The following is a 131,196-nucleotide window of genomic DNA, read 5'->3' as shown; positions in this document are numbered from 1 at the left end:
ACCTAGTTCATCTTCTATCCTAATTTGCATTATAAACCCAAAATTATCTTTTTGTGCCTCTCAACCTTACACACATTACACCTCTTGTGTGGGTGTCTTTTCTGAATTTGTTAAAAAGGAAAACTATAACTAGCTTGTCTTCAACTCCATCAGAAACCTGAGAAGAATATAATATTACCTGATTACACAGGAGTATAAACCAAACAATTTCTAAAATAAAGAAAGGACAGAAACAGCTGGCTGCTTGGGACAGTCATGCAACATTGCTATTTAACATTGAGGCTTCCATTTTTGGCCTACAGGCCCAGAACATCTGATAGACTTATCCGTGAAGCAGGATTTTTGAAGGGCCATCCTACTTTGTCTTTTGTATCCTGTTTGTCCAATTGGACAGCATACTGTCAGAAGTCAAGGCAAGGCATTTTCTTGCCTAGTGACTAATATTTGCCACAAAGAAAATAAACTACATATGGAGTGTTGATGCCCATCATATTCTCTGAAGTAGATTGGTGCTGCCAGGAGCAGACATGTCTCATTGTCATAAAAATTAAAACCCTTATGTTATTAAAATATTTAAATGCCATATTCTGTAGATTTCTGAAGTGTTTGAAGATGACCTGTCTATCTAAAAATATATGTTTGGCCTTTAAAACATACCAAACATGACTACAAGTTTGATTGTAATAGGTGACTAACTACTAACCTGCATTTCTTTATTATCCTAAATAGATTGTGATAATCACTTTCAAAGACTAGAAATTTATGTTACATTGTTAGAAGAGCTGTATAGATATAATATCTTGAAGAAGAGTAGAACATATATACATAGTGCTCTAACAAAAATAACCTTAAATTTGTACCAATATATGAAAATCTATATCAATGTAAAATAACTAAAACTATTAGTTGCTTTTTTGGTTTAAAGTAGAATCAATAATCTACCTTTTTAACCTATCATATCTATAACATATATACAGTATAACAATGACCTCAAATTCATATCAATAAAGAAAAATACAAGCAAATGTTAAACATTTAAAACTAGTAGTTGCTTTTTTGGTATAAAAGTAGATTCAGTAATTTACCCTTTTTTCTACTTCTATATCCCCTTATTTCTTTTTAGAACAATATCCCTGATTACAATCTCCTTTGTTCAGCTTCCTTCCTGACCTTACCAATAACAGCTTATAACCAACCCTCTAAATGATGATGAATATCCATAACCCACTGAATGACTAAAAACTGCCCTCCCTGCTTCTTGGGAATATGGGCATCATGTTCTTAAAATTACTTCCTACTGTCTGTGAGAGACAGCACCCTTAGAGGACCCTGAAAAAAATTGAGATAACTGTCAAGACCTGGGAGAGCTAGCTGTATCATTTGTTACCCAGTCTCTTTGTAATGAGATAGTGCAGGGCTTGTGCAGTCTGCTAGAGAAGTCTGTGAGGCAGAACCACCTTTGCTAACCATGTTGAAATTGTCCTGAGCAGTTTGTATTCCAAAACCAATCTTTGGGTTGTATTTGTCAGCTTAGTGGCATCGAGGTGGAATCATTGTTGTGGGGCCCCATTATCTTTTTTGAGACTTCAGAGTTAGCTGTTAAGAAAGTTTATTATTCACTATAGAAAACTTAAACATCATTAATATCAAAACAGAAAGTTTAAATTTTTAAGATAGTGTTAAACCTAAATAAACATTGTAAAGACTCAAAATAAATTTGAGGAGTAAGAGATTTTTGATAATAATAGTCCCTAGATTTTGGCTTTCTTCTGTCTCGTACCAGGTGGTGCTTCTGATATGAGATAGAGACTATGAATTTTCTTTTAACATCATGCTTGTGGTTAGAGAATGAATGAGCCACACTCCAACTCCAAAGCCAACTTTAAATTTTAATTGTGTTGAGACTACATAAAGACGACCTGTTAGCATGACTGTAGAAACTAGCAAAAACAAGCATTTCAAAACATAATGAAATTTCAGCCTCTTGAAAGCATATTATAACATTAGTCCAGATTATTCCTGTTCTTAGTAATTTTTTTCAGGGTAGTTCTCCCTTCTTCTTTGGATGCTTATTTGTCTAAAAGTTTTTAAATTCCTTAAGATGGTCATTTTTATTTTCCTGAAAAGATAAACACAAAACCCTTTCCTGACTCTAATTTGAATTGCCATATTGATTGATGAGCTATCACCTCTACTAATCAAGAGGTCTCTCCTGTTGGAATCAAATCTTTATTAATTTTGATGATATCCATAGGTTTTTTTTTTTTTCTCATATGGAAACCAAAGTAAATCCCCTTCCCCAATGTAATACATATCCTGGTTTCCATTGTAAGGTCAATACATCCTGATTTAATTCAGTTGGTTTTCTATGGCCCAATGTCTCTCCACAGCTGTCATTCCTTCCTCATTAGCAGTTGGAAAATTCAGAGATAATAAAGCATTATGCAATCTATCTCTTGGGGTCATTTTTACCCCTTTCTATTTATTAGGCATATCTTTTAGTGTGTGATTAGATCTTTCTATAACTGCTTGCACTGTAGGATTGTGTGGTATACCTGTAATATGTTTTATGTTGTACTATGCAAAAACTGTTTCATTTTACTAGAGACATATTCTAGAACATTGTCAGTCTTAATTTGTATGGGTATCCCCATGATGGCATAACTTTTAACAAATGTGTGATTAAAGAATCAGCCTTTTCAGAACTCAAAGCCACTGCCAATTGAAATCCTGAATATGTATCTATAGTGTGGTGGAATATTTTAATTTTCCAAAATTTGAAAAAGGAAACATATCCATTTGCCAAATTTTATTTGTTTGAGTACCCTTTGGGAGTTTGGTTATACAAGGAACAAATAGGACATTTTCTTATAATTTCTGTGACTTGTTGCCAAATCATGGAAAAATCCTTTTTCAAAACTTTGCTATTGACATGTTTTTTTTTTATGAAATTCTGAGGCTTCTAGTACACGTCCTATAAAGAATTGTTCAATTTCGTCATTATCTTGTGCTAGAGGGCCTAGTAGACACATATGGGATCTAACATGTGTTACATAACGCATAAGGGATGATTTCTACTTATGATTATTTCTTGTAACTGAATAAATAATGAAGTCAATTCTGTATCATCTGGAATAAGTTCATCAGTTTCAATATATAAAACACTTTCTGCATATTGAGAGTTAGCAACTATATTAAGAGGTTCTGAAAATTTTCATAATACCACGAGAATAGCATATAATTCTGACTTTTGAACAGAATTATAAGGACTTTGAGCCACTTTTTAAAAATTTCCTGATTTGTTTGTATCAGTATAGTAAGTAGGAAGGTGGATCTAGAAATTGGTGTTCCCCATACAATGTGAGGAAGGATCTAGTTAGTTCTCTTCATAAGTTGAATTCTCTTGCTTTTGGGATATTTGTTGTTAATCTCTCTCTCAAAAAGAGCAAAAAACAAAAACAAACAAACAAAATAAACCATGCAATCTCTGCCAATATTCACTTTCTGCCCATAAAGAGGAAATTTCAGCATTAGTAAAATGTACAAAATTTCTGCTGGGTTGATTCTTGCTAACTGATGAAGTCTCAGTTTTCCTTTTAGAATAAAGTCAGATACCTTTTCTACATAGGTCTTTAATTTCTTACTCTGTGTGCAAAATATCCATTCTAAGATATTTTCTTCTGCATTAAAATTCCTCTACGGGAATGTAGAAGGCAAAATAACCAGAATGCAATCAAGTTTGAGATCCACATGATCCACAAGTGTATCCTATAATTTCTTTTCTACCAGAGTAAATTCTTTCTCAGCTTCAGCTGATAATTTTTTTTTTTTGGATTATTGAAGTCCTTGACATTTTGTAAGGCTTTAAACCAATTGCACAGTTCTTGAGTTGTTAATCCAATTGTGGGCCATAGCCAGTTAATGTTTCCCAGCAATTTTTTGAAAGTCAGTAAGAGTGTGCAATTGACCTCTCCTAATTTGTGCCCTTTTGGGTTGATTTTTTTTGTAAAGCTATTTTATATTCTAGGTAATTAATGAAATATCTTTGTATTTTTTCAGGAGCAATTTGTAATCCCCAACAAGACACAATTTCCTCAAACATTTTCTTTAAAGTATCTATACTTGAATCAGCTAGTAAAATATCATCCATATAATGCTACATTATTGATTGAGGAAACTGTACACAAAGAATTTCTTATGGATGTTTTACAAACTATTGGCACAGGGTGAGGCTGTTAAACATCCTTTGTGGGAGAACCTGTCCATTGATATCTCTTAACAGGCAGAGAATTATTATAATTAGGCACTATGAAGTCATTTTTCTTTATGCTTCTCTTGTAAAAGCACAGTGAAGAAATAGTCTTTTCAATCAATAAGTATAATAGACCATCTTTTCAGTAATAGAGAAGGTAAGGGAATTCCATGCTATAAAGAGCCCACTGACTGAGTCACCTTATTAATAGGTCTTAGATCTCTTACCATTCTCTATTTTCCAGACTTCTTTTTAATAACAAATACAGGAGAATTCTAAGGATTGTTCAATCCCTCAATATGTTGACCATTTAACTGCTCAAGTACCAGCTGTTTTACAGCCTGTATTTTTTCTGCTGTCCAAAGGCTATTGTTCCTCTTAGACAGATTTGTCAGTCAGCCATTTTAAAGGTAGGACTGTCATGCCTTGTTTTTGTACAACCTAAAAGACTGTTCTTTAAAATATCTTTTAATATTTTCTCCAGAAACATATGTTAGTTTATGGTTTGTTTCTGAGATTGGAGGAATGTTAATCTGGGTATTCCAATGCTGTAACAAATCATGTCTCCATAAATTCATTGCTATATTAGCCACATATAGCTTTAATTTTCCTCTCTGTTCTTCTGTCACTTTACATTCAACACATCTCATGCTTTGTTTTACCTGAGATAAAGTTCCAATCCCTAAAAGCTGAACATTTACCCCCTGCAAAGGCCAATTTGGATGGCAAGATTTGGGTTGAAATTATTGTTACATCTGCTCCAGTGTCTACAAGACCTCTAATTACAATGTCATTTATTCGTACCTTTAGCTTTTCTTTTTGATCATTTATACAAGTGTGTCAAAATTCTCACTTTATGGTTTCTCCTGAATTTTTTGCTCTATCTTCTAAAGCTCTTCTATCATCTAGAGCAGTATTTTTGTTTTACAATAGGCATCAGGTTCTTTAATTGCTTTGGGGAGGAGTTCTCCAATCGTGACAGGGAATGACAGAACCAAAGTATACATGGGGGACCATGAGAGGCCATTCAAGGTATTTCCTAATGGCAAAGGGTTATCCTGTGTGTCCCTTGTTGATCTGCCTTTATTGGTCGAATGTCAGCCTTTGTTGCACCTTCTGTATACTCCAGAAGTCAGGGGCCTTCTTTTTGGATTATTCCTAGAAAAAAAACATTGTTTCTAGGAACACCTGTCTACATTCCCTTTTTAAGTGACTTGTTTACCACAATTTAAACACCTGACATTTTGATTTTTCTTCAAACCTCTGGAAATAACCTGTCATATACAAACCTCAACATGGTTATGAGATTCAATATTGACTATATCTCAGATCCATTCCTCTAAGGGTGCTGATCTTGCATATAACAGCCTAATTATCCTTAAACATTGTGAATTAGCAGTTTTAAAGGCCAAAGATTCAATTAGTATTTGTCTAGCTTCTGAATTTGGTATCACTCTATTTACAGCTGAAGTCAATCTTTATAAAAAGAAAATCAGTGGTTTATTTGGGGTCCTGTGTAATTTTAGTAAATGACTCAATTCCCTTTCTGATTTCTTCAATTCTGTTCCAGGCATTCTAAGCAGTTTCATGACATATAGCAAGGATGTCTTCATCATATATAGATTGTCTCTTTGTATGTTTGTATAATCACCCTCTCCAAGAAATTGGTCTTGGGATTATTTCAATACCTCTAGCTCTACTTTATTGTTCAGTGATCCAAGCCTTATCTGTCTACCAGGTCCTTTACTGTAACTGAGGACCAAGTTCAAATACTGCTGTAATCAAATCTTTCTAGTCTTTCAGGACAATTCTGTTACTAGTTGACAATGAACATCTGCTTCACAAAAGATGAATGCATACCATATGATACTACCACTTCCTTAAATCTCCTCAAATCTAACATTTCTACAAGATTCCTGGGAGCACTTCAATAGCTTTGGGTATGCCTGTCATTTAGTGGTTGTTTAATATGGTGACTGGAAAAATTAGGATTTCTTGTTGGATAAACTTTGGCTGTTCCTCTCTAATTTTATAATGTGGTGAGATTTGTTCACCTTTAAATTCCTCTGAGTATTTCTAAGGTTTGCATATTTTCAGTCACCTTTTTGTTCTCTTCAGCAATAAACTGAGCTCTGTGTGAGCTTTCTATGACTTCTGCTAATTACTACATTCTCTAAAAGACATCATTCCCAGGTCCTTCCCAGCAACAAAATCTCTTTTGGTGTTCCACTTTTTTTTTTTTTTTTGGTTTTTCGAGACAGGGTTTCTCTGCATGGCTTTGCGCCTTTCCTGGAGCTCACTTGGTAGCCCAGGCTGGCCTCAAACTCACAGAGAGCTGCCTGGCTCTGCCTCCTGAGTGCTGGGATTAAAGGCGTGCGCCACCACCGCCAGGCTGGTATTCCATTTTTTGTTCTAACTTGCTTTTCTGTTGATGTGATTAAATCCTCTCATCAAAATCATCTCAGAAAAAAATCATCTTAGGTAAATTTATTTAGCTGATTTTGTCAAATCACAATCCATCAGTGTGGGAGCTTAGAACAGAACATGAAAGTAAAAACCATGGGCAAACATTGGTTCCTGGGCTTCTCACTTGCGTTGTCACTGTCCTGTGTTCAGCTAGCTCCCCTACCCATCCCAGGCTAACTTGCCTAGATATTGCCAACTCACTGGAAGAACCTTTCCACATCAATCACCAATCAACACAATCTCTTACAGACACAGAAGTTCCTGAGTATTATGAATAAAGCAGCTTTGAACATAGTTAAGCACATGTCTTTGTGGCAGAATGGAGAAGCATTTGGGGGGTATATGCCAAGAGTGGTATAGTTGGGTTTTGAGGTAGATAGATTCCCAATTATCTGAGGAACTGCCATGATGATTTCCTTAGTGTCTTTACAAGTTTCATTCCCACCAGCAGTGGAGGAGAGTCCCCCTTGTTCCACATCTTGGCCAACATGAGCTGTCACTTGTGTTATTGATCTTAGCCATTCTAACAGGTATAAAGTGAAATACCAAAGTAATTTTGATTTACATTTCCTTGATGGCTAGGATTGTTGAACATTTCCTTAAGTGTTTCTCAGGCATTTTAGATTCCTCTATTGAGAATTCTGTTTAGATATGTACCATATTTATAATTGGATTATTTGGTTTGTTGATGTCTAATTTCTTGAGCTGTTTATTATCCTGAGTGAGGCAACCCAGAACCACGTAGAAAAACATATTTACTCACTTGTAAGTGGATATTAGTTGTCAAGTTAAAAATAACCACAGTACAATCCACAGACTCAGAGAAGCTAAGTAACAAGGATGGCTGTAGAGGCAGAGGAATGCATGGATCTCCCTGGGAAGAGGAGATAGAATAGATTTTGTGGGTGGACTGGGAGCAGGAACAGAAAATATCAAGTAAGAGAGGGACAGAGGGAGAGAATATAGAAAAAGGTGAGTGCAATAGGGGAGTGCTTAGGGGGTGATGTGGAAACCTAGTATGGTAGAAACTTTCTGGAATCTATCAGGATCTCCTGATAATCTGGATTTCATCTGGAGTCACTATCACCCAGGGACACTAACTGAAGCTTTTGAAGGCATTAAGGAAGTAGAATATGATGCCATTCAGACAAGTTGATCTTCATGCCTCCAAGTTCCTTCTCTCCTCACAGGAGGCATAAACTCCAGCATGGTACACCTAACCTGTGTCCTTGTGGGATCTCATGACTGCCTATTCACATTTGAGATGAACCCAGTCTTGTTGCTTTGGTCAAGCTGTCAGTCATTTTTTAATAACTTGTCAGTTTCTCTCCTAATAATTTTTGTACTCTTCCTGCATTTTGTGTAGATTTCTGTTGTAACATTGTTTTTTATTCTCTTCAGGGGGCCCATACCAAGCTCCCAAGTAAACCACACATGGAGGCTTATTCTTAATTATGAATGCCTGGTCTTAACTTGGCTTAGTTTCTAGCCAGCTTTGCTCAACTTTAGATTATCCCATTTACCTTTTGCCTGTGGGCTTTTCTCAATTCCTTACTTTTGTAAATCTTACTCTCATACCATGGCTTGCTATGTAGCTGGGTGGCTGGCCCCTGGAGTATCCCTCCTTCTCTGGCTCCTCAAACTCTCCTCCCAGATTTCTCCTCTATATATTCTCTCTGCCTGCTAGCCCCACCTATCCTTTCTCCTGCCTTGTTAATTGGCCATTCAGTTCTTTATTAGACCATCAGGTGTTTTAGATAGACACAGTAACACAGTTTGGCAGAGTTAAACAAATGCAACATAAACAAAAGTATCACACCTTAAAATAATATTCTACTACAAATTTAGGTTCAGAAACATTTTACGCACCAAAGTCTGTTAATTTCTGATGCTATCAATCTTTTATTTCTTCTGGATTATCAGGGCTGAGGTAAAGATGAACTTAGGATCAGTCATTCTCACTTTACTGCTATTAAGACAGCCATGGCTGTCCTGAATCACATTATGTGAAATAATTCGACCTCAAACTCAGACAGTCTGTGACTGTCTCCCAAGAGCTGTGGTTATAGGCATGCATCTCTAAGCCAAGCTGAAATATGTTTTAAAATGGCCTATCTTTGAATCAGAGAATTAAAGGATAACAGTTTAGAAAACAAAGAACTAGGAATGTTTTGGTGAACAGTAATACTTCTTGAAATTGGATAGTAATAATTTGTCAAATCATTCCACATGTTCTCAATAATTGGGTTATTTTCTTCACTTTGTTAATTTTTTTCCATTAAAAAATGCTTAATTTGTGTGTTTTTACCTGTGCTTGTTGTATATGTGGCAATGAGAGGACATTGTACTTAAATGTGTCTATTATCTACTTCTCTTTTATGAGTTTTAGAGATGAAACCCATAGTGTTGTTTGGCTGCAAGTCACCTCATGTATGAGCTGTTGTGGGAGTGTGAATATGCCACAGCCCAAGTTTAGATATAAAAGAAAAATTTCTAGAAGTATTATAGGTTTCTTAGAGATTGAATTCAGGTCATCAGGCTAAGGAGCAACCCACTTTATCAACTGAAACAATTCTCTGGCATTCATGTTTGGTTCTGAGAAAGTGTTATGAAAAAGTGTTTAGACTTCAGAATAAACTAACACATTCCAAAAGAAAGTGATAGCAGTATATAATTTTCATTTGCAAATAGGATTTATTATTCAAATTGTCCTGATTTCCACTATCCTTGGATGAAAGTATGTTTACAATCTGAAAAGAAGACAATTTTTTAATGATATAATGTTTCAAATAATCTTATTTGAGAATCAGTAATACATCTCAGTGGGAAATGTCTGTGGTGTGTGAGACTGGCAAATTCATCTTGATCACTATATGTCTAAGAAAAAAAGGACACCCCACACAGTTGTCTCCTAGTCTCCACATATGTGTCATGGCCCCCAAACCATAAATCCTATTACACACACACACACACACACACACACACACACACACACACACACACACAAATATAAAAACCAGAATTTTATTTCAAATAAATTTCATTGCCATTACATTATCTGGCATCTCTGTATAATACCCTTAGAATGCAGTACTTCAAGTTGAAGTGTCAAAAGGATGAATAATGTGGACATGAAGAAACATGGAACTTCAAATAATATACACATATCCTGAGCACATTAAGCTAAGTTGTGAAATATACAGTTGATTGCTGGTTATCCTACATTATTACATCTCTACCAGATATATGAAAATGAAGCTTTGGACACATATGAGATATTTAATGTTTCTTATGTTTTCTTCTATTAAGCATTTTAACATTAACATATGTTTAAATATGCTAATAAAACAGCATACATCGGGGGTACATTATTTATACTTGGACTTGTACTCAGGAGGGTAACACATAGGATCATGAGTTCAAATGTATCCCTGACTAATATCCCTGAAATTGAAGCCAAGCTGGATAATAAACACCATTTCAATGAAATTTGTGCAAATATGAAAAACAAAAACAGGAAAAAACAACTGACCACCCTTTCATAGATACACTTACTTGAAAAGTATGACCACACACTGCCTGATATTTAAATAAACAATGGACCACTTAGATGATGGGCATCCCATTTTATACATTATAGCAGAAAAATACCTATTACTAAGTGAAAACACAACAGATGATGAACAGGAGTCAAAGAAAGAATATAAGAACAAAAATAAAAACTTTACTAAATGGATTTGCCACACATACAGCACACTTTAGTATCTACCTCAAATGGTGCAAAATAGAAACCACAATGCAGTGATCTCCACTATCTATCTTGAGTGAACATGGCAAATATTATTTACTTCCTTCTAGGCTATGATGAAAAAGAGATGAAGCAAGATTTTTTTTCTTGAAACTGAAGACAACTATGATGCCTAAAGTCTTTACCAATCCTTTTACCTGAATCAGATTTTTCTCTTGTATGAATTATTTCCTATTTTCTGACATCAAGATGATATATGAAGGTTTTAAAATACTTCCAGGGTGAGAGACATAGCCAAGCAGTTAAGAGAAGTTGATTCCCAAGATGAAGGTCAGGTTTTTAACAACTTCCTGTAATTCCTGCTAAAAGAAGATCCAAGTGTCTAAATTTCTTAGGAACCAGGAAGCATATACCCACACAAAGACACACTGAGATCACATAATTAAAATTAAAACAAGTATTTTAATAATCAGATTTTCACTCAATATTTTTTTCCCTTGTAAGTATTTATTACTGTAACCCAGGTGCTGAAGCATCAAAAGGCTTATTTACAGAGTTTTTCTTCATCATGAACTGATTTATGTAACAGAAAGCAAGCAGAGCAAGCATGTAGGTTTGCAGTCAGAGAAATCATTCTTTCTCAGTTGGTGGTATCATTTGAGAAGATTTAGGTAATGTGTGCCCTGCTGGAAGAAATAAGTCCCTGGGAGTGAGCATGAGAGTTCACATCCACACACTATTTCCAGTTCCCACTTTCACATTCATGCTGCAGGTGGAAGATGTGAGTTTTTAATTTTCTGCTTTAGCTGCCATGTTTGACACTTGTTGCCATGCCACTTTCATGGTGATCCTGCATCCCTCTGCAACCAAGGGCTCACTCATGAGTTGACTAAGGCATAATGCTCTATCACAGCAACAGAAAAGGCACTAATACACATACATTAAGTTTTACAACTGGATATGTATTTCATGTAATAAAAGAACTGTGGAATATAAAGGGATTACCTCATTATTTAAATTCATGTCTTTTGTCCATATGAACTTACAAGTGCAAACAAAACAAAGAGGGACATCGTAATTCTTGAAGAGATTGGTGAAACTTGTCAGTTTTTTTCTCCAGCATAATCTTGTGTAACTGAATTAAGACTGGGAAAGAACTTATCAAATCCTTTATAACAAAATTTCCTTCAGTATTAGTTTTTCAGGTCCTTAAAGACCACTGTAAAATGAAAGGCTTTAACAAACCAATTACACACTAAAAGTTTTACTCTTATATAAACATTAACATAAAGTGTACACTCACTACATTTATAGGCTTTCCCTGTAGTATGATTTTTCATGATTTCAAAGACTGCTGATTCATGCAAAGGCTTTACCACATTGATTACATACATAGGGTTTTTCTCCAGAATTTGTTTTTCATGCATTTGAAGATTACCATGTTGTGAAAGCTGAGATAGCAAGTCAAATTCCATTTTAAAGAAAACTTCATTTCTAGCAATACTAAGACAAAAGCTGAACCAAGTTCCAGAGACATAAATACCAAGCTAAGATTCCGGTCAAGGTGAATCCCAACTCCCCAGGGTGGGTAGGCTGCTGGCCAAGAAATAGCTAAAACAAAGGCTTAATTCATCAAAGTCTCCAATAGTACTGGGAAAGTATCCAAAGATATTTTGTCTTCTGTAGTTCTTCTCTTGGCTAAATGTTCCTGTTAACTGAAGTATGACTCTGAAATGCAAAGGCTTGTACTCCCAAGCTTGTGGTTTTTTTCCTTTAAGAACCCCTCACTCTGAGAGCTCAGGGCCTTACTCCTTCACCTGCATAGGCAGGGTGTTGGACAAGGAACAAGCCTGGGCTTGCTTACTATCAACAAACCCTTTTGTACTTGCATCAGATATTGGCTCTCTGGTGGTCTTGCTTGGGGTTCTTGCAACATGGGCACAACAAAGCCTTTATCACACTGATTACATTTATAAAGTTTCTCTCCAGTAGTGTGTTCTTTTATGTCTTCGGAGATGATTGTGTAGTGAAAAGTCCTTACCACACTGATTACATTTGGAGGGTTTCGCTCCAGCAATGTGTTCTTTCATGCATTTGAAGATTACTGTGTTGTGAAAAGGCTTTACCACATTGATTACATTTGTAGGGTTTCTCTCCAGAATGTGTTCTTTCATGTATTTGGAGATGACTGTGTCTTGAGAAGTCTTTATCACATTGATTACATTTGTAGGGTTTCTCTCCAGTATGTGTTCTTTTATGTGTTTGGAGAGCACTGTGTTGTGAAAAGCCTTTCTCACATTGATTACATTTGTAAGGTTTCTCTCCAGTATGTGTTCTTTCATGTCTTCGGAGACTATTGGCACATACAAAGGCTTTACCACATTGATTACATTTGTAGGGTTTCTCCCCAGAATGTGTTCTTTCATGCATCTGAAGATTACTGTTTCGTGTAAAGGATTTATCACATTGATTGCATTTGTAGGGTTTCTCTCCAGTATGTGTTCTTTCATGTATTTGGAGATGACTGACACATGAAAAGTCTTTACCACATTTATTACATTTGTAGTGTTTCTCTCCAGAGTGTGTTCTTTCATGCATCTGAAGATAACTGTTTTGTGAAAAGGCTTTACCACATTGATTACATTTGTAGGGTTTCTCTCCAGAGTGTGTCCTTTCATGCATCTGAAGATGACTGTGTTGTGAAAAGATTTTATCACATTGATTACATTTGTAAGGTTTCTCTCCAGAATGTGTTCTTTCATGTTTTCGGAGACTATTGGCACATATAAAGGCTTTACCACATTGATTACATTTATAGGGTTTCTCTCCAGTATGTATTCTTTCATGTATTTGGAGATGATTGACACATGAAAAGTCTTTATCACATTGATTACATTTGTAAGGTTTTTCTCCAGAATGTGTTCTTTCATGCATGTGAAGATGACTGTGCTGTGAAAAGGCTTTATCACAATGATTACATTTGTAGGGTTTCTCTCCAGAATGTGTTCTTTCATGTCTTCGGAGACTATTGGCACATGTAAAGGCTTTACCACATAGATTACATTTATAGGGTTTTTCTCCAGAATGTGTTCTTTCATGTATTTGGAGATGACTATGTTGTGAAAAGTCTTTATGACATTGATTACATTTGTAGGGTTTCTCTCCAGAATGTGTTCTTTCATGTATTAGGAGAGCATTGTGTTGTGAAAAGGCTTTACCACATTGGTTACATTTATAGGGTTTCTCTCCAGAATGTGTTCTTTCATGCATATGAAGATGACTGTGTTGTGAAAAGGCTTTATCACATTGATTACATTTGTAGGGTTTCTCTCCAGTATGTGTTCTTTCATGTATTTGGAGACTACTGGCACATGCAAAGGCTTTATCACATTGATTACATTTGTAGGGTTTCTCTCCAGAATGTATTCTTTTATGTATTTGGAGAGCATTGTGTTGTGAAAAGGCTTTATCACACTGATTACATTTGTAAGGTTTCTCTCCAGAATGTGTCCTTTCATGTATTCGGAGACTACTGGCACATGCAAATGCTTTACCACATTGATAACATATGTAGGGTTTCTCTCCAGAATGTGTTCTTTTATGTATTAGGAGAGCATTGTGTTGTGCAAAGGCTTTATCACATTGATTACATTTGTAGGGTTTCTCTCCAGAATGTGTTCGTTCATGCATTTGAAGGTGACTGTGTTGTGAAAAGGCTTTATCACATTGATTACATATGTAAGGTTTTTCTCCGGAATGTGTTCTTCTATGTATAAGGAGAGCATTGTGTTGTGCAAAGGCTTTACCACATTGATTACATTTGTAGGGTTTCTCTCCAGAATGTGTTCTTTCATGAATTTGAAGATGACTGTGTTGCGAAAAGGCTTTATCACATTGATTACATCTGTAGGGTTTCTCTCCAGCATGTGTTCTTTCATGTATTTGGAGATTACTGACATATGCAATTCCTTTACCACATTGACTATATTCATAGGGTTTCTCTCTTGTATGTGTTCCTTTGTATCTTTGGAGACTACTGGCACATAAAAAGGCTTTACCAGACTCAGAACATTCATAGGGTTTCTCTCCAGTATGTGTTCTTTTATATATTTGAAGATGATCATGACTTGGAAAAGCTTTACCACACTGATTACTTTCATTGGTTTTCTTTCCAGTACATGTTTCTTTATGTATTTGGAGACTACTGTTGTGTGCAAAGGCTTCAGGATATTGAATACAATCATAGGGCTTCTCTTCAGTATGAATACTTCCTTGCTTCTGAAGATGACTGTGATATGAAAAGGCTTTTGCACACTGAGTAAATATAGAGGCTTTCTCTCCAGTATGATAATTTATGTACCTGTAAAGATAATTGGCACATGTAAAAGCTGTATCACATTCATGAATATTTATATCTGTATGACCTAATTATAATTTGTCCTAATATTTAAGACAAATAAGATCTTAAAGTTTACACTCATAGTCTCCCCCTTAGAGTAGAGTTGTTTTGTGTGTTTGAAGGTATCTATAATGGTAAGAGCCTTTATTACAGGGTCCACATTTGTAGCATCATATTTCTATATGAGATTCCTCACATATTTGAAGAGAACTGGAAGAACTCAGAGGTTTAACATACTTCTTGCATTCATAAATTTTCAATAGTGAGAGTAATATTCCATTTGAAAAGTAAACCAGGAAAAACAGACATATTTATACATTCCAATAATCATAGAACTTTACTGCAGCAAGAATTTGTTGTTGTATTCCCAATGAAGTTGGAAAACCAATTAATTTAAAACTTGTATCACATTCAAAAATTATACTCCAAGTGGGGACTACTACAAATCTTCTAATTGCTCTGTGTGACAGAGAGAGTTATGTTGCTTCCTTCCATATCTCTATACTCACATGGCTTGTATCCAGAGTGACATATGATATACTGATAAAGGAAGACTAACAAATAAAATGTTTCCACACTGCATTCACACAGCTTGACTTTCTGTTCCTCATAAAATGGGGATTAAGTTTTCTCCACGACAACTTTTTTTAACTGTCATAAACTCCCTCTCACTAAACTTATAAAAATCACAAGTATATGAGTAACACTAGTTTACTCTGAACTATTTGCATATTAGAACGTTTTGGATATATACTTATCACCTATTCAACATGTATACCTTTTATAATATTTGAGTGGCATTAAATTAAACAGATTGGCTGTTCTATAGCAGAGCTATCATGGAGCTGTAATTCAAATGGGGATATCAGTCAAGACATTGTTCCCCTGTGTTCTTTCTTAGAGAAATGTCTTGCAAACATGTATCAGCTCCCTGACATTGAGATATTTGGTTTTGCGAGAATTTAAGAATCACTAGTACACTTTAAAATGTGCTTATTTAGCCGGTAGTGGTGGCGCATGCTGGTAGGATTTGCTGAAGGAGGCGGAGGCAGGAGGATCATGAAAATGTGCTTGTTTATACTCTTGCTTTTGTTTAAAACTTCCAGGACACTTTAAAATTTCTCCTTAGGCACATTTGTATCATCTTACACATGAAAAGTACCTTCCATTTCTTCCAGAACTTTGACAATGTTCTTCAATATTATGGTCTTCCCAACTGTAGCCTAAAATACAGTACCAGAAAATGAATGATATATTATGGGAAACTGTGCAAAATTTAAGTTACTATCTTCATTGAGCCTTAGAACCATGCCAGATTTATTCCCCTCATTCTTCTTCTTTTGCAATCAAAATTACAGAAGAGTATCAATAACCAAGGAAGAGCTGTCCCCTTATTTTAAATGTGATGGAAAATTCAGTCTTACCTATAGCAGTGAGGCTCTTGTAGGTCTCTTGCATCACATCTTTGTAGAGATTCTTCTGGGAAGAATCCAGCAAAGTCCACTCCTCCCAAGTGAAGTTGATATGCACATCATCATAGGTCACTGCAGTCTAAAATATCCCACACATGTGTACAACAGAAAGTGTGATACTGACAGCATGCTGATTTATACTTCTTTGACAATATATTTGTATAATTCTAGGGCTCCCCACACTTATCCCATGACACAGAAGTTCTAATCATCAACTCAAAACTGAACAATGAGGTTCACACCTGTCATTTCTAAACATTTTGTCTAGGATATAGGCAGAAGAAATGCCTATAAAGAGACATAAAGAGAGAGGCAAGCAAACAGATAAAAGTACGTATCTGAGAAATTGAATGAACAATCACTAACTACAAAAAAGATGGGCAGGCTGGGTGTATTGGCTCATGCCTTTAATTCTAGCACTCAGGAGGCAAAGTCAGGTGAATTTAATTGAGTTGCATGACAGCCTGGCCTATGCAGTGATTTTCAGGATAGCCAGAGTTACATATTAGTATCAATCACCCTGACTCCTCCATAAAAAATAAATTGTACAAAAAAGGTAGAAAGAACTCACAAGTTTTATGGAAGTTTCTACAAAGAATTATGCATACATTCAAATTCTGTTTTCATTTTCCAGAAACCAGTTTAAACTATAACAAAAATAAGATCTTACTAAAAGGGAATGCATCTTTAAAGTTATAAATGAACAGACGGAAACATTAGCAATGTAAATGTTGATCATAAATAAACAACATAGACAGTGGAGATGGCTCTGCATTTAAGAGCACTTGCTGGTCATGCAAACAGGTGGGCTCAATTGCTAGTTTTACATGGGGGCTTACAACTATCCATTACTACAAGTTCAGGGATTGTAAGGCCATCTTCTGATTGCTGTGAGAACCAGGCACACATGTGAATATCCATGTATATAGGCAAAAGAGGCATATTCATTCAAAAGAATTCAAAATAAATACAATAGGTAGGAAGAATGTCACACAGCTGCAATTGTATGACTCAGAAGGCTCAGGCAGTTTTAATGTCATGATTACTGCCATCCTGGGAAAAAGAATGATACACTCTGCCAGATTTCAAAATTCAAGATGTGGGTGAAGCTCAGCAAAACAGCATATGCTTGAAATGTACAAAAACCTACACTTGTGTCTTGCATCACATCTTTGTAGAGATTCTTCTGGGAAGAATCCTGCCAAGTCCACTCCTCCCAGTATCACACTTTCTGTTGTACACATGTATGGGTGTTGTCGTGATCCTATTTGTTTCTCTGAGGCCTGGAGAGTAAAATGATCCCATTCCAGTGTTGGTGGCCCATCACACAATAATATAAAAACAAAAAGACCCAGGGATGATGGCCCACATTTAATCATAAGACATGGAAGCCAGAGTAATTTGGATCTCTGAGTTCAGGCCAGCCTGGTTTATACAGCTACTTACAGGACAACCAGGGCTACACAGAAAAACCTTGCCTTCAAAACAAAAACAACAAAATTGACAAAAACTCAGGTTACAAAAACTCAGGTTAGCACTGAATATCAATTGTTTCAACTATATCTTACAGGATTTAGTGATACCATGTATAGCAGTGGTATAAGACATGACAGCCAGTCACAAAGAACATGAGCTAAGGACAAGGGCTGTGGAATACTCAGGTGACTGGGCTATACCAGTGCCTGTGCTGGCTGGGAAGATGTCTGCATGACTGTGCTGTGGTGTGGGTCTGGTGGCTTGCTCATTGTGGACATTGTTGTTGGGGTTGGGGAAACAGTTGCAGTGTCATTTTCCTGAGTCTCAGATAGGACTTTGCTGTGAACAGTTTTCCTCAGGGTGGCTGTGGTTGGTGAAGAGGTGTTTGTAACTGCCAAACTTGTCATGGGTAAAGTTTGTTTGTGTCAGTGACTTTGTCTAGTGTTAGTGAGAGTGGAGTTAAAGCTGACTTCTCAGGAAGAGTGGGTGTCCCAGTTCCAGATGATGGGATGGTATCCTCTGGTGTGCTTAATGGTGTTGAAGGTGTTGTCGTGATCCTATTTGTTTCTCTGAGGCCTGGAGAGTAAAACAATCCCATTCCAATGTTGGTGGACTTTGGTGGCAATGGAGTTGTACCTAGAAGCATGCTAATAACATCAGAAACTGTCTGCTGTGACTGGGAAGGTGTCTGTGTAGCTGTTCTGTGGTATGTGTCTGATGTCTTGCTCACTGTGGGGGTTGTTGCTTGGGTTGGGGGTACAGCTGCATAGGAAATGGGTTGATGCTAAAGACACTCAAATCCCTCCCCTAATGAGGAATTTCATTCAGAAAGACTTCTCCTACTAAAAATTCCACAAGCACCCAAAAGAGAGCCACTATAGAGAGACAAGTATTCAAATACATCATCCTATCTGGGTGGGTTTTAATTCAAATGAATACATTCTGACCAAAGTCATTATAGGCTTATGGTCACCCCATGATCTAAATGCATTTAGTCTACCTTCAATGATCCTCATAGTCTTCAACAGAACCTACCCTTTCAAATGTTCAAGGTCTCTTTGGACACTTAAGGTTACCACTTGACTGTTAGCTTGTAAAATCAGAAAACATGTTACATCTTTCCAACATACACTGGCACAGAATATCCATTCCCATTCCCATAGATGAACTGGAACACAGTGAGGGAAGACTGGACCAAGGCAAGACTGAAAATCAGTAGGGCAAACACCTAATCTTACAGTTCTGTCTCAGACATATGGGGCTTCCGTTTCAAAGCTTAGGTGTCTCATTTTCCTGAAATTTCTCATATATCTCTTTGGCTACTTCCATTCCCTATATGCAGCTCTCCATGGCAGATGTCTCACAGCTTTGGTATCTCAACATCCTGTGATCTCCAAATGCAACCCAGGCTTCATGCTCAAAGCTTCAAACAATGAACTTTCACAGGATCCTCACTGGGCCAATGACTCTGCCAACCATAGATGACTGTAAGAATGCCAAACTGAAACCACAGACCAGGAATCTAAGACCTGAAATTTTGATTCTTTCTTGTTTCCAGAGCCAGCACAAGTTTGGCTTCTTAATTGAGATGGACCTTGCAGAGACTGGACTACAGCTGCAGCAGGTTTTATATGAAGCTGATTCTGGGTGATAGGAATCACTTTGTCTAATCCTTCCATTAATTGAAGGCTTAACCTGCTGTCATTACAGAACCTAGTTAGGCTTCCACTGTAGAAAAAGGGCCTTCTCTTTAATGGTGATCTCCTTGAAAATCCCTGCCTCTGTTTCAGCACATGACTGCCGTCTGAAACTACCTTTTGTTGTCATTTATTTCTGCCCAACTTGTTGTTTTTCTTCACTGTAGATCTGAATGAGTCATCAGTAATAAGCATCCAACAGATTCAATATTCCATCTAAGAAATCAGCCCCATTACTTTTTAATTTTACCTCACTCAATTTCTCAGGGCAAGGGCAGAATAAGAAAGATTTTAGGCCAAAATAAGACACAAATGACCTCTAGCTTAATTTTTCATGAAGTCTATTTCCCACTTAAATCCTATGACACTGACCTCCTCTGTATGCATTACTCTCAAAAGTCCCATCTTCCCCATCCTGCAAGACCAACCAAATGAGCTCTGTGTGAGCTTTCTATGACTTCTGCTATTTAAGTCCTGATATCCTCTACATTCCTCTAAAAGACATCATTCCCAGGTTCTTCCCAGCAACACAATCACTTTTGCTGTTCCATTTTATTTTTGTTCTAACTTGCTTTTCTGTTTCTGTAATTAAATCCTCTCATCAAAATCATCTCAGAAAAAAAAAATCATCTCAGGTAAGTTTATTTAGCTGATTTTGTTAAATCACAATCCATCATTGTGGGAGCTTGGAACAGAACATGAAGGTAAAAACCATGGGCAAACATTAGTTCCTGGGCTTCTCACTTGCTTTGTCACTGTCCTGTGTTCAGCTAGCTCTCCTATCCATCCCAGGCCAACTTGCCTAGATATTGCCAACTCATTGGAAGAACCTTTCCACATCAATCATCAATCAACACAATCTCTTACAGACACAGAAGTTCCTGAGTATTATGAATAAAGCAGCTTTGAACATAGTTAAGCACATGTCTTTGTGGCAGAATGGAGAAGCATTTGGGGGGTATATGCCAAGAGTGGTATAGTTGGGTTTTGAGGTAGATAGATTCCCAATTATCCGAGGAACTGCCATGATGATTTCCTTAGTGTCTTTACAAGTTTCATTCCCACCAGCAGTGGAGGAGAGTCCCCCTTGTTCCACATCTTGGCCAACATGAGCTGTCACTTGTGTTATTGATTTTAGCGATTCTAACAGGTGTAAAGTGAAATACCAAAGTAATTTTGATTTACATTTCCTTAATGGCTAGGGATGTTGAACATTTCCTTAAGTGTTTCTCAGGCATTTTAGATTCCTCTATTGAGAATTCTGTTTAGATATGTACCATATTTATATTTGGATTATTTGGTTTGTTGATGTCTAGTTTCTTGAGCTGTTTATTATCCTGAGTGAGGCAACCCAGAACCACATAGAAAAACATATTTACTCACTTGTAAGTGGATATTAGTTGTCAAGTTAAAAATAACCACAGTACAATCCACAGACTCAGAGAGGCTAAGTTACAAGGATGGCTGTAGAGGCAGAGGAATGCATGGATCTCCCTGGGAAGATATAAATAGATTTTGTGAGTGGACTGGGAGCAGGAACAGAAAATATCAAGTAAGAGAGGGACAGAGGGAGAGAATATAGAAAAGGTGAGTACAATAGGGGAGCTCTTAGGAGATGATGTGGAAACCTAGTATGGTAGAAACTTTCTAGAAGCTATCAGGGTGATCCTAATGAGGACTCCAAGTATTTGAGAACATGGAGTCTGACTGGCCATCTTCTATATCCATGTAAGGTCCCCAGTGGTGGGAATGGGACACCAACTGAGCCACAAAAATATTCAACCCACACTAACCCTGTCTGCAAGATATTCTGGGGCAATGGTGTCTCAGAGTTTGTGTAGTAACCAACCAATTACTGGAGTAACTTGAGGCCCAAGACCAAAGAGGGAGCCCATGCTCAACACTGCTTGGATGAACAAGAACCAGAAGTTGGATGGTTCAGAGAACTAGTGTAGAACCAAATACAACTGACCAAAAAGAAAAAAAAAAGTCTATGAATTGATATCTGACTATATTCTGCTATTATCATAGATTAGTGCTTAGCCCAATTGTCATCAGAGAGGCTTCCTCATGTAGCAGATGGTAGCAGATGAGAGATCCTCATCCAAATATTAGATGGAGCTCTGGGAACCCTGTGGCAGAAGGGAGGACTATAAGGTCCAGAGGTGTCAAGGACACCAGAGAACACTTCTCACAGCATCAAGTAAGCAGGGACCATAGAGGCTCAAAGAGACTGAAGCAGCAATCATGGATCCTACATAGGTCTGTGCCATGTCCTTTCTGTACATGCTTTGGTTATTTACCTTGGTGTGTTTGTGGGAGTAAGGGTGTCTCTGACTATTCTCCCTACTCTTGGATCCTTTTGCTCCTCTTGGGTTGCCTAATTCAGCCTTGACATGAGGGTTTGTGGCTAGTTTAATTGCATCTTACAATGAAGTATTTGGTTGATATACCAACAGGAGCAGTGGATCTGAAACAGTGGGAAGGCTATGAGGACTAGAAGGTATGGAGGAATGGGAGACTGAGGTCAGGATGTAGTATATGAGAAAAGAATAATTAAATAAGAACAAAGAACAACAGCAAAAAATAAATGAACATGCATTTAATCTAACTTTAATAATCTTTATAGTCTATAACAGCCACAACACTGTTCAAATGTCCAAAGTCTCTTCTGATACTCAAGATAACCTCTTAAATGTGAAATATTCTAAAATAAAGTAACAAGTTAAAATTTTGCAACATACAATGGCACAGGAGATATTCTCATTCAGAAAAAGAGAAATTAGGCCAGGTTCTAGCACCCAACTCAGGAAGATAGCCCATGCCCATGTGCAGGCCACATCAGCCAGAAGAACAGGCAGGACACCAGCCCATGGAACTTCCCAATTCTTTTTGTTCCCACCAACACAATCCCCCATGCAGGGTGTTTACCCACCAACTCCACAGCTCCCTAGAGTTTTCTTGAGTGCAAGCAGCAGGAAATATTAGGTAAAAGGATTTAGATTGTGGAGATAAACAGATAGAAAATAAAGGGTAGCCTCTAGAGGGCCTGGAACCTATTCCAATGGTTAGGAATATAAATATCCTGACTGTCTCTGCCCCAGGATATTTATAGAGACACCAAGGGGTAGAGCAAAAGACCCCCCCGCCCCGCCCAGCACAGCCAAGTGCAGACCATCTCAGACACTTGCACTCAGGCCTGTGGTCCTAATCATCCTCTCTATGCAGATCTGCTGAGTAAAGCCATGAGAAACCTGATAATGGGCTCCCACACCCCCACCAACCCTCCAGCCACCAACCTTATTGCCATGTCTCTACCCCCAACTTGAACATCCTCTTGTAGCCAGAAGTTTTGACTAGTCCTGCCAGACCCCTGCAGTCCCATGGCTTACTTATAAAATAATCACTCAGAGGTTTATATTAATTATAAATGCTTGGCCATTAGCTCAGGCTTATTACTGACTAGCTCTTACACTTAAATTAACCCATAATTCTTATCTATGTTTGGCCACATGGCTTGATACCTTTTCTCAGTTCTACCTTGTCATCTTCCTTCCTCTGTGTGTGGCTGGAGACTCCTCACTCAGCCCTTCCTGTTCCCAGAATTCTCCTCATTTGTTCACCCCACCTAACTTCCTACCTAGCTACTGTCCAATCAGTGTTTTATTAAACCAGTGTACAAAAGCATTATCTCACAGCATTCCCCCTTTTTAGTCTAATTAAAAAGGAAGGTTTTAATTTTAACATAGTAAAATTACATATAATGCAACAGTTATCAAGCAAGAATTACAGTTAACAATATCTAGTCTATTTATATTTGGCAAATTCAAAGAAAATATTCTATTTATTCTATATTTGTGAGTTTAAATTTACATATGTAGTTTATCTTTTATCATGACTAAGAAAAACTATAATTATAACTATTTAGTCTTCAACTACATCAAAGACTCCAGAAGGATACAATATTACCTAAGTAAACAGGAAGTACATTGTAAGCAACTTACAAAAATCTAGAATGACAGAGACAGCTAGCTGCCTGGACAGTCATCCAAAGTTCCTCTGCAATGTTAGGGCATCCATCTTTAGCCTATAGGTCTTGAACTTTTCAGTTGCTTCTTCCTGTGTCCTGTAAAATGTCTGGCAGTCTCCCTGTGAAGCAGGAACCTGAAGGACAATCTTGTCTTGCAATGTTCAGTGGTCACCTTTTTATGGGTCCTGCATATCCAGTTTAGACAACATACTGTCAATCAGTCAACGCAAGGGCACATTTTTGACCAGTAGCTAATTTTTGCCACAAAAAAGGCAAACTCCATAATGAGTTTCTTCAATGCCCATCTTCCTCCTTGAAGTAATTGGTGCTGCCAGGAGCAGATGTGTCTCATTGTCCAGAAAAGTCTAAGTTTTTAAAACATTTTAAATGCCATATTCTGTATGTCTTTGAAGTGTCTGAAGATTATCTACCTAATTGAAATATATCTATGTGTACCTAGAAAACTTAACTAACATGACTATAAGTTTGATTAATATGGATGATTAATTATTAATCTGTACTTCTTAATTATACATTATAATTTCAAATGAGCTGCACAAACATAATACCTTAAACAAGAGAAGAAATATACATACAATATAACAAAATTAAATTTGTATCAATAAACTAAAATCCATAGCAATGTAAAACATTTTAAACAAGTTTTTGCTCTTTAAAAGTACATTCAATAATCTACCCTTTTATCCTATCATATCTATATCCTACATTTTTATATCATATCCCCTTATCCCTTTTAGAAATAGATTGACTATGTCCGATAACAATGTAAAACCAACAATCTAAACAAAGATAAACATTCATAATCCATTTTGGGGGAATGTAGCTATAGTGTTATAGGCTACTTCCTGTCGATAGGGGGCACTGGTAGTCTTATGGAGATCCTGAGAAAATTCATGATAATGATCAACTCCTGGGAAGACTGGCTATAACCTTTGTTAATAGGTATCATCTGTTAAGGTTCAGGATGTGTGGCTTGATAAAATCTGATCCATCTTAACCTGGGACAATTCCATAGCCTCTTGCTTCCTGTGGAAACAAAAGCAGAGCCTCCTTTTCAAAGCAACATATCCTTAGATCAAAATTTTGAAGTCAAGATACCTTTAAAATATATATTGGTTTAACTTAGCAGTCTTTACAATCAAATGTCTTTCTTCAGTTAAGAATCCCCAAAACAATATAATCCAGACTCTCTGTGTGATCTGCATCTTTATCTACCTTATTTTTTATATTACTTTTACTATCTCTTTAAAGACTTTATTTTCTAAAATTATTTCTTTATATAACTGCATATATTCCTTTTTCTCTCCCTTCCAAGCCTACATACACTTTTACACACATTGTAAACCATTTAAGGTTTATGCCATCTGAAACTTATTGTGAATTTATTGCTTTAAACTGCAACTTGGCTAGTACTGAAATGGCAGATTTGGCTGCTGGCTCCACCCACCTCAGCTTCCCACCATGGCAGAACTATGTTTATGGCCAAATCTGGGCGGGGGGGGGGGGACAATGCTCACCGCTGACTCTGGGTCTATGCTTCCATCCAGCAATGAGTAGCCCCAAAACTTTTTTTTTTTTTTTGTACTAGCAAAAGCTAAATCTGCCATGCACCACACTGCGTGGCTTGGAGACACCTCTGTGTATCATTGTGGAAAATTTTCATGCTATGTTCAAGTCCATATCCTGTGGTGTCTCATGGCCCAAATGAGACACAAAGTAGGAAGCTGTTTTTGGCTCTGTTTTAGATTTTCTTATTAAGTTCGCTCAGATTTCAGGTGTAAACTCTTGCCCCACGTTGGGTGCCATTTGTAGCCAGAAGTTTTGTCCAATCCCGCCAAGCCCCCACAGCCCCGTGGCTTGCTCATAAAATAATCACTCAGAAGTTTATATTAATTATAAAAGCCATTAGCTCAGGCTTATTACTGACTATCTCTTACACTTAAACTAACTCATAATTCTTATCTATGTTTAGCCATGTGGCTTGGTACCTCTCAGTTCTGCCTTGCCATCTTGCTTCCTCTGTGTCTGGCTGGAGACTCCTCACTCAGCCCTTCCTCTTCCCTGAATTCTCCTCATCTGCTCACCCTGCCTATACTTCCTACCTGGCTACTGGCCAATCAGTGTTTTATTAAACCAGTGTACAAAAGTATTATCCCACAGCATCCTCTGTTCAAGTATAGGCCCCAGCAGCCAGAAGAATACATACACAACCTCAGGCAAAGACTCTTTGCTGGACTAGAAGCCACACCAGCCATCAGAAATCCATGGACCTCCACCACACTTTCAGTTCTCTCTAACTCTATCCCTGCTCTTGAGAACTTTTCTTCCTCCTGGGTTGCCTCGTCCAGCCTTGATATGAGGTTTTTTTGCCTAGTCTTATTGTAACTTGTTGTACCAGGTTTGGTTGATATCCCTGGGTGATTGGCCCTTTACTGAAGATAAATGGAGAAGGAGGGAATCTAGGGGAGAGGGGAACAAGGAAGGAATAGAGGGAGGGGAAATTGTAGTTGGGGTGTATTGTATGAGAGAAGAATAAATTTAAAAAGAAAAGAAAAGGAGAAATACGGACACAGTGAGGTAAGATTGGACCAAGGTAAGACTAAAACTCAACAGGGCAAACACCAAATTCTATAGCTCTGTCTTAGACACATGGGGCTTCATTCTCAAAGGGCTTAGATAGCTTTAACCATACAACTTTTCATACATGTCTCTGCTTTGCTACTTCCCCTTCCTGTATGAAGCTCTCCCTGGCAGATGTCCCATGCTTGGGTATTTCAACATCCTATGGTCTCAAAATACAACACAAGCTTTGTTGTCACAGTTTCATGCAATGAACATGATAGCCTCCTCACTGAGTTTCTGACTCTGCCAAACATAAAAGGGTACAACAGTGCTAAACTGATGCCATAGAGGAAGAATCCCCGACTTTAAATTATGCATCTTTCTTGTTTCCAGAACAAGTACAACATGGGTGATATTCCCCAAATTTGGATTCTAAGTTGTGATGGACCCTGCCATGCTTGGACTAGAGTTTCAGCAGGCTCTGTTATGAAGTTGCATCTTGGGACTAGAAATCACTTTACTCAATTCAATCACTTTACTCAATTGAAAGTTTAGCTGATAGAGTCTTACACTTAGGGCACCCTGATAGTCTTCTACTGTAGAGCAAGAGAGTTCTCTTTAATGGTAACAGTCTTCTTGAAAGTTCCTGCTGGCTTCACCAAGGTACTGTCATCTGAAACTACATAGTGCTGTTTTTCTCTACAAAACACAGACTTTTCATTTCATTCTGCCCCACTTGTTGTTCACTGTAGAACCTGAATGAGTCAGCAGTAATAACCAAGCTACAGGATCAATATATTGCCTAAGAAATCAGCTCACTATTTTCTATTTATGGCTTACTCAATTTCTAATGGAATGGAGAAAGCAAGAATGATTTGGGGCCAAAATATTGTACAAATAACCTCTAGTTAAATTTTTCATGGAGTCTAGTTCCCCCTGAATTCTTATGACCTCAAGCTCCACTGTATGCATTACTCTCAACGCTCCCATCTTCCCAATCCTACAAGAATAGCCAATTAAGCTATGTGTACAACTTTCTATGGATTTTGCCATCTAAAGTACTCATATCATCAATATTCCTCCAAAAGTCATCGATTCAAGGTCCTTTGCATTAACAAAATTACTTCTGGTATACCACATTTTCTTCTAACTTGCTTGTTTCTTATTGTGATTAAATTCTCTAACCAAACTATCTCAGGTAATGAACAGGTTTATTTGGTTCATATTGCCAGATCACAATCCATCATTTTGGGAGCTTAGGCTAGAAATTTAAGCTAGCAACTGAAGGCAAATCCATGGGGAAACTTTATTTACTAGCTTTCGCTCTTGCTTGGTCACTGTCTTGTGCTTAGTTAGCCCTCTCATCCATCTCAGGTCCATTTGATTAGGGATATTGCAACCTCAGTGGAGCCTTCCCACATCAATCATCAATCAACACAATCTCTCACAGATATAGTAGTTCCTGTGTATTATGAATAATATGATGGATGATTGCATACAAGTAAGCATCAGAAGGAGCAAAAGAAATCTTATTAAAACCAAATGCAAGATAACAGACTTTTAAAGAAACAGTGCATGATTTGCACAATACACCTAAAAAGAAAAACAAAACAAAAACATGTTAAATTAAAAAAAACATGAGGGGCAATGGTAGGCCTTGCATGCAGGAAGGAGACTGTGGACATGATGTAGTTATACTCTCAAAGAACTATTTAGAAAAGTTGAAGCAGGATTTAGGGCCATGAGCTCTAGTTGCTTTATAAGTCACAAGCACTTTTGAAAACACATTTATCCTTATTTTTATGTGTATGTCTGTGTATGAGAGAGAATGCCTTCTTGTGTGTACGGGTGACAGACCAGAGAAAAGGGGATCAGATATCCTGGATCTGGAGTAGCAAGTGGTTATTGGCCTCCCAACTTGAGTATTGGTATATGAACTCAGAAAACCCCCAAGAAGAATATGTGCTAAGCCACCTGCTATGCCCCCTAGTACTTTTTATCTAATAAATTAAAGGTCTTTCATAGATTAACAACAACAACAAAACCTAAATAAATAGAGAAGTAAATAAATGATCCTTGGGAATATTATGCATCAATATTAAGATGTTGGCTCTGGTAAATTTGTAGCATGGATTGAATACAATCCAATGAATATTCCCAAAATTTTATAACAGGCTACCTAATTCCAAAGCTACATGCAAATGGGAAATGCACTCAGATGCTCAATAGGATCGTAAAAAAACAGTACACACATTGACACAATGTAACTTCTAGATTTACAACAATCAACAATGTGTACAACAATCAACAATGTGTACAATGTGAAAGGACAAAGGGGATAGAGAGAAAAAGCCAGAAATAAAAGCATAAAAATATACTCCACTTTTAATCAAAAGACCAAAAGAATCTCAGCCAGGAAAAGTATGATCTTGACAAATATTACCCAACTACATATGATTCTATGTTTATAGAAATTAAATAAACAGAGACATCACAACTTCCATTAATTAACTAAAAATGAACTTTAAACTGTTACATTTTTAACCCTCTAGCTACTGATATTTCTTCAAAACAGAGAGGTCCCATGCTCTAGAGTTCTCTCTGCAAATGGATGTGATCTTCTGCTATGGCTTTGCAAACTGTAGTGTCCCCTTGTGGTTTCAGGCAAACCTAGCCCCACTGATGCCCACATAGAAAACATTGTGGAAGAAGAATTACATGTCAATTTCCTGCCATGTGGATTATGTCACAAGATATGAAATCTGTCCTATCTACCTACCCCAAAGCACACGAAACTTAGAAACCTCTGCAGCTCACAAGAACTGTTCCTGCTCTGTGACAGTGAAGACACTGACCCCACACTCACGATGGCATGGCTTCTGGTCTCCCTCACAGCTCTCTATAGCTACCTCCCATTGGTACTCGGGATTGCTAAACCTTCCCAGGGTCCCACATTAGCCTAGTCCAACCAGCTGGGCCTCAGGACATTAACATCCCCCAACTGGGTGATCAGAGATCAAGTGACTCAGACAGCACAGGCCTTCCCTGCTCTGCAATTCTACCCCAGTATACAGGTATTTCCCTAGTATTTTAGTGGAAATTCTTGAAGTCTTCTGCACTATTTCTGGTCCCTCTTTCAAGGCATGGAGTGCTTTGTGTGAACAATCCATTACACACTCTGTACAATGCAGCCAACCATTTGCTTCTTAGCTGGGAACTCCTACAGCCAAATATAGGTCACACTAAAAAATCAAGTGTTGTTACTGTTTAACTATTTTTAAAGCAAAAACAGGCCATGAATTAAAAAACATGAGGGGCAATGGTAGGCCTTGCATGCAGGAAGGAGACTGTGGACATGATGTAGTTATACTCTCAAAAAACTATTTAGAAAAGTCGAAGCAGGATTTAGGGCCATGTGCTCCAGAAACTGCAGATTTGTGTGAGAACACACCAAAGATAAGTCACACCTTTTCCCTCAGGTTGAACATCTCAAACCAGAAAAATAATATTCCTCTTAGGCAGGGCCACATCATTTTACCCAGATCTTCTATCTTGGTTGAACTCCTGCAACTACAGTAATTTGGTTTCATGGTAAGGTTAGTCCTTTATCTAGATTCTTGATTGTCTGGGTCTGTGGATCCCAAGAAATGACCAGTCAGGACATTTATGGAGCATCTGAAATTGATTACCTACCACATTGCTAATCTCAACTACTGCCAAAGCAGGAAATGTCACCCTCCTTCCTGTCCCTCCCTTTCTGCACTGTCACTACAGCAGCTTCAAAGTTGGTCATTAAAGTCCTTTCTTGCCAAGGTCCCTCTTCATTTCTATGTCCCCAATAAAAGCCAGAGAGATTGGAGGACACTGACTCACTGGTCTATGTTTCCTTCTCACTGACCAGTCAAGACCCAGCCTAGAAGGAGTTTAAGGACTATCTTTCCAGCACCAGAGGAAGGATTAGGTTTTCAAAACAATGCTCAATTACATAGCATGAGGCAAGCCTACAGGAAAAATTGCTCCAAACAGAAATTAAAAAAATCAACAGCACTTGAGAGAGAGGTAATGAAACTATTAATGACCAAGAAACATTGGAAAAGAGAAACAAATGGAGATTAAAAAAGAAATGCACTTAAAGAAAAAGAAATGTAAAAAATAACAATAATTGTCTTTTTAGCATGATAAAAGTAATTTATTTTTAAGATTAAAAAAACTTAGCTATATTGACTTAAAAACAAAAAAGAGTAGGACCTTCCCTAGTTGAGGAAATGCAATTAATAAAACACTGATTGCTCTTGCCCCCATGCACATGTTGGCTGCTAAGATCTGTAACCTGACACAGAGTTACAGGCAATGGTCTATTTCTCAATCTTCTGAACTGACTTAATTTTGTCAAGCAAGACTGAACATATCTGCAAAGGAGAGTTATCTAATTAGAATTCAATATTCATGGGCTCAAACTAACTTTCTCAAATTGTACACCCACCAATCTGGTCTGTGTTCATTCACATGACAGGAATTAAAACATGCTGGGAAACTACAAAATCACTTGCCCTGCCAAATTCAGGTCCTTTTTCATAATGATGATTCTAGCAGCTGATTGCCTACCCTGTTTCCCCCTGAAGTGCACACAATAAACTATTCCTCCTATCTCCTCTGAAGGCAGAAGCCATGCTCCACATGCAAATCCTTTCCCTCTGACAATGGATAGACAACTACATGACACAAATGGGGAATTTTAAAACTCTGATGTGGTAGAGTCACTTAATTTAAGACTTTATAATGTTTAGTCATGGACACCAAGGTCATTTCCCTGGGGATCAACAGACTGGAATCAAGGTCACTTGAGTCTACATAGGAGAGTTTATCTCAGAAACATTTTTCTAAATAGCTGGAGGTGCAGTTGTTCAAGAATTAATGTGCCTTCCAAAGGAGAAATCACTCCATATACTTGAGATTAATAAAGAAAAATTTCATTAATTATAGCATGCATTGATCTCTAGCTAATGCTCAAAGAGGAGCCAGCCTAGATTTTGCATTCCACATGTTCTGTCATCCTTAACTTTCTTTTAGGTTCAGGCTCCAGTTATACTTTGAACATTTAAATAGGATCAGGAGATTGCAAGTCTAGCCACTTAGGCAGATGGGAAACTCACAGCAAAGATAGTCCCAGTATTATTCCTTAAGCACATACATCACTAACCTGAAACAGCAGGTCATTCTTCAGTGACAGGGTCCTGAGGTAGAGGTGACAGGCTAAGTACACAGTGGCCTTGGGGTTGATAACCATAGTGCCCTGTGGTAATAAGTATTTTATTCCAGGATCTGAAGCAACCCCTCCACAAAGGTCCTGGCCCCAGATCATTACCAGCTCTCCCTAGCATGTTCCTGGTTTTAAAGAAGGAGCTCTATTTTATTCTGAATATATGAGGTCCTTAGAGAAAGCTCCCAAGTCCTAGACTCCAGGCCTTTTCTGGCTCTCTGAAGCACCGTCCTTCTCTCTGTGTGAGGGCCTAAAGGGAGTATTGTTGATCAGGCCAGGCCCCAACACAACAGTGTTTTTCTTTACAAATAGTCGTTACCTTGTCCCTCTGTCAGAACATGAAAACTGGACCCTTCACACCGTGCCTTAAGGTTGGCTGTGACCCTGTAGTGCCCTGAGCAGTTTGTTAGAGGCCTGTTCTTTGATAGAAGGATGGGCCTAGTGGCTGCTTGAAAATCAGGGATATCTCCTTTGTCATACATAGTTTGGAGGCAAATGCCTGGATAATCCTGGTGAACAAATGTGTATCCTAGAATCCTAATCTCTAACAGGGCTGGTTAGCATATACTTACCTTTCTCGTATTTTAGAGGAGGCCCTCCCTTAACTAAATTCTACTTTCTATGACTTACTATTTCCTAAGCATTGTTAAATCCTTTATATCACCAATTTTACAATTATAGATCACAGCTTAATAGTGGAGTGGTACTCAACACAAGAGATGCCATTTATAATCTCCACAAAATTATCTGCAGATGAATCTTTCACTTAAATATTAAATCCAAAGTACAAAACTTCTAGAAGATAGTGGAGAAACTAGCCCTTTCTGAATTTGGCTGCCTGCCTTCCATGGATGCACTAAAAACATGTTGACCTTGACTACAAAGATGTTTCTTTTTTTTAATTTTTAAAAAATTTTTACTGAGAGCAGTTTTTTATTTTTATTTTTACTTTTTATTTTATGTGAATTAGTGTTTTGCCTGCATGTATGTTTGTGTGAGGGTGTCAGACCTTGGAGTTACAGACAGTAGTGAGCCACCAAGTGGGTGCTGGGAATTGAACTGGGGTAATGTACTTAGCATGTACTCCTAACCACTGAGCCATCTCTTCAGCCCCTAGCTCCCTGTTCCCAATGCTCTGAGCAAAGGCAGCCCACAGAGCACTGTTAGTCAGAGGCCTAAACCTGGGTTTAGGGAGTTGCAATGGCCTCATGGGACCTCACAGGACAGGGAGTCTGGCTACAGGTTCCCACCCAACCCCAGAGAGGACTGCCATAATGGCTTCTGAGGCTCACCATTTGCTCCTCCTGACCTAGGGACAGCAGCCTCTTGCTCACCATGCCATGGCTTCCCAGCTAACCCATGCTCTCTCCTCTGCTCCTTCCAACAGCACAGGCAGCACACAAAACCACTGGTATACACTCTGTTACAAAGACAAGCCTGCAGCCTGGCCCTGGAAAGCCCACCCCCACCACTCTCCTCTGACTGGCAGGTCAGACTGCAGGGCCTGATTGGCTAGTGAGGCCTGAGTGACAAGAGCACCTTCCTTAGGGTAACAGTGTGCTTAAAGACTGTACAATGAGTGGTTCCTGGCCCTGCCTTCCACCCAAGACACAGACCTTTTCCAGATCTGCAGAGATTTCCATTACAACAGCACTGGCCCCTGGCTCAAATAGCTGACCTTGCTATATTCCTGCACTCCACAGGCACTTCCCCTTCTTCCACCTGGACACCACGTGACTAGCTTGCATAGCCCATTACACAATGTGGAGTGGAGTGATTCCCCTCTCCACCAGGTTGAAGGATGCCCAGAATATTAACAATTACAGAGAGATTTTAGGTCACAAAATGAAATGTCTGTTTTATGGCTTCACACTGAGGTCTGATGAACTCAGGTACTTTTTACCTGGTTGTCACAGGGACTTTAGACAACCAGGAGAGAAAACAAGGAATCAGATCACAGACAAGATAGATCTTTCTTCCATCAGAAGGCTGGATGATGGTTCTATTGCTTTAGGAATTTTATTCCTGAAATTCATTTCAATCTCTTGACAATTTAACAATATGAAGTGTAGTCTTCACAACAAGTTGAATTCTTAGAGAGAAATGGAACAAGGAAGGATGCCTTTATGAGCACTACTGTTAGCTACAACATCTTCCTCTGGGCAGGTGGGAAAAAAACAACAACAGTATTAGTGAGGTTCTCTGCTTGAACAGAACTGATAGAATAAATCTCCATATGTAGGTAGAAAGTGGATTTATTAGAATGTCTCACAGTCTCTCCAGCTAGTCCAACACTGGCTGTCTACCAATGGAAAGGTCAAGAATTCTACTCAATTCATGAGGCTGGATGTCTCAGATAATCTTCGGTATACACTAGAATTCCTAAGAACTGGGCTCTAAAGAGAGTAAATGAATGACCTTCCTAGGCAAAGCCATGACAATCGGGCAGAGAAGGAGCTTCCTTCATATACATATACATATACATATACATATACATATACATATACATATACATATACATATACATATACATATACATATACATATACATACATACATACATACATACATATATATATATATATATATATATATATATATATGCTGTGACCAGAAGGTCTGGCTGAGATTAAAGGTGGATCGTCTTACCTCAGAGATCCACATTAATGAAGGGTCTTCCCATTTCAAAACCTTTCATTAAGAATAATCTCTCACAGGTATATCCAATTGCTGCAAACTACAGAAATATGAAATACGGATTCATCGTCATTGACTACGTCAACCCATTAGAACTGGGGGCTCTGGTGGAGGAGTTAAGGCTAAACGCAAGGTGTTTTGGAGTTATTGCCTTTTGAATGTATTGGCTGTTTGGGGCAGTGAATTTCTTGTGTGAAATTTTAGATTTCCCACCTGTTGTTACTACCTTGGGATTCATTTGCAAAAGCTTCTGGCAGTGTGATTGATCATTTATTAGGGACAATTTCCCCTATGCATCTGGAGTATATTGATAACTTTCACTATGTGTGAAGACAGTCAAGCAGGCAAAAGAAAAAAACAACCCTCTTTCCCAAGATCAGGTCTTTGTTCCTTTTTCCAACGTAAACTTAGAATCTGACTTCCTGCAATTATCTTTATTGCCTGGCATTGGCCACTGTAACTTTCTAGGCAAAAGTATTTCATTTGAGACATTTTCAGACATTCAAGGGCAAAGTATTACCACATTGTTGATTTGCAACCGTTAGATAGATAGAAATATGCCCTGGCTTTACTTCACCTGCAGATAAGAAAAACTATCCTGAGGTAACCTCACTAACCTTAAATTCTTCACTGCTTGTACTTCTGTTCTCCTCAGTTTATCAGCACAAGATTTTAGCTTAAGAGATTTATTGCTTGCATTTACCCTGAGATGTAGTGGGAAAGGTAATCAGGCATTTGCTAGTTTGCAGAGAAAAATAAACATTCCCACTGACTCTCTGAGGACCTGGCCTCCATGGTCAGAGGGCCTGGAAGGTGCCAGGTTCTGTTTCTTGTGTAAATTAAGCTTAATCCTATCTTTTTCTGCACCTTTAAGCAATAGGTGCAATCCTTAGATCTAAGAAGTTTCTTTTAAGCAACTTATGATAGCAAAAGTACTACAGCAGACCAAAAGCTGCAGGTCTTCCTCTACTCCTTATACAGGTTGCCTAGTAACCCAGGATGCTTACCCTGCCCATTTGAAAAACAGCCTTTGGAAGCAGAGCAGAGAGAAAAAAACAGTTTTACCTTATCTGTGATTTTCACTATTAATAGACTTTTAGCCTTATACCTAGCCACACTCAGGAATGTAGTTTGAGCACCCGAATCCCCCCTTGGATTCTCTTTATTGATTTAATCCTTGGTTGACCTCACCAGAAACTTCCACTAGCCACTCTCACCTTGTGCCATCAATGAAACCTGATAGTTATTGCTCTGTGTGTGAATCTTACCACCTTTCTCTATGACACTGAGAATTTCAAGACTTGCATTGCATTGCCAAGGAATTACTATTTGTAAATGTATATAGGCCAGTACATTCACTATAGAGACAATGCTTTTTTAATACAGAGACATGGCCTGAAAGAACACAGAGTGAGTAGATTCATTTCTCTACCAATAGTTCTAGTTTTCCTCCACTGGTTGTAGAGGCTCCTTTGGACTCTGAAACTCTTTAAGGCAGGCCCCTAAAGTCTTTCATTACCCTTACACAATTTTTTGTGTATTGGCTAACTCCAGAGGTAGTCAGTTTGGCTACCAAGAATAGTCATCACAAGAGCCAAGACAGAAGACCTGAGAAAGATTTCTTACCTGTAGGAGGCAAGGAGAACAGGGGAGTCATTTCCAAAGCAATGCTTTCCCTAAGCAAGAAAATCATGGGGATTTTACTTGGGGAGCCTAGACATGTTCATACAGAATTCTGCTCTTTTTACAATAACAAAGGAGAGAGAACATAAATAGAGAAAACACAAAGGAAAAGTCACTTATCAGCACTGTGGTCGCTGCTCTTAGTTGGATGGCTCTGCTAAGCAAATAAGGCTTCTTTTGCCTCAGAGCAGGCTGACTCAGAAGAAGGCCACAGCTGCTTCCACACAGGATCATTTTAACAAGGAGTTCATTTTAACAAGCCCTGACTGCTGTCTGTCTCAGAACTGTGACATTGCTGTAGAGAATTCCACTATTTCCTTCTTCTAACTTTTAAAAAAAAATTGTAGTTATATGGGTATTTTGCCTGCATGTGTCTTTGCATGGTACTTACAGAGGCCAGAAGAGGGCAGGATATGCCTGGGACAAATGGTTAGCTACCATGTGGCTTCTGGGAATGGAACCTGGGTCCTCTGTAATAACATCCAGGGATCTTACCTGCTGAGCAATTTCTCTATCCCCTTTTATTATTTAAATTTTATTTCCATACATTTTAATTAAAAGATACAGCATCACTTTCCCCTTGTTCTCTTTTCACTCCATCCCTTTTCCAATGTTTTCCTTCCAACTCCTTCCTTGTCAAGTATGTATGAGTAAGTATGCTGAAATACATGAAGGTAACCTGCTGAGTCTGTTTTTGTTGGTTGTGTATGGTTGCAGGGCTGACGACCGTGTAATAGAGAGCAGTAAGGAAATGTACATTAGTGACACAGAAGAAGAATCAAACCTGTATGATGAAAATGTGTTTCAGTAAGAGGCCTTGTAGATGTCCATGAATTCATATCCAGATTCTTTTCATTTTGAGCACCAAACAGGGTGGTGAAGTAGTTTCATTTCTATTAAACCGATAAAATAACCTGACTCAAAGTAACTATGGGGGAAAACATTCACTTGATTCATAATTTTATGGTACATCCCTATCAAAACAGGACTTTTCCTGCCATGGTCCCCAAAGTATGATATGTTAATAATAACATAAAACATTCTCAACTTCTTAAATCCCAAAGTCTTTAAAAATTCCAACATTTAGTAAGTCTAGAGTCTCAAAAATGTATATTCTGTAAAAAAAAAAAAAGAAAAAGAAAAGAAAGAAAGAAAGAGAAGAGTAAGAGCACACTGTTTTCAAAAAGAGAATAGCAAATAATCAATCACATTTAAGGAAACCAAAACCTAGCAGCTTCCTGTATCACACTGTACAAGTTCTGAGACTCTAATGATATTCTGGGCTCTCAGAGACTGCAGAAGTTCCATGTTTCAGGCTCTGCCATCTCTAACACACACAGCTTTCCTACCACCCCAGTTCTACTCCACAACTGCAGCTCTCCTTGGTCATCCTACAGTTCAAGAACCTACCACTGTAGTGGGTAGCCATTCCAGCTTGGATCTGGAAGTTCCAACCCCCCATTGAGACTCTGGCAACTGTCACGCCTACAAGGCGGGGCCAGGGGAGGCGCCTGGAAACCCAAGAGCTGGATGGGCGAGGCTCTCTCAGTGCTCTCTCTCTGTGCTGGGATGCTGAAAATTGGAGGTGGACTGAGCAGAGCTCCAGAGAACACTGCTGGACTGCGATACACCTTTCCTAGACCCTGCGACCTACCTTTCACTTAATTTGTAAGTTACGCCATTAAATAAATATCCTTACTACGTGGAGTGGCCAAAATAATTTCTCCAATATCTGGCGCTCACGTGGGGCAAATTCCAAAGGCCTGGGCAGCTCTCACCCTCTCCTCCCTAGCTGGCGGGTACCTAAATCCGCCTGCAAAGTTCCATATAACCAGGGAACACTTACACGGTTCCATTCCTGAAAAAGGGAGCAACTAGTCCGATCTCAATTCCCTAGCTTAGCCCCAGACCAGTGAAAAAGGCAGGGGAGTGCTGCCTCCGATTTCCACCATCTCTGACTCCAGCCAAGACCGCCAGCAGGCCCTGTTTTGGAGCTGCTGGCTGAAAAGTGCTACTACACGCCCCAAAAACCATGAAAGGTAAGCATATTGTTTCAAGTAAAGGTACTTGATAATTTTACAACTTAAACCTGACTAACAAATTTTGAGTAATTCATGTAATATGGCCAACAGCATTACCTCACAAGAATTTAAAAACCTTTTTGCCTGTATGATGAATGACATCTTCCTGGATATATACGACATTCCTAAGGCATATCTGGCCTATACCATTTTGGCATTCATCATAATAATTCACACAGTGTTCAAACACTGGTTTAAGAACAAAGATGAGTCATTATTGGGACTGATACAGGCTTTAAAAGATAGCAATGAAGGCTTACAGAAAAAAGATTCTCTCTCTCTGGAATCTGCTAACCAGGATTTACAGGCTTTCAAAGATAGCAATGAAGGCTTACAGAAAAAGATTCTCTCTCTGGAATCTGCTTTAAAAGATAGCAATGAAGGCTTACAGAAAAAGATTCTCTCTCTGGAATCTGCTAACCAGGATTTACAGGCTTTCAAAGATAGCAATAAAGGTTTACAGAAAAAGATTCTCTCTCTGGAATCTGCTTTAAAAAATAGCAATGAAGGCTTACAGAAAAAGATTCTCTCTCTGGAATCTGTTAACCAGGATTTACAGGCTTTCAAAGATAGCAATGAAGGCTTACAGAAAAAGATTCTTTCTCTAGAATCTGCTAATCAGGATTTACAAAACAGGCTTGTACCCAAAATTGATTTTATTGATAATAAATATGAATATTTAATGGATAGAACACTAACTCTCCAGAGTGAAGTTGTGGCTACTCAGACAGTATATAAGGAAGAAAGATTATTGTTAATTGATAGGATAAGGTCCATGGAATCATGTGTTTCTGAGGAACATAAAAACTTCTATGATTCCATAAGAAATCTGGAGTCCCTTGCAAGAGAGGAGGTTCACTCCCTAGAACAGACCCTAGGTGCTCATTTGCAAGCCCTAGAAGAAACTCTCAGTAAACATGACAAGGAAACTAATAAGCAGAAGGTCAAGACCATAGAGGTTGTAACATCTACAAATGGCTCTTATATAATGGCTTATTCTGTTATCGTCCATGAGAAGCCAGCAGATGACACACACCCTGAGCCATATATGACACATTCATTACCACCAATTTCAACAAGGGACATTAAAAATATAAAGGAAGCAGTAGTTACGTATGGGATACACTCCATATACATAAAACAGATGTTAAATTCGTGGTCTGCATCACATAGAATCATTCCAGATGACTGGCATCAGTTAATTTCAGCTGTTCTAGAATATAGCCAGCAGTTACAGTGGAAAAGCTGGTTGAAAGAAGAGGCAAAAAAATTAGAACAACAAGGTAAAATCAGAGGTTTTATGATCTCCCAAGATCAAATACTTGGTGAGGGATGTTTCGCTGACAGGAATGTACAAGCCACTTATGATGAGCATATAATATCCCTATGCCGTACAGCAGCTCTAAATGCTTGGGAAAAAAATTCCAGAACCTGGAAAAGCAACTGAGGTATACACAAAGATATTTCAGGGTCCACACGAACCCTTCACTGATTTTTTACAAAGACTGAACACAGCTATAACAAGAGCTGTGTCAGACAAAGATTTAAGAAAAGTATTAACTGAGTCCTTGGCGTTCGACAATGCTAATGCAGAATGCAAAAGAATATTTACACCATTACAGGTCAGATCAGCTACTTTGGAAGAATGGATTCAATATACTAATGGTGTTCAGTCTCTTAACTACAGTAATGAGGCTTGCATAGGAGAGACAAATCCCAGAGGTGAAAGAAGGCCCCATAGTACCAAAAGTTTTAAATGTGGTACACCAGGTCATATAAGTAAAAACTGTACATGGGGTACTCCTAGAAGTAATACTCCTTCTAGGAATAGCCTAAACAGGAGACCCCAACCACCTCCTGGATTATGTAGAAGATGTGGCAAAGGCCGACATTGGACCAGTGAGTGCAGATCAAAAATAGATATACAAGACAACCCTTTACTGGTGGGAAATGCCTCAGGGGGCCTCTTGCAGGCCCCTAAATCAAATGTAGTACAAACATTCCCAGCCACTGTGGAAGAAATCCCTCTCTAGGACAACTGAATAAACCAATGCCTAATGTAAAAACCGATACTGCAATGGATGATAAAACAGCTTTGATAGACGGATCACAGTTTAAAAAGAACACTATAAAACAAATATTTTGCAGACTTCCATAAATGAACAAAGATCAAAGCTTGGAATTTGAATTAATGGCCTAGTTCTGGAGGGCCTGGTAGACACAGGTGCAGATGTGACTATAATTACACCAAAATCATGGCAACCGAATTGGCCTCTTCAAGAGGTAGATGTCCAACTTTTAGGGATTGGCACCCTATCTCAGATAAAACCGAGTTCAAGATGGGTTGAATGCATAAGGCCAGAAGGACAGAGAAGAAGGTTGAAGCCATATGTAGCAAATGTAGCAGTAAATCTTTGGGGCCGAGATCTGTTACAACAGTGGAATACCCAGATTAAAATTCCTACACTTTCAGAAAAGGAATATAGACCAATGCATGTTTCTAGAAATAATATCATAACATGCTATAAAAATAAGTCACCAACCATTCAGGCTGTTCACAAACAGAGCACGACTGTTGTTGAACTCTCAGAAGTACCAACTGCCTTACCTTTAAAATGGCTAACTAATAAACCTGTCTGGGTTGGACAATGGCCTTTGACAAAAGAGAAGCTACAAGGTTTAGAACAGCTGGTTCAAGAGCAGTTAAATGCTCAACACATTGAAGAATCTACCAGACCTTGGAATTCTCCTGTATTTGTTATTTAAAAAAAAAAAAAAAGTCTGGTAAGTGGAGAATGCTGACAGATCTGAGAGATATTAATAAAGTAATTCAGCCAACGGGCTCCCTACAGACTGGGATGCCCTTGCCCTCTCTGCTACCCAAAGAATGGCCAATAATAGTTATTGACTTAAAAGACTGTTTCTTTACCATACCCTTACAAGAAAATGATAGAGAAAAATTTGCCTTCACAGTACCTAATTATAATAATTCTCAGCCAGTCAAGAGATATCAATGGAATGTTAAACAGCCCTACTTTGTGCCAATACTTTGTGTAGAAACCATTAGAGATAATTCGTGTAAAGTTTCCACAATCCACAATTTATCACTATATGGATGATATCCTATTAGCTGATCCAAAGTTCGATACATTAGAAAGCATGTTTGAAGAAGTAAAAAGAGTTTTGCCTCACTGGGGACTACAAATTGCTCCTGAAAAAATACAAAGAGGAGATTCTATTAATTACTTAGGATATAAGATAGAGCTACAAAAAATTAGACCCCAAAAGGTACAACTAAGAAGAGATAGATTGAAGACTCTTAATGATTTTCAAAAGTTATTAGGAAGCATTTCCAACTTACTGGGTATCATGGGAATACCCAAAGATGGACTACAAAATTTGGCTAATACTCTAGAAGGGGACAAAGAATTAAATAGTCCAAGAGAATTATCAGCTGAAGCTGAGAAGGAATTGGCTCTAGTAAAGACAATTCGAGAAGCACATGTAGATCATGTGGATCCAGAACTTAAATGCATTCTTGTCATATTCCCCTCCAGACATTCTCCAACAGATATTTTGATGCAGAGGGAAGATATTATATTGGAATGGATATTCCTACCACATAAACCAAATAAGAAATTAAAGACTTATATAGAAAAGATCTCTGATTAGATTCAAAAGGGTAAATTAAGAGTTTGGCAGTTGACAGGAATGGACCCAGCAGAAATTGTAGTACCTTTAACTAATGAGGAAATTTCATCACTATGGAAAGATAATGAATACTGGCAGAGAGCCTGCAGTAACTTTTTGGGAGATATTAATAACCATTATCCCAAAAGCAAGAGAATAGAATTCATAAAGAAGACTGAATGGGTCCTTCCTCACATTGTATGACAAAAGCCAATTTCTGGAGTCCTCACATTCTATACTGATGCAAATAAATCAGGGAAAGCAGGATATAAATCAGGAGACTTAAGTAAAGTAGTACAAAGTCCATATAGCTCTGTATAAAAGGCAGAACTGTATGCCATTCTGATGGTACTGATGGACTTCACAGAACCCCTCAATATAGTCACTGACTCTCAATTTGCAGAGAGAGTTGTTTTACATATTAAAACTGCTGAATTTATTCCTGATAATACAGAATTAATTTCATTATTCACACAACTGCAGGAAATCATCAATAAAAAGGAACATCCTATATATATAAAACACATATTAGATCCCATACAGGTCTGCCAGGATCTTTACCACAAGGTAATGATGAGATTGATCAATTACTAATAGGTAATGTGCTAGAAGCCTCAGAATGTCATAAGAAATACCATGTAAATAGCAAAGGTTTGAAGAAGGATTTCTCCATCACTTGGCAACAGGTTAAGGATATTGTGCAAAAATGCCCTACTTGTTCCATCTATAACCAAACTCCATTACCTGCAGGGAGTAATCCAAAAGGTATACAAAGAAATGAAATTTGGCAGATGGATGTGTTTCATTTTGCAGAATTTGGAAGATTAAAATATGTACATCATACCATTGACACCTATTCAGGATTTCAATGGGCAACTCCTATGAGTTCTGAAAAGGCTGATTCTGTGATTACACACCTATTAGAAGTTATGGCCATCATAGGAATACCTGTACAAATTAAGACAGACAATGCCCCAGCATATGTCTCCAATAAAAGAGACAATTCTTTGCTTATTACAATATAAAGCATGTTACAGTTATACCACACAATCCCACAGGCCAAGCAGTCATAGAGAGATCCAATCGAACTTTAAAGGATATGCTAAATAAACAGCAACAGGTAACAATGACTCCTAGAAATAGACTGCATAGTGCTTTATTAACCTTGAATTTTCTTAATGCTGATGAGAAAGGAACAACAGCTGCGGAGAGACATTGGACAACAGACAAAACTCCTGAGCTAAACCAACCAGTTTATTTCAAGGATGTGCTGACCTCAGAATGGAAACCTGGATATGTTCTACGTTGGGGAAGGGGTTTTGCCTTTGTTTCTGCAGGAGAAGAAAAGCTATGGATACCAACAAAATTAATAAAAATTTGATTTGAACAGGAGAAATCCCTTGATGAGGAGAAGTAAAAGCTTATCCACCAATGTGACATCTCTACAAGTTGTAAGAAAAATTTAACAATCAAAGGTTGGGGTAGGGTTCTGTTTTTGTCTTTCCAGGATAACGGAAATACCCATCTTCCAGAAATCATAAGGCCTTGGATATCCAGATGTTTACAGCAGAAAGGAAGAATCTATTGATAACAATCTACACAGGGTAAAATCTCTTTGTCTAACATCTATATCCATATCAATCTAGAAAAGTTGTGGTTCCAATTCAATTATAAACCAAGCTGGCTTTGTAGATGGAATTGGCTCATGCCTTCTATAAACCCAAACATATTGCAAAAAGAAAAGGTTGAGAGATTCTTCAGTCCCATACCAGAAGAGTCCTCTGTTGTGGGACAGAAGGAAATCAATCAAAAGGGACCATTTTCTTCAAGATTCTAATTCTCTCCATGCTTACTCTTGATTTCTCAGAATCCTTTCTTACATGTCATGTCATCTTTAAATCCAAACTTTCCATTTTGATAAAAACAATGTTTTTCTGATAGCAATATCTGACGTCTCCAGTAGGAAGATGGGGCCCCAACAACAACAACTCTACCCAATCCAGAGGATGTCATGGTAATCATCATCATACTACACTTCTTGCTAGAATTTCAGACAATCTTACCCATTACTCTAAAACTTGCTGCAGAACCTACAGTTAGACTAACTGAGATTTAACTATCTGAGCTTTCTCACAGTACCCAACAGAGATAACATCACCCCCTAAACGGCAGGAAGCAATTCTAAGAAAATGACGCCCCTTCTCCCTTAGGTTTCATAATTCTCAGGGTTAATGATGATGGTTATAGGGTTGGGGGTGGAAGAAAATATTAGACTCAATATTGTAAAAAAAAAAGGGGGGGGAGAAGAAATGGAACGGATAGGTATATGATATGATGGTAAATCATTGTATATACTAGTAAACAAATTTAGTAAAATAGCAACCTTAGATAATTTTGCACTATAATTTGTACTGTTATGGATTCTTATATGTTGATACAAATGTAAACTATTTTTATACTCCTGTTTAAGATAATTTGTATATTGATACAAATACAGAACTATATTTGTTATAATGTACATATATTTCTACTCTTATTTGAAACATTTTTATATTGATACAAATGTAAATTTATATCTGTCATACTTTATATATGTTCTACTTCTGTTTAGGATATTCGGTATATTGATATATATATAAGATTATTGTCATATTGCATATCGCACTATATATTCCTAACTCTGTTATAAATATCTTGTGTATTGTCACAATTTCGAAGTCATCGTTGTTCACCATACATTTGCTTATAGACTGTTTACCTTGTTTACGTGAAGCCTTAGTCCTTAGGTTATTTTGGTAGATAAGACTTATAGATTTATAGTCACCTATGCCTGTCATCTCTATAGTTATGTTAGTTAGGTTATGCAGATTTATAGATACATAGGTCAGATGGACAGGTAATCTTCAAACACTTCATTGACCTAAAGAATATGGCATTTAAATAACTTAGAATTCTGTTGACCTGAGACACAATTGCTCCTGGCTGCACCAATTGATCCCTAGAGAATGTTGGGCTTCTAAGACATTTCCATTTGGAAGTTTGTCTTTTTGGCACAAAATGGCCTACTGGGCAAAGAACTGCACTTGCCTTGATGGCTGACAGTACAAATGCAATGCTGTCCTTTCTGGACAAGCGGGACACAAGGAAAGCAACCACTGTACTCTGCCAAGACAGGGTAAGATAGTCTTTCAGAATTCCTGCTTCTGAAAATGGTCTGTCAGATACTCTAGGCCTGTAGCCAATTTGAATGCACCAACAATGCTGAGAAACATTAGGTGACTGTCCAGGCTGTCAGCTGTCTTGGTCTACTCTTGCAAGATTCCTGAAAGTTGCTTGCATCCATCTACCATTTCTCAGGTACCATTATGTTCCTTCTCAGGTCTTTGATGGGATTGAAGACTAGCAGTTATAATTGCAATTTAGTATATATAATATCTTAGATAGAACATATTAAGTATTAGATTCAGGTTCTTTAGGATTGGACACCTTTTGGAATGATCTCTGTAACATGCCATTTACCTATGCTCTATACTTCTCTGGATTTCAATATGTGTTTCTTGCTTGATATTGTTTGCATTGGTTGTAGTTACATCTTATCTAGGTCATTATCCCTCATTATTCCTGGACAATATTTGATAACCATTCATTTGTATATAGTCTTGTATTAGTTTAGAACCTTCTTATTTAGACAAAAAGGGGGAGATGTAGTGGGTAGCCATTCGAACTTGGATCTGGAAGTTCCAACCCCCATTGAGACTCTGGCAACTGTCACGCCTACAAGGCGGGGCCAGGGGAGGTGCCTGGAAACCCAAGAGCTGGATGGGCGAGGCTCTCTCTGTGCTCTCTCACTGTGCTGGGACGCTGAACATTGGAGGTGGACTGAGCAGAGCTCCAGAGAACACCGCTGGACTGCGATACACCTTTCCCAGACCCTGTGACCTACCTTTCACTTAATTTGTGAGTTATGCCATTAAATAAATATCCTTTTAACTACGTGGAGTGGCCAAAATAATTTCTCCAATATACCACCCCTTCAGGTGTCCACTCTACTCACTGACCTCTCAGGGTCTCTCCTCAGGTGTTTCAAATCTGTTACAGTATCATCAGCTCTTCATGAGCCCTTCTGTCTTAGATTGGCAGGCAAGATACCGAGGCAGAAGAATCCCAGCAAATTACCAAACTGCCTGGGCTCTGCCCAGATATCAAGCAAAGGTAGTATCTAGTCCTTCAGTCTACTGTATGTGGATTCTACTTTTACCTGACAGCTTACTGAATTTGAGAGGACCGAAAGGGGTAAAGAATAAACACAGCAGACAGGAGGAGACATGAAGGAGATGGGAAAGGACAGGAGGAGACAGGAAAGGACCTGAGAGTTCCCAGGGCACTGGAGGTGCTTCAGTTCTCTGAGTCCCAGTATCACCTCCCTGGAGTCTCTACTGTCTGGACATCTAGTCCTGACCTGTAGATGGTGCACTGATGGAGCCTGGGAAGTGCTCCTATTCCCAGCCTTGCAGTTACCATTTGTACCTCAAATCAGCTTGGCTTGCTGCTGTGGGATGGTCTGTATGTCAAATTACTCTGATTGGTCAAAAAATAAAACACTGATTGACCAGTGGCTAGGCAGGAAGTATAGGTGGGACTAACAGAGAGGAGAAAAGAAAGAACAGGAAGGCGGAAGGAGTCACTGCCAGCAACCACCATAACAAGCAGCATGTGAAGACTCCGGTAAGCGACGAGCCACGTGGCAAGGTATAGATTTATGGAAATGGATTAATTTAAGCTATAAGAACAGTTAGCAAGAAGCCTGCCACGGCCAAACAGTTTGTAAGCAATATAAGTCTCTGTGTTTACTTGGTTGGGTCTGAGCAGCTGTGGGACTGGCAGGTGACAAAGATTTGTCCTGACTGTGGGCAAGGCAGGAAAACTCTAGCTACAGCTTGCCCTCAATCAAGTGACTAGGACACAGAAATGTGAGCAGGGAAAGATAGAGAGATATTAACCCTATCCAATCAGCAGCCTGGCAAAGTCTTCTCCCCATCATCTACACTCACATCTTGAGACCCTGTCACCCTGAAATGTTGTGAGCCTGGATTTTAAGGCAACTGGGACCTACATCTCCAACAGCTTCCACCTTGGGGTTCACATGCCTCATTATAGAACATATCTTGATCCTCAGATGTGAGATTGTCCAGAGGTCCACAGGCTTATTGTAGTCTGGGGAAGGACACTGAGCCCAAGACAGTCTTGTCTGTTCCTGGGGGCCTGCCTCCATACCCCATTGTACACTCAGTCCTTGGATGATGTTGAAACCCTCAAACTCCAGCCTCTGCCTCCTAAGTTTTGGGATCACAAGAATGGGACACCTTATCTGGCTTTGGTGACTTCTTATTCAACTTTACTGAGTGTCATGGTGTGAACATGTGGGCACTCAAGAAGTAAAATTTCTAAAAATGAATAAAAAGAATGTTTATAAGAAGTAGCCTTGGCTCTCAGGATTCCACAAGCATGACCCCACCTGGGAGTGCTGGCAGTGGTCTAGAGGGTGCCTGGACTGGTCTACTCTGGTTACCAGTCTACTGAATACCCTAACGGCCATCATAGAGCCTTTGTCTAGTGACTGATGGAGGCAGATGCAGAGATCCACGGCCAGGCACCAGCCTGATCTCCGGGAATCCAATCGATGAGAGAGAGGAGGGATTCTGCAGGCGGGGGACATTGAGATCACGATGGAAGACATACAGATGACTGGCTACACTGGTGGAAGCCCATGAACTGTGGACTAGGGGCTGTGGAGCCCCCATGGGACTGGACTAGGCCCTCTGGATATGGAAGATGGTTGATTGGCTCGAACTGTTTTGGGGGCACCCACGCAGGGGGATTGGGATCCATCCCTGGTGCATGGGCAGGCTTTTGGGAGCCCAGTTCTTGTGGTGTGACGCCTTGTGCAGCCTTGGTGCAGTGGAAAGGAGCTTAGACCTGCCTATGCTCAGTGTGCCAGGCTCTGCTGACTCCCCACGGGAGACCTTGATTTGAGGAATGCAGGGATGTGGGGTGGCTTGGGAGGATGACTGGGGGTAGGAGGAGGGAGGAAATGGGATCTGTAGGTGATATATATTTTGTAGAGTGAGTAGAAAATTTCTTAATAAACAAAAATGAAAAGAAGAAGAAGAAGTAGCTTGGTGGGAAGTAATGATGGTTGATCACACTGTATCCACAATCAAGAAGCAGACAGTGATGAATGTTGGTCATTATTACATAAATCCATGGAATGGAATGGTGTTGTCACTTCTAGAAGGGACAAGAGTCTTCTCAATGAACTTAATATACAAGATAATCTCTCATCAGCATATACCCGAGAATATCATAATCTAGATAAGCCCTCACATGTATGGCTGAAGGAGTGTTCCTTGGCTGATTCTAGATCTTATCAAATTGAAAATCAATATTAATCATCACACAAAATTAATAAAATTTGCTGTGTATACTGCTTGTGTAGACAGGGACAATATTCCTTTTTTTGGTGATATCTCAAATACAAATGAGCCATGCTTCAGGGTAAAGTATATAAAAACCTTTGAGTATGGACTCATTCCTTTCCTAGATGTAAGCAGCAATTTGCTGAGAATCTTCAGGGCAGGATTATTAACCCTATGTAGAGTAAAGCACCATGCAGAACTCTTCTGACCCATGCTTTTACCTTATTAAATCAGAATCCTATCCAAGTCACCTCAGCAACTGACCTATGATCTTGTTACCAAAGAGAAGAAGAGACAGAGACAGAGAGATAGAGAGACAGAAAGAATTCCTAATGACCCATTGAAACGAAACTTACAAAGTCAATAGAACTGTAAACATGGTTTTGTGTCAATTGTTAAGTGTGGCTCTCCCTCACAAGACCACACTTTTCCAAAAGTCCTTTCTTTCTACTAATATCTGTGCTAAATCCATGATAAACATCTCTTTACAGCCAAGTGCGGTCACATGAGGAAGAGGCAGGTGGATGTCTGTGAGTTCCAGGTCTAGATAGCTACTACATAGTGAGCTCCAGGTCAGACAGGTTAGAAAGTGAGACTGTGTCTTAAAACAGACTCAATCCATAAATCTCTACCTAATAAACTTTAGGGCTGAGAAAGTGGGCTAACAGATAAAGTACTCACCTTGCAACTACCCCTTTAATTCTGTATTATAAAGCCAACTGCAACAGTGTATGCCTATAATTCAATGTTTTTAGGGCAAGATAAAAGGCAGGCAACTACCTATGACACTGTGTGTATAGAAATTAAATAAACAAAGATCTCACAACTTTCACAAAATTAACTCAAAGTGACCCTTACGCTGTTATGTTTCTGACCTGGTAGGTACTGATGTTTCTTCCAGAGAGGCTCCATGTTCTAGAGCTCTCTCTGCAAAGGGAGGTGATCTCCTGCAGACCCTGCTATTGTTCTGCAGCCTTCATGCTCCCTTGTGTTTTCAGGCAAACCCAGCTTCAATGATGCCCACACAGAAAACACCGTAGAAGAGTAATTCAGTGTGTTTCCTCCCACATAGATTATTCCATCCCACAAGATGTGGCATCTGCCCTATCCACCTGCGTAAAACCATGCAAACCTGAGATACTTCTGCAGCTTAGAACTCCCTTTTGTCCGCTGGAACTGACCTTCACTGAATCACACCATAGTGGCTGGCAGTAACAGAAAGCTAAAAAGCATTTTAATCATGTATTGCTGAAGGATGATCCCCATCACTCCCTTTCTACCATTTTCTAAACTGTCTGTAACATTTATAAGACAAACTGAAAAGGAAAACTAACTTCCAGAACTTGTAGAAACCAGACCTTCAGTTTTCCAATCTGTCCTCCCAGAATCCCACTGTCACAAAAGCAATGCCTGTGTGTGCACACTGGACAGTGATATTACAAGCATCATAGCCTCCCATACCAGGGTGGCAGAACCTTCTCTTCCCCAGGGAATCCACACTCACTAAGGATCAGAGGCCAAGGGACACTACCCAGGTCACCACAGGGACCAACAGAAACAGTCTGGCTCATGGCCCATCCCAGTCCCAGCAGCTTAGACTCTTTACAGATCAGCCAACCTGCTCTTCCTGATCTGGGGACAGTGGACCCAACACTCACAATGGCACGACTGTGGTCTTGCTTACAGTTCCCTATAGTAGAGGCAGAGGAGAATCCTAGAAATAACCTGTAAGCTCCCTCACACTGGTGCTCCTGATGGCTAAGCCTTCCCAAAGCTCCTCATTAGTTAGGACCACCCAGTTGGACCTCAGGACATTAGTAATGCTCATCTCTACTGGGGGAGCAGAGATCAAATGACTCAAACTGCACAAACCTCTCCGAGCTCTGCCCTTCCACACTAAGGTCAGACATGGCCCTAGTCTGGGAAATTTGTAGTTTAGTATCTTCCATTCTCCAGAGCACTTCCTGTTCCAAGGTACAGGGTCCTTTGCATGCACATTCCATTACACACTCAATGCCCAGTGAAGCCAACCCTTTGCTTCAGAGCTGGGAGGACCTGACGCCAAGCACAGGTCACATTCAAACAGTAACTGTTGTTAAAGCAGAATAGGCCATGGATTAGAACACAATGAAGGGTCTGTGGGAGGGCTTGGAACCAGGAAAGAGATAGTGGAAATGAGGTCATTATAATACAAAAAATTTATGTTGGAAAGTTGAAACAGGCTTTATGGGCATGTGCTCCAGAGACTAGGGATGTGTACTAGAGCACACTAAGTACTACTCATGCATTTCTACCAGGCTGTACATCTTAAACCTGGAAAAAGTCACATTAGGCAGGGCCACACCATTTTACTCAGTTCTTCTATTTAGGTTGAACTGGTGTAACTACTGTAATTTTTTTTAAGATTTATATATATATATATATATATATATATATATATATATATATATATATATTTATTTTGTATACAGTGTTGTTTACAATTATCCTTGCAGGCTGGAAGAGGGCACCAGATCCTGTTATAGATGGTTGTGAGCCACCATGAGGGTGCTGGGAATTGAACTCAGAACCTCTGGAAGACTAGCCAGTACTCTTAACTTGTGAGCCATCTCTCCAGCCCACTACTGTAATTTTGTTTCAGGAAAATTCTTTATCCAGATTCTTGATTGTCTGGTCTGTGAAAAAGAGAAATGACCAGCCAGGACATTTATGGAATATCTAAAATCGATGACCTCACTACTCATTGCTACTGTCTGTCAACTGTCACAGGGGAAAGCTTTCAACCTCTTCTTGCCAACCCTTTTTGTGCTGTGACTACACCTGCTTTACTGTGGGTCAGTGAACTCAACTCTTACACAGGTCCCACTTCATCTGTAATTTCACAATGAAATCTAGCAAGGTTGGAGAACACTCATTCACTGGTCTATTTTTCCATCTCACTTACCAGTCAAGGCCCAGCCTGGAAGGATTTGGAGGACTGTCTTCCCAGCACTGGGCAGCAGAGGCAGGATTTGGTGTTCAAAGTAATTCTCAGTTATATAGTGTGAAGCAAGCCTGAGTACAGGGGACATTGGTCTAAACCAGTCGTTCTCAACCTTCCTAATGCTGTCACGCTTTAATACAGTCCCTTATGAGGTGGTGACCCCCCAACTATAAAATTATTTTCACTGCTACTTCATACCTAAAATTTTGCTGCTGTTATTAATTGTAATAAAAATTTCTGCATATTCCGATGGTCTTAGACCACTCCTGTTAAGGGGAGCCTTGATCCCTCAAGTTGAGAATGACTGCTCTATAAACTGATATAAACAAATAAATAGCACCCAAGGTAAAAAAAAAATGAATAAAATTGTTAATGGCTAGGAAACATTAAAAAACAGAAATAATTGGAGATTAGAGCTATAATACACTTAAAGAAAGTGAAATTTAAAAAATGATACCACTAATTGACCTTTTAAAATCAAAGAAATAATTGGAAGAACACTTAGCAGTACTGATTTTGCAACAGAGTAGGCACTTCCCTGCTAGAGAGAATGCCATTCATAAGACACTGCATGACTTTCCCATGTAAACTGTCAGCTGCTGGGTGCTATAAGCTGACACATGGAGGTAAAGCCAGTGGCCTGTGTCTCAAACCTCTGAGCTGACTTAACTGTGCTAACCAGGAATGCACATATCTGCACAGGGGAGTTCCCTAACTGGAAACTGAAGACTCGGTACTTCAAGTTACCCTCACTAAATTGTGCATCCACCAATTCTGCCTATCTTCATTCACATGGAAGGAATAATACCAGGAGTTAAATTACACAGGAAGTCACTCCCCCTGCCCAGCAGGTCCTTTTTTATGATGAAGACCTCTGCAGCTCACTGCCTTAAACTCCAGCCCATGATCTAGCTATTGCCTACTCTGTTCCCCGTGCAGTGTACACAGGACACTGTTCCTCCTCTTTTGGTCTGAAGGGAGATGCCATGATCCACACACAAATCCTTTCCTGTTACTGCAATGGACAGTCCACTATGTGACTCAAAGTGGTTACTTTAGAACTCTGTGGTGCTACAGACCTGCAATCCAAGAATTCCTGGTGCTTAGTCAGGACAATAGTAAGGGGAATGCCCTGTGGAGACACAGACAGGGTTCAAGTCCACCTCAATCTACATCAGAGACCCTGACTCAAAATAACTTTTCAAAAAGACTGGAGATAGAGCTGTTCTGGACTTAATATATCCTTGATGGCACATCAGGACTTAATGTTGGTTGTGACCCCATAATATCCCCTTGAATAGCACCTTAGAAGCCTGTTCTTTGACAGGGGTCAGGGAATGGGGGGCCCTTTTGTCTGGTTGCAAATCAGGGTTTTCTCTTTTGTTATGGGAATGTTGCTTAATGGCTGGTTAATGCTAGGGAATAAGCATTTACATCTTATACCAATCTCTAAAAGGCACAGTTAGCTCTGAGACAGCCCTCTCTTATCTTAATTCTACTTTGTGACTTAATGTCTCCTAAGAATGGGTAAATCACTATACCATCAATTCTATTACCATCGTTCTACTCTTCTACATCACAGTTTAGCAGTGGAGTGCTACTCTACTCAGGAGATGCCCTTTACAAGCTTCACAAAGTCAAGTGCAGACAGATACTAAACCTAAATGTTAAATGTTGAAAGTGCAGAACTTCTGAAAGATACTAGAGAGCAGGGCTCTCCGTGTTTGGCAAATCTGCCTTCCAAGGTGACAACACAGGGAATACAGGTGCGAGCATTTCACAGTGACATCAACAACAAGGATATTTCTAAGTCTTGTTCCCAATGCAGAATCAGCCCATGCAGTGAAGTTATTCAGAGGCTGCTGCCCCAACCCAGGGAGTTGCAAGGACCATGCAGGACACACAGGATCAGGAAGGAACACGTAGGACTCGCAGGACCACACAGGACCACGCTGACTGTGCATCTGGCCACTGGTTCCCACTCAGCCCCTAGGAGGACCCACCAACCGGCTCCCAGGGCTCGGCTGGTCGCTCCTCCCAGCCTGGGGAAAGCAGCCCCTCGCTCACCGTGGCTGAACATTCCTCCCGGTCTGAGAGCAGAAGCCTCTCGCTCACCATGGCGTGGCTGCCAAACACTCTACCCACAGCAGTGCCCACGGCACAGCACACGGGCCAACTTCCGACTTCCTCCACAGAGGAGTTGTGCCAGAAGCCTAGCACCCAGAGGAAGAACCCTCCCATCTGACTGGCGGGTCTGCTCGAGGCCCTGATTGGCTAGTGAAGCCTGAGTGACAGGACCGGGTAAGCTGAAGGGAAACAGTCCAGAGGTTCCCAGCCCTGGCTTCCACCTGAAGCACAAACCTATCCCAGATGGCCTGGAGATTTGAGCCAAATTCCACAGCAAGTCTCTAGTTAATATAAACCAATGGGTTCAGTTTTAAAAGAAAGTATACATTTTCAGACGGAGGCTACTCAGACAATATTGCACAAGAGGAACCCAGAGTATCTCTAGAACATCATTATAAACAAAGTCCACAGTAGCTGGGATCTATTACCACAGCCCCAGGTGTGGAAAGAGATGGCTCTCAGGATCTGAAGCAAATCCTTCAAAGGCCCTGGTCCCAGACCTTTACAAGCTCTCCTAAACATAATCCTAGTTTTAGAGAAGGAACTCTTTTCTCCCCTCTCTATACAGCAGGGCCTTAGAGAAACCTCCCAAGGCTTAGACAGGTTGCAAAACTGAGAGAGGCATAGTTTCTCGAGTATCTTCTAGGAGTTCTGAACTTTGAATTTGACATTGATGTGTAAGATCCATTTGGAGTTAATTTTGTGGAGATTACAAATGGCATCTCATGTACTGGGTAGCACTCCTCTACTGCGCTGTGAAGTAGAAGAATAGAACTGGTGATGTAAAGGATTTACCAATGCTTAGGACATAGTAAATCATACAAAGTGAAATTTAGCTGGGGGGTGGGGACTGCCTCTAAAACATCCCAAAGCTAAGTAGTATGTAAATCAGGCCTGTTACAGAATAAGATGCTAGGATGTAATAGTTTGTTGAGTTTTTATGTATAGTGGTCACATGTCTACACATGTACTAATCAGATGTGCATCTATGGAGAGAGGATAGATTGAACCCTCTGGGTAAAGATCTTTCTGTACTAAGCTGGAACATCATAGTTTTAAGAGGGATTTCATAGTTGTGCTGTACGGGATACTGTACACATCTATTGGCTGATTTTTTTAAAAAATGTATTTGCTGTTTCTTTGTATTGCCTACCTACACCCATTAAAAACCAAAAGTATGGTTATAATAGTGATGCCATGTATTATATGAAAACTGCTTTCTGTTTTCTCTAAGTTTCAGTTTAACAGATTGTTCCTAGGAAGTGCTATTTAATTATATTATCTTATAAACAGTTCCTATTCAGCTTTCTTTTGTTTGATTCTTGTTGCTCAGTACTATCTAAGGACAAACAGTTGGCACCATCCTGTGATCAGATGTGCCTGCTTATAAGGGATGACCACCATCAGGTTTGCTGACTGTTGATATTCCATCACAGAAAGGTATTCCCTCCTTCTGGGTGTACAACATCTTTCCCATGCAACTGTATGTGATTCAGGCCTAATGACATGTGACCTCCTGGGACACTGGGTAGAGCCTGATGAAGTGCTCCTATCCTCAGCCTTATAATTACTGTTTGTGCCTCAAACTTGCTTGGCTTGCCTCAGTCAAGTAACAAGGACATCGGAATGTGAGAAGGAAATGCGCAGAAATACATTAGCTCCATTGATTCAGCAGCCTGGCAGAACCTCCGCCCCATCCCCTACCCTCACACATCCTGAGATGCTACCACTATAGAAATGTTGTGAACTTGGATTTCAAGACAACAGGGACTCACATCTCCCACAGCCCAGGACTTGGGGTTCACATGCCTCATGGAAGAAGACACCTTGAGCCTCAGAGGTGAGATTATCCAGAGGCCGACAGGCTTGTTCTGGTCTGTAGAAGATAACAAGAGTCAGTTCCTCCACCATAGACTTGTATGATCCATATGCCATTGTACACTCAGTTCTTAGATGTTTTTGTAACCCTCAAACTAAGTTCTCTGCCTCCTAAATTTTGTGATCACGGGGTTGGGACACCATATCTGGCTTTGGTGACTTCTTATTCAACTTTACTGAGTATCATAGCATGAACATGTAGAAATTCAAAAGGTAAGATTTTAAAAGTAAATAAAAAGAAGATTTATAAGAAGTAACTGTGGTGGTTGATCACACTTTATCCATAGTCAGGAAGCAGACAGTGATGAATGTTGGTCATTATTACATAATTCAGTACCAAATCCATGGTATGGAATGGGGCTATCACTTTTGTTAAGAAAAAGAGTCTTCTCATCTCAATGAACTTAATATACAAGATAATCTCTCATAAGCACACACCAGAGAATAACAGGTTCTAGATAAGCCCTCACAGGTATGGCTGGAGGAGTGTCCCTTGGCTGATTCTAGATCTTATCAAATTGAAAATCAATACTAACCATCACACAAAGTTCATAATATTTCTATGTAGACTGCATGTGTAGACAGGGACAATATTTTTTTGGTGATATCTCAAAAGCCAATGGCCATGTTAGAGGGCAAAGTATATAAAAATCTTTTGAGTATGGATTTTCTCCTTTTCCAGATGTAAGCAGCTATTGCAATTTGCTGAGAATCTCCAGGGCAGGATTATGAACCCCATGTAGATTAAGGAACCATACAGAACTCTACTGACCCATGCTTTTAACATATAAATTAGAATCCCTTAAAGCAACCTCAGCAACTGACCTATGATTTTTTTTACCAAAGAAAAGGAGAGAGAGACAGAGTCAGAGAAAGAGAGACAGAGAGGCAAAGAGAAAGGAGAGAGAGAAAGGAGAGAGAGAGAGAGAGAGAGAGAGAGAGAGAGAGAGAGAGAGAGAGAGAGAGAGAGAGAGAGAGAGAGAGAGACTCCCTAAGGACCCATTGAAAGGAAACTTACAAAGTCATCAGAACCGTATACATGGCTTTGTGTCAGTTCTTAAGTGTGGCGCTCCCTCACCAGACCACACTTTCCCAAAAGTCCTTTCTCTCTACTAATATCTGTGCTAAATCCATGATAAATAACTCTTTTTAGCCAAGTGTGGTCACATGAGGGAGAGGCAGGTAAATGTCTGTGAGTTCCAGGTCTAGCCTCTCTACGATATACTGAGTTCCAGGTCAGGATTAATAAAGTGAGATTGTGTCTCAAAACAGACTCACTCCAAAAAATCTCTATTTAATAAACTTTAGGGCTGAGAGAATGGGTTAATAGATAATTTACTCACCTTGCAACTCTCCCTTTACTTCTGCATTATAAAGCCGGTTGCAACAGTGCATGCCAATGCTTTTAAGGTAATTTGAAAGGCAGAGAGGAGAAATCCTGCAAAATATGAATATGTGATAGCAAACTAGAGACCATGTCTCTAATGTGCCGATGGGAAAGACCCAATGACTAAAGTTATTCTCTGAATTTTTACACCCATCCCATGACACACATGCACACCCTTCCACACACAAATGAACCAACCCATACAAACTGTCAGAAGTAAATATATAATAAAATTACAAGTTGTATGATGTGGGCACAACTTTTATTCCAAAACTTGGAAGGCAGACCCAGGCCAAATTCTCGGAGTTTGGGGCCAACCTTGTCTACATTCTGAGTTCAAGGAAAGCCACAAATACATAGAGAAAACCTGTCTCAAGATAAAATTTAACTGATTTTTTAAATTTTATAATATAATTTAATTTTACATATCAGCCACGGATTCCCTTGTTCTCTCCCCCCCCCCCCCCCCCGCGCCTTCTCACCAGACCCTCCCCCAATTCCCATCTCCTCCAGGGCAAAGACTCCCCTGAGGATTGTCTAACTCTGATTTTTATTTACTGATCCTGAAATCCTTTTCCAAAGTGCACTGAGGTGCCCCAGCTTGACCTGAGCAGAGGTCCCTATGAACACCCAGTTTGCAGCAACACAGCATGAGGCTGTGTCTCTGGGTCTTTCATCTTTCACAGAACTGGTATTTTTATCTGACCATTCTCAATTCTCACTAAATAGTTTTAGGAGAGACCACTCGAGCAATAAATGGGAGTACAGAAGCAGGAAGACCACTGGCAGTTTGAGGAAAGCATGTGTTATATGCTTTCACACACATACACACATGCACACATGCACACGCACAAGAACATGCACACACACAAGCACAAAAGAAAGAAGAACAAAACTAAATAATGAAGAGCACAGGAGATTCAGGACGATGTCATTTCCAGTGTCACCACTGGTCCCTGTCAAATTAGTCTCAGAAATGAATGTAGCCAAGCACGGTATGTAGCAGAGCCAGGCAGATTTCCTTGAATTCAAATCAGCTTGGTCCACATAGGGAGTATGATAATAAGACATGTCTTAATAACACACACACCATACACACACACACACACACACACACACACACACACACACACACTCTCACAAATATAGTTTAATATAATTTTGCATTTTGTTTGTTGCAGGATCTCATTAGAAAGTTCCAGCTGGCCTAGAACTCACCATCTATAAACAGCTTAATAAATACATATTGAATATTTTAAAATAAATTTCAGTAAACATTTTCGTCTATACCATTGGTTTATTATTCAAAGTGCTGCAATTTTCTACACAAAATGGAGCTTCCAAGGAATTTCCTGTATATTTACTTATATTTCAAGATAACTGGAAGTGGGAGAAATTTTAGTTTACATTCCTAGGTTGTTTTCCACCATCCAATCATTCTATAAAATCAATATCAAATTTTCTTGAACTTTTTCTAATTTAAAAATATTTTAACTAGTTTGTTTGAAAATTGAGTTGTTTGCACATTTTGTTGTATGCTAAGATTCCAACTGTGGAGGCTGAAATAATGCCTATTAAAATAAATATTCCAGCTGCCAGTAACCCAATGAATTTTTAATAATGTTTTCTAAAATAGTTAGAAATTTTTCAAGTATCATATTGAAATTTTTGTAATACTGCTCTTTTTTAAATTTTACTGGGATCAAAAAATAAAGGAGGTTGTTAATACACAATTATAGTATAATATATTGTGCTATCAACACATTAAGTTAAATAGCTGTTATTGTATGTTACATGAAATAAAGAATGACTATACTGGATTACTGAGTTTTCTATTAATAATGCATGAAGAGCAACACCACAAGGTTATGTGTGATATGATTGTATCAAAAGTAAAATTAGCAGCATTCTCATATTTTCTTTCTAATGGGTAATAAATCATGTATTGTCTTAATTAGGGTGTCTATTGCTGTGAAGAGACACCATGATCATGACAACTCTTATAAATGAAAAACATTTAATTGAGGTGACATACATTTTCAGAGATTTAGTCCATTATCATCATGGTACAACATGGTGGTATGCAGGCAGACATGGTGCTGGAGAAGGAGCTGGGTATTGTACAACTTGACCCACAGGAAAAGGAAATTGTCTGGGACATTGGGAGTGACTTGAGAATATATGAGACCTCAAAGCTCACTCCCACATTGACACACTTCCTCGAACAAGGCCATATGTAGCTAGAGTTTTCCTGCCTGGCCCACAGTCAGGACAAATCTCTGACACCTGCCAGTCCCACAGCCGCTCAAGTAAACACAGAGACTTATATTGCTTACAAACTGTATGGCCATGGCAGGTTTCTTGCTAACTGTTCTTATATCTTAAATTAATCCATTTCTATAAATCTATACCTTGCCACTTGGCTTGTGGCTTACTGGCATCTTCACATGCTGCGTGTCATGGTGGTGGCTGGCAGTGTCTCCCTCCGCCTTCCTGTTCTCTCAGTTCTCCTCTCTGTTAGTCCCACTTATACTTCCTGTCTGGCTACTGGCCAATCAATGTTTTATTTATTGACCAATCAGAGCAACACATTTAACATACAGCCCATCCCACAGCAGCCATACCTACTGCAACAAAGCTGCACCTCCTAATAGTGCCACTCCCTTTGAGCTTATGAGCACCAATTACACTTAGACTACCACAGGTACTAAGTATTAATGTTCACAAGGAAGTATGATACGTTCTCCTGTGTGAGGAAACAATGAACCCACAGTATTGAGAAAGATCAAAAGTATGTTTGGTTCCATACCATAATTTATAAGACCATGAAATTTTCAGTGGAGCCATCCAAGGCCCCATGATAGATTATATGAAGTATTTGTCTTACATTTCAACCAGTGTAGGAATAATAGCAAGGTTGCTCCTTGTCCTCCAATTCAACATAGTGGAAATAAGGCACTTCCTTGACACTGGTTATGTTTTCTGAGATGCCTGTTTTAATAACTCTGCTTCCAATACCTTGCACAGGGTAATTTTATTGTACAGGTAACTGTTATTTTTCCCATTTTTTCATTTCATGAGAAAAAGCCATACCATTATTAATTTCAAGGCATTCTGATATATTATTTGTTATTCATGGCCAGCCATATATGAATCAGAAGCCTTACTATAATGAGCATAGTAAAAACATACATGTCTTTAGACATGTAAAAATAGCATAGTAAGGAACTCCACTATACCCAAGGCTGCACCTGATAACCAGAATTCAATGACATCACTTACTCAGGATAACCAGACACAGTCTTAGAACCCCATGATGTCCACTGGACAGTTTATAAGCAGAGACCAAGAGTAATGCTCTGCTCTCCAAATCTGGAGATATGCCACCTTGAACTTCACTGTGGCTGGAAAGTCTCACCCAGGATCCCCACTCTCTAATTAGAGATATCTTTTAAAGACTGGAACAGACCTTCAACCAAAATACTCTACATAGGTCAACAGTGCTGGAGAATGTCTTTCTGTACACTGTGAATATATGTTGTTCCCATTGGTTAATAAATAATCTGCTTTGGCCTATGGTAAGGCAGTTTAGGGGCAGGTGGGAAATCCAAGGAGAGAGACAGGAAAGAGAAAGGCAGAGTCTAGATAGATACCAGCCTGCTGCCTAAGGAGCAATATGCCAGCGGACTGGTAAAGCCACCAAAGACATGTCCATACATAGATTAATAGTTATGGGTTGAGTTAAACGATAAGAGCTAGCTAAGTAAGAAGCCTGTCATTGGCCATACAGTTTGTAAATAATATTAATCCCCTGAGTGACATTTATAAGTGGCTGCAGGACCATAGGGCTGGGTGGGACAGAAGAACACTTTTGACTACACAACAGTATTGGGGAAATAGGCTTAGGACCGTAGCTAGGAATTCAGACTGTGAACCTTGTGTGATAGCCATCAGCACAATAAAGTATAACATTTGTTACACTAACTATGCAACCCACCTTCTTGTTCATGATGTTTCTCTTTTCCTAGGAAATGCCTTTCCAGACTTTCTTTTAACCTGACTCAGAGGACCTGAGAATCCTGTTGTGACTTCAGCCCTGAGGAAATGGGCAGAATGGGGAGTGCTTCTATGCTACACTGGAGGACTGCTCTAAGATCATGACCAGTGGAGACAGCAGGGCAGCCATCAACTAAAACCACAGGGCCCTGGAAGAGGAGACCTGATCCTCCAGAGAAGGTATCATACATGATCTGGGAACCCAAAACCACAGCTGGCAGGGTGGACAGACCCTGAGATCTGAAAGATCTGCAAGATCTCAGGTGATGAAGAAAACATGATCAGTAGATATGCTAACATAAGGTGAGGGAAAGGAATTTAATGAGAATCTATCCCTAAACAAAGTACTGCAGGAAACTACTGAGTGTTGAGAGAAGGAGGATTAATTTTCCCAGGCAAGAGCCTCCCAGTTGGTTACCAAAAACAAAGTGGTCTGTCCTGCATATATATATATATATATATATATATATATATATATATATATATATATATATATATATCCAAATAAACTCAGCAGCTTATATTTAAATATTTATGTGCATAGACATATAAAAGTAATAACAGAAAATAAGAGACAACCAATTTGAGATGGAGTAAGTGGGGGCCATGAAATGATTAGAAACAGGAAGGAGAAGGGAGTTGTTATGTGTTTATATTTTAAATGTTAATCATGGGAAATAGAACTAAATAGTGAATTTTCAAAAAATAAAATACAAATTAAGGACAAACAAAAGTGTTTAACATACTTAGCTATTGAGGAAAGGCAAATTACAACTTCTCTCTAATTTCATCTTACCCCAGTCAGAATGCCTAAAATAAAAAAAAATGACACATGCTGTCATTGATATGAGGAAAAGAAACTCCATTTCAAGTCTTGAGGGAATGCAAATTGGTGCAACCATTTTAAAAATCAGTGTGGCGGTTATTCAGAAAGGTCACTCTAGACATGCCATATGACCCAGCAATACCACTTCCATATATATACAGAAGGGAGTCCACATCCTCTTCTAGAGACATCTGCTAGTTCATGTTTATTGTGATTATATTTATAATAACCAGGAAATGGAAGCACCCTAGATTTGCATCAACTGATGAATGAATAATGAAAATTGTTGGTCATACAGGGTAATGTCATTCAGATATTGGGGGAAAAAATGAAACTATGAAATTCACAACTAAACAGATGGAGCTGGAAACAGTTATTTTGATAAAGGTAACCCAGACCAAGAAAGATAAACATCACATGTTTTCTTTCCCTGTGGAAGTTGGTGTTAAATTTTCAGATATGTGTTTCAATTGCAAGACCCATAACGTTCACGAAACTAATGAAGTGCCATGGCAACAGCTATGAATAGAGCAGAGATAGAATGCACAGATAAAAAAGGAAAAATGGACCAAGTGAAATTAAACTGGGATGGGAAGTGGAGGTGGGCTACCAGAGGGTGAAGGGAATGAGATAAATAAAGCCAAAGACCTTTTGAAAAAGACATGGAAATTGATTATACTTTAATATTATTAACATACACTCACACACAGAAAGTCACAAACATATGCACAGAAAAGAAAATAGAGAGAGTAGAGAGAGAGAGAATTAAAATGGAGTTACTCTTAAACAGAGCAACAGTGCCCCTACTAGACAACAGAGGATAACACGTAAAAACTCTGTGCCGTGTATAAGTTACTTCTGCTATAGTTCTTGCCAACTAGGTCCCAAACACCTCTGAAACATTACATTGTATTGTTATTGCTCTTGATTATCCTCAAGAACATGATGGTGAGACCCTATTGCTGAAGTCACCATATGCTTAAGTATAAAGCATTGCAAAATCAAACTGGAGCCAGGCGGTGGTGGCACACGCCTTTAATCCCAGCACTCGGGAGGCAGAGGCAGGGGGATCTCTGTGAGTTCAAGGCCAGCCTGGTCTACAACGTGAGTTCCAGGAAAGGCGCAAATCTACACAGAGAAACCCTGTCTCAAAAAAAAAAAATCAAACTGGAAAAGATACAGAAGCTTTATCTCCATTGACTTGCTGTCATAGTGCTGGATCATGCTATGCAAGCATGTTATCATCAGCAAGGAGACAAGTTATCATCAGTCTTGCCCAACTGCAAGCGCTTCAAGCTACAATAATGACCAATCTGACAAAACATACCCACCGGTGCAATAGTAGCACAAATATGGGATAAAGCAACTTCTTCCTGACTGTATCTCAGTCCTTCTCCACAGGATACATACACATACCTGGTGCTACTATCAGACTAAGAATCTAAGGACAGACAGGGCTTTAGGGAAGAATGTACTGCTATTATGCTGTTAAGGGGACAAAGAATTAAACTGACTTAAAATAATTTACCATTGTATCCATAGATCAATGGACCTCTCATCCCTCAAGTTAATGCTTCTAATTAAAGTAGATTGTGATTTACATGGTGATACATATCTGGCCAAAGTACAGAGAATAAAACATTGGGCAATGCTCAACCTAACACAACATGTATATCTCAATCCCCTCCTAAGTCCCAGGGATCATTTTGGAAGATGTAGCAGGTAGAACATAAAGCCTCCCTTCACCCTGCCCACATCTCCTGTGGATCTCACAGACCATCCTATCTAAATCTCTCTCCCCACACTCTGCTGCACTTGGGAGGCAGAGACAGGAGGATCTGTCTGGGAGTTCAAGGTCAGCTTGGTCTACATAGCAAGTTACAAGAAGTCAGGGCTTCATAGAAAGAATGTGTCAATAAAAACAAACAAAAACAAAACAATGGCTTTTTATGCTATAGATTGCTGTGGGACGGTCTATATGTCAAATTGCTCTGATTGGTCAACAAATAAAACACTGGTTGGCCAGTGGCCAGGCAGGAAGTAGGTGGGACAAGGAGAGAGGAGAATTCTGGGAAGCAGAAGGCGGAGGCAGAGAGAGACACTACAGCCACCGCCAGGACAAGCAGCATGTGAAGACGCTGGGAAGCCACCAGCCACGTGGCAAGGTATAGATTTATGGAAATGGATTAATTTAAGCTATAAGAACAGTTAGCAAGAAGCCTGCCACGGCCATACAGTTTGTATGCAATATAAGTCTCTGTGTTTACTTGGTTGGGTCTGAGCAGCTGTGGGATTGGCGGGTGACAAAGATTTGTCCTGACTGTGGGCAAGGCAGAAAAACTCAAGCTACAATAGATGAAACTCAAAATGATTCTTTTAAGTCAGTAATATTAAATGAAAAAACAATTTATTCACCCTCTCCTCATAGCAGCCAAAGTACTCCAAGTATTATACTTTGACCATATTACTTTTATGGATACAAGAGCAGACTAGTTCTATGAATCAGAACTTTTCAGAACATACTGTTATGTCATACAAATTACATTAAAAATTGAACAAAAAAATCCATTCCTGTGTAAATTTATTCACCACACATATCCTAAAGGTTCTTTAAATACTAATACTGCTTTGGAAAGTTTCTCTCTCTCTCTCTCTCTCTCTCTCTCTCTCTCTCTCTCTCTCTCTCTCTCTCTCTCTCTGTGTGTGTGTATTTATGTTTGTGTGTATGTGTTTGTGTTTATTTGTGTGTTTGGGGTTGTATGATGTATGTGTGTTTGTGTGATGTGTATCTATGTGTGTTTGTGCATGATTGTGTGTGTTTATGTTTCTGAGTATATTTGTGTGTATGTGTGTGTTTGTGTATATGTTTAGTTTGTGTTTGAGTGTGTGTGTATTTGTGTGTGGTGTGTTTATGTGTGTGATATATGTGCATTTGTGTGTGCTTCATGTGTACTTGTGTATATATGTGTGAGAGAGGTGTGTGTGATGTCTGTGTCTGTTTGATGTGTGAGTGTAGGTACATGCTATACCTCATATGTAAGGGCCAATGGACAACTTTCAGGACGTGGATCTCTCTACCATGGGTTCCCAGGAACAAGCTTATTGTGCTTATACAGCAATGTGCTTTGCCTGTTGAGTCATCTTAAGATCTCATAAATACATGTAAATAAACTTAATAAAACAATTGCTGTCACCTAAAGCCTGTGTAAATATACAGTCTTGTGTGACTGCTTTTCCAGCATACAAGAACTAGATGGTTAAACTGATTCTCAGCTTACTATCTATATACATTATTGATTGATCATTCTTTAAATACATATTATTGGTTACGAATATTGATTATTAAATATGAATATAAATTATTGATACAAATATTGATTAAATATCAATATTAATTATTGAATCATTACCTATCATTCTTCCAGTCCTCTCCAGACTTTTAATTTATTCACATTAGTCACTATCCTAGGGAGATTTACCAATTCTTTTTCTTCTTTTTTTATTAAATGAAAAAAGGAGATATTGAGAGCTGCTGGTAGCAAAAGGTCGTGGGAGTATACAACAAAGGACAAATAGTGTTTAAAAGGCCAACCTAAGAGAAATAAGGGCTCTGGTAGAGGACTAAGCCGTCACTCCAGACGTGTTGAGGTTATGGCCTTTTGAATGAATTGGCTGCTTCTTGTTGTAAACTTCTTATGCCATAACACCTATGATGTCTTCCCATTACCACGCATTTTCATAAAAATGTCATATCATGATTATATCTCAATATGATGAGCACATGTATCTGTGGGTGTTCAGGAGGATGACTTTTCATTTAGTTGTATAATTTCGATATATAGAAAATATACTAGGATATACTTCATAGCCAGATCCATTGTTCCATGGGACTCTAGACAAAAACTGCTTTGTTCCTTTTGCTCAGACTAATGCAGAAAAATAATAATCTCTCCTCTGTTTAAGACAAACTGCATGAATCTAGCTCATTTTTATCTCAGAGTAAGTTCAAACTAGATTAAAGGCCTTTGTATAGAGATAAGTTTAAAACATTACAGTTACACACAAGGTCAGAGTCGCAGGTGTCTACCAAGGTTACTAAGACAAAACACCCTAAGAAAAGCCTGCAAATTCTTTGCTTGCCAAGTCTGCTGATAAAAAACTATGTCTCAGAGTTTGTCACACTGGGCAGTGTGCCCCGTCCCTCTGGTCCTGTGACCTTGGAAACTACTATAGTAATGTACTATAGTAATGGCTGTGCTCCTTATTGTCTATTCTAGGATTATTCTATGAACTTGAGGGTGTTGGAACTTTTCTCAGGATTGCAAGGAGTCTCCTGTTGGAAATGTAAAAAGTCAGGCAAGAGAGGAGATAAGAAGGAGAGCTGAAAGGAAGCTGTAGATTTAGAGAAGAGGTAGAAAAAAAGAGAGAAGAGCAGAGAGATTAGAGGCAGAGTTGAAGCTTTCTTAGAACTATAAAGTGATGGACAGAAAGAGCATTGTGTGAATAGATTTATTGATATACCCTCAGATAAGTATATTTATTCATAGATAAGTAGATTTCCCAGCTGGTTGCAGATTCTTCTGAGGACTCTGGGAGAAGGTTATTTGGGGCTGGACCCCAATAGCTTTCGATACCTGGGCACCTGCAGGGTGTTCCTGGGTCAGTGCTCAGCCTTCTGAGGACCAGTGCTAAAGAGCAGAAGGGCCAGGAGCTAGATCCTGCAGCTGGAGCCCCTCTCACACTGGCCTATATGAGCAGCAGGCACTAGGGGATTGCTGGGAGGAGCTGGAGCAGGACAGGCCCAGGCTGCTATCCACTCCAGATCACCTTGTCATGTAAAGGTGTTCAACAGTGTTGCTGGGGCACATGCAGACACTTAGCACCCTGCAATGTGACCTCAACATGGTCGGCAGTAAAGGCTATGGGAAAAGGCTTCCCCAGAGCTAGACCAGGGCTCTGTGCATCTGGACTCTAGTGTACTCTTGCTGGTCTGGTTGTTCCTCTTACTATGTGACTTTTCTGAAAATGCTCCAGTGGATGATGGACCAAATCTTCCAGGAGGACTTCTCTGAGGATGAGGTGTTGCTAGATGTGGGGTACCTATAGCAGATGTCTCAGCTCATCCTCCTCACCCAAAAGGCTGCAGATCCCTCACTCATTCATTCCAGGTTCCTTGCCTCAGGGCCCCTCTATGAACATCCTAGAGCTGTCCATTTGGTGACCTTTGAACTCCCATCTCTGCTGGAGGCAGCTGGGAGAACTAGAGCATAAAAGCAGATCCCTGGGTCACATACTGGTGCTCACTGCTATTCAATGGAGCCTGGGAAGTCTGGGGTCTTCCTGAACTGCTCTTGCATCCTGGGATGGTGAGGTGGAAAGTTTGGATGTTTTCCAGGGCTGGTGTGACTACAGTTATCTGCCCTGAACACCTTGGAGAGAGCATATTGGTCTCTGCCAATCTGAAATCTGAGCCCAGTCAAGGCTAACTCCAAGGTAGCCCCTGTGAGTCTGTAGTGGCCTGCTTACAGGGAGGCAGAAAACTGTACTGGCCATGACCCATTAGGGTCCTTCCTAGTCAGAAGCAGGGCCATGTCCTGTGTCACTGGGGCTTTGGACACTTCAGGATAAGCTTTGCATACTTTTTTTGTCTTAGTACACTAGCTGCCCTGTAGAGCCCCTGCCCTACATCTAAAGCTGGCTAAGGGGTGGAGTCTTAGGCAATGATTAAGCAGTGTGTGGCTAAGCTGTTTGATCCTTGCAAACCTGAAGCTCATCGCCAGGAGGTGGAACCTGCAAACCATGACTCATCCCTCATTTGTACAGGGCCACTTGTGCTGCTCAAGTCTCAATTTGTCAATGACCCTCCAACAGTCTGCTCCTCTCCATCACTCTGCTTTCCATTTCTCACCCCACCTTGACTTGAACACTCAGCTTTTCTTTCAAGAAAGCACTGCTGGCATTAGATTGTATAATAGTTCATTTTATTATTCCAAAACCTCCCAGAAGACTGAAGAAAATGCTCTTTGCTTGGCCATTACTGTGCAAGTCAGGCATAGAGCCACATTTATGAATTACCGCTCCCTGGAGGTTGTCAGGAATATCATTGGTTTGAGGCTTAGTGGTGGCACCTAAGGACTGTCCAAGAGCCACTGGTTATCTTGGCTTCATCAGCCTTTGCAGGATATGTTGGATGAGCTGTAGACATTGAGTCAAGAAGTCCAGCACATTCAGTCTTTGCCCTGTGGGGACATCAAGGGACTACATGGTCCTCTTTCTCAGTCACAGGCTGATCTCTGACTGAGTGCATGGCATCACATGTTTTTGGGATCTGAGATCAGTGAAAAACACCAGAGAAAGCTGGCCAAGGGGTGGCTGTGACTGGCATCCCCTCGGTCTGCAGGGCATCCTGTTAGATTGCCATGGCCTGGGAGGGAAGTGCTGCAGGTTCTGAGCCTGGGTGTAACACTCTGAATGAGGTCTGTTGTTGGAGCCCATGGTTGAGTGGCAGCACTGGCAACCTGAATCAGATCTGAGATTAGAAACCTGAAGCCAAGGTTCAGGGAACCAGAGGGACAGGAGGAATCTGAGGAGAGCAATGGCATGGGACACTGGAGCCAGCTGTGGGACCCTGGACTAGAGTCAAGTGAGCTTAGTTAATCAAAGTTCAGCTACCACCAGCAGCATCAACATTGTCTCTGCCAACAGTGTGGGGGTCTGGCCCCTACTAGCCGGAGTGCTCTGACCAGCAGTCAGGGTACCTCTCCAGGCACCTGCAAAGGCCATGATGTCACAATGTATTTCTGTTCCTGCACTCCAAACACCAGGTTTGCCTGCGGACCACTTTCGAATATTCCTACATCCTCCCCAGTGTGTTTCTCTGATAACAGGAGTAAAGCAGCCTGCTGCCTGCATTTGGGGTCATCTACAAAAACAAGGTATTCACTGCAGAAGGCCTTTGACCCCAGTCCCCTCTACCCTCGACTGCATGGGTGGTGGCCCCACAAAACTTAAGGCTCTCCTTGTCAGTAACATCTGGCCAGATACTTTTCTGGAGTTTATAGCCATGACCATTGCTGTATAGGATGGAGGTAAAGGATTTGCCATCCAGAACATTGAAGGAGGGCCCCACCCCTGCACAGAGAGACATATTTTTGCCACGGCCCTGGCTTGCTTCCCAAATAGAACACAATCTTTACTTTAATCTGGCAAATAGACCATCTTCACCAACCCCCTGCAAGGCAGGTACCGTGTCTTTAAAACAAAACAAAACAAAACAAAACAAAACAAAACAAAACTAAACTAAAAAACAGAAGTAAAGTTTATTCCAGAAAAAAAAGAAAGAAGAAAAAAATTGCTGTGGGGCCCCAAAACTTATCAGCTACCTGAGACCACAGCCAGAGTTGGATTTTGAGGCTGTGACAATGGTGGCGAGTTCTGGCCCCTTTTTATAGTAAGGGGAAAAGCCTCAGGAATGGGGTGCATGCTAGGAGTCACATAGAAACATCAGGCATGGGATGCCTGCTAAAAGTCACAGCCCTGCCCTAGTGCTTGCTAAGCCCTTACCCGGTACCCATGTCACCTGGTGCTTGGCCAGCCACTTCTGTTCCAGATTCTGTCAACCCAGCCTGGTTCTGGACTGAGTTCTGTTGTCTGGATACACAGGGTCTAGTGTCCCCCTGGGAAACATGAATTGGCGGCCCCAACAGAGGCTTACCTATGATCTGAAGATCATAACAGGAGGGATTGGGTCCCTCTGTCTCCTCCTGACAGACAGACTTCATCTTTGCTGGAAGGGTTTCTCCTGGGCTGCATTTCAACACCTTCCTCCTACAAATTCCTCAGCTACCCCAGAAGACTCAGAGCTCTGGCTGTTGGCTGCCTATTACTGTGGTGAACAACATTCAGTCCAGCCCTCATCTCTCATTCCTCGAGCTCACATCAATGTTCATGTTGGAGATGAACTGTGAGGCAATGTCCTTGCAGCTGTAGTGCACTGCAGAGGCAGAATTTCTGCATCCTAGTACCAATCATGTTCACTGTGTGTGTAGGTGCCAGCTGGAGAGGCATGCTGCATCGATGTCGTGGTCACCACTCCCACAGACTTTCCTGGAAATGACAATAATCAGGTGGGCCACATAGTGCTCCAAGCCTCCTCTAGCTCCTTAGCCTGGTGCTAAAACACTTATTTGTGGGTTTTGTTGCTTTGTTTTGCGCAAGTCCTCACTATGTAGTTCTGGTTGGTCTGGGCATCACTATATAGACAAGGCCAGACTTGAACTCAGATCTGCCTGACTCTGCCTCCTGAATGCTGGGATTAATGGCATATACTTCCACGCCTGGCTTAGCTGCTTTCTTTGCATGATACAGAGATGACCTCATTGCCAAATGCAGTGTTGCATTGGTTGGATCATGCAGCTATAATCAAGCCAATGGTCTTGTAATTGGCCTTGATAGGTTGTGGCTGTACCTGCACTCTCTGAGACCTGTCTGTCTTCATTGTATGTCTGAGAACACAGACACTCTCAGCTTGTGCTACTGGTGAACATTTGTCCTTGCTTCCTGGGACATGTCTGCACTGTCCTGGTTGTCAAAGTGGGATCTAGTTCTTCTGGGTTCTTCTTCCTCCAGCCATCTCCAGTCCGCACTCCCACCCCCATCCCAGGTGTGTCCCAGTCTCACCTTGGACAGAGTCATGTATCAGAATTGGTCTATGGCTAGGAGTGTCTCAGGTCCTAGATGGCCTTCCAGCTGTCCCTTTTGGATCCTAGTGGCTGTCACTGTGGGTACCCCCATCCTCGAAGGAATAGAATCTGGACAGATTTGAACCCCAGGCCTTCTTGAACCTATAAGTGATCTTGGGTACCTGGAGAGCAAGGGCCCCAGGGTGGCCAGGCCTTGTATGCTCACTTTCCCCTAAGAAGGTGATGAGGTTCTTGGCTGGTGTTTAAACAGGCTTTCACTTTTTGGCAATATCTAGGGCCTCTGCTGCCTTTTGGTTGCAGAAAGCTGGGTTCTTCTCCTCCACTAGTCAGGGGGGAGAAAAGAGGTAGGTGTCAGTGGGAAATCTGTGTTTGTGAGTGGGTACAAGAAGGTAGGGTGCCTCCTTACCTGGGATGGCCCCAAAGGACAGCTGTAGCCTGAGGCCTAGCAGCAGCAGTACCCAGGCTCCCTGCATGGACACAGCTGGTGGAGGAATGGCAGTAGATGAGGAGCTGGGACTTGAATAGTTCTTGCTTGAAAAGTTCAATGTCCCTCCCTAATCCTCAGGTCCACCCTAACCCCAACCCTCATGCTCTGGAAAGGAAGCCTTGCTGCATGGAAAGAAGTGGCAGGGTATGGGCTGGCTATCCTAGCCTGGACCAGGACTCCTGACAAATGCCATGGTTTCCTGTCCTCCTTCAGGGCAAGAGGCTGGGAACTGCTTTCCTTTGTGAGGATCTTGTGTCCTGTACTGCTAGGACAACTCAGCTTTCTGCTCATCCATCCCTCTTGGTCCAGAGAGCCAGATGGACCTGGATACTCTTATAGACCAGGCTGGCCTTGTACTCAGAGATCCAAGTGCCTCTGCTGCCCAAGTACTGGTATTACCGGCTTCAACCACCACCACCTCACTATGAAAGCTATTGTAATAAATTCCCCCCACCCCCCCTCTCTCTCTCTCTCTCTCTCTCTCTCTCTCTCTCTCTCTCTCTCTCTCATCTATCTATCTATCTATACATACATACATACATATATATGGAGAGAGAGGGAGAGAGAGAGACATTCATTTATGTATGTTCTGTTTCTGTAAGAACTCTAATCATTTCAGGAAAAAAAAAGTACTGTTTTCAACTTAGCAAGTGCCTTAGTTTGGACTATTGTTATGAAAAAACACGAAGGAAAAGCAGCTTATAGAAGAAAGGATTCACATCATGTTAAACTTCCATTAAGCAATCAGTTGCTGAGAAATATCAGGGGTCAATCTGAAGAAGGGCAGGAACCTGCAGGCAGGAACTGAAGCAGAAGCCATGGAAGGGTGCTGCTTATTGACTTGCACCTCATATCTTTTTCAGCCTGCTTTCTTCTAGAACCCAGGACCAATAGCTCAGGGATGACACCATCTTATTGATCTGGTCTCTAAAAATTAAACCATTAATCAAGACAATATTCCACAGACTTCCCTATACTACAGGCCAATCTTAGGAAGGCATTTTCTCAATTAGGATTCCCTCTTCTTAGATATGGATTTGCAACTCCTGGAACTAAGGTCTTTGTTCTTAGTTACATTTCTACAGCTTTAGTAAAACACCACAACCAAGGAGACTTATAGAAGGAAGTGTTTCTTTGGGGATGAGATACAGAAGCATTAGAGTCCTTCACAATCACAGCAGAGGAGCAGGACTGCCAGCAGGCAGGACAACCAAAACAGGAAGCTGAGACTGAGGTTCTTGTCTTGGACAGCAAACATGAAGCAGAGAGAGTGCACTGGAAATGGTTCATAGGTTTTGAAACCCTAAGTTCCAACCAATGACGTACTTCCTCCAGGAAGGTCAAACCACATAAACCACCAAACGGTGTCAAGAACAGGGTATCAAATATTGAAATGCCTGGAATATGAGTGGTATGCCATTCAAACTACCACAATGAAAGATTTCCTCATTTTCATCTCCACCAAATGACTAGGAAAACAAGAGTCAATAATCAATCAATAATCAACAATTTAATGCTATTCACTCAGAGTTCCTTTTGGCAACTTATGAGCTCACTTTTCTTTCTAATGTGTCCTTGAAACTTTGCAATATAGCTGCAGTTAGAATCATATTTAAGTAAGATGCAAAGAATCTAGATTATCCATTCTATACAGAGACTTCTGGTAACAGGACTAAGTTTGCATTTGTTAAGCATGAAGAAACTAAAGCTGGTGCTTAGCTGGTTTCAGCATTATTTATTCACTTATAAGTAGGATTGTGCACACATATTCAGGAAGTCTTTTGTCATCATTTAAACGTGTGTGGAAATATTCCCACAGACACTCCTGGAGATTCCAGTGTTTCTGTAAGTGTGTGTTGTATATGTGTGTGTATGTGAGAGAGAGAGAGACAGACAGACAGACAGACAGACAAAGACAGACATAAGACAGAGAGAGGGATAGAGAGAGAGAGTGAGAGAAAGAGTAAGATAAAACACAAATTTAATCAGTTTAACAATAAATACTGGCCAAAGGCTTGATATATATCTTAGGTTTAAGAGGACTTTTGCAGAGTACCTGAGTACCCTACCACCCAAGTCTGATGTTCCATAACTACCTGAATTCTCTGTTCCATGTCACCTGATAACCTTTTCTAGTGCTACTGGTAACATGTTGGGGCCCTAGCCCCCACCCCCACCCCCCATGTTTGGTTAGCTATTGCCTTGCTTGCTGACCTTGACCAGATGATTCCCTATACTGATTCCCTGAATCAGATTTCCTTCCTCCTGAATGCTCACTGGAGGTTCTTTGTTTGTGTATCCTGCATTTGGTGTAAACAGCTTAAATGTAAGAATGTAGAACATTGGTAGCAAACTTCTGCCCTCTAGGGTTCTCCCATTGTGCTGTAAGCCTGTATTTAAGGTTTCCTCCCTCTTTCATTAAACAGCATTGGGCATTATGCTGAGACTAATGACCCGCTGTTATTGTCTCTGTTTTTTGATCCACAGCCCTACCCACAGCCTACGGGTGGTGGTAGCGTGGGCGTTACCACTACAGTAACAGGCACACAGATACTCATGGGGCTACACATGCGCGCGGGCACACACACACGCACACACACAAACACACACACACACATCATTAAAAGTAAAAATAAAACATTATTCATTGCAATGAGATCATTTAAACTTTTCCCATTTTATTATAATATATTGTATTCACCATACTATTAAAAACATGTTTATAACACTCTTAGCCCTTTCACAGTCTCATATAATTTTATAGCATCTTTTCTCACAATTCTGTAATTCACATTTTCTTTATATTGAGTGTATGATGTCAAATATGATTGAAACTATGTCAAGTAACAGAGCATTCTGTTTTTGCCTTGTGGTCTTACCTGTTTCTATTGTTCAAATTCTCATTGAGAATTTTCAGGAGGTATTTGGGGAAGATGCATCATCAGGTTCCATGAGCATAAGGTTGAAGAGTCTGATTAAGTGGGTGTTGCCAGTGATGACAACTATGGCTGGCAGAGTGAAAGGATCTGTCTGGAGAAAGGTCCTACCATAAGGGGAAGTTTTTAATAGTCATCAAATAATTGACAGCTGACATCAGTTCCCTGATTTAAAACAGCTTTAAATAACATCACAGAAGCATTAAGATACATTACGTTATTACTACATGGGAGAAGTTTCTTAAACCATTCTTTAATTATACATATACATAAACATTTATATATATATACATACAGATATATACATATGCATACATGTATATATATATCATATGCATGTATAAATACATATATAGTACTGAAATGCTCCTACTGAAGTCCTTGATCCCAGAATATTACCTGTTATATTTCTTACCTTCCCTATCTCTGGTCCGTAGGCCACACATGATATCTGGTTTGTTGAAATTATTAATTTTTGAAGAGATGATTTAAAAATGCTTTGATTTAATATTCAAAATTCTGGAGGATAAAGTCCTGGCTCAGTGTCTACAAACTGTGCTATATTTGTCCAAAAACAATATTGTTGTTTTGATCTCCTATGATAGATGAATCTTATTAAATGCTTAGCATTGGTGTAAATATTAAATGACACAGGATCCACTACAGTGAACACATTAATATTATAAATAGGCTAGCACATCCCCAAGTCAATAAACACCACATTCATGGGTAGGTACAGAGTTCACACAGTCATTCACTGTGCAGTGTGGAGATGGGGGTCAAAGACGCCTTTCCATGGCTTGATAATATTTGTTTGATTGATTTGAGGAAATGTACAGAAAAAACTATTTTATCTGAATTGAAGGGAAACTGTTTTGTTGCTTACTGGGCCTAGTGCATGGTCCCTGTTTAATTACATCTTCACAAGCTTTCTGTTTTCCTCCATTGCCTAAGTGTGGCTGTCCTGAAACTTGCTCTCTAGATCAGGCTGGCCTCAAACTCACAGATCTACCAGCCTCTACTTTCCCATTGCTGGGATTAAAGGTGTGCCCCACCACACCTGGTTCTAAGCTTTTCCTTAGTTCCTTTGCACAAGTTGGAAACTTAGCTGAGTGGGATCTTGCCCTGAGGTTACCACACACTTTATTCCATTTTTTTTTCAAGACAGGGTTTCTTTGTGTAGCTTTGCGCCTTTCCTGGATCTCACTCTGTAGACCAGGCTGGCCTCGAACTCACAGAGATCCGCCTGCCTCTGCCTCCCTTCTTAATACATCTATCTCCTTGAACACAGAATTTAGCTTTATTCTACTTCCTGGTGCTCTTTTCCTTCTCAAAATTTTTGTTTTGTAATTTACCCTGGTCAACTTGGTCCCTTTCATTTTAAATCTTCATTAGAGTCTGTATTAGGCCATTTAGAGATTCTTCTGCCAATGGAATTATTCCAAAACTTTTGACTTTAGCTTCAGGAAGACTCTTTGGACAAGGGGGAAAGACAGCCATTCTCTTCACCAAAGTATCACAAACACAATTTCTAGACAACATACTAAAACTCTTCTCTGAAACCTCTTGAGCCAGCTCCTGACATTTCAAATCATTATCAGCACCATTGTCTTCCATGCTCCTACTATTATGTCCCTTTAAACAGGGCTTAAACCATTCTACTGCTTTCCAAATCCAAAGTACCAAAGTCCAAATTCATCCAAACTGTGGGCGCCATGGGCCCTGGCCCCCGACTGGGAGTGGCTGCGGCCTTGCTTGCTTGACCTTGATCAGAATTCCTCCCTATTCGGATTCCCTGCCGGTATCCACCCTTCTGAATGCTTAAGGGAAGTTCCTTGTGTCCTCCCTATTTGGATTCCCTGCCGGTATCCACCCTTCTGAATGCTTGAGGGAAGTTCCTTGTTGTGTATCCTGCATTTTGGGCATTAACTAACATTGAGTCTGGAATGTAGACCATTGACAGCGAACTTCTGCCCTCCGGGGGTTCCTCCATTTGTGCTGTAAGCCTGTACGTATTTAAGGTTTCTCCCCTCTTTCAATAAACGGCATTCGACATCCAAACGTACGAATGACTCGCTGTCTCTTGTCTCTATTTTTTAATCCGCAGCCCTTCGCTCAGACGTGGTGAACGGTTAGCGGTGACGCGGGCGTTACCGCTACAAATGGAGGTCCTACCGAGATCTGAGAAAGAAAGGACCAGCTGACGGACACTCTTGGAAGGCCGGCCGGCATTTTAAGGTAAGAGTGGATTGGTATGGGTGCAATTAGCTCACAGTCAGTTAATTGGACTGTTGAAGCAGGAAGGCACCAAAGTTAAGTAAGGGCAAGACAGCTAAAGATTTTAAATGAAAAAGGAAATCTTCCCAATAGAGAAGAGGGAAGGAAAGGAAATTTCCCGTTAGAAAAGGGAGAAAAAATTTTAATCAAGAAAAAAGTATTTTCCCGGTAAAAAGGGGAAAAATTTTTGAAACTAGGCCTAAAGATTGGGGCCCTGTAGAAAAAAGATAAAGGAAAGAGAGAAGCCTCTTCCCAGTGGTAATGGAGGATGTAAAGACTTTTTCCAACTGTAGAGTTTTCAGGATAGCTGAAACTCTGAGTTCTCTCTGCCAGTGCAGAGCGGCAGCATCTGAATTACAAAAAATCGGCAGGTAGGCCTCATTGCTGCTGTCTGAACAGCAGGCGAGCCCAGAGCTTAAAGTTTTGCTGTCTGTTTGCTTAATTTTGGCTCAAATGTTTTTTATTTTTCCCTCAGAGTGGGAATAGTTCAATATTTAGGATCCCTTCGTGGAAAATGTTTTTCTGTTTCTCCCTTATGGTGGGAATAACTCGTTATTAGGTAGTCCCTTCATGGGAGTAGAAAGTTTAAATGTGAGTTTGTGTGTGTGGGGCGCGCCCAGCGGCTGTGGCGGACAAAGGTGTGCACGAAATAGCCCGAAGCAGTGGGCGGACAGATACACAGGTACACGCCGGTGGGAGGCAGAGCCGTGATGGAGTGCGGCCCAGACAGGTGCTGACAATAGAGCCCGAGCAGTGGGCAGAGCAAAGCTAAGCTGCAGCCTCAGCTCTCGCCTCAGCGAGCTGAGGCCGGGAAGGGACTAGCGCTAAAAGTTTAAACCGGGCCTAACTTCTGGTGAAAAATGGTTCCAGTCAGGACATTGAATGCTAAGTCAATGCTGTTTGAATAAAGGATGTTCTGTCCTTTTGATTGTCTTGATAAATGTTTGGATGAATGTTTGATCCTCATGGTAGATAAACTAAAGGAACAAAATTCATAATTTTGAACTATATATTTGGTATGCTCTTGTCTGTTCATCATTACTGAAAATTTGGCTCTGCAATTTAAGTTGCTTTCTAGAAATTCTTGGTTTAATTCTACAAAAAATATAACACCTGAAATGGTTTGGGTTGTTAGCTTATTAAATAATGTTGCTAAGATAAACCCATAAATGATAATCTCTTACTGATAAAGAGGTTACAAAATTAATTTTCCAGTAAATAAAATGCAGGTAAATTGTTTGGTCCACATTGTTAATAATTGGCTATTTGTGCTAATGTGTTATTTGGGATCTATAAAAAAGAATCTTTTTAAGATTTTATAAAAATACTCAAGTATTACCTAAAGTTTACCTTTTCAAATCCTATAGAGATTGTATTTAATGCTTTTATAATTGGCATAAGTAAAAAGGACCATAAAAACAGAAGCTGGTGATAAAATTGCTCAATTATTATTGCTTTCATATTTTAAATTCAAAATGGTGCCGATATATAGAACTGGAGGCTTTGGAAGTACAGGAAAAAAGGTGTTTTGACAAACAGTTATCAATAATAAACAGCCTAAATTAAAAATAAAATTATTTGGGATTGAGATTGAAAGATTATTGGATTCTGGTGCTGGGTATATCTATAATTTCTCAAGAATCCTGAGATCCCAATTGGCCCCTTAAAAATTCTACCTCTAACCTACAAGGTATCAGCACAGCTCAGACGCCATTACAGAGCAGGCTACTTTTAAATTGGAAGAATGAGGAAGGTCATGCAGGAACTTTTCAACCCTTTGTGCTACCTGACATTCCAGTGAACTTGTGGGGACGGGATATGTTAGATGGTATTGGAGCTGTACTTACTACACAACATGTACAACAGATGCTGAAGAGTCAGGGCTACTGCCTGGACAGAGGCTTAGGGAAAATGTTGCAAGGAGGCCCACAACCTGTGGCAGACAAAAACTGTGTCACTAGGGGTCCTGGCGATACTAGAGGATTAGGGTCTTTTCCATAGGGCACTGCACAGCAGCCTTCAATAATACAACCGATAAAAATCACTTGGAAAAGTGATGACCCTGTATGGGTGGAGCAATGGCCCCTTGCTAAGGAAAAATTGGAGGCTGCGTATGCATTGGTTAAGGAGCAGTTAGATGCTGGACATATCATTCCTTCCACTTCACCTTGGAACTCACCTATATTTGTTATTAAAAAGAAATCAGGAAAATGGAGGCTGTTACAGGATCTTAGAGCTGTAAATAAAACCATGCTTCTCATGGGAGCAACACAGCCTGGCTTGCCTGCCCCTGTGGCAATTCCTAAGCATTGGCATTTAATTGTGGTTGACTTGAGGGATTGTTTCTTCACCATTCCTTTGCATCCCGAGGACAGTCCTCGCTTTGCTTTCAGTGTTCCTTCAGAAAATCTTAAGGAACCTTATCAGAGATATCAGTGGGTGGTATTGCCTCAAGGAATGGCCAATAGCCCTACTATATGTCAAATTTATGTGTCTTTGGCCCTAGCTCCAGTTCGAAAAGCTTTTCCAGGTGTTTATATATATAATTCACTATATAGATGATATATTAATGGCTGCTAAAGATAAAAAACTTGTTTTTGATGCCTTTTCTTATTTACAAGAGGTTCTTAGCTTGGCTAATTTACAGATAGCCCCAGAAAAGGTACAGGTATCTTTTCCCTATCATTATTTAGGTCATGAATTGTTACGCACGGGCATACGCCCACAAAAGATTACTCTGCATATGGATCAGCTACGCACACTTAATGATTTCCAAACCTTTCTGGAAGATATTCAATGGCTTCGGCCCACTTTAAAAATTCCAACAGGTCAGCTTCGCCCCTTGTATGATGTCTTAAAGGACGACCCTGACCCTCCATCTCCCCGTAAATTAACAGCTGAAGGACGTGTAGCCCTACAACGTGTGCAAGAGGCCCTGGAACAGGCTCACATACAGTATATAGATCTTAATTCTCCCTTATTGTATTTATGTAAAAAATCATTGTTTTCATGCTTTTGCTTACATGGGAGTGCCAAAATACATAAAAACTGATAATGGTCCCGCCTACAGTAGTACGGGATTTTCAAAATTCTGCCAAGATTTTTCTCTTGTTAATAAGACTGGTATTCCTTATAATCCTCAAGGGCAGGCTATAGTAAAACGCTGCCATCGTACCTTAAAAACTTATATTGCTAAAGTAAAAAAGGGGGAGTTAGGGGCTCATCTTTCCTCTCCACATTCTATTCTTTCCCTTGTTTTATATATTTTAAATTTTTTATCGGTGGATTCTGCTGGAGTATCTGCTGCAGATAAGCACTGGAGGGCTCCTGTTGCAAATCATCCTCTGGTGCAATGGAAAGATCTTTCTACTGGCACTTGGAGGGGACCCGATCCAGTGTTGGTGTGGGCCCGGGGATCTGTTTGTGTCTTTCCACAGGACAATGAAATTCCTCTGTGGGTTCCTGAACGCTGTGTACGCCCTGTGGCTGCTGCTGAATCCCAACATGGCAGAGACCTATTGGGCCTTCGTAAAAAATTCTCCCCTTCTGATGCTGATGGGGATTGAGAGCCCAATATGGCCAGCCTTGGCAAACATTATTGTAAGCCTAGGAACTGTAGCCATGTGGTTGGATTCTTCAGAAGGTAATGTATGGTAACTTTTTTCAAAAAACATTGAGAATGTATCACACCTTGGAGATTAAGGATAACTCTGAAGGTCAATGAACTTCATTTGCTAACAACAGCATGCCAGCTAAGCTTTTCGCATTTTGCAACCCCCCTCAAGCTGGTGTAGTACCTACTTTTCAGGAATGGCTCTGTGCAACATTTATTTGCCTCCTGAAATTCATCTAGCCTTTCTGAAGATACCTCAAAATTTGTGAACCTGAATGTAGCCATTACTGAGGCCATTAGTTCTGCTCCTTGTTTGCTGTTTTTGTTTTCTGTTTTCTTTATGTTTCTCAGTTGTTCTCTTGCAGACCTGCCAGCCTAAGTAGTGCTGGGATCAAGAAAAATGGGCCTTGGTGGTTCGTGTTCCTGGAGCCGTGTCCATGCCAGTGGACCGTGGCAGCTAGACACAGATGATGCTCACACGCTCCAGAAGAGATTCTGACATCGCTGTTGCCGTTGTTGCTGTTTTAGCAGTGGTGGTCACTGCTGCTATTGTTTCTGGGATTGCTATTTCATAATTGGTTACTACAGCTAGCACAATGGAGACCCTGGCAGCAAAAGTAGCTACCACAGTTAGTTAATCTTTCTTCTTATTGGGCATGACAAATTTAATTCCACTTTTATACATTATAATTGGCTTTGTAAGTTGTAAAAAATTATTAAAACTCAAGTTCCATTTGCTTATGGGATACCACCTTACAAGGACTCCTATTTACAGCAAGGCTCGTTTTAGAAGGGAGTGGTTCAATTGCCTTTAGCCTCCTGGCTATGGGTGGGTTCGGACTTCTGTTGGTCTTTTCTGTGTCGCACAGATTGCAAGCCCAGTGCCACTTTGAGATCTTTGGCGGCAGTCACTCTACAGCTCACATGGTTGAGTCTGTATGATAATGAGTATTCAGAGACGGGTAATGCTTGGGCCGCTGCCACCAACCTAAGACAGAGCACTTGTGTGGCCTGGGCAAGTGTCTCTATGACGGGTAAGGTGGTCTGCTGGTCCCACGCAACCTAAGTCAGAAGCTCATTTAATAAAAAGGGGGGAACTGTGGGCGCCATGGGCCCTGGCCCCCGACTGGGAGTGGCTGCGGCCTTGCTTGCTTGACCTTGATCAGAATTCCTCCCTATTCGGATTCCCTGCCGGTATCCACCCTTCTGAATGCTTAAGGGAAGTTCCTTGTGTCCTCCCTATTTGGATTCCCTGCCGGTATCCACCCTTCTGAATGCTTGAGGGAAGTTCCTTGTTGTGTATCCTGCATTTTGGGCATTAACTAACATTGAGTCTGGAATGTAGACCATTGACAGCGAACTTCTGCCCTCCGGGGGTTCCTCCATTTGTGCTGTAAGCCTGTACGTATTTAAGGTTTCTCCCCTCTTTCAATAAACGGCATTCGACATCCAAACGTACGAATGACTCGCTGTCTCTTGTCTCTATTTTTTAATCCGCAGCCCTTCGCTCAGACGTGGTGAACGGTTAGCGGTGACGCGGGCGTTACCGCTACACCAAACAAAACACAGTCAGGCCTATCACAGCAAAACCCCAGTCCTGGTACCAACTTCTGTCTTAGGGATTTTTAATGTTGTGAAGAGACACTATGACCACAGCAAATCTTAAAAAGAAAACATTTAATTGGGGTTGTTTGCTTACAGTTGAGGTTCCATCCATTATCATTAGGACAGGGAGCATGGGAGCATGAAGGCAGACATGGTGCTGGCTATATCTTGATCAGAAGGCTGCAGGAAGTCAACTAACTGTAACACTGAGTGAAGCTTGAGGAAAAGACCTCACAACCCACACACACAGTGACCCACTTCCTCCCATAAAGCCTAACATCCACATCTCTTGTAGTGCCACTCCATTTGGGGCCCATTTTCTTTCAAACCACCACACCCATCGAATCAACTAAGCAGGACTCACATAGGCTCACATTGACTGAAGAGGCAAGCACAGGGCCTCTATATGACTTCACCAGGAAGTCTTCATATATGTTATGGCTGTTATCTTCATGTTTTTGTGGTATCATTTTTTTTACATGTGCTTGAATTGGGTTTCAATGTATTGAATTGAGAAATTTGCATTTATATTCTTAGGGGATTTAGTCTATAATTTTATGTTGGGTCTTTGTGTTGTTTTGGTATCAGGGTAAAAGTAGCTTAGTAAAGAGTCATGAAATGTTCCTTCAGTTGGCAATTTGAGGATCATTGGCATTGCATTCTTTTTTAAGTTCTTGTATCATTCTGGACTGAGTCCATCTGACAGAATTCCATTTCCCCTAGCATAAATGAACCACCATTATCATCCTATATCGATTACCTAAGAAGCAAAACAAATCAGCTTATAATGAAGAACTTCAACAAGTTTAACAAAATTCTCATAGGCCTGTTGGCTCTGTTGGACTATCCTGAGGGGATATTGAAGGGTTTACAACACGGTCGCATTTACCAGGCGGACACTTCCGCCTAGCCATTTCCGGATCAAGGCGTCTCTCGTAGCTAGGATACCCGGTGGACCCGGATATCTCCACCTAGCAAGTTCTGGGCCAAGGGATCTCACGTGATCAGGGTCCGTGACGTTACATGGTCACATAAACGCGCAACGGTGACCATGTGATCTACGCACACGCGTGGAGTAGTGACGTGACCTGGCCAGGCCCCCAGCCGGTTTTAAAAGTGGAGCGCCATGTTTCCCAGCCCCTCTTCATGCACGTGTCTCTCCCACAGGCCTGCGCACTCTCTATCCCTGTATTTCTAATAAACTCTTATAAGCGGATTCTGTCGTGTTTCGTGACGTTTCCTTGCAGGGTAAGAACACAACGCAGCTAAATAACTAACAGATATGACTTACATCCTACCTAGTGTTTACACTTGAATGTGCTTTGACATAGTATTCTGTAATTTCTTAAAACATCCTCTCAATTTGTAGACTTCACTGCATTATGTATGTGCTCATAATAATCCAGATGTGGTTATGCTGTTAATTAAAAGCAATGGCAACATCAGTGTCCAGGATGATGACCTCTAAACACTCTTCAATTAGGTAGCTATTTACCAGCAGTTTGGGTAGGAGATTGATTAGCTCTTTCTAAATGAAAAAAGATGGTAAGGACAGCAGTCATCAATCATAATCAACTGTTGAAGAATGAATTCAAATTTGTTTGTGCCATGTTTTGGCCCATGCCTTTAATCCCAAAACTCAGGAGTTAAAATGCAGGCATATCTCTGTGAGTTCAAGTTGGGCTACATAGTGAGATCCTGTATCTGAAAGTTGTTGTTTATAAATATCTAATATAAAATATAGGGACTCAAAATTAATGATTTAAAACACTTACTAAATGCTTTTCATGTGAATAGTAAGATAATAATCACTTTTAAGCATGTCATACTGAAGGAACATCTCCCAAAAAGCCTGAACAGAGAAATAAGAAGCATGTCAGGTTCAAAGAAGATTAAGATTTTCATAGTGAATTACTCTAGTTGTTCCTACCTACCCGAAATAAAATAAATAAAAGTAAAAAGTTTAGTATTCTTAAAAGTATTAAGGAAATCAAGTGTAAATAGTTATTTTGCCTTAAAATTTGTTTCTTAATATTCTGGAAAGTCAGAAGTAAAGTATTTCAAAGCAATTCCAACTATGATAATATATCAAAAATGTTACTTATTGAGAGCAGCTCCTATTTTGGCTTGCTTGCATTTATTATAGTTTAAGAAGTTTTTCTAAGCCCAGATCCTGAAAGGCATTCTCTTAGCAACCCTGGGGAGCAGCCTGAGAACTGGACTCTCAAACCCCCTATCTGGCACCAGAACCAGGGAAAGGCACGGAGACAATTAAGGAGACTATCTGCAAGAAGGGTGGTGGTCCCCTGGGAGGTCAGCCCCAAGAAGCACCATCTGGAAGCATTCCAGAGAGACACTCTGCACTGGGGGCTGTAGAGAGAGTGCTCACTGGTTGGACGCTGCAGAGCCTTTGAAAGGGTGAGTAGTCTGTTTTCTTAAGCCTCTTTTAAGCATTCTCTTTGTGTAGTTTCTTCCCTTAGAATGAGTCCAAAGGAATCTAGGAAGAGTGCTTACCCTGTACTAAAGGATCCCAAAGAAGACAACCCAAGAGGAGACTGATAAATCAGGCATAGGAAAATGAACCTCTGAAGGGGAAATTGACTTGGAGGAGGAAGCAACAGAGTATCATAATCCCAAACGTCCCCCTCCCCGAGAAACATAAAGAGAAACAAAGGGACCTCTGAGTCTCCTTGACTTTGTAGGTCAGATTCAGCGACCCACCATGGCAGGCAGAAATTTTATACCCTCCCTTCATGAGAGAATCCCGCTGCTATTTCCTTTGGGACATAAAAAAGAGGCAGCAAGGTACTACAATCTTATTTGGTTTCCTCTGCTCTACCTAACTGTAAATCACTCCACGTGACCACCTGAGAATGTAAATAAAACTGGTGGGGTTTGCTACAATCAGAGCTTTCAGGAAATGATTCACCGGAAACAAAAGGGTTAACTTGCAAACTGCTTCTGCTGTGGAGCTGGAACAGCTCTCCATTTAAATAACAAAACAAGCTTCCCTAAGGGGCAGATAGCCTTGGCTGCACTGGCCCAGACACTCAGGCTGGTTTGAAAACTCAAGAAAAGATTGTCTAATGCTCAGACTCAGCACCTCCCCCTCTCCCCTCTCCCCCCTCCCCCTCCTCTCTCCCCTCCCCCTTCCTTTCTCTGTGGGGCGTTTACCCACCACCCCCACAGTTCCCCAGAGTTTTCTTGAGTGTGAGCAACAGGAAATATTAGATAGAAGGATTTATTGCGGAGAATCTTACGGAGATAAACAGATAGAAAATAAAGAATAGCCTCGAGAGGGCCTGGAACCTATTCCACTATGGCCGAATGTCTCTGCCCCAGGTTTTTTATAGAGACGCCAAGGGGTGGAGCAAAAGACCTCCTCCCCTAGCACAGCCAAGTGCCGACCATCTCAGACACCTGCACTCAGGCCTGTGGTTGTAGTCAGCCTCTATGTGGACCTGCTGGGTAAAGCCACCAGGAACCCGAAAACGGGCTCCCACACCTCTCCCCCTGCTCCTCTTCCCTCTCCCCTCTTCCCCCTCTCCCTCCCCTCTCTTCCTCTCCCTCTCCCTTTCTCCTTCTCTTTCCCTATCCTCCCCTCCCCTGCCTTCTCCTCATCACCTCTCCTCTCTCTTCCTGGGTTAATTGTTACTACAGAGCTGTTTATTTACAGAAATCATGGCCCTGTCCAGTAACTTCCGGTTAACTCATTCAAACCAAGTCCCTGGGGAGAGGGCGCTTTCCCTATGAGTTGGAAAATTCTAAAGGTCTTTCGGTTTGATTGGAGATGTCCTCAGAACTGAAAAACCTTGCTGCATAGACACTTGCTCTCTTTGCATCTCCTTCTTTTTCTTCCAACTCTGACTGCCTGTCTGTATCTCCAACATCCCCTCTGCCCCCCTGTGGTCCCAGGTGGCTGGCTGGCCTAAACAGACACCCTGCTGCTGCCTGCCTCTTAAGCTAAACTCTCCAGTTCTCATCAGCTCTAAAAATCTTTCCTCTTAACAATTTAAAAATAAAATTTCTCCCCTCTTCACTCATGGAACAGCTATTTTTGTTTCTTTACTGATTCATGATTAAGAGTGTTTGTTTCCATACTAAAAGAATTTCAACTCAAGTTTATTATTTTTAAGGCAAAATCTAGCAGGATGAAACATAAAGTTCTAAATTTATAGAGACAACTAACTTATAAGTTGTTAAAAATAGGTTCACTAAAATTGTAAACTATTAAGGATAACTAAACAATACAACTTAATGATTAATCATCTAGCTACTAACTTATAAACTGTTAAGGATAAGTTTACTTAAATTATAAACTATTAAAAAATAATTAAAAACACAATGTAATGACCAGTCATCTACCCAGTAACTTAAACTATAAACTGATAAGGATAAGTTTTACTTAAATTACAGGCGATTAAAGATAAATAAAAGGATACAATTTATTGCTTAATCATACTGGAAATGATCATATTCTCTATTCAAATCTATATCTATAAACATGCTAAATATTGATATGATCAATTCCTTTCTTAGTTTCCTGGCATTTAAGAATGTTTAAGCTTCTCTCTACAGATAAAACTATGCCACGCCTTAATTGCTACCAGGGCTCTATTTTAATTATATATACTTTGGAATCAATCACCTTGCTTTGATAAAAAAAAAGGCAGAGTCTACCAAATTACTTCTTTACAGAAAAATTTTAGACCTAAATTTAACAGCCAAAGGCCTATACTGTTCCTTATGACAACTAAAATCTGTAGTCACTGCCTCCAGTAAAGCTGTGGTTGTATGTAACAAACATCCTTCCCAAAGCTTCAGCTGCCTCTTCAACTTCTCTCATTGAACAAAAATCAAGTAATTGGCCTCATTTCCTTAGGCTAATGCCAATTCTGAGAATGTAGCGGTAACGCCCGCATTACTGCTAACCGTTCACCATGTCTGAGCGAAGGGCTGCGGATTAAAAAATAGAGACAAGAGACAGCGAGTCATTCGTACGTTTGGATGTCGAATGCCGTTTATTGAAAGAGGGAAGAAACCTTAAATATGTACAGGCTTACAGCACAAATGGAGGAACCCCCGGAGGGCAGAAGTTCGCTGTCAATGGTCTACATTCCAGACTCAATGTTAGTAAACGCCCAAAATGCAGGATACACAACAAGGAACTTCCCTCAAGCATTCAGAAGGGTGGATACCGGCAGGGAATCCGAATAGGGAGGACATCTGATCAAGGTCAAGCAAGCAAGGCCGCAGCCACTCCCAGTCGGGGGCCAGGGCCCATGGCGCCCACATGAGAACAAATTGTCTTGCTACCAGATCCCAAATAAAAAATAAGCTCACCATACAGGTTTCAAAGTAACTTATTGTCTTACAATGACTTCCCTCAATAATCAATCACTTATGTTTTTTGGCAAGTTAAGATGTTTTAGGATGTAAAGTTTTTGTAAGGACATTAAGGTTTGATTAAGTGATTTATGGGTCTGAGATGTAAGATAAAAATAAAAGACTTAAGATATGGGGATATATAAAGGCTTAAATGTGAAAAATGCTTTGGGACAAGTTGTTTGGATATGTAAATGCAAGTTATGAGGGTCTGAGGATGAAAAGGCTTCAAAGGTGATGGGAAAAAGTGATTTGAGATGTATAAGGAAATGAAACATGTTTCAGATTTCTTTCTCTTGCTATTCTGCTATTACATTGAGACTCCAAAGGTTCCTAGTTTTAACATTAATTAATAAAATTCTGATAAACTATTAATCTAGCACTACTACCATTATCATAGCCACAGGCTTGGGATTTTAAATTCTCTTTGGTTGTTTTTTTAACTATGGGCTTGAGGATGCTTCTCATTATGTTGAGGGCATATGACTAGTCTACATTCATCCAATTTTTCTGGATAGAAAAAAAATGCTTTTAACCAAAATAAATTTTAGGTTTCCAAACTTTTATTACGACTCAAAATATGAGTCTCCTTGCCTCTTCTACAACAAAGATTTCAATACAGACTACAAATAATAATGAACATACCTGAACTTTTTGTCTCTTTAAGAAGTTTCTTATAAGCTTCAGGATCTCTAAACACACCAATGCCCACAGGTCGAGACAGACTTCCGAAAAGTACTACCAAGCTGTGGTTTGTTTTCTCACCTGCCTATTTTTTTTTCTGGGGTAGTGGGGCCAGGGATTCCTCTCTCCCTGGCCTGGAATGCCCCTTTCTCATCTGCCAAAACCATGCACTTAAAAGTTCCAAATGTACACCTAAGTCCAAAATTTCCTCTTTAAATTTCCTTAATTTAAAGGAAATTTAAAGTTCTGCCCATTAATATATATTTGTTCCAGTAGATTCCTAATCATTGAAAAGGTTACATACGCCCCATCATCTTCTCTGCCACAAGCTCACTGCAGCCTGCACTCAGCCCTCCAGCTCACACTCCAGGGGCCCCCAATGCACTCTCCAGGCCATGTCCCAGCACAGACTGATCCATTTGCTGACTGCACCCTCCCAAAGCAGACCTTCCAAAGCTGCCTACACCTCTCACAGAGCCTGGACAAGTGAAACAGTCTGCTCTTGCTGGGCTTCCATGCATTCCAGACTTCAGAAGGCCCAGCCTTGTGCCCATGCCAGCATGGAATAACCACGAGTGATTTCTACACCCCTTTGTCATTCTCCCCTACTCCTATACTATAGAATTCCCCAGCTCAGTGACTGGACTGCCCTTAAAAAATGTCCTATTGCTAATCATATAAATTCTGCCGATGAGCCGGGCGGTGGTGGCACACACCTTTAACCCCAGCACTCGGGAGGCAGAGGCAGGCGGATCTCTGTGAGTTCAAGGCCAGCCTGGGCTACCAAGTGAGTTCCAGGAAAGGCGCAAAGCTATACAGAGAAACCCTGTCTTGAAAAAAAAACGAAAATAAATAAATAAATAAATTCTGCCCATGGTCCTGTTATGTATATTTTATCAGACAGTCTCCATATGTACTTGTGACAATTGTTCTGTTATAAAAATCTTGCTGTGTATACTTTGAGACAAATTGGTACTGCCCCTTTTATAGCCAAATGGTTTATTATTGTTTAGTTACAAATTTGAGTTACAGGTCAACTTTAGCTACAGCCTTGGTGGTATAGATGCACACTGCTTTTCAGGTAACTCTTTATCTAAGAATGCTTCATTAAGCAGTCTTAATTACTCAAAACAAATTAATTAAAGATTAATATACAAAAGTGTATATTCTAAACAAAACTATTCTTTTTTGATAACTCAAACATAATATTTAGACACACTTAACAATATCATATCATACTATTGTAGATTTTTATGTTACTCCTCTGCCCTTTCATGAGTCAGAAATATTCTGGGATCATAAACAACTACACCTACAGGGTGTTTACACTAGTTCTCAGCTTGCCATCAATATAAATTATTCTTACTAATTTCAGAATTATTACAATATTGCTTGTCATTCTTCCAATCATCTTTGGACTTTCAAATTATCCACAGTACTCACAGCCCTTAGAGAGATTTACATGCTTCTTTTTTTATTAAAGAAAAAGGGGGAGTTTTCAGAGTCTGTGAGAGTATACAGCAGGTGATAACTAGTCTTGAGCAGGTCGATTCATCAGAGAAATAACTCTCTGATGGGAAGCCCCACTTGGCAAGGCCATGGGGTCACTGATTGCAAATGTCCTCTCGCTTCTGTCTGTAGTTTTTCTCATGTGCCACTCCATTTTTTTCCTAATAACAGCTGCCCGTGTTTCCTCCACTGCATGCAAGTGTATCTCGTGAGTATATTCCATCTTATGGGCACATATATCTGTGGATGATTAGGAAGATGGCTTCTTATTAAGCTGCATAATTTTGATGAATAAAAAATAATTAGGGATATAGGCCTGGCAGCGGAGACAATTGGACGCGGGTGTGCCTGTGGTGGCGGGCCACAGGGGTGGACAGGCCCAGGGACAGAGAGGGGCGGACGCAGCTTGGAACGGGGACACCCCTAGCCCCAACACCTGGGGAAGAGGCTATCTCCGTGGGTCAGAACCAGGGCGAGTTTCGGCACTCTGTCTGGGGACAACCCAGGGCGCAAGTGCTGATCCTGTAAAACCCAACAACTTGGAGGTGTTAGTGAGACTACCCTGCTCAGCTGAAACCCATTTGGGAGAGGATTCAGATGCCTGCAGTTTGAAGTCTGAAGAAACAAGATCAGCTGAGGAGTTGACAAATGAACAAAACGTGACCTGGGAACACAGAAGAAGGCGCTACTCAGCCACTAAACCAGATCACCAGAATCGTAAGTATATAATTCACCGACTGAAATCAGCTGTCCCTGAAGAAACAGCCCAATAGTACCAATTTAACCAAGAACCCCTACTAAACCAAGACTAAAAATTAGAACAAGAGAGGCACTCTCAGACACAGACACCACCTGCACCTCACAGAGGAAAAGATGAGTAGACACCAGCGCAAAAATACAGGCAACAACATAAAGACCTATATGGCAACATCAGAACCTAGTGATTCTACACCTGCAAGACCTAAACATACCATGACAGAAGAAATAGAAGAAATCAACCCTAAAAATGACTTTAAGAAGATGATAGAGGCCCTTAAAGAAGAAATAAAATATTCCCTCAAAGAGGAAATAAAAACTTTCCTTAAAGAGGTAATGAAAAACTACCTTAAAGAGGAAATAAAAACTTTCCTTAAAGAGGAAATGAAAAACTCCCTGAAAGAGGAAATAAAAACTTCCCTTAAAGAGGAAATGAAAAACTCCCTGAAAGAGGAAATAAAAACTTCCCTTAAAGAAATGGAAGAAAAAACGAACAAAAAATGGGAAGAAATCAAATCAAGCCAAGAAAAAGCAATTAAACAGATGAAAGAAACATTCCAATATCTGAAAAATGAATTTGAGACAATAAAGAAAACACATGCTGAGGGAATGCTGGAAATTGAAATCCTGACTAAACGAACAGGAACTACAGAAACAAGCATAACAAACCGATTGCAAGAGATGGAACAGAGAATCTCTGACACTGAAGACACGATAGAGAAAATAGATTCGTCAGTCAAAGAAAACACTAAAGACAAAAAAGTCGTAACACAAAACGTCCAGGAAATATGGGACACCATGAAAAGACCAAACCTAAGAATAATAGGGATAGAAGAAGGAGAAGAATACCAACTCAAAGGCACAGAAAATATATTCAACAAAATCATAGAAGAAAACTTTCCTAACCTAAAGAAAGAAATACCTATGAAGATACAAGATGCTTACAGAACACCGAATAGGCTGGATCCAAAAAAAAAAGTCCCCTCACCACATAATAATCAAAACACTAAACACACAGAACAAAGAAAAAATATTAAGAGCCGCAAAGGAAAAAGACCAAGTAACATATAAAGGTAAACCCATCAGAATAACACCAGACTACTCAATAGAGACTATGAAAGCTAGAAGATCATGGACAAATCTCATGCAGACACTAAGAGACCACAGATGCCAACCCAGACTATTATACCCAGCAAAACTCTTAATCACCATAGGTGGAGTAAACAAAATATTCCAGGATAAAACCAGATTTAATCAATACCTGTCTACAACCCCAGCCCTACAGAAAGCACTAGAAGGGAAAATTCAACCCAAAGAAGCTAAACACATCCATGAAAAATCAAGCAATAGATAATCCCACACCAACATACACCACAGAAGGACAACACAACACAACCACAAAAAATAACAGGAATTAACGATCACTGGTCATTAATATCCATCAATATCAATGGTCTCAACTCACCTATAAAAGACATAGGCTAACAGAATGGATAAGAAAACAGAACCCATCCATCTGCTTCATACAAGAAACACACTTTAACTTCAAAGACAGACACTACCTCCGAGTAAAGGGCTGGGAAAAGGCTTTCCAAGCAAATGGACCTAAGAAACAAGCTGGTGTAGCTATCCTAATATCTAGAGAAAAAGGATGTTTCAAAAGAGAAGAAGTCTTGTGGCAATGCCTCAGTGGTCCAGGTAACTACCAGAACTCGGAAATCCGCGACGGAGACTAAGGCAGCAGAGATCTAGAGTGGAGTGCTGAGTTCTGGCAAACAGCTGCATCTTTCTTCCGGTGGGTGCCTGGGTAGGGCTGATGTGAATTGTGTACAGTCCAGATTTTGAGAATCGTGCTCTCTCAGGGATCTCCATGGACTAGTGGGTGTCCTCCCTCACTGCCCCTGTGGGACAGTCTCTGTGCGGGAGAGGCCTCACGTGACTTTGTCTCTGGTGTTCCTCTGGGGACACCTGTGTGAAAGACTGTATGCTCCAGAACCAGCTCTCATGTCCTTTGGCCAATGCCGGAGTGTGAAATAGCCCAACGTGGGAAACAAAAGATGATCCCAATCGGGAATCGTGACATTTTTTTTTTTTTTGGATGATGGTCATGTTCTGTTTTGAAATAGCCTCTGTGTATTTCATTTGTTTTCTTTTACCTGGCGATCTCTGAGCAGGCCTCAGATTTTGACAGTTGATGAAGGATGCGACAGGCATTAATGTGTGCGTGAAAAGCTTGGTGAAATTCTGAGTGAAGTTTTGGTTAAAGTTGGTTGAACTTGGGATTGACTGGGAGGCCAAAGATTTAAGGAGCAGAAGATTCTCTTAAGACATAGGTTGTGTGATAATGGTGTGTTTTGTGTGTGTGAATGAGGATCTGTGAATGTTGAATTCTGGGCTTCGACAATCATTGTCAGTGCAGATCAAGCTGCAAGTATTTGTGTTTTGGAACTTAAATTATAAAGCTAGTTACGTCTTTCTGACAGCTAGTTTTGGTGTTTGTGAGCATATTTTACCTACATTGCCTTTTCAGGATGTTGAGAAAGATCCATCACGGGCACAGACTGGAGGCTGGGGGCTGGATGGTTTTGAGGAAGAGGTCTTGGTGGACTCTTTCATGGAGCAAAGGGAAGCAATGCCTTCTGGGAAATGAGCTGAGTTTTAATCTAGTCTTTAAGATTAGAAGTCAAAAACAAAAATATTAAGGAAAGGAAAACCTAATTGATCTTTGAAGTATTGTTATGTGGAATTGAGTGGGACTTTTGAGGCCTTTCTTCCAGAAAGCAAGGACTTGGTTGTCAGGCCTATATTAGGCCTAGGCCTTGGTGCCATGTAGTTGTACTTGAATCATTTCAATGGAAAGTGTCTTGGTGATTGGAACTTCTAGGGCAGTTTGGAGTTCTTCCATTTGAAAAATGTGATATTTGCATGGGATTGTTTGAATCTTGTTTTCTAGTCCCTCCCCATCACCACCCTCATAGTCTGAAGGTAGATTTTTCTCTTGATAAAGGAACAAAAAAGGTGAACATCTTGTTTGTAAATAGGTATCTAGTAACTAGTGGTAAACTTGAAATGGTAGAATTTTTTAAAGCCTAATTCTAGGTAGCCTTAAGAAAATGTATCTTAATTATTTTTGAACCTCTATTCACCTTGTTTTTTTTTTTTCAAATATCTTATGTTATATTTTCTTTTTCAGAGCTGCTTCTTATTTGGGGCTACTTTTTTTTTTTTTTAAATTGAGGCGTAATTCATAAAAGGGTATATTGTTTTGATGAGACTTTTTACAACTGTGGCTGGATGTCTTTCTTTAGTCTTCCAAGAAGGGCCATTTTACTTTTTTAGAGTTACTTTTTAAAGTCATGAGGTCAACAACTTGGACTACTATGCATGTAAGTGCTAATGCAAATTAAAATCCAAGTTGACCTCCAGCAGCAATTCATTCTATGTTGACAGTGAGAGAACACTTTGCCTGTTAGGATACTGTTACTTGTGGACTGAAATGCTGAAGAAACCCCTCCCCCTATTTTGTTTTTTGCAAAAATCAAGGTATATTCTAGGGTTTCCTGGTTGACCTCAACAGATAAACTGAGATGATAGTCTTAGCTCAGAAATGATCTGAATGTAGATTTACAGTCTATGTGTACAGCAGGCTAAGTGAGATCGCTTTCACAGTTCTGTATGTATCCCATCGGCTCCCCATTAGTCACTGAACTCTTAAAACTGGTATTGTAACATTATCACAATGTTTTGCACCAATTTTATAAACTTTACAGTGCAATATGTGTTCCTTTTGTGAGGCAAACCAAAGGTATATTTCCCAAGGTTCTGCTGCTAACAGCAGCATTGATGGAGGATTTTTTATACATTTGTAATAGATAGAAATAAACCAGAAAAAAAGAAGAAAAAAAAAGTGGTGAAGGAAAAGGTGAACACTGCAAGAAAAAAGGGCTGAGAGTTGCAAACTCCAAGAATGGCTTTGCATAGTAAATGGAATAGAACAGCTCTGAACTATAGCTTACTTTTCCTGGTTTGGTCTGACAGAAGGATTGAATGCTTTTGTACAAAAATCAGAGCCTTAAAAACAAGGATTTGGTGAGATTGTAAAATGGTGTGCCACTTTGGCAAAACAGTCTGGTGGTTGGTCAAAATGCAAAACATTGTTACTCTGTTACTCAACAATTCTACCCTTAGGAATATATCCTCAAACTACTGAAAATGTGCACCTATGAAACATGTACATGAATGTTTACAGCAGTGTGTTGCTAATAGTAAAAAAGTTAAAACAACTCAAATAGCTATCAAAATCTGGAGAGAAATAAAATGTGGCTTATTCATACAATAGAATATTATTAAGACATAAAATGAATGAGAAACTGACAGATTAAATGACTTTGGTGAACCTTCATAATTTCATTTGTAGATCTTTCCATTTCTAATTTATAAATACATTTGGGGTTATAAATTATAAATGTACTGCCTCCTGTCAACATTGTATACTTCTATTTGATGATTTCTGTGTCAAACATTATATGGATTATAGGGAAATGTTTCCAAGTATTTTCTGTATTAACTGTGAATGAATAGAACAAAATAAATTGCCTGTGATGGAAAAAAAAAATAATTAGGATTTGCTTCATAACTTGATCTATTATTCTACGAGGACTGTAAGACACTTAGGCCCTGTTTTATATCACTAGCTCAGATTGGCATAAAGAAAACAATAATTACTTCTCAGTTTTAAAACAAGCCACATACAATTAATTGATTCTAAGCCTCAAGAGCAAAATCAAGCTTGACTGAATGTCTTTGTAAATGGATCGTTAGTTAAAACTTTACAGATATGCACAAGGACAGAGTTGCAGATGTCTAACCAAGGTTATTAACACAAAGCATCACAAGGTTCTATGCCAATTCTTCCCTTGCTAAAAGTCTGGGTGATAAAGACCTGACTCCCTGTGCAGTTCTCTCAGCAGTTTGTCTCACCAGGCATTGTGCTCCCAGTCTCAGGTCACAGTCTTACAGCAGGAACCTTGAAATCAGGTGTTGCCATGGTTACTCATCCCCCTCAGATGTGGCCTTTCCCCAAGAGGGAAAGCCTCAGAGAGCCACTTCCCACAACAATAAAAATGCCACATATGCCATTACATATATCTCTGATAAGATCAGACACTATGTAATTTGGGTTGGCTATAGTGGAGACAACATTTTCCTTACCTTATCTGGGCCATGCAGACAGGTGGATCCAGCAAGTACCTGGCCACAGGTCCTGAGATTGCCCCTACTGTGAAAACTGGAGAGAAAATGGGCTTTGTACTGGATGCCAAGACTTCTGGGAAGGGGAAAGTGGCCTGCATGATTCTGAATGTCACAGAGGCTGAGGCTGATGTCATCGAAAATGAAGATGGCACCTATGACATTTTCTACACTGCTGCCAAGCCAGGCACCTATGGGATCCACGTGCTCTTCTGTGGTGTTGATATTCCCAACAGCTTTTACACAGTCATGGCCACTGATAGAGAAGTCATAGCCATGGAGCAGGCCCAGGTAAATGCATGTCCTTTAGGTGCTAGGTGACTGAAGAGGCCTATGTTCCAGTAAGTGCATGGCCTAGGCTTTAATCCCTTTGAATGCGTGATTTCTATAGGGAAAGGGGGCTGGCTAAAGAAACCCACCCTGACCCCGGTGCCCAGAACTAGGGCAAGACGACTCAGATAAGGCCAGTGGAAGAAACACAGTTTGGCTCAAATCAGAGCCATCTCTGCCCCTGGCCAACTGACTTGTGAATCCAACCAATCACAAAGCAGGACAGTAGAATCCTGGCCCGAGGGCCCAGGGCCAGGGAAAGAAACACAGACTGCATTTGGGACCTGAGATAGAAAACACTTTATCCCCAAATCCAGAACCAAGGAAACATGCCTTGACTCTGAAACTAGTGCCAAAATAATACTCTTGGTCTCTAGAATCAGAGTCAGTGAAAGAAATGTGCCCTGACCTTAGAGGTAGTGTCAAAAAGCCAAGAAAGGCCAGTGAAAGAAACACAGTTTGGCCCTGAAATCAGGGTCATCTCTGCCCTTAGCCCACAAACCTGGCCAATCCCTGGGCAGAAAAAACTAACCAATCATGGGTTGACTCCACCCCTAGGACATCCTATATAAACCACCCTGCCTGCTCAGTTGTGAGCTCTTCTCTCAACCCTGGTAGAGGCAGCTTGTGGGCGCCTTGGGCCCTGGCCCCTGACTGTGAGTGGCTGCCGCCTTGCTTGCTGACCTTTACCAGATGTCCTCCCTATTCAGATTCCCTGCCAGTCTCCTTCTCACCTAAGGATCACTGGAGAGCTTACCGGAGGTTCTTTGTTCCTACATCCTGTATTTGGTGTAAACAACTTAGATGCAAGAATGTAGAACATTGGGTCTAGAATGTAGACCATTGGTAGCCAAACTTCTGCCCTCCGGGGTTCCTCCATTTGTGTTGTAAGACTGTATTTAAGGTTTCTTCCCTCTTTCAATAAACGGCATTCGGCATTCAGCCATGGCGAATGACTCGCTGTCTCTTGTCTCTATTTTTTTTTTTTTAATTTATTATGTATACAGAAGAGGGCACCAGATCTCATTACAGATGGTTGTGAACCACCATGTGGGTGCTGGGAATTGAACTCAGGACCTCTGGAAGAGCAGTTGGTACTCTTAACCTCTGAGCCATCTCTCCAGGCCCTCTTGTCTCTATTTTTAATCTGCAGCCCTTTGCTCGGACATGGTGAACGGGTATCGGTAATGCGGGCATTACCGCTACAGCAGCTACTCTCCTAGATTCCTCCTTCCCAAATAAATCTCTCTCTCAAAAGAGTTTTGGGTATGAAGACCTTCATTCACTGGTGCACCTTGCTGAGACAACCCATAGTGGATTGAGCAAGGGGGAGCTGAACAGAAGAACATTGCTGAGATGTCCCTCCGTGGACAGAGCAAGAGAGAGCTGAAAAAGTAACACTTTTCTCCTAAGCAGGAGGATATTGCTACATTTTTACAATTTCTTAGGCTAGGGAAGCTGAGTTCTGCTAGGAAGTCCCCTTAAGTGGGGGGTGACAAAAGCTCAGCTGTAAAGGCTCTCCAAGAGAGAAGCAAGATTGCTATATCCTGGGGGGAGACCAGCCCCCATCACACCAGGTATAGCTTGACTTTCCTGAACAGTCAGGATACCCTGCATTTCCTGAACAGTCAGGATACCTTTCCCTACTGAAGCAGTTCCAGGCCTGACTTTAATGAGAAGTCAGAGAAATTTCCCTTCCAGGGTTGGGCTACTTCTTTGCAGTTCCAGCCATCAGAGCTGTGCTAAACAGCTTCAGGTGTCTGGGACACCTTCAGGGCAGAGCTGCTCTGAGCAGCTTGTGGTGTCCAGGATACCTCACCCTCCAGGGCTGAACTGTCTCCTTGCAGCTTCAGCCATCAGAGCTGTCTAAGAAGGAAGCTCAAGGTGTTGCTTTCCTTTTCCCAAGAATTGCAAAACTCAGCCGGGCGGTGGTGGCGCACACCTTTAATCCCAGCACTCGGGAGGCAGAGCCAGGCGGATCTCTGTGAGTTCGAGGCCAGCCTGGTCTCCAAAGCGAGTTCCAGGAAAGGCGCAAAGCTACACAGAGAAACCCTGCCTCAAAAAACCAAAAAAAAAAAAAAAAAAAAAAAAGAATTGCAAAACTCACGTTTTGGTGTCAAAATCTGGGACCAGATCTACAGAGTTGCAACAAATTTACTTACAATTTCATTTGCTGTCAGGAAAGGAGAAATCACAGAAGAGGTGTATATGTCTCTGGGAAGAAAGCTACAGCTGAGATCATGGACAACAAAGATAGCACGGTCACTGTCAGATATGCCCACACTGATGTCAGGCTTCACAAGAGGCACATCAAATACATGGGCAGCTACATCCCTGAAAGCCCTCTCCTGTTCTGTGTGAACTACATAATAGTGGGAGCCTTTCTGCATATGGTCCAGGCCTTGTGTATGGAGTAGCCAACAAAAAATGCCTCATTTACCATTGTCACAGAAGATGCAGGAGAAGGTGGTTTGAATTTTGCTACTGAAGGACTGACCCTCAAAAGCAGAAATCAGCTGCATTGACAACAAAGATGGGACATGAACAGTGACCTACTTGCCCACCCTGCCTGGTGACTACAGCACCCTGCTCAAGTATAATGACAAGCACAAGCTACTCACATATGAAGCTAGGATCTGTTGTTCAAATTTCTAAAAATCTTTAAATAAAAATCTGGAAGTTGATATTGGGGTGAAAGCTGAAAGATCAAAGAAGCAGAGCAAGCCACAGCCACCACCTCTTACCAACTCCTCAGCTTGAAAGAGCTCCAGCTGAGAGAGCTTCCTTAGTCAAAAAGCCTTCAGCTAAAAGAGGCTTCCTCAGCCAAAAGCACCTCCAGTCATAAAGCCCCTATTTCCTGTATCCTTATGCCTTATGTAACTTTCTCCACCCACCCATCACTTCCTGGGATTAAAGGCATGTGTAGTTCCCAGTACTGGGATTAAAGGTATATTCCAACACTGCCTGGCTCTGTTCTCTCTCCAAGACTGAGTCAATCTCATATAACCTTTAAATTCACAAAGATCCAGATGGATCTCTACCCCCCTCCCCAAGTGCTAGCATTAAAGCTGTGTGCCATCACTCTCTGGCCTCTATGTTTAATCTAGTGGCTTGTTCTGTTCTCTGATCTTTAGGCAAATTTATTAGAATACACAATGTATCACTACATTTCCCCTTTTTGTCTAAAATAATAAAGGAACATTATAACTAACATAAGAAAAACTATATACAATAAGTACAGTAAGTATATACCATATATACAATCAATAATTACATTAATAATATCTAGACTATTGACATTTGACAGATTCAGAGAAAATACTCCATTATTTATCCTATTTGGTGAATCCAAAGTGTTGTACCTTATTTATTTTCTACTCTTCTTACACTTCTTTATATACTAATTTGTTGGTAATAATAACTTTCAAAGACTAGAAATTTGCATTACATTGTTAAATGAACTATATATATACAATACCTTGAACAAGTTTAGAAATATATATACAGTATATTGTAATAAAATCAATCTCAAATTTGTATCAATATACAAAATTTGTATTCAACATACAAAAATCCAATCCAATGTAAAATATTTAAAACTAGTAGTTGCTTTTTTTGTTTGTTTTTTGTTTTTTGGAGACAGGGTTTCTTTGTGTAGCTTTGCACCTTTCCTGGAACTCGCTTTGTAGACCAGGTTGGCCTCAAACTCACAGAGATCTGCCTACCTCTGCCTCTCTCTGCCTCTGCCTCCTAAGTGCTGGGATTAAAGGCATGGGCCACAAATGCCCAGCCTATTAGTTGCTTTTTAAAAGTACATCAACCTTTTTATCTTATCATATTCATATTTTCTTTTCAGAGTAGATTCAATAACCTACTCTTTTATGCTATCATTTTTTAGAGTAGATTCAATAATCTACCTTTTTCTATATATCCTCTTTTTTCCCTTCCCTTTTCTTCTTTTCAAACAAGAACCCTGAATCTAATTTCCTTTGTTCAGCCATTTCCTGACTATTAACAATAACAACTTCTAATCAACCATCCAAAACAATGACAAATATCCATAACTTATTGAATGACCAAAAACCACCCACCCCACCTCTTGCAAATGTGGGTGTTATGTTCTTTAAATTACTTCTAGCTGTCTGGGGGCAAAGGCATTTTTAGGGGATCCTGAAAACACATATTTTGAGTTAATTGTCAAGTCTTAGGAGAGGTAGCTGTATCATTGTTGTCCAGTGTTGATGTAACCAACCGTCTTATTAAATAAGAAACACAGAAACAATGTAAAAGAGAAAGCCAAGAGGTCAGAGCTCAGAGCTAAAATCTCACCCTTCCTCCTGCAGTGTCCCAGCTTCCCCAAAAGAGAGCTACTTCCTTGTGTGTCAGTCATTTCAAAGTCATTCTGCCTTCTCATTGGTTGTAAACCCAAACACATGACTGCCTCGTCACTGTCTGTATGTACAGCCCTCTAGGTCTTAAAGGCGTATGTCTCCAATGCTGGCTGTATCCCTGAACACACAGAGATCTATGGGATTAAAGGCGTGTGCCACCACCACCATGCTCTTTCTATGGCTCTAATAGCTCTGACCCCTGGGCAACTTTATTTATTAACATACAATCAAAATCACATTTCAGTACAATTAGAATACTACCACAGTCCAGTCTCTGTATAAATCAAAAGTACAGGGCTTGTCTCAAGTCCTGGCTAGAGTAGTCTGTGAGGCTGTATCATCTCAGCTAGCCATCTCAATATTGTCCTGAGCAGTTTATAGTCCAAAGCCGATCTTTTGGTGGCATTTGCCAGTTTGGTGGTGTTATCATAGTCCTGAGGGAATCATCATTGTAGGGTCCCATCATCTTTTTGGAGAATTCAAAGTCATGATTAGGCATGGTCATGGTTCACTACAGAAAATCTTTTTCTTGGGACACGTTTTCTGCATGATTTATTGTTTTTCTTCAGTTGTCTCATTTGTCCAGTGGTCTTCAGATTCCTTAGCCTCCATTCTCCTGAAAGACAAAAACAAAACCCTTCCCCAACCCTAACTTTTGGGAGGTTCCCAATCTAATTTTTATCAATTTTGATTTATAGTTCCTCCCAATATTTTGTTCTCTTCTATAGCTGTTCTATCATCCATAGCTGCATAGTTTTTTTTTTTTTTCAATAAGCATTAGGTTCTTTAATTGCTCTGGGAAGAAGTTTCTTCCAGGATGATAGGAAAGGACTAAACGGATTTGACATGGTAGGTTCTTCAAGAGGCTCCTCAGGGCATTTGCCAATGGCAAAGGCAAGGGATTACTTCATCCCTTGTTAATCTACATTCATCAGTACAGTGTCTGCCTTTGCCAAACCTCCTGCATAATCTAGAGTGAAGGGGAGTTCTATTGGGATTATTCCTTGAAAAAACATTATTTTTAGGAGGTCCTTGTTTACAGTCCCTTTTTAGGTGACCTTGTTTACGGCATTTGGGACATTTGATATTACTATTTTTCTTTAAACCTCTGGAAATCACCTCTCCTACCCAAGCACCTTCACAGTCATGAGACTCAATAATTATTGTATCTTGGATCCATTTCTACAAGGGTGCTTGCCTTTAATGACCTAATTACCCTTTTGCATTGTTCATTGGCATTTTCAAAAGCCAGAGATTCAATTATTATTTGTTCAGCTTCTGAATTTGTTATCATTCTATTCACTGCTGATGTCAGTCTTTGTAAGAAATCAGTGAAGGTTTCTTTTGGGCTCTGTATAACTTTTGTAATTGACTCAATTTTCTTTCCTCCTTCTTTAATTCTTTCCCAAGCATTCAAGGCTGCTTCATGCAGTATAAAGTCAGGGTGTGGTCATCATATAAATAATTGTCTTTGTATATCAGCATAATCACCTTCTGCAAGAAGTCGATCTTGGCAAATTTCAATACCTGGAGCTCTACTCCTTTGTTCAATGGTTTTAGCCTCATCTTTCCACCAGGTCCTCCATTGTAATTGGGGACCAGCCTCTAAAACTGCTGTAACCAAATCTCTCCAGTCTTGAGGGATAATTCTATTACAAGTTGACCACAAATTTAATATCTGCTTCACAAAAGATGACTGGATACCATATGAAACTATTGCTTCTTTGAATCTCTCCTCAAATCTAACATTTGCACAGGAGTTGAGTCAGCTCTTACACAGCCTTAAGGATAGATATCATTTGGCAGTTCCTGTAAGGTTACTGGATAGATTAATGTTGGCTGTTTGAAAGACTTAGGCTGTTTCTCTGTAACCTTATAATGCAATGCTGAGATTGGTTCTCCTTTTAGAGTCTGAATATTTCTATGATCTGTTTTAACAGGCTTTCTAAAACTTTTATCTTGGCATTCATATTAACCTACTTTTTAAATGATAAAACATAAATGATCAAACAAATAATATTTATAATTAACATTACATAAATCCCATCAACATTAATTATCCTCTCATTTAATTGTTCTATTTTCAGACTGTCTATCATTGTATTATCAAACAGAGACCAAATACATTGTAAAAATGTTTCCCCTTTTTTAATGTGGGAAAAAAACTTTCTTTTAACTAATTCCTCCCTTTAAGAAATCCCAAGGGACTCACGAAATCTTCTTGCAATGGTGATTCAGATGATGGTGTGACAGGAGCCTGAGGAGTGGTCCTAGAGAAAGCCAAAACCCACCGGGAGAGGAAAGAAGTAAAAGAGTCAGCCATCTGCATAGGGAAAATATGAAAAGTAGCCAGCTCCTGCCGTTTTGAGAGCCCAAAAACCTATGACGTTTGCTGCAGAAGGACTACAACAAAAACTTAGCCAGCAGGATAGGGACTCTTGTCTAGGTGTGGTGGAGATTCTGACCACATATAGCTCCAGACTGAGTGAATTCATACCCCAAAAGATGGATGCCAGATGTAACTCAAATCTTAAAATGGTCTTATAATTAAAAAAAAAAAAACAAAAAAAAAAAAACAACAGATCCTGATATTGGGGTGAAAGCTGAAAGATCAAAGAATCAGAGCAAGCCACAGCCACCACCTCTGACCTCACCAATTCCTCAACTTGAAAGAGCTCTAGCCAAAGGGGCTTTAGCTGAAAGAGCTTCCTTAGCCAAAAAGCCTTTAGCTGAAAGGGGTGTCCTCAGCCAAAAGCACCTCCAGCTGAAAAGCCTCTAGGAACCTCTATTTCTTGTCTCCTCATACCTTATATACCTTTCTCCACCTAGCTATCACTTCCTGGGATTAAAGGTCATGTGTGCTTCCCAGTGTTGGGATTAAATGTGTATCCAAACACTGCCTGGCTCTGTTTTCTCTTCTGAACTGAGTCAATCTCATGTAGTCCAGGGAGACTTTGAACTCACAGAGATCTAGACAGATCTCTGCCTCCCAAGTGCTAGTATTAAGGTGCGTGCCACCACTGTCTGGCCTCTATGTTTAATCTGGTGGCTTGTTCTGTTCTTTGAGCTTCAGGCAAATTTGTTAGGGTACACAGTATATCACCACAAGGATCAGCTGCCAACTTCCTTCTGGACATCAGTGAGACTGACCTTAATACATGACAGTCAATATCAAGCCCCATCTGGACATGACAAGCCCTGTCTGCTGAAGAAGCTGCCCCAAAACCACACTGGCATTTCTTTCATCCTCTGAGAGGTGGGTGAACATCTAGTCAGCATCAAGAAGAATGGCAACCACATTACTGGAATCCCATATCCATTTTCATGATCCAGTCTGAAACTGACAATTTGTGCTGCACCCAAGTCTATATGACCAAGGCCGGTCAGAAGGCCAGACTTTAAAGATATCTGACTTTATTGTGGACACAAGAGATGCAGGTTATGGTGGCATATTCTTGGTGGTAGAATGATCCAGCGATGTGGACATCTAGATAGACTACCTGGAGGACATTGTTCACAAGGTATCCTACCTCCCCACTGTGCTTGGGGGTCTACATCATTTCCAACAAATTTGTGGATGAGCATGTGCCTAGAAGTCCATTCACTGTGAAGATCAGTGGTGAGGGAAGAATAAAAGAGAGCATCACTTGGACCAGCCAGGATCTATCTATGGCCATAGTTGGCAGTATCTGTGATGTGAACTTGAAGGTTCCAGAAAATAGCAGCGACATATCTGCCCATGTCACCAGCCCCTTGGTCCATGTCACCCAAGGTGTCTGTGGGGAAGAACTCTCACTGTGTCCAATTAGTGTCCCAGGAAATGGCCATTCACACAATAAATGTAAAATACCATAGTCAGAATGTAACGTGAAACCCCTTCCAGTTCACACGGGCCCTTTGGTGAAGGAGGTGCTCATAAGATCCAGGCAGGAGGCCCTGGCCTGGAGAGGGGAGAAATAGGCATCCCAGCTGAGTTCAGCATCAGGACCTGAGAAGCAGATGCTGAAGGCCTCTTCATTGTTGTTGAGGGCCTAGAAAGGCAGAGATCACATTTGATGACCATAAAAATGGGTCATGTGCTATTTCTTATATTATCCAAGAGCCTGGTAACTATGAGGTGTCTATAAAGTTTAACCATGAGGTCATCTCTGATAGACCCTACCTGATGCTCATCATCACATCTAGATGACACTCACTGCCTCACTGTTATGAGTCATTAGAATCAGGATTGACATTTAACCAGCCAGCATCCTTTTCTTTTTTCTTTTTCTTTTTTTTTTTTTTTTTTGGTTTTTCGAGACAGGGTTTCTCTGCGTAGCTTTGCGCCTTTCCTGGAGCTCACTTGGTAGCCCAGGCTGGCCTCGAACTCACAGAGATCCGCCTGGCTCTGCCTCCCGAGTGCTGGGATTAAAGGCGTGCGCCACCACCGCCCGGCATCCAGCATCCTTTTCTATAAGGCTGAATGATGCAAAAAGAAAGCTTGATGCAAAGGTGCATAAACACTCAGGAGCAGTGGAGGAATGCCATGTGTCTGAACTAGAGCCAGATAATCAATGTTGAGTTCAATGGGAGCCATATGGTTAGGATCCCTTTCAAAGTGCATGTTGGGGGCCTGGCCAAACAGGGAAGGAATCTGGCTCTAGTGTCAGCCTAAAGTGCTGGGCTTGAGGAGGGTACTGCAGGTATCCAATCAGAATTCTTCATCAAAACCACTCAAGCAGGCCCAGGGATATTATCTGTTGCCATTGAAGAAGCACCAAGGTCAAAGTGGATTGCCAAGGAATCCCAGAAGAGTACAAAGTTGTGTACACTCCCGTTGCCCCTGGAAACTACCTGACTGGTGGCAAAGATGATGGGCCCAACCACATCATGGGTAGTCCATTCAAGGCCAAGTTGACAGGCCAGTGTCTTGTCAGCCCAGGCTCAGTCAACAAGACCTCATCCATCTTGGTGGAGCCAGTGGGCAGGTCCTCAACAGAAACTGGCTATAGCATCATGCCCAAGTCATTCTCAGATACCAGTAAGGTGACCTCCAAAGGGCAGGGCTCTCAATGGCCTTCATGAACCAGAAGAATTCTTTCCTAGTGGACTGCAGCAAAGCAGGGGTCCAATATGCTGTTAGTCAAGTAATGATCTAAGCCTTAGACAATCAGATTTAAGACTTATGGTGCAACATGGAAGGTAAGATTTCAAGACAATAGTCTGGAATATGTTCCTCCAAACAAAACAGCTACCATGATCAGATTATCTGTGCCCACTTGCAAGAGACCAACAGGAGAAGCCTGTGGACTGCTGACATTTCCTCAGAAGAGGGATTGAGGATGGTCATTAGACTCTCACTTGAGATTTCAGCTACTCTGTGAAGACATCTGCATGCAGTTCTGCCTTGATTACATAACTCATTGCATATACATAACTTGATTGCACTGGGTCTATCATGATGGCATATCTTTAGGGTCTTGGGAGGTTCTAGAACAATTGTCTTGTAATATCCACACCCACCACAACCTGTGCCATTGGGATGAGTGGTTACAAAGCCTTCTCTGGCTTATTACAGCTGCATAGGATGCAACTTGGCATCAAAGTTCTTGGCCATGTAGTTTCAGAAGCCAGAATACTTGTACTGTTCACAAGCATTGAGATGGTGTTCAGATGCCCACGTCACTTGATTTTGTTCAGACCTTCATGTTGTGATAGAGAAGCCATGGAGAGGCAGAATGTGGTCAACAGATTCACAAAGCCATCCTCACTGACAGCCCAGGACTACCAGAGCTGTAGCTGGAAGTTTTCATATGTCCCCCTTGGCCTGCGGTCAGGACAAATCTCTCACCCACAGTCCCACAGCCTTTTATAAAATAATTGCTAGAAGTTTATATTAATTATAACTGCTTGGCCATCAGCTCAGGCTTATTCTTGACTAGCTCCTATACTTAAATTAACCCACAATTCTTAACTATATGCAGCCCCGTGTCTTGGTACCTTTTCTCAGTTCTGCCTTGTTATCTTGCTTCCTCGGTATCTGGCTGGAGACTCCTGACTCAACCCTTCCTATTCCCAGAATTTTCCTCACCTGCTTGCCCCACCTATACTTCCTCTCTGGCTACTGGCCAATCAGCATTGTATTTATCAATCAATCAGGAACACACATTCACAGCATATAGAATGGCATTCCACAGCACAGAGCTGGTAGGAAGGGGACAGTCTCTGTCATAGTCCACTGCCTCTAACAGCTCTCAGGCCTCACTGGAGATCTTTGTGCCACCCACAGCTGAAAATTCAAAAGTCTTAGGGGTCACTGGTATGCAGCAGTACTTGGTGGTTCCTAGTCTGTTAATTGCAATAATGTAAAGTATGAGAACCTCCAGCTTTGACCAGGGGACTTTTAACTCCCTGTTATTAGTGACGCACAATGTAAATCATTCCAGTGGAGGTGAAGTGCAATGCTAGTACTGAAACCTCATTAGTCCCTCGGTGCTTCCTTCCCACTCAGTGTGAAAGCAGAGGGCCCCCAGAACAGCAGCTTCAGCACTGACCATCCCTGACACATTAACAAACTAACCATCAGAAATCCTTGACTCTGGGTGTGCTTTTAGGAACCTAGAGAAGCAGGATAGGCTCATTGCTGACCAGAAGCTCCAAGTTCCTGAGCTCCACTCCTGGAAGAGCCAGCCTGAGCCCCACATCCTCCAAGAAGCACCCATCCCCTGCCCAGAACTCACTGTGCCTTCCCCATGACCACTTATTTCCCAGTGTCTGACACTGAGGTTGAAGGCCAGCTTCTTTCTACTTCTCTCTGGTCTCTTTATGCTCTCCATTCTCTCTCCAAAGCATCCTGCGCAGTCTTGCAAACATGTCTATGGATTAATGGTAAAGGCAGTGAACAAATGCCCCACTGGCATTTGGTGTTGTCACAACACTGGTGACATCATAGGAGATTCCAGGGCTCTCCAAGATACAAAAGAATGTTTCAGAAAGAGACTGCTGATGCCATATTGTATAGTCCTTGCCTCTCTGCTAACTAGCTCACTCCAAGCTGACCTTAATACAAGGTATGAAAAGGCCAGATAAATATCTAGCCTAGATACATAAGTCAAAAACTAGGCCTCACTAGACCCCACTTCCTGCTTCTCAAAAACAAAAAGCCATTAATCCCTGAAGCTCCAGATAACAGGGACAAGGGGAACAGCAAGTACACAGGCTTAGACAAATAACCAAATAAGGACAAAGCCTGAAAAACATCCAGGCTTGTCCAAGGATAAAAGATCTTAACCCTGACCAGAGTCCAGCTAACTTTTAGCCAATAGACATTAATAACAATAATTACCACCTGCACAAACCAATTATACCTAAGACAAAGTAACATCTTTAGGCACTCCCCAAAATTAGGCTTAAAAGGACCCATCACCCCTTGCCTAGGTCACTGCCATTCTGACTTTCGGCTGGTCAGAGGGCCCCAGTATACTAATAATAAAAATGGTCTTGCCAATTGCATACATGAATGGTGGCCCTTTGTGGGACTTCTGCAGGACCCAGACAGGTGCCCTTTCAAGTAGACTCTCCAGGGTCAACCCTTGAGTATCTCCTCCCGAAGCCAGAGAACTAACTCTGTGCTCCATTAGAAACATTTTATCTGTGGGGAGTTGAAGGTTCATTTTCAAAACAGTGCCCAGGATTTACCTTTTCGCTTCTTAAGACCCATACTCTATAGGATGAGAAATAAAAGATCCTGAAAAAGTAGGTCAGGATGATGCAGTTGAGGAAAGATGCATCTTAAGAAGTGAACAAGCACCTGGGGAAGATCATTGAACTCTTACAGTTGTGAGGCCGTCAAACCAAAGAGAAATCACATATGTAATGACATTTTCTTGTAGAGCTTCAACAGAGCTCATGTCAGCCATAAAGCTGTTAATGACAATGTGAGGAGCTGTTGACAGGTTTGCCTGGAACCACCTGAGCTGAGGTGAATCCTCAGATGTCAAAGCAAACACTCCCAGAAAGCTTATGAAGGTCCAAACCTGCAATCAGGAGACTGAGGAAGTGAACAGTGGCAAGTAAGAGACCAACCTGGGCTGTGTAGAGGCACCAGGAAGAAAAAGAACACACACACACACACACACACACACGCACGCACGCACGCACGCACGCACGCACGCACGCACGCACGCACGCACACCAGCACTCTGTCAAGAGGAGAACATGATGTAGTTCTCTGCTGTGGTGTTTCAATCATCAACAAAAGCCAAATTCCCTGGTCTGAACCACTGGTGACAATTTCCATGCTATTTTAAAGGTGGCCTTGCTATTTCTGGGTACAGTATCTATTAGAACATGAAAAGGACAGACAAGAGGCTGTCAACAGGAGAGTCTCGGAGTTCATGCAACACAAAGCTTTATTTAAGCCGCACCTTTTTACTTATCCTGAGAGGCCCTGTAAAGAGAAGCTGGCCCATGATCAGCCTGGAGTACATGATCTCCAGATCTCTGGATTTTTCATTTCTCCAAAGTGTTTTCCTTGGAACCTAGGCCTGAGGAATGCTGCTTGGTGATCTGTATGTTTTCAGATATTGAAGCCCTAACCCAGTAAAGGGGGATGACAACTTTATTTCTGAATATGGTCTCGTAGAGTGCAGCTAGTTGAGGCTACACTGGGATGGAGGAGCAAAGCTTTTGCCTCAACTGGTGTGAAAAGTGTCTTTATTGTGAGTGTTACAGCTCTGAAGGAAATGGTATCCTGACTTATAGGGAAGTCAGCCTGTATCTGAAGCTGGGTACAGGGGGCATGTTCTCCGTGCAGTATGTATCAATCCTGGTCCTCTCCTAGAGAGAGCCATTACAGCTGAGCTCTGCTCAGTTCCCTTATGGGAACATCCTCGCAGAGCTCTATGTTTCTCCTTCTGCTCCAGCCCCAGATGTAACTTCTGCTTCACTCTGCTAAAGGGAAAATCCCTGCAGAAATGTAGCAATCTCCTCTGGCTCCAGCGAAAAAAATATTACTTTTTTTCTGCTCAGCCTCCTTAAGGGAGCATCCACTGAAAAAGATCTTCACCCCAAACTCTTTTAAGAAATAGATTTATTGGTGGCCCACGCCTTTAATCCCAGCACTTGGGAGGCAGAGGCAGGCAGATCTTTGTGAGTTTGAGGCCAGCCTTGTCTACAGAGTGAGATCCAGGAATGGCACAAAGCTACACAGAGGAACCCTGGCTGGAAAAAAAACAAAACAAAACAAAACAAAACAAAACAAAACAAAACAAAACAAAACAAAACAAAACAAAAGAGAGATAGAGAGAGAAAGAAGGAAGGAAGGAAGGAAGGAAGGAAGGAAGGAAGGAAGGAAGGAAGGAAGGAAGGAAGGAAGGAAGGAAGGAAGGAAGACTTATTTGGGAAGGAGGCATCCAGGAGAGTGGCTGCCTCTGCCAGTGTGGGAAAGGACAGCACCCAACTGAACAGGCAGAGGGGTTATATAGGGCTTCTTAGGGGCAGAGTTTCTCCAGGGAGAAGATTTTCTGCTCAAGCATTAGTTAGTTTTCCTGTCCAGGGATTGGTTGGTTTAGTTGGTCAGGAGCAGAGTTGGCTATGATTTTAGGGCCATACTGTGTTTCTTTTATTAGGCATTTTTTACCTTGTGCCTCCGATTTTAGAGGCAGGGAGTATTTCTTTCACTGGTCTGGTTATAGGGCCAAATTGTGTTTCTTTTGCTCTGGTTTCAGGTTCAGGGTGTGTTTCTTGGGTTTTGGGTTCAGAGCTAAAGTATTTCATGAGACATCACACTTTCATGAACCAAGTCCTAATCCCAGAAGATACAGTTATCCACCCCAGCCAAATATACACAGAAAACCCTCTTGTATCTTCCTGCCATGTATCCCACTCATCCCCCTTACCTGAAGAATCTTAATGTTCTTCCAAACACCCTGAGGTCCAGCTGACAAGGCACAGCACCTGCCCATCACAACACTTCACCTCAGCCCACCCTTGGCACTTGGGTTGTGTTCAGAAAGGGGACTGACAGATGAGACTCTGCTCAGCTGGTGTCAAAGTTCAGAGTTGAGACTCACCCCTCTGTGGATGTCCACTTTCATCTCTACAGGGTGGGGAGTATATCCCTGGTCAGCTGGTTCCTTCTCCCTCCTTTCACACGCTTCAGGTGACCCAGGGGAAAGCCTCCTCACCCTACAGGATACAGCTTTGCTTCAGAGTCGTCAAGTCTGCCCTCAGAAGCCAGGGGGATATCGGCAGAGTTCACACTCAGATGATGTGAAGATTCCCAGGTTATCTGCCTAGTCACACTAGAGCCTTGCTGTTGCTGGAGATGACATGCAGGGCCAGAACATGGTCACCAGACTAAGCAAACCATCCTGCTTGATATCAGCCCTGGGCTGACAGGAAGGACCCCTGCTCTTTCCCTGTCCACTGCCTCTTAAAGCCTTTCAGAATGCAAGCTGAGTAAATGTGTTATCTCTGCTTGTACATTTGCCTAGCAAAGAAAACTTCTATACCCACAACATAACTTCTCATCTCTTTGGCTGCAACAGATTCCTCTTCTAAGTGCCTACTCTTTTGTAAAAAGCAACTTGTGTCTTCCATTTGCTTAAAGTCTCCTTTCAATAGTCCATATCTCCAGAGATTTTATTAAACCATTGGAAAATGGGCTAATGCAGACATCATCTGTGTTTAACTTTATTGAGTGATGCACCCTAGCAACTACAGCCATTTATGTTACCTGCACTTTTATTTTCTAAATAAAATACAAAACAAAGCAGATCTGAGCTTTCAGAGATCTACTTTGGCATCAGTTATAAACATCCCAACAGAATTGTCTGCCCAGTCCTTCTCTGTATTTAAAAGAGGAGTCTGTGTGTTCTGTGAACATTTACCATTAAGTCTGAGCAAATTCTTCCTGCTTGAGGTATGCAGGCCTCACCTCTGGCTGAACTTTGGACATCCTTCTAGGAATAGAATTTTCTCAGATAACTATTGAAATAAAAATAAGCATATATAACTGGATTACCACAATATTTAAAATAAAAATGTTAGCCTGGTATCAATATTGTTACATGAACATCAGCATGTTTCCACATAGATATGAAGCATTAATATCTGAAAGTGTGCATGTGCACAATGTATACATACTAATTCCTCAGGTATTAATGAATGCACTCCTCCCATTAGAAATGTAACATCTGCTGAATGCACAGTGCAAGGAATACTGAACTTGGAATATTCTGGCACTTGTCATTCAAATTTGGACTTTGAATACATTAGTAAAATGTTCACTGTATAATTGCTCTTGCAGAGGACCCAGCTTCCATTCCACAAGGTAGCTCCCAACCCACCCTAACTCCAATTCCAGGTGATATTATGCCATCTTCTGGTCTTTTGGGATACTGCAAAAAATGTGCTGCACTGATGGACATGCAGGCAAAATAGCAACACATATAAAATAAAAATGAAGATTTTAAATGTGTCGAGTATTGTGTTTTTACTGACACCCTCACAACCTATTCTCGTGCATGGTTTCATGTGTTATGTCTTTTCTGGTAACTTCCTTCTTGTTGTATTTTGAAACTTGGACCCTCTCTGTATTCCTGACAGTACTGGAACTCATGTCTGTAAACCCGCTGTCCTCAAATTCACAGGTGTCCAACTGACTCTGCCTCCAGGAGCTGCATGAAAAGAGGGTACCTCCATGCCCTACGTTTTGGAAGTAACTTGTTTTGTTTTGTTTTTTGAGACAGAATCTCACTAGGTAGCCCAGACTGTCTTGAAACTTGCTATGTAGGCTAGGCTGGCTTAGGACACAGAGATCCACCTGCCTGTGCATCTCAAGTGTTGGAATTAAAGGCATGTAGCAACACAACTGCCATAACCATCCATGTATTTTTAATAGAAAGAAGAGAAGCTACGTTCATAGGCAAAAGCTTCAGCACTATGGACTTAACCAGTTAATTCTTTTATTTTTCAGATGGACTGTGAGGTGGGTTCCAGCCTCAAGTCAGACTCTCAGTGCTACTGTGACGAATCCCTCATTAGCATGAGGAGTCAAGGAATTCCTGCTCATTCACCTCAGTTCAAATTTCGTTTTCTGTTTTACTGGTTGGAAAAGAAGTATATCTTATACTCATCTGCTTTGATTGTGGTCAGCACCATTGGGCAGCTTGTGCAGAATGAGAAGTAGCTGTGCCCAGGAGGAGGTCATGTTTCTCACAGACAGCATGGATTCAGTGAGCATGGTGGCTGCTGGGCTCCTGCAGTGTCTCCATGCAGGAATGGCAGAGTCTCAACACACTCAATAGGAAGGGCAGGAACCCACACAAGCTGAGGAGCAAATGCTCAGGCTTGTTCACTGTGCTGTGAACACATGACTGTGCAACCATGCCAACCTTGTGTCTTTTAAGACTTCCAGGGCTTGTTCTGTCTAACTTCCTATGATATGTTCTTATTCCCTGGCTTCTGTTAAAACCTTCTTCCAAAATATCTTCATACTCCAAGGCTCCCAGCAGGTGTGCATCCCAGCAAGCAGCCCAACCAACTTCCAGATTGGCCCGTGGTGCCCTCCATGCTGGCTCACACTGAGATCTCTGGCTGGAAGTTACACCCCATGCTTTTCTCACAGCCTTGAGGCCTTTGGTCATCAAGGAATGTGGCCGCTCAGCAGTGTCTGGACCACTAGACACCCACAGTTTTCCTGGTGTTCCATACTAGACTTTGGCTGGGGCCCAGTCAGCCCACGATGCATTCCTAGAGCCACCTACACTATTTTTTTTCCTTTTTTCTTTGCAGTGTTCGGAATGGAAACCAGGACCTTGTGCATGGTGGACAAGCCTACAGCCCCACACTGGAAGATTCCAGGCAAGGGCTCCACCCACTGGCCACTCTACAAGCCCTTTACTAGAGGTGTCTGTCTGGTGTTTTGTGTGCACTGTACATTAGCTCCATGGTCATGGCTGGTTCCTAATGTTTGGGGGTTGGGGTACAAACTCTCATAAGCTTCTTCTTTTGGGATCCAGGATAAAAGGTTGGCTACCTTATCCCAGACAGTCATAGGTTGTGTTTGTTTCATGCCTAGAACTTGGCTCCTAATAAGTGGGGATTGAGGGTGAATTCAACTCGCCCATTGATGGCTTCCTGCTGAAGCCCACATTACCGCAGAAGTAAATACACTTGCCAGAGCCTGGTGTGCAGTGAGATTCGGCATGGGGAGAGGTGCAGTGCAGGTGGTAATCTCTGGACAGCAGGAAGCCTTGCCCACACCTCTAGGGAGCAGATGGAACCACCAGCCCTGCTTGGAGAAGCTTCCAGTAAAGGGGATTAGGAGGATGAGGTGTCATGCATGCTGGGCTGTGGGTGGCCCTCAGTCACCATAGCCCTGGCCTCCAGAGCCCACAAGTTCTTTCTCTGAGGCCTTGACCCTGCAGGAACCTGAAGAAACTCCGGAGCTGGCATTGTGAGCAGTGTGTGTCCTGCACGTGGAGGATGAGAGCTGGAAGGGGCTCAAGGGCTTGGAGGGCACTGGTGGCATGGACTGCCCTTTCTGCCTGGGCACACACAAGGTGGTGTTTATCCTCATCTCCAAGGATTACACGTCAGTGGCACCTTCTGTCAGGCCGAGCAGATCTACATCCATGAACATTTACTGGAGCCCTGAGTATTTGATCTCCATACCTGTGGCCCTCAAGCCCAGCACTTTGAGCCCTTGAACCCTGTACCCTGAAACCCTGAGCCAGTGAGCCCCTTATCATGAGCCCCACACTCTATCCCCAGAAGTTCACACCTACAAAGCCCTAAAGAAGCATAGCTACACTTTATTTTTTTGAAAAGGCTATTATAACCCATAGCTACCTCCCTATCATGTGTCTAAGGGCAGCCATGGCCTATGGGTGAGTGCCACTAAATCTGCTGCAAGAGAATACTCCTTAGCTTAATTTTCTGTTTGGGATTTTGGTGTTTGCTTTTTGGTTTGAGGTTTTGTTATTTACTTATTTTAAAATTTATTTTGTTCTTGTCAATGTTGTGATATTTGCTAAGGTGGTATATACTGAATGACCTTTTATATTCCCTATTAAGTTAAATGACTGTATTTTTATGAATGAAAAGGCATCTATCTGTACACTTAAGCCCATCTTTTTTATTCATATATTGTGTCATACCTCTGTAACCCCAAAATGCACAAACAGAAGTATTTATGTAAGTTCCAGGGGGGTTTGGGCTCACTTGTGACTTCCCCATCAGCCAAGGCTACATAGTACAATAGTGTCTTGGGGGGATATGGCATTGCCTTTTCCACGGATACCTACCTTATGATAGAATCCATATCCATACTGTATCCCTAACTTCATATACTTAGCTAATCCTAAAATACAGTATATTACACACAAATGTATATGACAAGATCAAGCAGACCAGCTAATCAAGAACATACCTATATTTTCTAATACCTCTCAGGAAATAAGAATATTCTATTCCTAGGTCTCTGGGATGTCCAGCCTCTGGTTACTGGCCCTCCAGGAAGTGTCTAGCATGGGCTCCCCTCATGGCATGGGTCTCACGTTTGACCACTTGGTTGGCCACTGCCACAAGTTCTGTGCCACCTTTTCCCCAGCACATCTTTCAGGCAGGACAAATGGTAGTTAAAAGTTTTGTGGCTGGGCTGGTGTGGTGACTAGGTCAGGCTCTGTATTCTCCCATTCCTAGGAGTCTTCTCTGGATAGAACCAAATACAACTGGCAAAAAAAAAATCATTGAAATGATTCCATGACATTCTGCTCTACTTGCTATACACGTAGACCCATCATAATCGTCATCAGAGAGGCTTCATCCAGCAAATAATAGGAGCAGATGCAGAGACCAGGGAGTGTTGCAGAAGATGGGGAGGAAGGATTGTAGGAGACAGAGGGGTCAAGGACACCACAAGAACACAGTCCACAGAATCAACTAACCAGGGCTTGTAAGGCCTCACAGAGACTGGATTGGAAATCAGGGAGCTTGTACAGGTCTGACCTAGGTCCTCTGAATATATATTTTGGATGTGTAACTTGGTGTTCTTGTGGGACTCCTAACAGTGGGAGCAGGGGTGTCTCTGACTCTTTTGTCTGCTTTTGGGATCCTTTCCTCATACCGGGTTGCCTCATTTTATAGCCTTGCTATGGAGTCTGTGCTTAGGCTTATTGGAACTTGTTATGCCATGTTTGGTTGATATCAATGGGAGGCCTGCTCTTTTCTGAAGGAAAAAAGAGGAGTGTAGTGGATCTGGGGGAGATGGGGCCAGGTGACTAGAGGAGGGAGTAAGTGAAACCTGGGTCTGTGCGTGATGGTATACAGACCCCACTCTGATGATTTCTGAATGGATAGAGACCTTAAGGGAGCAGCAGTGACACTGTTATGACAACAGAGGGGAGACAATGTCTCTCCCCTCTCCTCTCCTGCTTGCTGAGGCACATTCCAGGACCACCTAGCACTTATCCATTCAGCTTGAATTGCTGTCAGCCATGAACAAGTCTGTCTTCCTCTGCCCTTAATTTGTTCATTCAGCTGACAATTACAGAATGTCTCCAAAGTCTCCACAGGCAAGGAGGGATATCACTTAAGAGAAAATTCAAAAAGGAGAACACACTAAGCATGGTAGTGTGGTGACATACCTCTGATCCCAGCAACAGGGAAATTGTGGCAGAAGGATCAGGAGTTTGATGCCAGCCTGAGCTACATGAGACCATATCTAAAACCATAATAAAAATGAACCTGTCTTCTTAATGGTGGGAGGGTTGCTAGAGCAATCTGTGGAAACATGGCCTGGTTTGGCTCTGTGTGCTCTCAGGACATGGCTTTCAGATGTAGGATGTAGGAGTTGGGAAGCTGAAAGCTTTTTCTGTTTAATAGACCAACCTAGATTTCCTACAGAGGGAGGCAGATCCCTCCCTCACCACCCAGCACAGCCAAGGCCATGGAGACATTTGCTGGGCCAGGGGACATAAAGGCCTTAATTATAAGGTGGTAGAAACTTTCCTAGCTTGAATACAAGCAGTCAGTCAGAAGGTTATTTGACTCTTTCTAGTGGGAACTTCATAGTACCCTGGCTCACTTGAGTCTTACTGATAAGTTGACCAGTGTGCTGAAGCAGGCTTATTATCCCAGAGAGCCTGGCCAGGGAATCTGGGCCAAGGCCCAGGCATCTGAATGTCAACAAGACTGAGTGTCACATGCATAATCTGGGGACACATCACTTTTGTGCTGAAGTAAGGTATATCTCATTGTCTAGGAAGCCCTACTTACTTGTAAGAACAAAATGGATGCAGACTAGATGAGAATCCCTCAATTCCTTTGAAATGTAAATGAACTTTTCTACTTGGGAGCACCCCAGAGATTCAGTTTATAAATTCCCTTGGAAAAATCCTAGGAAGGTACCTTGAGGAGGGAAAAAGCTGGACTTGGGGTTTGGGGATTTGTGGCTTGAACAGGTGAGTCTTTACTTTCTGTCTTTGTTTCTGTCTCTGTCTCTGTCACCCCCCACCTCTGTGTGTGCATGTGTTTTGGTTTAGTTTGGATTTTTTTTTCAGTTTTGAACACCGTACCAAGAGCCTTGAACATGATAGACAAGTGTTCTACCACAGAGCTGAATTATCATCCTGCTTCTCCTTCACCACATTAATTGGCCTTGGCATGACTCAGTTTCCCCATGGTTCAGCAGACAAGCTGATAAAACACATATGTCAGAGAACTGAGAGTCATTCCCGGAAAGCTGTTGAGACTGGACTAGCACTGAGATTTGAGGTCCCCTGTGCTCCTCTCTGCTGGATGACAGTCTGAGTGAAATTCTTCCTGGAGGGAGAAGCTTCCTTCAAGAATAAAGGAGGCTCAGAGAGGCAGGGTGCAGATCTCAATCCCTGAACCCAGAAATAATGACATGGGAGGACCGAGCCTTGTCCCCAAGCCACTTCATGGCTAGGGAGGGAAGAGGAATGCAGCTGCTGCCTTGCACCCCAGTGCTGGCTGCTCTGATAATTATTGGTGCTGTCCCAAAGCCCCAACCTGCCACCACATTCTGGGTCATCAGAGAATGTTTGCAAACTTTACTAGGGTTGCTTCTGACTAACATGGACAAGCAGGTCATACTTTAGTGACAGGATCATGATGAGGAGGTGCCAAGCCATTAAAAAGATGGAGAAGATAGAAGACAGAAAAGATAAAAGCTTCTTTGTTAGGTCTTACGAAAACTTTGTCTTATGCCAAGCAGGTTTATTAAGAGCTACAGCATCATATAGACTATTGAACAGGGGGGAAATGGCTAAGGTCTGCAGCGAGCTAAGTCAGACAATGTCAGCAAAGAGAACTTGGGCTACCTCAGACACAGCTGCCTAAGAACTGATAACCACAGTCCAGGGGGAGGAGTTAGTTTCCCATAAACCACAACCTTGTGTCCATTGAGACACTGGCTCCAACCCTACAACAGCCTTGCTGCGTCCACTTCTGGTAAAGACAGAAATAAAGTTCTACTTGTCCTTTCCTCAGGGCCTCTGGGTAGGTCTGGATCCCCACATCTAATACCCCATTTTGTAGTGTCTTCCTTTCCTATACTCCTTCTAGGGTTTGTAGTTACTAGTTATTTTTATTGTCATTGTTGTTTCTTCCTGGTGCTAGGGATCAAACTTAAGGCCTCTTATATACCAAGTCCATACTTCACCACTAAGCTGCTTGTCTTGTCCACAAAAGACGGCATCAATGGTAAACAATTTTGTTCTTTCATTTATTCATATGTTCCTTGAGTAATTTCAAAAATCCATTGGTACATAACATGTACTGCATATCCCACATAACCATTCCCTTATTCCTTTCCATCATTCCTTTTGACCAGTTCATGTTTTGTTTTCTTCTTAACACACCTAAAGGGACAATGGGAGGGGGATAGAGCAGAGAATAAGACAGACTGTCCCACCCCAACACTTACTACCTGAACACAAGCTAAATGGAAAGATTTCAGTTCTGAGGCTGTAACTATTCCCACAAGAAACTGATATAATCTGTGCAAACCTTCCTACATGCCGCCTGACTCTAGGCCATCTTTCTCTCAGGGAGACCAGCAGAGAACCTGTCTCAGACTGACCACCAGTCTGATACCACTGTCATCATCGCCTCTGTTTCACACACAAGAAATCTGAGTCATGGAATCTAGATTAGACAACATTACCCAGAGGCACAGCCACATCTGATGGGAATGGCAAAGGTCAGAAAGCCAGCACAGCTGCTTGTCAAAGACCCAGCAAACTGAGCTGCGCGATGGCTGCCATGCCAGTTCTGCTTGTGATCTCCACCTGTTGCGTACTTGGGGACTTTCAATATTTGTACAATTTGGGGATATTGGATTGATGGAAATTATCTTTTGAATCATTTGTAGCCAAACCTTAAAAGGTCTTATTATAAAAACAAACCCGGAGCCAGGTATAGAGGTGAACGCTGAAAGATCAGAGAAACAGAACAAGCCACAGCTAACTTCACCTCGCCAGTTCCTCATCTAATCTTGTCTCCTCAAACTGGATGCCTCTTTGTCCTCATCCAAATGGATCTCAGCTGAACTGTTGCTAAAAGCCTAAAAGATTAACAAGACTCTAGTTCCTGGTCCTCACGCATTATATACCTTTCTGCTTCCTGCCATCACTTCCTGGAATTAAAGGCTTATGTCACCATGCTTGGCTATTTCCAGTGTGGCTTTGAACTCACAGGGTCCAGACAGACTGCTCTGGAATGCTAGGATTAAAAGCATGTGCTACCACTGCCTAAACCTATGTTTAATGTAGTGGCTGCTCTGTTCTCTGACCCCCAGGTGAGTTTATTGGGGTGCACAATATATCAACCACAATCATTTATGCCTTTTCCCATGATTACTGCTTCTAAGCTTCCCAGGAAAGTCTTGAACATATTGCCCCTTCCACTTTTAGGGAGATCTCCTTATCTCCTTGAAGATCTTTCTTACACCTTGGAGGTTGTGACACATATAGAAGCCAGAAGTCTCTTTATGAGGCTATGAGATATTTTTGAAATATCTGTCCCTGTACTTAATCAAGAACAAGATAATCAAAACAAAGTAAACTTTAAAAGGTCAACAAGAGTCAGTGGGCCAGAGGAGTTGGCCATAGATCAGATTACAAGCCTCTTCCTACTGTACATTCAGGCAATTAAGTGGCATATACAGCAACAAAGTTAGATTAGCTGAAGTTACCTTTGCCTGACACAGAGACTTATATTGATGGGCAAATAATGATGTAGAAAGATGATAAAGGAATGAGATGTCAGGACCTCCCTTTCTTAGAAAAGTTAGCTCATGCAGAGCCACTGTTCTATCATATGACCAAAGAATAAAAGAATTCCAGGATTAGATATATAAACAAAATTTATAAAGACATAAAATGTAAGCATTTTATTATGCAAAAATTTGAATAATAACTGCAGCAGCTTTGGTCTGAGGATTTTTCTCGGGCACTCAGGCCACTAAGAGTTAATAATAGCACGTGGCAATCTGCCTGGGATGGTTTGAAGATTTTGTATTGGTCTAGCATCCTTAAAACACAAAAGCTACTAGCCTGACAACAGGCTGTCATATGACTCTCGATTCTTAAAAAATGGGTTATAGAGCTGAGTAAAAATGGTTATAAAAGATAACTGTTTATTAATGACAACTAGACTTGGGGGAAATAATTGTAAAAAATGACTGTTCTGTCATGGTTTATCAATGATGATTAAAAGATTTGCAAGAGGAAGTGAAACACGTCCAAACAAAGTTGATATGATCTACGTTTTGGAACAACGAGAATCTATCCCTGCTTACTGTATTCTGTATAAATAAAGAAACACTCTGGCTGTTAGTCAGTCATGCTACAAGATTCTCTGGGCCACAGTGCCTAACTCACTTCTTCCCTTGCTGACACCTTGCACCCTGTCTGAACTTGTCACCTGCTGAAACTGGCCCCTGGAAGCCCAGTCGGTGTATTGCAAAGCCAGCATTTCAGTAAAGCACTCGAAGCACCAGAAGTTGCCTGTACAGTGCTGTGTTAGTGAGTTTCTGTGCCTGCAAGATGCTGGGTATGGTGAAGGACTTTGGAGAAGTCCTATTACTTAATTTTTCTAAGGACTCTACTGAAGAGTGATGTGTGTCCCCATGGTGGGTGGTACATGGTGGTACAAGTTGATGCTCAGGAAAGGTGAGTAAGCAGCTGAGGGACAGAAGCAGCGCATGTCTAGTCTGGCTCCCAAACACTTTCTCTGAAGGAGAGAAACTGCATGGGGAGCTAGGCATAGGACAGGAGCCAGCTCTGGAGTGTGGTGTGTTAAGAGGAAAGACAGGAAGATGGTGCGAGGCAGAACAAGGGGATGCTGGAAGAGGGACCATGGAAGGACCTCTGAGGTGTTTTCAGGTTAATGTGAAAGAGTAGTGTTTTTCATTCTTATGACATTGTCTGTGGAAAGCAAAGAAGGGTGTCAGATATCCCGAGGCTGACTTACAGGCAGCCATGGGCAGTCTGATGCAGGCACTGGGAACCAAACTTAGTTCCTCTGCAAGAGCAGCTTGCACACTTCATGGCTGAGTCATTTTGCCAGCACAGAGAATCAATTTCTATGGTGGCCATTGTCAGAAGCTAGGTTGTAAAATGCCATCCATGGAGTGCTGTTGACAGGTCCCAAGATGAATCAATGATTTGTTCCCATGAGAAGACAAGAAAGGACAAAGGAGGACCTCTGCGAATGTGAACCCCAATCCTGAGTGGATGTAAGGAGGGAAGGCTGGCAGAGCATATGTGGACAGAATGTGTGTGCCACTGTGTGTGTGGATGGAGGATTCTAAACTCGAGTGGCTTCTCTCATGGAAGAGAGACCCTCATCTATCCTTTAAGAATAGAAGGGAAGAACAGTGGGTAAATTGAGAGAGAGAGAGAGAGAGAGAGAGAGAGAGGGAGAGAGAGAGAGAGAGAGAGAGAGAGAGAGAGATTCTTAGGCAGTTGAAAAGTGAGGGGTGGTGTGGTTTAGCAGAGGAGATACCATCTTCTCCTTCATACTTCTCACTGTGATTGGCAGGTGTGCTTTTCCTAGAGCTTTCATAACACCTGAAGACAAGCTGGGGATTTACAACAATGAAGGCTTCCTTGTCACAGTTCTTAAGAATAGAAGTCCCAAACAAAGGGCTTGCAAAGTGGGTTCCTTTTGGAGCCCAAGAGGGAAAATCTTCTGGTTTGTACATGCATTACTCCAGCCTCTGCTTACTCCTCATATGCTGTCTGCTCCATGGGGTTTGAGTCCGAATATCCATTTACTGCGTGTATATGTTCACACATTCATGTATGAGTTTGTAGGTGTACTATGGAGTATGTGCATGTGGTGATCAGAGGGCAACATCCACCTTCCATCATATTTGAGGCAGGATTTTCCACATTGTTGGTTTATGTACTTTGTACCCTGGGTTAGCTGGCCCTCCACCTTCTGGAGAGTCTCTTGTCCTACCTCTAGTCTAGCCATAGGAATAGTGCTGAGATTATAGATGTGCTATTGGGTCTGGCATTTACATGGGTTCTTGGAAATCTGACCTCAAGTTGACAGACTTGTGCACCTAGCACCTTCTGAACCATCTTTCCTAGACAAAGCTTCCTTCCATTAGGACATATTTATTATGTGTATGAGGAGAGGGTTGTATGTGTATTTCCACAGTGTACATTTGGATGTGAGATGACTAGCTGCTTAAGTTCTTGCTTTTGCTTTCTCAAAATTATGGACTGTGACCTGGAATTCAAAGTCAAATAAACCCCTTTCTCTCCTCAATTGATTTGGTTGGCATGTTTCATCACAGCAACAGGAATGTAGCCAGTACAATGGGGAATCACATCAGCAGAACAATGGTATAGGAACAGACCAAGAAGTTTTGGAAGATAACAAGGATTTCAGTTTAATAAAGTGTAAGTTGTAAACCACGTGGATCTGAAGCATTAGGAAAAAGTGGATAGTACTTTGTCAGGCAAAAGGTGTGTCAGGGCAAGAAGTGAGAAGCCACAGAACCCCAGCCTGTGGAAACACTAGCTGAGAGCTATTGAACAGTTTCTATGTGATAGATGGGCACATGTGTTCAATATATTTCAAAGGTGTTCTTACTGTGCAGGCCTGTAATCCAAACTACTTGGGACACTGAGGTAAATAATCAAAGGTTCAAGGCTTTGGGGGCTGGAAAGATGGCTCGGTAGTTAAGAATATTTGTTACTCTTCTAAAAGACTGGAGTTTGGTTATGAGCACCCATGTTGGGCAGCTCACAATTGCCTGTAACTCCAGCTGCAGGGAATTCAATACCCTCTTCTGACCTCCTCCGGTAACTATGCAGGTACAATGCACACACACACACACACACACACACACACACACACACACACACACACTTAAATAATAAAATAATGATTTTTTTTAAACCCAAAGCCTACTTGGGCTACAAAGGGAGGCCCTGTCTCAAAGTAAAAACTTCTTATGAAAGTCACCACAGGAGTTGGAGCTGGGTCTGTAGCTCCACTGGTAACTGCTTACCAAGGATGACTGAAGTCCTGGGTTCAGTCACTAGCACCACATAAACTAAGTTTGATGGTGCTCACCTGAAATTTCAGCATTTTTGATGGGGGAGGGAGCAACCATTCAAGCTCATCCTTAGCTAAATCAAAATTAAAGGCTAGCCTGAGTTACTTAAAACCCTATCTCAAAAAGTGCTTGAGATATAGCTCAGGGATTAAATGCCTTCACAGGTATGCCTTATGTGATATATTGTATATCCTAATAAATTTTCCTGAGGATCAGAGGAAAGAACCAGCCACTAGATTAGACATAGAGTTTAGGCAGTGGTGGCATACATCTTTAATCACAGTACTTGAGATCTCATGCCTTTGCTTGGGAAGTACACCTGACTTTAATCCCAGGAAGTAATACAGCAGGGCAGAGAAAGGTATGTAAGGTGTGAGGAAACAGGAACTCACACTCTTTAGGCTGAAGATTTCATAGAAGTAAGAACTAGTGTCTGGTTATTCTATTTCTCTGGTCTTTCAGCTTTCACACTGATATCTGGCTCAGGATTTTCAATTAGTAATACTTTTAAAAATTCAAACAACAGTGCCTCACAGAGATTCAATACCACAGAAACATATTACCATCTCTGCAGGCACAAGTTTCTGTCCCACCACAACCCCCAAAATACCCAGCAGCCACTTTCCAAAAAATTGACTCAGAGGCTTAATATTATTTATTAATGCTCAACCAATAGCTGAGACTTATCACTAACTAGCTATTCCATTTAAATTAAGCCATAATTCTTGTCTATGTTTAGCCACCTTTTCTCAGTACAACATTCTTATCTTGCTTTCTCTGCATCTGGCTGGCAACTGTGTCTCTTCCCAGAATTCTCCTAGTCTGGTTGCCCTGCCCATACTTCCTGCCTGGCTACTGGCCAATCAGTGTTTTATTAAACCAATTCAAGTGACAAATCTTTACAGTGTACAAGAGCATTATTCCACAGCATTTCTCCCTTTTATCTAATCAAAAAATAAGATTTTAAATTTAACATAGTAAAATTACAATAACAAGACAGTTATCAAACAAGAATTACCATAACAATATCCAATCCATTTCATTTGACAAAATTAGAGAAAATACTTAATTATCTATCTTATCTTGATGAGTCTAAAGTTTTGTATTTTAGCTAAAGAAAACTATTATTATAACTACCTAGTCTTCAATTCCATCAGACCTCAGAAGGATATAATATTACCTGAGTAAACAGGAAGTACATTGCAAGCAACTTCCAAAACTTTAGAAATTACAGAGACATCTGGCTGCCGGGGCAGTCACAGAAAGTTCTTTTGTAATTTTGGGGCATCCATCTTCAGCCTATAAGTGTAGGATATCAGGCAGACTTTTTGGTGAAGCAGGAAATTTGAAGGACTGTGTCACCTATGTTGGCAAAGGTTGTCTGTCACTTTATTTTGTGTCCTGCAGAATAGCTGACAGACTCTTCTGTGAAGTAGAAATTTTGAAGGACTGTCCTACCTTGTCTTGGCAAAGTTCAACACTCTTTTTTCCTATGTGTCCTGCATGTCCAGTCTGCACAGCATATTGTCAGCAGTCAAAGGCAAGAATAGTTTCTTTGCCCAGTGGCTAAACTTGCCACAATGAAAGTAAACTCTATAATCAAGAGCAATGACAATAGCCAAGTATTCTAGGGGACTATGGGACCCCACTGTCCAACAACTCCAATAGAAGTCATCCATTCTTTGGCCTAGTAGTTTTATCTTTTAGCCTGTGGTGTGCAGCATGTTCAATGTCACAAAATTAATGTAAGATTACTTGATTCTGAAAGGATTTCCCTTTAGTACTGTTTACTGTTTTTAGAAAGGGTCATTTCTTCTGTTTTTCTTCTCTAAGTGCTATTTTCCAGAGGACACATCTGCAAACGCAGATGCATCGGCTATAAAAAAATCTGTAAACATAGTTAACTTTCTTGTTGACTGACTGCTGTGTACAATATTAATGTTCTGGAAATATCTTCCTTGTTTCTGTGGACAGTTTCTAAATGTAACGTGCAGTAGATATCTCCTACTATAGAGACCTTAGTCATTGCCATGTTTAAGGGATGGAATTTTAATGACCAAAATCTTCATTCATCAGTAGATTCCAGTAGCAACCAAATTAACCATGAAGTCAAGTACAGAGAAATCCTCACTGCATAGTGTTGTTTTAAATTCTGTAGCAGTTCATATGAGTTTGTGAGAATTGAATACATGGTGTGTAATGAAATAAAGCAATTTATAAACACATTGTGTTAAAACACGAAAATGTTTCCCCATCTCTTGAGATTACCCCCTCCCATTGTAAAAGCATACACATAGCTGAGAATCAGAGCCTGTGTGTCTTTTGAAAATATAATCTCATTTTTCAATCTTTATGTCTATGCATGTCAGTGTGTGTGTGTGTGTGTGTGTGTGTGTGTGTGTGTTGTCATGTATAATTCAGAATAAAGCCATAATTGCTTCTCTCATTCTATCATGAATATTCTGGGGTTCTATTTAGTGTCATATGTCTTGGGGGGAAAAGCACTTTTGTTTTATCATCCCCTATAATCCAGTTCATCTGTGCCCATCCTATTATATTTTGACTGATCCAAATCCTTAAAGAGATACATATTAGACTAAATTCCGTATTATTTCCCTAAGGTTATACAAAGGAAAGGAAATCATACCCATGATTTCAGCCTTATATGTGTTTTTCTTTGCCAGTACTTGATTAGATCTTTGGTTATGTGATGTGTATTATGTTGGGATAAATAGCTATCAAATCAGGTATTTCATGAACATTATTAATTAGTAACATTTTTCTCGGTGTTTTCTATAGTTGCTCACTGTAACAGCAGCACAATTGGACACAGTGAATGACATTATCAAGAAATTAGGACCATTGCTGAAATACCTGCAAGAGACTTGAAAACTCTTTTTATTTATTCAATGTCTTTTTTGTGATCCATTTATATTTAAATAAATGAATAAACATCATAGAGAAACACCTCATTACCCTATGTATGAAAATTTTCTATCTCCTTCCACTTTCAGAAGTCATCTGACAGATTACATTTTTCTATATATGGCCACTGCTCTTGTATTTTCCAATGAAATTCCATGTAAGTGAGCACATATGAAGTGCATTTGTACCACTAGAGCACAATAAGCTCTGTGTATGTGACATGAAAATGCATGTATACACAAATTGTATGAATTGTTTGTAAATATATGTACATACCCAATGAACATGATGTAACATTGTCAATACAAATCATTAGAAATCTCCAATGCTGCCTTTTCTATATCTTCTTTGTCATGTAGACATTTTTGATACTGATTTATTTCTTAAGTACAAGGTTTCAAATTAATAATTACAGAATAACACGTTTAATATACAAATTTAACTAAAATATATCACTTGAGCTGTATCCTCTGAATACTTGTCCCAAGAAGCTAATAGATATTGCCTGAAATAACTGGTAAAGAGGGAAACATGTTTGGAAAATGACCTTGAATATGGACCATTCATTAACTCATTTTAATTTTAGAGTGTGTATACATATATGTGTAAGAGCACACTCACTTATTATCATAATATCATAAATGGAACCTCACTCTGAAAGGAAAGTTAATTATTTTCTATCAGGAATCAAAAATGAACAAGTTATTACTAAGCCATGACTCTACTTAATGCATTTTTTGGTATCTCATGTGGGGCTCTAACATAACTCAATGGATGATACATAATTTACATTTGGTTGTTTTAAACAGATCCCAGGATTGTAGGCTATAAATGTATTTTTATTCTTGTTTTTGTCTTCTGGGTTATTATGAAGGTTAGATACTTGTCTTTTCTCTTTGTAGGATGGATATTCTTAGAATGATGGTCAAATGCTGATTTTATATTCTAGTCTCCTCCAGGTCTCTCTAGCTTTTTGTCTCCTATATTCAGGTTGATGAGGTTCCCAGGCTCCTAAATTTAGGTTTGCTCAATCATAGACATGGTGGACATGTGGCACCAGGGTAATAAGTTGTCTGGACAGGAACATATTATTGCAAACCTTAATATACTCCAAAGCCTGTAGGGATGTGGGTGACAAGGACAGCTTCTTGTTGGAGACAGGATATGGAGTGATTTCTTATTCCCAGTGTCACAAAAAATGTAGCAGAAAGAAAAGAGTTTGCATTGACAAATCTGTTCTATCAGAAATGAAAAGGCAGGAACCTGTTTTCTGCAGATTCTTGGGGAGAGCGGGGACCACTGAACTCACCATTGTTAATTTTCAATGTCAGCCTCCTCTTACATAGAACAGAATTCTTGCCTTCCTCAAAACTTTCCAGTTTTAGAGATGCAGAAGAGGAAAGAAAATATTGTGTGTACTAGGAAAGGTACAGAATGACTTTTGGTTCTTCTGTTTACCAGAATACTGAGGAAGATTATCAACTGTGGTTCTCTCCTAGCCAGAAAGAAGTGTGATTCCCACTCCTGGTTAAGCATCTGAGAAACCTAAGGAGGCACTGATTGAGATTAAAAAAACAAACAAACAAACAACTGTAACCCAGAATTGTTAAAATTTTCATTGTTTTTCTTAAGCTTAAATGCCCTTAATAGTAAACATCATATGAAGTGTTCTTTCATACATTTTAACAATACATATACTACTTAGTGAATATATGATAAAATCTTTTTGAATTTACATCCATTTGAGAATTTCATACATGAACATTATATTTACACAATGTCCATCCTTCCATCTGGTCTCTTCATCTCTTCCTATATCCTCCTCACCCCTCTTCAATTTCATGATCTCTTAAACTAAATCTTGTTTTTGAGTTTGGTTGATTTTGTGTGTGTGTGTTTGTGTGTTTGAAGGTCAGGGAGAAAGAGTACATTAAATGTTGCTCATGTAAGTGTGTGTTTAGAAATGAACAATTGGGACAGGATAAAACAAACCATTAATTATCTTATCCCTGGGGGAGACTGATTCTCCCTCTGAGTAGCCATTGACTGTCTCTAGCTCTTCATCTAAGTGCGTAGTTTTGTGAGACTTACCCATCCATAGTGGCAGTTCAATTGGTGCTGTCATTTTTAAGAAAAGAGACCACAGTATTTCCCACAGGCTAATCTGGTGGTGTCATTTTATCAACTGAAGGTGTCTCTATTCAAATGTCCCTTGCTTATGTCAAGTTGACACTAAAACTAGCTAGGGCAGAGGCTTCCTCTTACAGTATTTCCATTATGCTTAAGGAGTAGAACCTATCTGGATGGTATATGAAATAATAAAATGAGCTTGAGAATAGAGATACCACGTTGCACAGAAAACTTGAAATGTTTATCTCCATGTTTAGTTATCTAAGATTTATACCTATTGACCTATAGGAACATCCTCCTGCATGTAAGGATGTGTGTGCTTTCTCCTTTCTCTCCTTCATAATTGCAGTAATGGGACTGCATGGCTTCAGGACCTTATATCTGCTAGTGGTTGTTCATACAAATGGAGTATAGCTAAGGAGGCACTTTTGGTTATAATGCCAAATGTCACCTCAGTAAAGGTTAGCATTTTATGAACATGTCTTTGATCATGACTGGAGCTGTGCAGTGCCTGATTTCACCCATGGCTAGCTAGTCTCATTCATAATAAAACTGATGAAACATAAGATCAGAGAGATGTTATTAATTCTTTGGCACTTTCATGTATTGTATATTTATAATATTTAATGCCAAGTCTTTAACTTCTCCCACAGTCATGCCTTTTCCCAACCTCATCTACTTTATGTCCTCTTTATTTTTCCCTAAAACAATTTTAAACCTCCAATTTTATATTGTCTCTATACTGTTGGGTGTGTGGCCATCCAATGGAGCATGGTCCACCACTTAGAGAACACAACCTTAAAGCAAACTGAATTTCACTATTGAGCAGATAAGAAGTGTCCATAGCCCCTCCTATGTGGGTGAGACTTTCTGCCCAACTCCACTCCCCATGCTGGGATTATTTCTAGAATTTTGAGCTTACACATGTATTGTGTATGTCACAACTGTTGATGGTTTATATTTGCAACTGCTGTTTTGTCTGTAGAAAGCATTTTTTTCATTGCATTCAGCTACTTCCTTTGTCTCTTATAGCCTTTCTGCTCTCTTCTCTGCAATTATCCTTGAGCCATAGGAGAAAGGACTATGATTTATTGACATAACATTTAGGACTTTGCACTCCACAGCCTTTTATTTTCCTCATGATGACCAGCTATGGATCTGTGTGTTAAATCACTATCTACTACCAAAGAAGCAACTCTAATGGGGACTGAGACTGCACTAATCTATTACATAAGTCATTAGGAGTTGGTTTACTACTACACACACATACTACTAAAAATAGTGATAGTTTTTTTGCTTAAGACCTCAACCTATCTAGCTAGAGGCTATTGGCCCTGATAATGGTACCAGACAAGTGTTCCATCTTGGGGATTGGACCATAATACATTCAGAATGTAGTTGGTAACCACATGGACCTTGTGCCACTGTTGTACCACTGGGCAAATCTTGGCAGGACATTTATTTCTGTAGCTCACAGGGTTACAGTGAGGTAAGGCTGATGATTACTTTTATTCTCCAATAGTGTAGATAGCACAATTGGAAGGAAACTTTCAGGTCTTTACCAGATTGACTTCCCCATTTCTGTAAGTCAAGCATATGTTATCTCCAAGAAAGGGGGCTGACTGTCAAGTTCTGGAGGGTAAAAAAAGATCAATGTCAATATCCTGTTAGGAATCTATGAGATCCACTGGTTAACAGCTCACAGATTATCCCACTTCTAGCTCTATACTTGTATTTGTTAGACTATCGAGTCTAGTGTGAGTATCATCATCTGTTAGTGGATAATTCCATTTATACTCTTTTTAAATATGTACATGTATATATTTAGGCAGGTTCTACAGGAGTTGGCTTTCAAATGGCTTTTAAATAATTAATATTAGTTATCCTCCTAGTAGACTCCTCTATGCTGCCTCTCACTCCCACATCATTTAAGCTCTTTTTCCATGATTCCTCTTTTCCCCTTATATCATTGTTTTCTGTTTCTCCTGACTTGAAATTTTGCCCATTTTCCCTTACTCATTTTCTCATTTCTAAGTCTATTCCAAGGGAAACACACTTATCTAGAGCCTTGAGTATCTGACTTAGTGTTGGTTTCAAGAGTTAGGATTCTATCAGGTGCTTTGACCAACGAGCTGAGTTTATTAAAGAAGTAAGTGCAAGAAAAAAGAGGTGACCAGGTAGAATAATACAGAGTAGAAAATGAAAGATTGATTCAAAGGACATGCCATTAATAAAACATCAATAAGTACATGTAGTTGCTAATCAAATGATAGAAGGATCAGGGCATACCACTTTTGACTAGATCTGGAAACTTTTTCATTCAAAACTGTAAATGCAATCTATGTATATGCATGTTCTATATGTCCAGTTGAAACCTGTGTGTGGTGCTCACTATACTCAAGTTCATGTCCTACCTTTTTACTCCCTACTGGCCCATGGGACTACACAAAATGGCAGAGTTCTTTGAAATAACAAAAGGAAATAGGATATTTGAGAAAATATTGCTTGATCAAAACATCCAACATTCTATAGAAGAAAGTTCTGTGCACTATTTACTGTGTTGTTACTGTCAGAATTATCCTGTCACTCTACTTGCTTCATCTCACATACTGATAAAATATAAAAAAGCCTTACTAAATGTTTTCAATAATATATCTTACACAATGAATTTCTTAGTAAGTTGAGTAAAGAAAAGTTCTTTGAAATCAGTAGTTAGATCATACAAGCTCAGGGATTTACAGCTAACTACCAGTTCATAGTGTATTGTCTAGAACAGAGATTAGATTCAGAATTTGAAGTTATATATCTTTAGTGCTTTCATCTTTATATTTCTGACACTTTTCCTTGATATTATTTGCTTAATTCTTTTCAAAGAATCTATTTCAATAGAGACTAAGATAAGTCTAGTGTCTGAGTGGATATTTGCACTAAGATATTTTTCATTTGACAGTGACTATGGAACAATCTTTTGACCCAAAACCATTAAATGCCACAGTATTCTGCATAAGGGCCAGCTGCAGCGTGGTGTCTGAGGCCTCCTCTGGATCAACACATTTAGCTATCTGTCTATAGTTTTTTCATTAATTTAGAGACTAAAATCTGTATAACCACATTTTACCTCCTTCTTCATTTATTGTTACAGTATTCTTCTGAGAGCTCTTTTTCAAAATGCTGGCAGGATTTGTTAGAATTTGGTTTAAATGCTGTCTGTCCAGAAATCAGTTAAAACACCAAGTTGGGCAATTGTGGCACATGTCTTTAATCCCAGCAGTCAGTAAACAGAGGCATGTATATCTCTGAATTCAAGGCCTTCCTCGTCTACAGAGTGAGTTCCAGGACAACTGGGACTACACAGAGAAGCTCTGTCTCAAAAAAAGCAAAACAAACAAACAAATAAATAAAGGAATCAAAACATCAAGCATAAACTAAGAGAAGCATCTGAGTTGATGACCCCTTCCATCTGTTCACAATTGAGAAAAATCTACTTCAAAAATATCTCCTCTGTTTTTCTATTTTATAGTATTTGAATTCTACTTGGTATATTGTATGAATTACATAAGTTTATGTTGCATTAAGAATATTCTTTACTGTAATAATAAATATTCCGTAATTTAATGTACAGACAGTCATGTTTTGGTCATAACTCACATAGTTCTTTGTTGGATGCTCAGCTGGGTATTTTATCTGGTCTTAGTTGTGTAACTCATGAATGTGAAGTCATCTAGCAACTCAATTGGGGTTCACTAACATATCTGCCATTTGAAATTTCTTAGCCTGTTGCAAGTTAGTTCATCCTTCTTCACATGGTAGCAGAGTTTTCAGAAGCTAGAACAGTCAATGTTTACTAATGTCCCATTTGTCAAAGATTACTATGCCAAGGTCCAATGTAAAGTTAATTTAGGAGGTACCTATGAGATGCAATGTATGACCAACCACAAAAGATGAGAAAAAAGACCTTTATGGTTTGGGAAGTGGTGGTGCATGACTTTAATCCAAACACTTGAGAGGCAGAAGCAGGTGGATCTCTGAATTCAAGGGCAGCGTGTTTACAGAGGAAGTTCCAGGACAGCAAGGGCTACACAGAGAAATCCTGTCTAACACCCCACCCCCCAAATAAAATAAAATGAAAATACATTTAGTTTTAGGGAAGACTCTTTGTGGTTATGGGTAATACTCTTAACCAAAACTGAACAAAAGTTCACTGAAAAAACACATAATATTCTTCAAATTTAGGTACTCTTTAAGTGCATTGCAAACTTAGTCCTAAAAAATTAAACAAAAAACAGTCCTCAAAGAATAATTTAATTATTTTAAATGGGCCAACAAGTCCAACAATGCCAAAGCATTTTAAAAGTTGGTGT

At 40.5% G+C, this 131,196-nt stretch overlaps 1 protein-coding gene, 1 long non-coding RNA gene and 1 pseudogene across 3 annotated transcripts; all 3 read right to left on the bottom strand.

Moving 5' to 3' along the window:
* Positions 1-10,908: 10,908 nt before the first annotated feature.
* On the bottom strand, positions 10,909-56,432 carry LOC102907475 (uncharacterized). The gene is given in 8 exon segments (XM_076573840.1): positions 10,909-13,033; positions 13,036-13,133; positions 13,135-14,826; positions 16,028-16,088; positions 16,290-16,416; positions 31,324-31,416; positions 54,896-54,996; positions 56,342-56,432. Coding segments are annotated over 8 exon segments (2,742 nt in total). The 5' UTR covers positions 56,394-56,432; the 3' UTR covers positions 10,909-12,515.
* Positions 56,433-68,986: 12,554 nt separating this feature from the next.
* On the bottom strand, positions 68,987-70,442 carry LOC102907173 (intestinal-type alkaline phosphatase-like; annotated as a pseudogene).
* Positions 70,443-88,409: 17,967 nt separating this feature from the next.
* Positions 88,410-106,115, bottom strand: LOC121830119 (uncharacterized). 2 transcript variants are annotated; one of them, XR_013051982.1, is made up of 3 exons: positions 105,917-106,115; positions 94,433-94,626; positions 88,410-88,739 (listed from the first exon to the last, which is right to left on the bottom strand). It is a non-coding gene; the product is annotated as an uncharacterized LOC121830119 (long non-coding RNA). The 2 variants fall into 2 exon arrangements; XR_013051981.1 differs by having other exon boundaries at positions 88,410-88,705; positions 105,917-106,113.
* Positions 106,116-131,196: the final 25,081 nt, after the last annotated feature.

Source organism: Peromyscus maniculatus, chromosome 6 (assembly GCF_049852395.1).
Source record: "Peromyscus maniculatus bairdii isolate BWxNUB_F1_BW_parent chromosome 6, HU_Pman_BW_mat_3.1, whole genome shotgun sequence".
NCBI lineage: Eukaryota > Metazoa > Chordata > Mammalia > Rodentia > Cricetidae > Peromyscus > Peromyscus maniculatus.
The sequence above is the reverse complement of the archived record's forward strand: the minus strand, read 5'-3'. Positions and strand labels throughout refer to the sequence as shown.